This window comes from Bombina bombina, chromosome 7, assembly GCF_027579735.1.
Source record: "Bombina bombina isolate aBomBom1 chromosome 7, aBomBom1.pri, whole genome shotgun sequence".
Taxonomy (NCBI): Eukaryota; Metazoa; Chordata; class Amphibia; order Anura; family Bombinatoridae; genus Bombina; species Bombina bombina.
The window spans coordinates 476,274,322-476,418,500 of NC_069505.1; the positions used below are offsets into that span (position 1 = coordinate 476,274,322).

The window sequence follows — 144,179 nt, forward strand, 5'->3', positions numbered from 1 at the left end:
TAGACGATTATCCCCTTGCAGTATATTTTGGTATAAATTTTTGAGTTTAGGGTCCACTATATCCTCTTGTCATAGGTTCCATTTTATATTATACATAATGTCAGGTTATGGAGCAGGGTTAGCCTGAGTCCAAAGTAATTCAAGATATCAGCCAAATAGACTTCTGAGTAAGGAACTGGTTTCAGGAAAAGTCTTCCACAGAATCAGGAGAGCAGGGAAAGTCACTTATACTCAGACAGAGGAAGGGTAAACAAGAAACAGTTAATAATGCAGGAGTAGGTAACTTGTTATCAGGCAGTTTGAGGGTTAATACTGTGTAGTCAGTCCTTGAAGAGTTTGGCAACAGGTTATCAGGCAGTTTGTAGGTTTATACTGAATAGTCAGTACATGCAGAGTTAGATAACAGGTAGTTTGAGGGTTAATACAGATTAATCAGTACTTGCAGGGATTGGCAACAGGTTGTCATGCAGTTTGAGAGTTTAACAGAATAGACAGTCTTTGCAATGTTTGGCAACAGGATATCAAGCAGTTTGAAGGTTTACACTGAATTTAACAGTATTTGCAGAGTTTTGGCAACAGGTAAACATGCAGATTGAGAGATTCACAGAATAATCAGTACTTGCAATGTTCGGCAACAGGTTATCAGGAAGTTAGAGGATTAACCCAGGATAGTCAGTCTTTGCAGAGTTTGGCAGTTAGAGAGATTCCACAGCGAAGTCCTCACAGGAGCCACAAAGAGTAACAAACAAACGGGCACTGAAGAAACAGGGAGCCCAGAATAAAAAGCCTGGTAGTGACATCATCAGGAAGGGGCAGCTCAGACTACCTGTCCATCAAGCACACAGAGAGGACAGCTGGAGCTTCCCAGCGGCCGAGCGTGACATTGCCCCCTCCTCAAGGACCCCTCCGGGGGACCCGACCGGGCCTGGCAGGGTATTTCTTGTGAAAAGACTTGACAAGAGCTGGAGCATGAACATGAGAGGCTGGTTCCCAAGATCGTTCAGAGATAGGATAGCCTTTCCAGTGCACCAGGTAGTATAGCCGATTGCCCCGTGGCTTGGAATCCAAAATCTGGCTGACTTCAAACTCAGAAGTTCCCTCTACGGAAAGTGGAGGAGGTGGTTTACTCTTGATAGAGTACCGGTTGTAGATGACTGGCTTGAGTAAGGAGACATGAAACACTGGATGGATCTTGAGAGTCTTGGGTAAAGCCAGGCGGTATGCAGAAGAACAAACTTTAGAAACAATTCAAAAAGGTCCAATGTACTTAGGACCCAACTTAGTACAAGGTTGTTTTAGACGTATGAATCTGGTGGATAAAAATATTCTGTCTCCAGTACGAAGTAAAGGAGCCTTACACCTTCTGCGATCAGCATATCTCTTGTGTCTTAAGGAAGAGGAAAGTAGATTTTGACAAATGAGTTGCTAGTGGTTACTGAGATTTTTCACAATACGATCTGCTCCAGGGACTTCAGTAGAACTGGTAATCATAGGAAAGGTTCTAGGTTCAAAACCATAAGCTGCCTTAAAGGGAGAGGTCTGTAATGAGGCGTTATAGCGTGAGTTGTGAGCTAATTCTGCCAAAGGCAATAACTGAGACCAGTTGGAGTGGTGATGGTCTACATAATGTCTAAGAAAAGATTCTAAGGCTTGATTTACACGCTCAGTCTGTCCGTTGGATTGAGGATGATGTGCAGTAGAAAGAGATATGTTGATTCCGAAGTGCTTACAAAAAGACCTCCAAAATTTGGAAACAAATTGAACTCCGTGATCTGAGACTATGTCAGTGGGAAAACCATGTAAACAAGATATATGTAGAACAAAGAGTTCAGAAAGTCTTTGAGCTGAAGGCAAGCCTGGAAGAGGTATGAAGTAAGCAGACTTGGAGAACCGATCCACCACTACCCAAATGGTCGTATTTCCAGCAGAAACAGGAAGATCTCTAACGAAGTCCATGGATAAGTGAGACTAAGGGTAATGAGGAATAGGAAGAGGGTGTAATAGACCAAACGGTCGATGAGAAGATTGTTTGTTCGAAGCACAAGAACCACAAGCAGCAATATAATCCTTAACATCCCTCCTCATAGTGGACCACCAAACATGCTGCTTCAGTTTCCACAAAGTATTGGTTACTCCAGGATGACCTGCTGAAACGTTGTCGTGAGCCCAACGTAGAAGCTTAAGACGTAATCCTTTGGGTACATACAGGATACCAGAAGGTAGTTTGCAAGAAGATGGTACCCGGACTTGAGCAGCATGTAAAGCCTGTACTGGAAAAGAGGATACTTGAGCCAAAACTTTGACTGGACATAGTATAGGTTCAGAATCCAAAGGAGAAGGCTCAGAAGATTGGAACTGCCTAGATAAAGCATCTGCCTTGGAATTTTTTGAACCAGGAACATAGGAAAGTACAAAATTAAACCTGGAGAAGAACAAGGCCCACCAAGCCTGACGAGGATTGAGACGAGTAGCTGTATGGAGGTATAAAAGATTCTTATGATCTGTCAGAATGAAAAAAGGTTGATTGGTACCCTCTAACCAATGCCTCCATTCCTCCAAAGCTAATTTTATAGCCAAAAGCTCCTTATTGCCCACATCATAATTTAACTCGGCAGGATTGAATTTTTTCGAAAAGAACGCCACAGGATGTATCTTGCTGGTAGTCGGATCACGTTGGGAGAGAACAGCTCCAGCTGCTATAGAAGAAGCGTCAACCTCCAAAATAAACTGGAGATCAGGAATTGGATGACTGAGAAGAGGTGCTGAAGAAAATGCTGATTTTAGCGTTTCAAAAGCCTGTACTGCTGAAGTGGACCAGTTCTTACAATTTTGCCCTTTCTTAGTAAGAGAAGTGAGCGGAGACGTGATGTCAGCAAAGTTCTTAATAAACTTTCTATAGTAATTGGCAAAGCCAAGAAACCTCTGCAGGGATTTGAGAGTAGTTGGTCTGGGCCAGTCCTTGATAGCCGAAAGTTTAGCAGGATCCATCTCAAAACCTGATTCTGAAATGATATAACCCAAAAAGGGAATGGAACTCTGATGAAAAGAGCATTTCTCCAATTTAGCGAACAGGGAATGGTCTCGTAACCTCTGAAGTACCAGTCTTACATGATGTACATGTTCCTGAAATGTTTTGGAATAGATCAGAATGTCGTCGAGATAAATGATAACAAATTGATTTAGATAGTCTCTGAAGATTTCGTTAACAAAGTGCTGAAATACTGCTGGTGCATTGCACAATCCGAATAGCATTACTAGATACTCGTAGTGACCAAATCTAGTGTTAAATGCCGTCTTCCATTCGTCTCCTTTACGGATTCTGACCAAATTGTAGGCCCCACGGAGATCTAACTTGGAAAAAATAGAAGCACCTTGAAGATGATCAAATAACTCAGGAATGAGCGGCAGAGGATAGCTGTTTTTGACAGTAATCTGATTCAAGGCCCGATAATCGATACAGGTACGGAGACCTCCATCTTTTTTCCCAATGAAGAAAAAACCCGCACCCACAGGTGATGAGGAAGGACGAATAAATCCTCTGGCTAAGTTGTCCTTTATGTATTCCTCAAGAGAGACATTTTCTTGACGAGAGAGGGGATATGTTCTTTCCTTAGGTAGAGGAGCCCCTGAAAACAATTCGATAGGACAGTCAAATATCCGGTGTGGAGGTAATGTCTCAGCCTCCTTCTTAGAAAACACATCACTAAAGGCATGGTAGTAATTAGGCAATGAATCAGGAACTTCCACCATAGCTACGACAGGACCAGATGGTTTTGAGGGATTTTGCAGGCAATGTTTGAAACAGGTAGTTCCCCAGGAAATAAGTTCTCCTTTAGACCATGAGAAGACTGGATCATGAAGCTGCAACCAAGGTAACCCCAGAATCAACGGTATGCGGGGAGAAGTGATGACGTCAAAACGAATAACATAATAATAATAATTCAGAATGGAGTATGCCCACAGACAAAAGAAGAGGAATGGTAGAATTTTGTATGATACCAGAACCTAAAGGCTGTCCACTAACAGTGGTTACCTTAATTAACTGTTTCTTGGCTTGAAGGGGAATCCTGAGAGAGTCAGCAAAGTTTGAATCAATGAAAACTCCAGCAGCTCCAGAGTCAATGAGGGCTTGAGCTCGAAACTTGGTGTCTCCAAAAGAGATAGTTACAGGAACAAAAAGTTTAGAATTGAGGGAAGACATGGGATTCTGGCTTAACTCTGTCCCTCTATCAAAAGTTAAGCCTTGGCTTTTACTGGCCGGATAGGACAGTCCTTCAGTAAATGTCCTTTGGTACCACAATACAGACATAATCCAAGAGTACGCCTTCTATGGCATTCAGCTTCTGACAATTTAATAGCTCCTACTTCCATGGGTTCCACAGACTCAGGAGATTGGGAATTATTATGAGACAGACTTGAGGTTCGAATAGGAGGACGAAAAGAAGATTTAACAAAGGATCTCCGATTCCTATCTCTCTCCTGAAGACGTTCAGAATGCCGGGCATCAAGAGTAATACACAAATTGATAAGACCCTCCAATGAATCGGGGAGTTGCCGAAATACAAGTTTATCCTTAAGGCGTTCGCAAAGTCCCTTGCGAAAAAGCTGCCCGTAAGGCTCCATGGTTCCAATCAGTTTCTGCGGCTAAAGTCCTGAATTCAATAGCATATTGAGCTACCGAAAGGGATCCCTGTCTCAGATCCAACAATCCTGCCTCTGCAGCTGCAGACCCCCCAGGCTTGTCAAAAACAGAAGAAAAAATGGACACAAATAATTCCACATCCTGTAGTAAGGGATCATTCTTCTCTAAAAGAGGAGACACTCAGACTAGAGCCTTACCCTTCATGAGGGAAATAATAAAGGTGATCTTGGAAGTAGAATTGGAAAAAACTTGAGGATTGTTTCTGAAATGTAAACGACATTGATTAAGGAATCCACTGCATTCTTCAGGATTACCGTCATATTTATCTGGAAGTGGGATTCGTGGTATATACTGTCCAACAGGTTGAGGTGGGTTAAAGACAGCATTGGAGCTAGTAGCAGCTGCAGTAGGAGTCACAGTAGCTTGAGAAGGAGCGGAGAGGTTATGTAGCAGAGCAGTAATCTGGTCAAGTTTGGAATCCAAAGATGGCAAATGAGCAGAATGATTTCCCAGAAGTTGCCCTTGTAGAGCCACAGCCCTGGATAACTCAACAGGGTCCATATTATGGCCCGTTTGTACTGTCAGGTTAGGAAAAGTCTAGAAGAAGACCCAAATGCTAGGGCGAACTTAAACAACACCCTTGCACTCTGAGTATAATCCAGGACGTGACCCCACGACAACCTCTAAAAAACAATGTACTCACGATATGGAGCAGGGTTAGCCTGAGTCCAAAGTAATTCAAGATATCTGCCAAATAGACTTCTGAGTAAGGAACTGGTTTCAGGAAAAGTCTTCCACAGAATCAGGAGAGCAGGGAAAGTCACTTATACTCAGACAGAGGAAGGGTAAACAAGAAAAAGTTAGAGTAGGTAACTTGTTATCAGGCAGTTTGAGGGTTAATACTGTGTAGTCAGTCCTTGAAGAGTTTGGCAACAGGTTATCAGGCAGTTTGTAGGTTTATGCTGAATAGTCAGTGCATGCAGAGTTAGATAACAGGATAACAGGTAGTTTGAGGGTTAATACAGATTAATCAGTACTTGCAGGGATTGGCAACAGGTTGTCATGCAGTTTGAGAGTTTAACAGAATAGACAGTCTTTGCAATGTTTGGCAACAGGATATCAAGCAGTTTGAAGGTTTACACTGAATTTAACAGTATTTGCAGAGTTTTGGCAACAGGTAAACATGCAGATTGAGAGATTCACAGAATAATTAGTACTTGCAATGTTCGGCAACAGGTTATCAGGAAGTTAGAGGATTAACCCAGGATAGTCAGTCTTTGCAGAGTTTGGCAGTTAGAGAGATTCCACAGCAAAGTCCTCACAGGAGCCACAAAGAGTAACAAACAAACAGGAACTGAAGAAACAGGAAGCCCGGAATAAAAAGCCTGGTAGTGACATCATCAGGAAGGGGCAGCTCAGACTACCTGTCCATCAAGCACACAGAGAGGACAGCTGGAGCTTCCCAGCGGCCGAGCGTGACACATAATAGGTCAGTATCAATTATGTACTAGATTTGGTACATTATTTATTTCCAATAGACGATTATCCCCTTGTAGTATGTTTTGGTTTTAGGATAACTCCCTTAACAATTGTTAATTGTTTCCTCTTGTCATAGGCTCTTATCCGTACTATACACAGATGATGTTTTTATACACACATTACTTTGTATTGGATCTAGTAATATGTTTTTTAATGCATATTACACATGGGGATATATATCCTTAGGGTTAGCCAATGTTTTAGCCATGTTTTAGCCATTTAATTTCATTTGATTAATGCCATTAACATGTTTTTTGCAGCGCAGTGGCCTTGGTTTGCTGTGACCACGCACCGCCCATTGGATCTGCGTTATCGATTGGGTCTTCCTTTTACTATTATGTGCACTTTGGCAGTGGAATTCCGCAGCGTAATTGTGGAGAGCTTGATTCGCCTTATTTATCAAAGGCAAAAGTAGAATTTTGTGATTTAACATACGATCCGCCGGTCTCAGTCCGACATAGATCCATGCTTATGTCACTACAGATGTTCCGAATACAAATTTGGCACTGACTACTTTTGCTAGTTATGAAAAATCTTCCAGGTACGCTCGCCACTATTCCGGCCCAGCGTACCTGGTTTTCAATCTGCTGCCCTGGAGGCCGCGGATGCCATAGGAATCAATGGGAGTCTTATGTTCGCTGCTGCCCGATATCCCATTGATTCCTATGGGAGAATAAAAGTTACGTTTACACCTAACACCCTAACATGTACCCCGAGTCTAATCACCCCTAATCTGCCGCCCCCTACACCGCTGCCACCTACATAAAGTTATTAACCCCTAATCTGCCGCTCCCGCCACCGCCGCCACCTACATTATACTTATTAACCCCTAATCTGCCCCCCTACACCGCTGCCACCTACATTATGTTATTAACCCCTAATCTGCCACCCCTACACCGCCGCCACTATATTAAATTTATTAACCCCTAGGGGCGGAGCGTAGCCGTGCAGGAACATGGCTGCACTTTAACTTTGCTCCGTAACATATTCTCACACACAGGTTCCATTATGGTGATTTGAAGGGCAGCAATAACCTAAAAAAGCATCTAGAGACTCTTGTGCCATAAACCTAACTGTCCGGTGACCGGACCAAACGCTTATCAGCTGAAGAACCGCTGAACTTAAACAACGCACTACCGCACCTATACTCACTCGGCTGGAAGCTCCGCACTGCAAGAGGCACGCTTGTGCCCTGGGTCCAACTTCGGTTCAGCAGCGGGGAGCTGGTGACCCACACTGGTAGACCGCAGCAGTGATTGCCGGACCTGATTCTCAGATAGTCGAACGAAACGCCACATACAGCCGCACGCCATTACAGCTCCCACGTGGCGTGGCCCCACCGGATAAACAAGGTAACACGCAGATACACCTCAGATTACAGCCCAATCCACTGAACACATATACAAGGCAGAACGACCTAAACATTAACATCGGATCGCAGAGGAAGTCTGAGACCGGCCTTAAGGTAGCTATCTAACTATACCAAACCAGAGACTGAGGCCTACAGACTTAAACCGCTCTCCTTAGACAGATCGCAGCCGCCATCAGAGATAGCACCCTACCTATTTAATGAACTGGTGCTACATAACATTAGGGAACCCTCTCCTTATAAACACCAGTAACTGAAAACTAGCTGCTGGCGAAGGGATAACTCTGTTATATCAATGGCAGCAAGACAGAAACCCAAAGCGGACAAGAAATCATCCACAACAGCTACTACCACCATGTCCTCCTTCTTTCACAAACAGGAGATTAACGCTCTTGACAGTACTAAAGATTTACCACCAACGGACTCACATTTCTCACAGGAGCAAGAATCCATACCACAATCGCAACAACTTAGTCTGATACAGAAAACTATTTCACAACTACCCTCTAAGTCTGACTTGGCAGACCTAAAATCATTCATCAAAACAGAAATGTCCTCCCTAAAAAAGAACATCAACGAACTGGGGGCAAGAATAGAGACCCTAGAGGAGGGTCAAGACACCTTAAACACTATGGTTTCCGATGCTAATCATCAAATGGTGAGACAAGACATCACAATGCAAGCACTTCAACTTAAAATTGAAGACTTGGATAACAGGAGCCGTAGGAGCAATTTGAGGATAAGAGGGGTTCCAGAAGAAGTGACACAGGATAACCTTGTCTCATACTTGCTACAACTTTTTGAGTACATTGTCCCTTCCCTCAAACTCTCTCAGGGGAGGGCTGGCAGCCTTAGGCCTGGGGGGCAAATCCAGTCAAGTGGCCCATTGCACCAACAAATCAGCTCACAGCCACAGGACCCACAGCACGCCACAGCCAGTAGGACCCACCACAGGACCCATAGCCAGCAGGACCCACCAGGAATAACCTTTACTGAAGCCAACTGGGATTAGATAGTGCATGATCACTTACAATTCTTGGAATTAGAAAAAAAACTTTGTTTTCAAAGTGTAATTGCAGAAAATGGTGCAAAATAATGAAAGTTTATTGCAAAGGTGTTTTACTAGACTTTATTTAAAATGTTGTATTCTCAAAGTGTTTACATTCCTTAAAAAATGTGGGCTGGTGGAATGTGCCAGCCATGGGGATTTTTTCCAGGGGTTAAAGGAAAGCTTTTGAGCAGTTTTTTCTGCAATGACTTTAAACCACTGATTTTTTTTTTAATGTTTTTTTTAGCACATTCATTGCCTCTTTAAAAATATGGTAGCCATGTAGGCTGGTAGAATTGTAGGTGTGTACACACCAGATTAACAACTAAATAAGAAAACATCTAAAATTTATTCTAAACTAAATAAGCTACAGTTAGAGCGATCACACATTACCTATTATTTTCCATGCTGCATGGAGTGTGTGCAGCCCTCGTACACCTAAAGCCATGTTGCTTTCCTATTTAAATTACTGTATATATATATATATATATATATATATATATATATATATATATATATATATATATATAATTTACATATAGTAAAACAAGAGTCCTTTAGTTTAATCTTAATACACTGAAAGGGACATGAAACCGATTTTTTTTTCTCACAATTCAGATAGAGTTTACAATTTTAAACAGCTTTGCAATCTACTTATATTGTCAAATTTGCTTTGTTTTCTTGGTATCCTTTATTATTATTATTTGTAGAGCGTCAACATATTCTGCAGCCCTATAAACATAGCTATAATATTCATTTTTACGAGACAAATGGGTAGGGGACCTACCAAGAGTTGCACTGTTGCAATTCAGCTCTCATGAAGGTGATCTATAAAGCAGCTGGGCTTGTATGCTTGTTCAGGCGCAGCAATGCACTACTGGGAGATAGCGGCTGATTGGTGGCTGTATATATGCTTCTTGTCATTGTCTCACCTAATGTGTTTATCTAGCTCCCAGTAGAGAAATGCTGCCCCTTCAAGAAAAGATACCACTGGAATAATTTTTTAAAACTGTTTGCTCTATCTGAATCATGAAAAAAACCCATTGGGTTTCATGTCCCTTAAAGTTACAGATTAAAGGGACATTAAACCCAAACATTTCCTTTCATGATTCAGATAGATTATACATTTTTAAACAACTTTCCAATTTACTTCTCTAATCAATTTTGCTTTATTTGCTTGGTATCTTTTATTGAAGAAGCAGCAATGCACTCCTGGGAGAAAGCTGAACACATTTGTAAGCCAATTAAAATGGGCATACAAGTTCATCCACCTATCAGCAGCTAGCTCCAAGCTCCTGAGCCTATCTAGATATGCTTTTCAACAAATCATTTCAAAGGAATAAAGCAAATTAGAAAATAGAAGTAAATTGTAAAGTTGTTTAAAATTGTATGTTCTGTCTGAATCATGAAAGACAAATTTTGTGTTTCATATCCCTTTAATAATACTGCAAGAATGCAAATGCAATTAAAAGCTCCACAATGCATGTACATGTTTAATAACTTAAAGGGGCATGAAACCCATTTTTTTCTTTTAAGATTCAGATAGAGCATACAGTTTTAACATCTTTCCAATGTACTTTTATTATCAATGTTGCTTCATTTTCTTGGTATCCTTTATTGAAGGAGCAGCAATGTACTACCAGGAGCTAGCTGAACACATTGTTAAGCCAATGACAATAGATATATATGTGCAACCACCAATAAGCAGCTAGCTCCCAGATCCTAAGCTTACCTATGTATCTTTTTCAGCAAAGGATACCAAGAGAACTAAGCAAATTAGATAATAAAAGTAAATTAAGAAGTTGTTTAAAACTGTGTGCTCTATCTGAACCATGAAAGTAAAATGATGGTTTTCATGTCCCTTTAATAAAAATGATCCAGGAAGCCTGTTTTTAGCTAATTCCTCCAAGAAACCATGAAATTACTAACTTAGAAAAAAACACAGCATAGACACAGTTTATCTTTATTAACAATAACACAGAATGCTTTTAAAAGATAATATGCTTCCATATTTCCATGCAGCCCTGCTCACTAGCTCTGGGGTACACATACAGTACACTCCCATTGCAGAACTGTATATAAATGTGCAGCCTAGCAAGGGACTGATACCTACAGTTAAACATCACACAGCAATGCATATATGACCAATACTGCTCACTAGCTCTGGGGTACACATACAGTACACTCCCATTGCAGTACTGTATATAAATGTGCAGCCTAGCAAGGGGCTGTTACCTACAGTTACACATCACACAGCAATGCATATATGACAAATACTGCTCACTAGCTCTGGGGTACACATACAGTACACTCCCATTGCAGAATTGTATATAAATGTGCAGCCTAGCAAGGGACTGTTACCTACAGTTAAACATTATTATTATTATTTCCCCATGTAGGATACAACATAAACTGAAATGTCTTATCCTAATGCTTCAGCTAAAATAAAAGCTGCACAGTATTTGCTGTATTATACATAAGGATCTTACTGCACAGCCACAGTATTAGCTGTATTCTACATGATGATTTCACTGCAGCCCGGCCCCTGAAGAAACCCCACACACTTGCTGACAGCACATTTATGTACTTACTGTTTAGTAGAGGTGGCCACACATGATTCTAGCAGCTCACACTGATGCCTTTCCCTCCATCCATTCATTGAGACTGCGCTCTCTGTTTGACAAGGGAAAGCCTGCACTAAGCCCTTCCCCCTCAGCACATGGCCTTTCAGTTTCAGTGCCATAGAGAGAAAGGCTGCTCCACTGCTGCTTATGTGTGTACAGCTGCTCCCCCTGCTGGCCATTATTAAAATTACAATAAAAAAAAAAAAAAAAAAAAAGCAGCCGTTTTTTAACATGATTTAGGGCAGCCTGGGGGGCAATTGCCTCTCTGCCCCCTGGCCCAGTCCGCCCCTGAACTCTCTGAAACCTCTATGGAACGCGCACACAGAGCGTTGAGACCCATACCAAAACCCCCCAATCCACCAAGAGATATAATCATTAAATTCACCACCTACTTAGACAAGGAGGCAATATGGAAGCAAGTTAGGCTACAAAGAGAAATTAAATTCCAGGCCTACAGTATACAAATCTTTCAGGACATTAGCCCCTCAACAATTGAGAGAAGAAAGGGAATAAGATTCATTACCCAAGTCCTGCAAGAGAGGCGAATGAAGTACAGATGGGGATACCCCTTCAGCCTTATAGTACAACAAGAAGGCAAGACTCATATCTACAAAGAACCTGATGACCTAGATGCTTTCTCAAAGGGCCTAAACATCTCCTTTCCACAACCACTTCTTAAAGATCTAGATGCACCTTCTTCAAGTGACCAGTCGAACCCCAAGCCACAACGCTCACAATGGTATCAAGCTAACAAAAAGAAAAAGATAGATACCACTGCACCCTAGTCTCATGCACAAATTTGATGCAATAAGTACCCTGACACCCTGAAGAATATCGAGCTCAGACCGAAATGGACCTTGTTCCCCAGGAACTGATAAGTATATTGCTAAAAAGCTAACTGCCCTAAAGGGAAATGTACCCTGGGACCTATTTGGAACTGATCTGATTTGGGGTGGGAATAGAACCGTTAAAGTTATTATTTTCTAGTTAGACCTAGCTATTCTCCTCCCCCCTTACCCTCTCCTGCTCGGTGTCTGCATCACACTAACATAAGACCGATGTTGTTTAGAAATGCAGGCTTAAAACTAACCTATTACACCCACGGTGACTGTGATCAGACACTGAACATGATGCACTACCTGAGAGGTTTGGGGATGAAGATGAGATGGCTTAACGTTGTTGATTTGAAGTTGATATTACCATGGTTAAAATGTTTAATTATTTTATATATGATCCTGACCTCTCTCATGTTGGACATTTCAGTTATCCCCTTTTACTGAGTGATGTACTCTGAATGTATCCATATTTCTAGCTCTCTTTCTATAACTGACATGTATATCCATAGCTATAACCCCTATAGTAAATGACGATAAGAGAATTTAGAATCATGCTAAAAGTGTATAATACCCTATTGTTCTTTTAGAGGAACCTAGTGATAGATGAGAAATGATACCCCCCTTTATCCAACTACTGTTAATGTTGGTTCTTCCTGAATATTTGACCCCACTGTTTATGTTATTTTATATTTGTGTTTTAAATTTGTTTTTTGAAGTTAATACATTATCACGTGGCCTGATGTTTAGGCCACGTACGGGCGCTCCCGGCCCGTCCTGCAACCAGACTCACAAACGCTCAACATCACAAATAGACATTTTAATAACCTCACGACCTACGTCAGACATCCATAAACTTGATAATGGCTAATAATAGAGGACAACCCCATTCCGGTAATAACTTAAAAATATACTCAATTAACGCAAAAGGACTAAATATACCCTGTAAGAGAACGCTAGCCTCTAAAGATTTCCATAGGCAGGGAGCAGACCTTGTCTTCTTACAGGAGACCCATTTTCGTAAAGGAAAAGAACCTACCACCTTCGCACGCACGTTTGGCACATGCTTTTGGGCATCACACTGCCACAATAAAAAACAAGGGGTGGGAATCCTTATTAAGAAAAATATACCCTTTACACCACTACAAACTCTTAGAGATAGAGAAGGCAGATACCTCCTACTAACTGGTCTTCTCTACGGGAGACCTGTAACATTAGTTTCAATGTACGCCCCTAACACAGCACAACACTCCTTCATGAAGAAAATTAAAAACCTAATTCTAGACCATCAAAAGGGGACACTCATAATGTGTGGAGACTTAAACACAGCACTTAACCCCAGCCTAGACTGCTCATCTCGATGCTCCTCCACATCACCTTCACAAATCTCAAAAATTAAGTCGCATCTCGAGAAAATTGTAGCACATGACGTATGGAGAACCTTACACCCTCAGACTAGAGACTACACATATTATTCTTACCCACATGAGATCTATACGAGAATAGATTATGTGTTTGCAGATGTTGGAGGCCTATCACTATTTAACTCGGCCACAATCTCTCCGATCACATGGTCTGACCATGCCTCTATGATATGTACAATGACATGGCCCTCTAAACCTATAAGAGATTTTGTCTGGCGACTTGATGAACATTTATTAACAGAAACTGATGCGCTCACCAAACTGACAACCACTCTTACGGAATACTTTGAACATAACACTCAACCTGAGACAAGCATGCACACCCTCTGGGAAGCACACAAGAGTGTCATTAGGGGAGAACTAATGGCCATTAAGGCACAACATAATAAAGCACAAAGAGAGCTCACGATCTCTCTAGTCTCACAAATAGAGCAGATGGAAAACTTACATAAAAAAAACCCGACTGACAAAAATCTACTCGCAGAAATTACTGAACACAAACAAAAACTAGCCTCACATCTTGACAAGACACACAAACGACAGGCACTCTACTCCCAACAAAAACACTATGAGGGTTGGAACAAATCAGGCAGACTACTAGCCAGGTACCTCAAACAGAAGGCATACCAGAGGTACATTATGCAGATTAAAGACAAAAAGAACGTCTCCCATTTCTCCACCCAATCCATATCCAATACATTCAGAAACTTTTTCCAAAAGCTATACAATATACAACCCGCCAACCCCAGAAACTTGAACCACAATTTAACTAGATCACAACTAATAGAGGAATATCTTAGCAGACTTAACTTACCACATATTAACGAAATACAAAAAGAACAATTAGAGAACCCCATCTCACTAGCTGAGCTCCAGGCAGCTATGAAACACCTACCCACAGGGAAAGCACCTGGACCAGACGGCTTTAGCCACAAATATTACACCACTTTCCAAGAGATCCTGAATCCATATATGGTACAATACTTCCAATCTATAGACGAGAATAAATCATTCCCTGACACTGCACTGGTAGCCCATATAACATTAATCCCTAAACCTAACAAACCCCAAGATTTACCTAATAATTATCGCCCCATATCGTTACTGAACACGGACATAAAAATTTTTACACGGATACTGGCTCATAGATTAAACGGAATCCTACCCGACCTGATCCATTTGGACCAGGTCGGCTTTGTGCCAGGAAGAGAGGCGAAAGACAGCACGGTCAGGGCCTTAAATTTAATACATCATGCTAAACACAACAACATCTCCTCTGTCCTTTTGTCCACAGACGCGGAAAAGGCCTTTGACCGTGTTGCCTGGGACTTCATGCGAGCCACACTGACCCATATGGGCCTAGGCACAAAGGTCCTTACCAGGATCTTCTCCCTATACTCCCAGCCCACCGCGAGAATACTAGTAAATGGTACTCTTTCCCCTCCATTTCAAATTAATAACGGAACACGCCAGGGATGCCCCTTATCCCCACTCCTATTCGCCTGTGTGATTGAAACATTGGCAACCAAGATCAGACAAAACCCCCTGATAACAGGAATTACAATTAAGGAACAGAAATATGTTCTGTCTCTGTTTGCCGATGACATGTTATTCACACTCACCGACCCCGAACGCTCAATTCCTCACTTATTAAACGAATTTAATTCCTTCAAATCCCTGTCCAATTTCGCAATAAACATGTCCAAATCAGAAATATTAAACATAAATATGTCAGGCCCCTCACTACTAGCCACACAAGAGATTTCCCCGTTCACCTGGTGCACTCATTCATTGAAATACTTGGGAGTACATTTGACCTCCTCACAAGAAGATATCTTCCACCTTAACTATATACCTGCTAAACACAATATAATACGTGATCTCTCATCGTGGGGATCTAAAAAGCTATCATGGTTAGGCCGTATCGACACGATTAAAATGAATATATTCCCACGTATCTTATACCTACTTCAGACCTTACCAATACCCCTTCCCAAAACATACCTCCCGTCCCTCCAGAAAGCATTCAGCGACTTCATTTGGCGCCGTAGACCGCCCAGAATTAGTAAACAAACAATGCAAACTTCAAAAACACAAGGAGGCCTAGGAGTTCCAAACCTAGCAGCTTATCGCCAAGCTATCTTTCTGCAACGCCTAGTGGATTGGAACATCCATTTCAACCATAAAAGATGGGTACCACTAGAACACTTAATAATGAATAAGCCGCACCTGGGAAGGTTATGTTGGAGCAGCCCACATCTATTCAAATTAATTAGAACAGACAACCCAATGATACAGGAGACCCTTAAGGTTTGGGAACATACAATTAACACAACACACTACATCTCCTCCATACCCTCACCCATGACATCCCTAATTGAAAACGGGGAATTCACGGTAAGGCCCTTCACCACACTATCCACCACAACAACTCTGAACAGAGACCTCGCAGTATATACACTAACTGAAAATGAATCCTTACTATCACAAAATGAATTAGTAAAAAAGGGACTAAACTGTTTCGCTGACTGGTTCACTTACAGACAGACTGCCCACTTTATCACCACACACCCAGAATATGGGAACATGGTCAGACCTCTAACCTCCTTTGAATCCCTGTGCACTCGCTCTCCTCCCCTGAGACATACATTGTCCATCATCTATAAGATCTTAACTCACACACCCCCAGGGCAAATTCCCCCCTATATAGAAAGCTGGGAAAGAGATCTAGGTGTCATTATACTACCCCAAACAAGTAAACTGATATTCCAAGCTACAAAGAAATCTTCAATCTCATCCTCCATTCTGGAGGTCAATTTTAAACTTCTGCACAGGTGGTATCTCACTCCGAAAAAACTACACCGCCTTTTTAGATCTCAAAGCAATAGATGCTGGCGATGCGGCCATGTAAATAGTGACACTGCCCATATGTGGTGGTGGTGCAATAGTATTCAAAACTTGTGGAGGAAAGTCATCTCCGAGATAGAAATTATACTGGATACCCAATTGCCACTTGACCCCCTGATATGGCTTCTGCACAAACCCCCCTCCACTCTCAAATATAAACCATACATACACTTGTTTAAAATTATGACTAACGGAATCAAAGTCTTGATAGCCAAAAATTGGAGAAGTAGAGAAATTCCATCAGTTACCATGTGGGTTAAAAAAGTTTCAGAACTTATAAAATTAGAGGAGTATTACTTCCTTAAAAATGATAAAATGGACTCTTACGCAGAGTTCTCTCATTTGTGGACCACCTACGTCCAAAATGAACGCAAGTAAATCGAGTCAAACTACTAAGTCTAAAATACAGTCACAAGTGTAACATACAAAATCATAACTTACTGGTAATGGGAATTCATACAATTCGATATCAACTACACAAACATCTGGGGCATGGGCGGACCGGGAGCCCTCACTCTTTTCTTCCTACTTATTATATGTTCTCCTCCTTTTTTCTTTTTCTTTTTCTTTCTCTCTTTTATTTTATCCTTCCTCCTTTCCTTCCCCTCTCCTTCCTTGACTAATCATTTCACTATATATGTGAATAAATAACATATCAGTCTTACATACTATTCAAAAAACCCACAGTTGACATTGTAAATGGAAAACTGGAGCTGCGCCTCCACCCCCTTGTATCTTTATTTTATATGCACAATAAAAACTGTTTTAAAAAAAAAAAAAAAAAAAAAAAAATTTATTAACCCCTAAACTTAACACCCCTAACTTAAATCTAACTTAAATAAATCTAGATAAAATTACTATCATTAACTAAATTATTCCTATTTAAAACTAAATACTTACCTATAAAATAAACCCTAAGCTAGCTACAATATAACTAATAGTTTCATTGTATCTAGCTTAGGGTTTATTTTTATTTTACAGGCAAGTTTGTATTTATTTTAACAAGATAGAATAGTTATTAACTATTTAATAACTACCTAGCTAAAATAAAGACAAATTTACCTGTAAAATAAAACCTAACCTAAGTTACAATTACACCCAACACTACACTATAATAAAATAAATTAACTAAATTGAATACAATTATCTAAAGTACAAAAACAAACACTAAATTACAGAAAATAATAAACAAATTACAGAAATTTAAACTAATTACACCTAATCTAATAGCCCTATCAAAATATAAAAGCCCCCCAAAATAAAAAAAAACCCTAGCCTAAACTAAACTACCAATAGCCCTTAAAAGGGCCTTTTGCGGGGCATTGCCCCAAAGTAATCAGCTCTTTTACCTGTAAAAAAAAATACAAACAACGCCCCCAACAGTAAAACCCACCACCCACACAACCAACCCCCCAAATAAAAGCCTAACTAAAAAAACTTAAGCTCCCCATTGCCCTGAAAAGGGCATTTGGATGGGCATTGCCCTTAAAAGGACAATTAGCTCTTTTGCAGGCCCAAAGTCCCTAAGCTAAAAATAAAACCCACCCAATACACCCTTAAAAAAACCTAACACTAACCCCCTGAAGATCGACTTACCGGGAGACATCTTCATCCAAGCCGGGCGAAGTGGTCCTCCAGACAGGCAGAAGTCTTCATCCAAGCCGGGCAGAAATGGTCCCCCAGACGGGCAGAAGTCTTCATCCAGACGGCATCTTCTATCTTCATCCATCCGGCGCGGAGCGGGTCCATCTTCAAGATATCCAACGCGGATTGAATTCTATCAGCCAATCGGAATTAAGGTAGAAAAAAATCCTATTGGCTGATGCAATCAGCCAATAGGCTTGAGCTTGCATTCTATTGGCTGTTCCAATCAGCCAATAGAATGTAAGCTCAATCATATTGGCTGATTGGATCAGCCAATAGGATTGAACTTCAATCCTATTGGCTGATTGCATCAGCCAATAGGATTTATTCTACCTTAATTCCGATTGGCTGATAGAATTCTATCAGTCAATCGGAATCTAAGGGATGCCATCTTGGATGACGTCACTTAAAGGAACCTTCATTCGTCGGGTGGTCGTCGGCAGAAGAGGATGCTCCGCGTCGGATGTCTTGAAGATGGACCCGCTCCGTGCCGGATGGATGAAGATAGAAGATGCAGTCTGGATGAAGACTTCTGCACGGCTTGGATGAAGACGTCTCCCATTAAGTCGATCTTCAGGGTTTTAGTGTTAGTTTTTTTTTTAATGGTGTATTAGGTGGGTTTTATTTTTAGCTTAGGGCCTGCAAAAGAGCTAACTGCCCTTTTAAGGGCAATGCCCATCCAAATGCTCTTTTCAGGGCAATGGGGAGCTTAGGTTTTTTAGGTAGTATTTTATTTGGGGGGGTTGGTTGTGTGGGCGGTGGGTTTTACTGTTGGGGGGGTTCTTTGTATTCTTTTTCTCTTACTTGGTGTATCCAGTCCACGGATTCATCCTTACTTGTGGGATATTCTCAATCCCTACAGGAAGTGGCAAAGTGAGCACACAGCAAAGCTGTCCGTATAGCTCCCCTCAGGCTCCACCCCCCCAGTCATTCTCTTTGCCGCTCTAATCTTCCTCTCCCCATGTGTCGACACCAGTTACGCGCGCGCAAGCGATGCCGAGTACCTCTAGCGCATTGACCCCTATTACTTTACAATTAGCAGCAGTAATGGATAATTCCCTTGCAGCATTTTTATCCAAACTGCCAGTTTTTCCAAAAAAGCGCGATAGCTCAGTTTTAAATACAGAGGATGAGCAATCAGAAGCTTTGGATGATTTATCTGTAGTACCCTCACAAAACTCAGAAGTAGCAGTGAGGGACGGTCTGTCTGAGGGAGAAATTTCTGACACAGGAAAAATTTCTCAGCGGGCAGAGTCAGATTCCTTAGCGTTTAAATTTAAGCTGGAACACCTCCGCGTCCTGCTTAAGGAGGTTTTAGTTACGCTGGATGATTGTGACCCCATGGTGGTCCCAGAAAAATTGTGTAAGATGGACAGGTTTTTAGAGGTCCCCGTATACACTGAGGCATTTCCGATCCCAAAGAGGGTGGCGGATATTGTGACTAGGGAGTGGGAGAGACCAGGTGTACCCTTTGTTCCCCCCCTATCTTTAAAAAAATGTTCCCCATAAACGACCCCAGACGGGACGCGTGGCAGACGGTCCCTAAGGTAGAGGGGGCTGTTTCAACACTTGCTAAGCGTACAACTATACCAATAGAGGACAGTTGTGCTTTCAAAGATCCTATGGATAATAAAATTAGAAGGATTGCTGAAGAAAATTTTTGTTCAGCAAGGTTTTCTTCTTCAACCAATTGCCTGCATTATTCCGGTAACTACTGCAGCGGCTTTTTGGTTCGAGGCCCTGGAGGAGTCGCTCCAGAGGGAGACTTCATATGATGAGGTCATGGATAGAATTCATGCTCTAAAGCTGGCTAATTCTTTTATCACTGATGCCGCTCTCCAATTAGCTAAACTAGCGGCGAAAAACTCAAGTTTTGCCATCATGGCGCGAAGAGCGCTTTGGCTCAAATCGTGGTTGGCGGATGTGTCGTCCAAATCGAAACTGTTAAATATTCCCTTCAAGGGGAAAACCCTATTCGGCCCAGAGCTGAAAGAAATTATTTCAGATATCACTGGGGGCAAGGGCCATGCCCTTCCACAAGATAGGCCGTTTAAGGCCTATAACAAGGCAAATTTTCGCTCCTTTCGCAACTTCAGGAGCGGACCTGCTGCAACCTCTGCTGCCGCAAAGCAAGATAACGCTTCCCAGCCCAAAGCAACCTGGAAACCCTTGCAGGGCTGGAATAAAGGTAAACAGGCCAAGAAGCCTGCTCCTGCTACCAAGACAGCATGAAGGGGTAGCCCCCGATCCGGGATCAGATCTGGTAGGGGGCAGACTTTCTCTCTTTGCTCAGGCTTGGGCAAGAGACGTTCCGGATCCCTGGGCATTAGAAATAGTTGCTCAGGGGTACCTTCTAGAATTCAAGGATTCTCCCCCAAGGGGAAGGTTCCACATTTCTCGTTTGTCTTCAGACCAAACAAAGAAACAGGTGTTCTTACGCTGTGTAGAAGATCTTCTAAAAATGGGAGTGATACACCCAGTTCCAATTGCAGAACAAGGACTGGGCTTTTACTCAAACCTGTTCGTAGTTCCCAAAAAGGAAGGAACTTTCAGGCCAATCCTGGATCTAAAAATTCTAAACAAATTCCTCAGAGTTCCGTCTTTCAAGATGGAAACCATTCGGACAATCTTGCCGATGATCCAGGAAGGTCAATATATGACTACCGTGGATCTAAAGGATGCGTATCTACATATTCCTATCCACAAAGATCACCATCAGTTCCTAAGGTTCGCCTTTCTGGACAAACATTACCAGTTCGTGGCCCTTCCTTTTGGCTTGGCCACCGCTCCCAGAAAGGGAGTGCTAGGGTCCCTTCTAGCAGCACTAAGACCGCGGGGCATTGCAGTAGCACCTTACCTAGACGACATATTAATACAGGCGTCGTCTTTTCACAGAGCCAAGGCTCATACGGACATTGTTCTGGCCTTTCTAAGGTCTCACGGGTGGAAGGTGAACGTAGAAAAAAGTTCTCTGTCCCCGTTCACAAGGGTTCCTTTCCTGGGAACACTTATAGACTCGGTAGAAATGAAAATCTTTCTGACAAAGGTCAGGAAGTCAAAACTATTGAATACTTGCCGAGCTCTTCATTCCATTCTTTGGCCTTCTGTGGCTCAGTGCATGGAGGTAATTGGTTTAATGGTTGCGGCAATGGACGTAGTCCCTTTTGCCCAAATTCATCTCAGACCACTGCAACTGTACATGCTCAAACACTGGAATGGGGATTACGCAGATTTGTCTCCTCAAATACAAATGGACCAGAAAACCAGAGACTCTCTTCTCTGGTGGTTGTCTCAAGATCACCTGTCTCAGGGAATGAGTTTCTGCAGACCGGAGTGGATCATTGTCACGACCGATGCCAGTTTGTTAGGCTGGGGTGCGGTCTGAAACTCCCTGAAGGCTCAGGGTCTATGGTCTCGGGAAGAATATCTTCTCCCGATAAACATTTTGGAGCTGAGAGCGATATTCAATACGCTCCAGGCGTGGCCTCAACTAGCGGAGGCCAAATTAATCAGATTTCAGTCGGACAACATCATGACTGTAGCGTACATCAATCATCAGGGAGGAACAAAGAGTTCCCTAGCGATGAAGGAAGTATCCAAGATCATCAAATGGGCGGAGGATCACTCCTGCCATCTATCTGCAATTCACATCCCAGGGGTAGACAACTGGGAGGCGGATTTTCTGAGTCGTCAGACTTTTCATCCGGGGGAGTGGGAACTCCACCCGGAGGTTTTTGTTCAGCTGACCCAGCTATGGGGCATTCCAGAATTGGATCTGATGGCGTCCCGTCAGAACACCAAACTTCCCCTTTACGGATTCAGATCCAGGGATCCCAAGGCGGCATTGATAGATGCTTTAACAGCGCCTTGGTCATTCAGTTTAGCTTATGTCTTTCCACTGTTTCCTCTTCTCCCTCGGCTAGTAGCCAGAATCAAACAGGAGAAGGCTTCGGTAATTCTGATAGCGCCTGCGTGGCCACGCAGGACTTGGTATGCAGACCTAGTGGACATGTCATCGGTCCCACCATGGAAACTACCAGCGAGGCAGGATCTTCTAATTCAAGGTCCTTTCAAGCATCCAAATCTAGTTTCTCTGCAACTGACTGCTTGGAGATTGAACGCTTAATTCTAGCTAAGTGTGGTTTCTCTGAATCAGTTATAGACACTCTGATACAGGCCAGAAAGCCTGTCACCAGGAAAATTTACCATAAGATATGGCGGAAGTATCTTTGTTGGTGTGAATCCAAGGGTTACTCGTGGAGTAAGGTTAGGATTCCAAGGATATTGTCCTTTCTCCAAGAAGGATTGGAGAAAGATCTGTCAGCTAGTTCCTTAAAGGGACAGATATCTGCTCTGTCTATCCTGTTACATAAGCGCCTGGCAGCTGTACCAGACGTTCAAGCCTGTTTACAAGCCTGTGGCTCCTCCATGGAGTCTAAATTTAGTTCTTTCAGTTCTTCAAGGGGTTCCGTTTGAACCTTTGCATTCCATAGATATTAAGTTATTATCTTGGAAAGTTTTGTTTTTAGTAGCCATTTCTTCGGCTCAAAGAGTTTCTGAATTGTCTGCTTTGCAGTGTAATTCACCCTATCTGGTGTTCCATGCAGATAAGGTTGTTTTGCGTACCAAACCTGGTTTTCTTCCAAAAGTGGTTTCTAATAAGAATATTAACCAGGAAATCATTGTTCCTTCTCTGTGTCCTAATCCAGTTTCTAGGAAGGAACGACTTTTACACAATCTTGACGTGGTTCGTGCTTTAAAATTCTATTTAAAAGCAACTAAAGATTTCAGACAAACATCATCCTTGTTTGTTGTCTATTCTGGTAAGAGGAGAGGTCAGAAAGCGACTTCTACCTCTCTTTCCTTCTGGCTGAAAAGTATCATCCGATTGGCTTATGAGACTGCTGGACAGCAGCCTTCTGAACGAAATACAGCTCATTCCACCAGAGCTGTGGCTTCCACATGGGCTTTCAAGAATGAGGCTTCTGTTGAACAGATTTGTAAGGCAGCGACTTGGTCTTCACTGCATACATTCGCCAAATTTTACAAATTCGATACTTTTTCTTCTTCGGAGGCTATTTTTGGGAGAAAGGTTTTGCAAGCAGTGGTGCCTTCCGTTTAGGTTACCTGACTTGTTCCCTCCCTTCATCCGTGTCCTAAAGCTTTGGTATTGGTATCCCACAAGTAAGGATGAATCCGTGGACTGGATACACCAAGTAAGAGAAAACAGAATTTATGCTTACCTGATAAATTACTTTCTCTTACGGTGTATCCAGTCCACAGCCCGCCCTGACAATTGTCAGGTTCAAATTTAATTTTTAAAATAACTGCAGTCACCACTGCACCCTATGGTTCTCCTTTTTCTCCTAACCGTCGGTCGAATGACAGGGGGGCGGAGCCTGAGGGGAGCTATATGGACAGCTTTGCTGTGTGCTCTCTTTGCCACTTCCTGTAGGGATTGAGAATATCCCACAAGTAAGGATGAATCCGTGGACTGGATACACCGTAAGAGAAAGTAATTTATCAGGTAAGCATAAATTCTGTTTTTACAGGTAAAAGAGCTGATTACTTTGGGGCAATGCCCCACAAAAGGCCCTTTTAAGGGCTATATGTAGTTTAGTTTAGGCTAGGGTTTTTTTTATTTTTTGGGGGGGGACTTTTTTTATTTTGATAGGGCTATTAGATTAGGTGTAATTAGTTTACATTTCTGTAATTTAGTGGGGGGGGGGATTGTACTTTAGCTAATTGTATATAATAACTATTTAATAACTATTCTACCTAGTTAAAATAAATACAAACTTGCCTGTAAAATAAAAATAAACCCTATTAGTTATATTGTAGCTAGCTTAGAGTTTATTTTATAGGTAAGTATTTCGTTTTAAATAGGAATAATTTAGTTAATGATAGGAATTTTATTTAGATTTATTTAAATTAGATTTAAGTTAGGGGTGTTAGGTTTAGGGGTTAATAAATTTAATATAGTGGCGGCGGTGTAGGGGGGCAGATTAGGGGTTAATAACTTAATGTAGGTGGCAGTGGGCTCCGGGAGGAGCAGGATAAGGGTTAATAAGTTTATTAGAGTGGCGGTGGGCTCCGGGAGCGGCGGTTTAGGGGTTAATAACTTTATTTAGTTGCGGTGGGGTCCGTGAGTGGTGGGATAGGGGTAAAACAGTGTAGTATAGTTGCAGTGTTTAGTGACAGTATACCAATAAAGTTGGGAAAAAGCCGAAGAGCAGCGAGATCGATGACTGTTAGTTAACAACAGTCCGCTGCTCATCGCCCCGTACTTGGTGCGCGGCTTTTTGACAGCTTTTTTGGTAACTTTGGAGAGCGTATTCAGGTCCTCGGCAGCGATGTTAGGCGATCTTAGGCGAGCGTATTGGTGCCGTCGAATGCGAGTAAGTTGATGGCTTGATAAATAGGGGCCTATATTTGTTTACTATGTGATTGGGTGGAACCATGACTACCTTTTGGCGTTTTTTTGGTCCTAATTGGGGGGTGGGGTTTGTGTAATGTTTGTTATATACTGTTTGCACTTTGTATACACTGTGTCTGAGGAAGGGGATACTTCGTCCCCGAAACTTCACTACTTTCACAGTAAAGGATTGTTTTTGGAAAGACCAGAGTGTGCCAGTTTTGTGTTCAGCTATATTTAATTACACTAGCACCCTGGCAGTTGATATACTGAGTGAGAGTGCTCTCCCTTGTTACTATATATATATATATATATATATATATATATATATATATATATATATATATATATACACACACACACACACACACAGAGAAGCACACTCACAGGAATGAACAACTGGCTCAATACTATTGTTAGCCTGCTCTATGGTGATTTACCACCTGGGTGCAGCTTCTTTTAGCCCAGTAATGCATTTCACAGAGAAGAACTTTCCTGTAGTATATCAGTCTGATCCCGCCTATTTACGGTCAGTCCAGCGCCAAAATACCAAGCAATTCCTCTCTGAACTAGGAACACAGCAACTCCAGACGATCATTTCGGCCTTCATTGGGCCTCGTCAGTGAGGTATAGCCATATTCCTCTAAGCAAGGAGTCCACGTCTGGTTTCCCCTTTTTCCCATAGGGAGACTAAATACACTTGAGAGAAGCACACTCACAGGAACGAACAACTGGCTCAATACCATTGTTAGCCTGTTCTATGGCGATTTACCACCTGGGTCCAGCTTCTTTTAGCCCAGTAATGCTTTTCACAGAGAAGCACTTTCCTGTAGTATATCAGTTTGATCCCGCCTACAGTCCAGGTGTGTGCACTCTCACCAGCCGTCCACAACTGCCAGGGTGCTATAAAACTCAGTGATATTATTTTGAAATAAGCACTCACTGGACTTCAGCAAACTGTGACAACAAGTATATTCTTTAATGTGACATTTCGGGACACAAACAGTCCCTTCCTCTGACAAACAACAAGTGAACAAACCAAGCCTTTTATAACTCTTTGTGACCCTTCTATTACAGTTCAGCCAATCATAGCAGTCCTAGTGTATATTCAATTAGTGACATCATCTGCCTGTGCTATACACATTGTTAAGTGTTAAGAAATCATCAGATATTGTGAAATTCACAAAGTAAACAAATGTACAGTGAAAAAATTATATAATCAAGATAACCATCAAGGTTGATCCACTCTGATCCCATCACAGCAGTTTGAATAAAAGAATTAAGGGAAGTGTAAACAAACTTGGTATACAACCAATAGGGAGCTGGCCAATAGGGAGCTGACAACCTTGTCACACCCCTCCATATTACCACATAATATCACGTACAAAATTATACAGATACTGTACCTGCATCTATGTGTTAATATTATTGGAAACCAAACATCATCTCGGTCTCTAAATGTAAACATCAACTCTAGCCAATTTAGAAAGCAGAACTGTAAAGAGCACCCGCAGCAAGGTAATCACGTATGGCAAAGGTTACTATGGCAACACAGCACAACAACACTCACAAGCTGTGCATAGTATATACGTCAAAAAATCCACCCTCAAGCCTACGTTAATTTTATCCAAGATCGAACTGTAAGAACCAACCACTCACAAGCTGTGCATAGTATATACATAAAAAAAACAGCTATAACGGAATAAAACCGCCTATCAATGATCACCAGAAGTATCAATACTCAAGTTAACTCAGAGCATAGGCACAGCATGGGACTCAACTCCCATCATAACACTCACCCAGAGCCTTAGTGAGTATACACAACATAATAATCTCAAAATCAATCCCCTTGTAAGTGTTCACGCTATCATTAGGTGGTCATATATCAGTCTCTTCAGCGCCCGACAAACCAGCCCATATACCCGGCATTGATATTGCATCTATGTTAGAAGGCGCAAAACTGAACCTCCTGTACAATAATTAAACATAAAATTAAAAAGCCCCCTCACAAGAAGGCACAAAACTGGACCTCCTGTCAAATACGTAATACATGATAAGCCCCTAAACAAGGGCATATCAACAACAGTGTGCATTATATTAAAGGTATATAACCTATTCCAATTTGTTTACTTATGTGTACAATCTATAGTGTATATTCAACATGAGTAAATGTGAGTAACCTCAAAAAGATATAATAAACAACGTGTTACTGCATGAGCAACATAACTCTAAATTCCAGGTACTAAAAGTACAAAGCCCATACAACTGCCATATGCAATCAGATGGGATCATAGGTGATCAACCAAGATGAGGCACCTAAATGTGTGTAAAGTATAAAGATTAAAAAAACAAACTTATATATACCTGTCCACTAATGATCAATATACTAATATTATAATGAAAAAGATTCAACTCACTCATATAAAAGATTGTGGACTCTCATGACACCATATATGATATGGACGCCCATATCCAAAGACCTTCAGGACCACAAACTCTCATTATAGATCACTGACTCTCATTATAATCAATTGTTAATTCTTCATAAAAAGCACTGCCATCCGGAATGCACATTCAGTCCCTCGGGCTAAGGGTGCCCAGTTTATAGATCCATCTTGCCTCCTTTTGCAGAAGGATCCTGGATCTGTCTCCACCTCGTCTCAATTTGGGGACATGATCTATCAGACGAAATCTCAGGTCCTTCACTGTGTGACCTGCCTCCATAAAATGTCGAGCCACTGGTAAATCAGACTTCCCTTTCTGTATGGCAGTCCGGATACTAGACTGATGGTTCGCCATTCTGGTTCTGGCATCATCCACTGTCTTCCCAATATAGAACATCCCACAGGGGCAATTGAGAAGATAGACCACAAATTGTGTGGTGCATGTTAGAAAGTATTTGATCTCGTATTTTCTCTTTATATCTGGGTGTTGAAAGTGTGTGCCAGTGATCATGCTACTACACGTGACACAACTGATGCATCTATGGCACCCTTTCTTCTTACTGAGCCATACCCTCTGTTGTGTAGTAGAATCAATATCTGTTTTCATTAGTGTGTCTCTTAAGCTCCTGCCCCTCCTGTAGCCAATTCTAGGGGCCCGCCACTTCATGAAAGGTAATGATCGATCCGCCTCAATCAACTTCCACTCCTTTACTGCTTTGGTGATAGTATAGCTGTCAGGTGAGTATATGGTCACAAACTTCATCTGTTGGAGAGTGGTATCCTCTTTGTGTACTGGTAATGGAGATCTAAGAGCTAATTGTCGCATCTCAGATAAGTACCTTTTCTTATAACCTCTCTCGATGAATCTCTGAGTCATCTCCTCAAGTTGAGTTGTACACTTGGTTTCATCTGTGTTGTTACAGATGACCCTCTGGAACTGTGCCTTTGGGATGTTTTTTATTAATGTTGGTTGATGGCAACTTTTAGAATGTAAAATAGGGTTGCAGTCTGTGGCTTTGCAGAACAGGGTGGTCCCTAATTGATCACCATCCTTAAAGATCCTAACATCTAGATAGTCCACTCTTTCAGTGCTCGCCGTGTGGCTGAATCTGATAGTACTCTACATCTCTGAGATTTTTAATCCATGCGTTTAATTCATCCTCGCCTCCACTCCAAATAAGGAACAGATCATCAATATATCGACAGTAGTATTTAATGTAATCCATTTAGAAGATCCTCATGCTTTCAGTTTCAGCCATGTTTAAATTGGCCAAGGATGGGGCCACATTGGACCACATCACCATACCAGATATCTGTAGATAGAATATTTTATCAAAAGGGAAATAGTTCTCAGTAAGACATAGTCTTAGTAATGTAATGAGGACTTCTTCTGGCGGGCCGATATATGGTACACCCCTCAGTGCTTTAGCCACAGCCGCTATGCCGGAATTGTGTGGTATTACGGTATATTAACTTGCCATGTCTAGCGTGACAAGTATATCTGTAGGACTGATGTCTGTGAATTGGGTGATCTGTGCAATGAAATCTGTGGAGTCTCGAATATAAGACTTCTGTTGTTTCACCCATGGTTGTAGGTAGACATCTACATATTAGGCCAGGGGCTGTAGCAAAGAGATCAATCCTATCATTTTCCACTCCATCAGTATGTTATCGAGCTTCGATTTTAGTTGAAGGGTTGGGTCAGTGTTTAAGGGTAGGTATGTGTTCCTCTCATCAAGTTGTTTCATTATCTCCATCTTGTAATACAGGGTATTAAGTATCACTATGGCTCCCCCCTTGTCAGTGGGGCATATCATGATGGAATGATCATCTTGTAGGGCTTTCAGTGCCTTCCTTTCTTCCTTGGTGAGGTTATCATTAAATCTCGTAATTGGTTTTTGCTGTATCTGTTGTGCTAAATAGTTAGTGACTGTATTAATAGTATTAATAGTCGGTTATTAGAACTAGGGTCAAACTGTCCCCTAGTGCGGAAGCGCTCCTGGTGATCTGGGTCATTCCTGAAAAATTATTTTAATCGTAGGTTCCTTCCAAAACGTTGAACATCAATGTATGTATTAAACTCATTCATTCTTGAGGTTGGAACAAACGATAGGCCTTTATTCAGTAAGCTTTCTTCAGCCACATTAAGTTGGCGAGAGCTGATATTAATCACTGTACTTATCATCTCCGTTGGTAAGGGGGGTGGCAGGCAGTGCCCCCCCTCTGCGTGTGTGGCCTTGACCTAAAAAAAAGGATATGACCCTGGGTGTGCTGCTACTGGTGGTAAGGGTGCCATGTTTCCCCTTGATGGCTTCCACTGGGGTTATGCTCTTCCCCCCTCCTCTGGACTGTGTCCATGCCGTAACACTATGTTTATTATATCTTTTTGAGGTTACTCACATTCACTAATGTTGAATATACACTATAGATTGTACACATAAGTAAACAAATTTGAATAGGGTACCTTTAATATAATGCACACTGTTGTTGATATGCCCTTGTTGGGGGGCTTATGTATCACGTATTTGACAGGAGGTCCAGTTTTGTGCCTTCTTGTGAGGGGGCTTTTTAATTTTATGTTTAATTATTGTACAGGAGGTTCAGTTTTGTGCCTTCTTACATAGATGCAATATCAATGCCGGGTATATGGGCTGGTTTGTCAGGGGCTGAAGAGACTGATATATGACCACCTAATGATAGCGTGAACACTTACAAGGGGATGGATTTTGAGATTATTATGTTGCGTATACTCACTAAGGCTCTGGGTGAGTGTTATGATGGGAGTTGAGTCCCATGCTGTGCCTATGCGCTGAGTTAACTTGAGTATTGATACTTCTGGTGATCATTGATAGGCGGTTTTATTCCGTTATAGCTGTTTTTTTATGTATATACTATGCACAGCTTGTGAGTGTTGTTGTACTGTGTTGCCATAGTAACCTTTGTCATACGTGATTACCTTGCTGCGGGTGCTCTTTACAGTTCTGCTTTCTAAATTGGCTAGAGTTGATGTTTACATTTAGAGACCGGGATGATGTTTGGTTTCCAATAATATTAACACATAGATGCAGGTTGATGTACATGGGCCACTACAATGTATATTTTTACACGCCCAGAGTAGGCGGTGTTGAATGACCAGCTGCAGCTCTCTGGGTATGTTAAGCAGCGATTACGGCAGACATATGTAAATGATGATGTTGTTTACCTCCTGATGATACTAACTGAGGATTTTATAATGATGACAGTTTTGTGTACATGTAATAAAGACAGGTCGTTTTGTGCAGGCATAATTTGTTGTGACATGTTTTATACGCCCACTATGGGCGGTACTATAGAGTGATGAACACAAGTAACACCCCCCCTGGTGTACGGTCGCAATTTAATGTTTTTTTGGGTCTAAAGACGGGCGATGTGTCTGCCGGATATTATATCTGTAAGCACACATACTCATATGAGCCTCTGGACGGACATGGGAACAGTGTGTATAATTTTGTACGTGATATTATGTGGTAATATGGAGGGGTGGGACAAGGTTGTCAGCTCCCTATTGGTTGTATACCAAGTTTGTTTACACTTCCCTTAATTCTTTTATTCAAACTGCTGTGATGGGATCAGAGTGGATCAACCTTGATGGTTATCTTGATTATATAATTTTTTCACTGTACATTTGTTCACTTTGTGAATTTCACAATATCTGATCATTTCTTAACACTTAACAATGTGTATAGCACAGGCAGATGATGTCACTAATTGAATATACACTAGGACTGCTATGATTGGCTGAACTGTAATAGAAGGGTCACAAAGAGTTATAAAAGGCTTGGTTTGTTCACTTGTTGTTTATCAGAGGAAGGGACTGTTTGTGTCCCGAAATGTCACATTAAAGACAATAGAACTGACGTCACCACCAATGAGAAGCATGGGATTGCGGAAGCGTGGACAGCAGAGTGCAATCTCATGCTGAAGACAAGGTGACGAGAGACAATGGCACGCCTGTGCTGTACAACGTATCCTCACAGGAGCGTGCATACCTGAAGCGGCTGAACGTATTCACAGAAACGGTCTGAGCTTGGTAAGTATTACAAATTTTATAGTGTTCACATGCTAATAACTCCTTTTTCCTTTAGGTTGACAAAGGTCAGGAGGGGCACAATACCTACACAAACCATGATAAATCGAATAAAGGATAGAAAATATGAGTCCATAATGTCCCTTTAAGGTCCTAAAAATGATGTTAAAGTTTGAAGTCTTCTGACTTTATCAGAATACGTTCGTAATACCTAGTAGCTACAGAACAAGGCTTTTTTCCACATTCTGTAACTAGTGTATAGACAGCCCTCCTGCTGGAGCGGTGTGTGTAATGTGCTTTGTTGTGCAGTTCTATGTTCAAAGGCAGAAACTATGCAGATATACACAGAAGCTGCAGAATTCCACTTCCCTTTCCCCCTCCCGGTTACCACAGATCTCCACAAGTCTCTGCATAACCTAATTAAATGCTGTGGTAACCGGGAGGGGGGAGGGAAGTGGAATTCCTACATCGTTAGAACGGACAGAAGGGAAAATATGCTACTGGAATTCCACTGCCCTCCCGGTTACCACAGCATTTAATTAGGTTGTGCAGAGACTTGTGGAGATCTGTGGTAACTGGGAGGGGGAAAGGGAAGTGGAATTCTGCAGCTTCTGTGTATATCTGCAAATTTACGGTGTTTGGAAAAAAGCCTTGTTTTGTAGATACTGGGTAATACGAACGTATTCTCATAAAGTCAGAAGACTTCAAACTTTAACATCATTTTTAGGACCTTAAGCAGCAAAATTGATAATACATGTAAATTCAAAACTTTATTTTCTTATAATGCTTTATTTAATTAGCCCATTTTTTTCTTGAGTGTATAATGTCCCTTTAAGCAACTTTCTAATTTACTCCTATAATCATTTTTTCTTCATTCTATTGCTATCTTTATTTGAAAAGCAAGAACGTAAGTTTAGAAGCTGGCCCATTTTTGGTTCAAAACCTGGGTTGGACAGCTCCAATAAACAAGTGCTGTCCAGGGTCTGAACCAAAAAATGGTGTGCTCCTTAGCTTAGATGCCCTTTTTCAAACAAAGATAGCAAGAGAACAAAGATAAATTGATAATAGGAGTAAATAAGAAAGTTACTTAAAATTGCATGCTCCATCTGATTTATGAAAGAAATTCTTTTGGTTTAGTTCCCCTTTAAGTCTTCCCTGAGCAAAGATGGAAAAGGAGTACTAGGTCTCAAGTCAGGTCTGAGCGCCGAGATCTGACTAAATAGAAAAAAATAAAATCTTGCTTGCAGAGCACCTCTCTCAACCTCAGAGGACAAGAACAAACTGGTTTGGGAGAGGAGCTGTGAGGGATTAAAGCTCTTGTGAGGGTTCTTGGCCACCTCCTAGTGACAGGAAATATATCCCACATGTTATAGGCACCTATGGACTCATCTTATGAAAGCAACAAGCTTTGGGAGGACAACTAAAACTTGGTAAGGTAACTCAGATTGTCAAATTATTGGAGACATGTTGATGCATAGTTTATGTATTGAACTACTTTAGCTTCAGAATTTCTACTCTTAATTAAGAATTGTATTTACTAATAAAGAAAATAAATACATTTAAAAATAAAATAACTTTACTTCACCTTAGGTGAATCAGGAACAAAGAAAACTCCTTTATCCAAATAACCCATAAGAGAGGTCAGTAACAATGCCTAGATAAACTATATTACAAACTATTGCTTGTACAATACAATGTCTAATTTTTAATTCTGAAATGTCATACTTTAACAAGGAACTCATGTTTTGATATTTTAGCTCAACTCAAAGTCTCTGGCAGAGTTAAATGACTCCATCAATATTTTATTGGTACACAGATCCATAAACATCCATGTGATTTCCACATGACCACAGAAAGTCTCTTATTGTATAAACACTAGAGGGTTTAAACCTTGGTTGATAATACTGATGTGTTTTAAAGCAAATATTTTATAAACAATTGGTACATCATGGTTATTTAACAAAAAATAAATTATCAACTTTTACTGGCTCTATACAGCTATATAGAAATAAATTAAAAAAAGAGACCACTCTAAATGAGAGTAGAATAAATTGCCCATATACATTCTATGCATAACGCAATACTTTAAACCTCTCAGAACACCGTAACTTTAAAAACATATTTTCTCACAAATATTAAAACTGTATAAACAGCAACTGAACTACTAATATCATTTATACAATTGCATATATATTTGAGAGTCTTTCTTTACATAAGTTGAGCTAATACCGTCTGGTTGACCTTTTTTAGTTACAATACTTTTGTTAGATTATTCTGGTAAACCTGGTCTTATCTGTTGAGAATTATGCTAGGTTAATAGGGGATATTTTTTTAAATAAAAAAATACATTTTCTTGAGGTTTCACATAATTTAATAGCTAATCCTTTAAATTATACCTATTATTTTAATGGTATTGGTAAAATATCACTAAATGAACTAATGAGCAATAACATTTATTTTTGGGGGAGGGGGGAATATATCCCACATTAAGAATAAGGAATTGCTTTTTCACCTGCATGACTTTTATGATGTTTAAGAAGACTGGATCGCCAGGTAAAACTTTTTCCACATTGAGAACATGAAAATGATTTCTCTCTTGTATGAAATTTCATATGAGTAATGAGATTGGATTTCTGGGTAAAATATTTCCCACAATCAGAACATGAAAATGCTTTCTCTCCTGTATGAACTTTTTGATGACTAATAAGACAAGATTTCCAAGTAAAACATTTCCCACATTCAGAACATGAATATGCTTTCTCTCTTGTATGAATTTTCTGATGGCTAATAAGACTGGATCTCCAACTAAAATATTTCCCACATTCTGAACATGAAAATGCTTTCTCTTTTTTATGCGTTTTCTGATGACCAATAAGAGTTGATTTCTGGGTAAAACATTTCCCACATTCAGAGCATGAAAATGCTTTCTCTCCTGTATGTATATTCCGATGATTAATAAGACTTGATCTCTGGGTAAAACATTTACCACATTCAGAACATGAAAATGCTTTCTCTCCTGTATGAATTTTCTGATGTGTAACAAGACTTGATTTCTGGGAAAAAGATTTTCCACATTCAGAACATGAATATACTCTCTCTCCTGAATGAGTTTTCTGATGAGTGATAAGAGTTGATTGCTGAGCAAAGTGTATACCACACTCAGAACATGAAAATACATTCTCCCCTGCATGAATTTTCTGGTGACTATAAAGAGCCTTTTTCTCACGAAAACATTTTCCACATTCCAAACAAGAAAAAGGTTTCTCTCCTGTATGAATTGTCTGATGTATAAGTAGACTGTATTTTTGGGTAAACCATTTCCCGCATTCAGAGCATAAAAATGCTTTCTCTCCTGTATGAGTTTTCTGATGTCTATTAAGGCTTGAACTCTGGGTAAAACATTTCCCACATTCAGTACATGAGAATGGTTTTTCTCCTGTGTGAATTGTCTGATGACTAATAAGATGTGATTTCTGGGTGAAATATTTCCCACATACAGAACATGACAATACTTTTCTTCCTGTATGCATTCTCTGATGTGCAGTAAGAATTGTTTCCTTGGTTAAAAATTCTCCACATTCAAAAGGTGAAAACAATTTATTTCTCAGATGGCTTCTTTGATCTTCAATTAGACTCCGCCCTTGACTAGCAATATCCCAGCTAACAGAGCCATCTGTTGGAAATAAAATGAGAGTATATATAATTATCAATGCAAAACTATATTTTCCATAACCTTTGAAGAGACATAAAAGTGTAAAAAGAAAATTCTTTCATTTGTAAATGTTGGATTTTGTGTCAATTTAAAGTCAGCAACAAAGCAGCAATGCCCTACTGGGAGCTAGCTGAACACATCTAGTGAGCCAGTGACAAGAGGCATGTATGACGCTCATCCTACCTAATTATGCTTTTCAGCAAAGGATACCAACACAACAAATTATATTTGATACTAGAAGTTAATTAAAAGTCTTACAATTGTGTTTAATTCTGACTTTCAAGTCCCTTTAAACTAATTACTATGAGATACAATGAGCTGCAATTACTCTTGAAAACAGCCCCAATCTAGAGCCGAAACATGTTGATTTTAGTACTGCTCAAGTTTACAGGATACACCAGCATTTGGTAAGCCTAATTTATTTAGTGAGATTACAAGGTTTTACTAGCATCATTGCACTATGTTCTTTTTTCTTCTATAGGTTGTTTTTTCAGTACATATATAGAGGAATCACATTGGAGCCATCTTTGAAGGCACTTCTTTATTTTTATTTTTATATTATACATATTTATTTTTTTTGCTATTTTTGGACACATTTATTCCAAGTTACATCTTTGAACACTATTCTCTCTATATTAGGACACGCATCATTTTTTTGTCACAATCACACTTTTCTGGGATGGATATACCCCAATAGGGTTACCACAAAAAGATTGTATGGTTATATATATATATATATATATATATATATTTACACATATACACACACACATACATACATACGTACACACACCTTTTCTTGATAACATTTGGGTACCATTCTGTTATATGCACATATATTAACATGTTTAATAAATTGATTATGTTTAAACTTAAAGAGACAGTCTAGTCAAAATTAAACTTTCATGATTCAGTTAGTGGATGCAATCTTAAGCAACTTTCTAATTTACTCCTATTATCAATTTTTCTTTGCATTCTTGCTTTTTCAATTAAAGATACCAAAGAACAAGCCAGCCCATTTTTGGTTCAGCACCTGGGTAGAACTTTCTGATTGGTGTCTAAATGTAGCCACCAATGAGCCAGCGCTACACAGGTGCTGAACCAAAAATGGGCCGCTCCTAAGCTTACATTCAAATAAAGATATTTATAATAGGAGTAAAATTAGAAAATCGCTTAAAATTGCTGCTCTATCTGAATCATGAAAGTTTAATTTTGACTAGACTATCCCTTTAAGTATATTAGTTAATCTATGTATATCCCTATCTTTGTACAACTACCTGGGTATATCTTCAACAAAGAATAACATGAGAACAAAGCAAATTTGATACTAGATGTAAATTAGAATTTGTTTTTAAAGTGTATGTTCTGTCTGAATCAGGAAAGAAGAAACAATCCAGGTTTTATGTCCCTTTAACATTTTAAAAGTCAAAATTAATTAAACCTGCTGTGTAACCATCTTACTGTTATTTTTATAAGAGACAAAACAATGCCATAACAGAACGTTCCCTTTGCTTAATAAGCCCTAATCACCTTCAGCCATATTGATAGGAATGTCATCCTCTTCCATCTTTAAGTGATCGAACACATATGGTTCTCCTCCGTGCCCAACCGCTGAGGCAGCTGCAGGCGTCACATCCATGCAGCCTGTACAGTGACAACACACACATGTTTAAATTGTTTGTACCACTTGTGGGGTGTAATAACTTTTCTATCTCCTTATTTATATAAATAAAACATTGCAGTTCACCAAGGGTACACAAGATAGTTATTTAGGAGATTATAGCCAATTTAGGCAATGCTCTCAAAAAGGCTTATCTGGACCATATAAAAGGAAATCATGTGAGTGTAAGGGGGGTATAGATTTTATCACCTAGGTAATTATCACTCTGATGTCCCCTCAATAAAACTGAGGAAATCTGTTCTATGACCAGAAATTACAAATATGTCACAAATGCAGACTTAATTGTGTAAATCAGACACAAAAGGTGTAAAAACTTCCCTGTAAACCAATTACCTCAGACTGGCATATATGTATGTTTGTTGTAACACTAAGCTTCAGACAGCACATAAGCGCGCACTCAGCTGTAACCTGCATCCCCTCAAACACAACGTATTTACACTTACCTGTAAACTGTACCCCCCTCAGACACAACATACTGTATGTACACACTTACCTGTAACCTGCATCCCCCTCAGACACAACATACTGTATGTACACACTGATCTGTAACCTGTATCCCCCTCAGACACAACATACTGTATGTACACACTGACCTCTAACCTGCATCCCCCTCAGACACAACTTACTGTATGTACACACTTACCTGTAAACTGTATCCCTCTCAGACACAACATACTGTATGTACACACTGACCTCTAACCTGCATCCCCCTCAGACACAACTTACTGTATGTACACACTTACCCGTAAACTGTATCCCCCTCAGACACAACATACTGTATGTACACTTACCTCTAACCTGCATCTCCCTCAGACACAACTTACTGTATGTACACACTTATCTTTAACCTGCATCCCCCTCAGACACAACATACTGTATGTACACACTTATCTGTAACCTGCATCCCCCTCAGACACAACTTACTGTATGCACACACTTATCTGTAACCTGCATCCCCCTCAGACACAACTTACTGTATGTACACACTTATCTGTAACCTGCATCCCCCTCAGACACAACTTACTGTATGCACACACTTATCTGTAACCTGCATCCCCCTCAGACACAACATACAGTCTGCATCCCCCTCAGACACAACTTACTGTATTTACACACTTACCTGTAACCTGCATCCCTCTCAGACACAACTTACTGTATGTACACACTTACCTGTAACCTGCATCTCCCTCAGAAACAACTTACTGTATGTACACACTGACCTGTAACCTGCATCCCTCTCAGAAACAACATACTGTATGTACACACTGACCTGTAACCTGCATCCCCCTCAGACACAACATACTGTATGTACACACTGACCTGTAACCTGCATCCCTCTCAGACACAACTTACTGTATGTACACACTGACCTGTAACCTGCATCCCTCTCAGACACAACTTACTATATGTACACACTTACCTGTAACCTGCATCTCCCTCAGACACAACTTACTGTATGCACACACTTATCTGTAACCTGCATCCCCCTCAGACACAACATACAGTCTGCATCCCCCTCAGACACAACTTACTGTATTTACACACTTACCTGTAACCTGCATCCCTCTCAGACACAACTTACTGTATGTACACACTGACCTGTAACCTGCATCCCTCTTAGACACAACTTACTGTATGTACACACTGACCTGTAACCTGCATCCCCCTCAGACACAACATACTGTATGTACACACTTATCTGTAACCTGCATCCCTCTCAGACACAACTTACTGTATGTACACACTTATTAGTAACCTGCATTCCCCTCAGACACAACTTACTGTATGTACACACTGACCTGTAACCTGCATCTCCCTCAGAAACAACTTACTGTATGTACACACTGACCTGTAACCTGCATCCCTCTCAGAAACAACATACTGTATGTACACACTGACCTGTAACCTGCATCCCCCTCAGACACAACATACTGTATGTACACACTGACCTGTAACCTGCATCCCTCTCAGACACAACTTACTGTATGTACACACTGACCTGTAACCTGCATCCCTCTCAGACACAACTTACTATATGTACACACTTACCTGTAACCTGCATCTCCCTCAGACAAAACTTACTGTATGTACACACTGACCTGTAACCTGCATCCCTCTCAGACACAACTTACTGTATGTAAACACGTATCTGTAACCTGCATCCCTCTCAGACACAACTTACTGTATGTACACACTTATTAGTAACCTGCATCCCCCTCAGACACAACTTACTGTATTTACACACTGACCTGTAACCTGCATCTCCCACAGACACAACTTACTGTATGTACACACTGACCTGTAACCTGCATCACCCTCAGACACAACTTACTGTATGGACACAATGACCTGTAACCTGCATCACCCTCAGGCACAACTTACTGTATGTACACACTGATCTGTAACCTGCATCCCTCTTAGACACAACTTACTGTATGTACAAACTTACCTGTAACCTGAATCTCCCTCAAAAACAACTTACTGTATGTACACACTGACCTGTAACCTGCATCCCTCTCAGACACAACTTACTGTATGTACACACTGACCTGTAACCTGCATCCCTCTCAGACACAACTTACTGTATGTACACACTTACCTGTAACCTGCATCTCCCTCAGACAAAACTTACTGTATGTACACACTGACCTGTAACCTGCATCCCTCTCAGACACAACTTACTGTATGTACACACTTACCTGTAACCTGCATCTCCCTCAGACAAAACTTACTGTATGTACACACTGACCTGTAACCTGCATCCCTCTCAGACACAACTTACTGCATGTACACACTGACCTGTAACCTGCATCACCCTCAGGTACAACTTACTGTATGTAAACACGTATCTGTAACCTGCATCCCTCTCAGACACAACTTACTGTATGTACACACTTATTAGTAACCTGCATCCCCCTCAGACACAACTTACTGTATTTACACACTGACCTGTAACCTGCATCTCCCACAGACACAACTTACTGTATGTACACACTGATCTGTAACCTGCATCCCTCTTAGACACAACTTACTGTATGTACACACTTACCTGTAACCTGCATCTCCCTCAAAAACAACTTACTGTATGTACACACTGACCTGTAACCTGCATCCCTCTCAGACACAACTTACTGTATGTACACACTGACCTGTAACCTTCATCCCTCTCAGACACAACTTACTGCATGTACACACTGACCTGTAACCTGCATCACCCTCAGGCACAACTCACTGTATGTAAACACGTATCTGTAACCTGCATCCCTCTCAGACACAACTTACTGTATGTACACACTTATTAGTAACCTGCATCCCCCTCAGACACAACTTACTGTATGAACACACTGATCTGTAACCTGCATCACCCTCAGACACAACTTACTGTATGTACACACTGACCTGTAACCTGCATCTCTCTCAGACACAACTTACTGTATGTACACACTGACCTGTAACCTGCATCCCTCTCAGACACAACATACTGTATGTACACACTGACCTGTAACCTGCATCTCCCTCAGACACAACTTACTGTATGTACACACTGACCTGTAACATACATCACCCTCAGGCACAACTTACTGTATGTAAACACTTATCTGTAACCTGCATCCCCCTCAGACAAAACTTACTGTATGTACACACTGACCTGTAACCTGCATCCCTCTCAGACACAACTTACTGTATGTACACACTGATCTGTAACCTGCATCCCTCTCAGACACAACTTACTGTATGTACACACTGACCTGTAACCTGCATCCCTCTCAGACACAACTTACTGTATGTACACACCTATTAGTAACCTGCATCCCCCTCAGACACAATTTACTGTATATATACACACTTATTAGTAACCTGCATCCCCCTCAGACACAACTTACTGTATGTACACACTTATTAGTAACCTGCATCCCCCTTAGACACAACTTACTGTATGTACACACTTATTAGTAACCTGCATCCCCCTCAGACACAACTTACTGTATGTACACACTTACCTGTAACCTGCATCCCTCTCAGACACAACTTACTGTATGTACACACTTACCTGTAACCTGCATCTCCCTCAGAAACAACTTACTGTATGTACACACTGACCTGTAGCCTGCATCCCTCTCAGACACAACATACTGTATGTACACACTGACCTGTAACCTGCATCTCCCTCAGACACAACTTACTGTATGTACACACTGATCTGTAACCAGCATCCCTCTCAGACACAACTTACTGTATGTACACACTGACCTGTAATCTGCATCCCTCTCAGACACAACTTACTGCATGTACACACTGACCTGTAACCTGCATCCCTCTCAGACACAACTTACTGTATGTACACACTTATTAGTAACCTGCATCCCCCTCAGACACAACTTACTGTATGTACACACTTATTAGTAACCTGCATCCCCCTCAGACACAACTTACTGTATGCACACACTGATCTGTAACCTGCATCCCTCTCAGACACAACTTACTGTATGTACACACTTATTAGTAACCTGCATCACCCTCAGGCACAACTTACTGTATGTAAACAATTATCTGTAACCTGCATCCCCCTCAGACACAACTTACTGTATTGTACACACATACCTGTAACCTGCATCCACCTCAGACACAATATATGGGCACACTCACCAGTACCTGTAACCCGCTCACTCACCTGGGCTGATACTGTCACTGCTTTCCTCATCCGGGGATCCCAGATCTTCTGTTTGCTCAACTTTCACTATATGAGCATTATCTTCATCTGTGCAAATAAAGCAGATTACATTTTTACAAATTTTCATAACTTTTTTTTTATATGTAAAACAGTTTATTTCCTAGACAATAGCACCGAATGCGCACACTGTGGGTATTGTATTTATAAGCTTATACTTGCTCTTGTATAAACTGTGTGCCTCACACACAGCATGCGTGTATACTCATATGTAACCCACACGCCTCACACACAACATGTGTGTATACTCATATGTAACCCACACGCCTCACACACAGCATGCGTGTATACTCATATGTAACCCACACGCCTCACACACAACATGTGTGTATACTCATATGTAACCCACACGCCTCACACACAGCATGCGTGTATACTCATATGTAACCCACATGCCTCACACACAATGTGCGTGTATATTCATATGTAACCCACACACCTCACACACACACAACATGCATGTATACTCATATGTATCCCACACGCCTCACACACGCAACATGCCTGTATACTCATATGTATCCCACACGCCTCAGACACAACATGTGTGTATACTCATATGTATCCCACACGCCTCACACACAACATGCGTGTATACTCATATGTAACCCACACGCCTCACACACACCATGCGCGTATACTCATATGTAACCTACACGCCTCACACACACACAACATGCCTGTATACTCATATGTAACACACACGCCTCACACACACACAACATGCCTGTATACTCATATGTAACACACACGCCTCACACACACAACATGCCTGTATACTCATATGAAACCCACATGCCTCACACACAACATGTGAGTAAACTCATATGTAAGCCACACGCCTCACAAACGTGTGTATACTCATATGTAAGCCACATGCCTCACACACAGCATGTGTGTATACTCATATGTAACCCACACGCCTCAGACACAACATGTGTGTATACTCATATGTATCCCACACACAACATGCGTGTATACTCATATGTAACCCACACGCCTCACACACACCATGCGTGTATACTCATATGTAACCTACACGCCTCACACACACAACATGCCTGTATACTCATATGTAACACACACGCCTCACACACACACAACATGCCTGTATACTCATATGTAACACACACGCCTCTCACACACAACATGCCTGTATACTCATATGAAACCCACATGCCTCACACACAACATGTGAGTAAACTCATATGTAAGCCACACGCCTCACACACAACATGCATGTATACTTATATATAAGCCACACGCCTCACAAACGTGTGTATACTCATATGTAACCCACACGCCTCACACACAGTATGAGTGTATACTCATATGTAACCCACGTACCTCAGACATGACATATGTGCACACTCACCTGTAACCCACGTACCTCAGACATGTCATATGTGCACTCACCTGTAACCCACGTACCTCAGATGTGACATATGTGCACACTCACCTGTAACCCACATACCTCAGACATGACATATGTGCACACTCACCTGTAACCCACGTACCTCAGACATGACATATGTGCACACTCACCTGTAACCCACGTACCTCAGACATGACATATGTGCACACTCACCTGTAACCCACGTACCTCAGACATGAAATATGTGCACACTCACCTGTAACCCACGTACCTCAGACATGACATATGTGCACTCACCTGTAACCCACGTACCTCAGACATGACATATGTGCACACTCACCTGTAACCTACGTACCTCAGACATGACATATGTGCACACACCTGTAACCCACGTACCTCAGACATGACATATGTGCACACTCACCTGTAAAACACGTACCTCAGACATGACATATGTGCACACTCAACTGTAACCCACGTACCTCAGACATGACATATGTGCACACTCACCTGTAACCCACATACCTCAGACATGACATATGTGCACTCACCTGTAACCCACGTACCTCAGACATGACATATGTGCACACTCAACTGTAACCCACGTACATCAGACATGACATATGTGCACACTCACCTGTAACCTACCCGTACCTCAGACATGACATATGTGCACACTCACCTGTAACTCACCAACCTCAGACAGATGTGTGCACTTGTAACACGCATGCTTCACACAACCTGCATGCCTAAAACATAAGTGTACATTCAACTCAAACCATATATGTGCATGTTTGCCTGTAACCTGTATCCCTAAGAAATGAAACTCCCACTTTTGCCTGTCAATCACATCCATTAAAAAAGAAACATGTGCTTGTATGACCAAAATCTACACAGCTTTACCAAGGTGGAGCAGTAGATGTAGTTTATTAAGATTTTAAAGAAAGCCAATGATAGACAGATGATATGCAGCATGGATAGCCTTGATAAAGCAGCAATGTGCATTTCAAGTTCCTGGAATTACAGATTGCTCAATTTTCAGAGCTTAATTACATTACATAATTACCTTTTAAAGGGGCAATTTACCCTAAAATGTTCTCCCCTTTAATTTGTTCCCAATGATCCATTTTACCTGGTGGAGTGTATTAAAGGGACAGTGTACTCCAGAATTGTTATTGTTTAAAAAGATAGATAATCCCTTTATTACCCATTCCCCAATTTTGCATAACCAGCACAGTTATATTAATACACGTTTTACCTCTGTGATTACCTTGTATCAAAGCCTCTGCAGACTGCCCTTATCTCAGTTGCATTTTAGCCAATCAGTGCTCACTCCAGGGTAACTTCACGTGCATGAGCTCAATGTTATCTATATGATACACATTAACTAAAACCCTCTAGTGGTCAAAATGCAGATTAGAGGCAGTCTTCAAAGTCTAAGAAATTAGCATATAAGCCTACCTAGGTTTAGCTTTCAACTAAGAATACCAAGAGAACAGAGCAAAATTGGTGATAAAAGTAAATTGGGAAGTTGTTTAAAATTATATGGCCTATCTGAATCTTGAAAATGTAATTTTGACTTGACTGTCCCTTTAACCCCTTAGTGACCAGACCACTTTTCAATTTGTTGACCATCTGGGACCAAGGCTATTTTTGCATTTCTGCGATGTTTGTGTTTAACTGTAATTTTCCTCTTACTCATTTACTGTACCCACACATATTATATACTGTTTTTCTCGCCATTAAATGGACTTTCTAAAGATATGATTATTTTCATCATATCTTATAATTTACTATAAAAAAAATATAAAATATGAGGAAAAAATGAAAAAAATGCACTTTTTCTAACTTTGAGCCCCAAAATCTCTTACACATCTACAACCACCATAAAATACCAATGCTAAACAGTTTCTAAATTTTGTCCTGAGTTTATAAATACCCAATGTTTACATGTTCTTTGCTTTTTTTGCAAGTTATAGGGCAATAAGTACAAGTAGCACTTTGCTATTTCAAAACCATGTTTTTTCAAAATTGGCGATAGTTACATTGTAACACCAATATCTGTCATGAATCCCTGAATAACCCTTCAAATGTATATATTTTTTAAAAGAAGACAACCTAAGGTATTAAACTTGGGGTATTTTGACTTTTTTCATGCAACCATTTTACCACCAATCTATGCCAAAGTTTGGGGGGGGGGGGGAATTTGATTTTTTGACAAAATAGCAATTTAAGAATACATTTACTGATAATATTAAGGGTTACTGCCAAATAACACCCTCATATGTCTTCAGCAGCATCTCCTGGGTACAGTGATACCACCCATGTATAGGTGTGTCGGGTTCTCAGGGGGCTAAAAGCTCTTATTTTTAGGGAGCGCATTCCAGTTTTTCAACTTGGAATTTTCACATCGGTCATCATGCACCCATGTCCTATTTGGGACATTTCTGAAGCTGGTCAATGGAATTTACCCCCATCAAACCATATATTTTTGAAAAGTAGACACCCTAGGGTATTTCAAATGCTTGTATTTTAACACTTTCCATGCACTAATTCAACCACCAGTCTTTGTCAAACTTTTGGGTAGTCATTATTTTGTGTTATTTTTCACACACATTGTACTTTAGGCATGGATTCTCAGTTCCTGTTATGTGTTACTGCCAAAAAACACCTCAATATGTGTTCAACAACATCTCCTGAGTACAGTGATACCACCCATGTATAGGTGTGTCGGGTTCTCTGGGGGCTAAAAGGCCTTAATTTTAGGAAGCGCATTCCAGTTTTTCAACTTGGAATTTTCACATCGGTCATCATGCACCCATGTCCTATTTGGGACATTTCTGAAGCTGGCCAATGGAATTTACCCCCATCAAACCATATATTTTTGAAAAGTAGACACCCTAGGGTATTTCAAATGCTTGTATTTTAACACTTTCCATGCACTAATTCAACCACCAGTCTTTGTCAAACTTTTGGGTAGTCATTTTTTTGTGTTATTTTTCACACACATTGTACTTTAGGCATGGATTCTCAGTTCCTGTTATGTGTTACTGCCAAAAAACACCTCAATATGTGTTCAACAACATCTCCTGAGTACAGTGATACCACCCATGTATAGGTGTGTTGGGTTCTCTGGGGGCTAGAAGGCCTTATTTTTAGGAAGCGCATTCCAGTTTTTCAACTTGGAATTTTCACATCGGTCATCATGCACCCATGTCCTATTTGGGACATTTCTGAAGCCAGTCAATGAAATTTACCCCCATAAAACCATATATTTTTGAGAAGTAGACCCCCTAGGGTATTTGAAATGCTGGTATTTTCACACTTTCCATGAACTTATTTAACCACCAGTCTTTGTCAAACTTTTGGGTAGTCATTTTTTTGTGTTATTTTTCACACACATTGTACTTTAGGCATGGATTCTCAGTTCCTGTTATGTGTTACTGCCAAAAAACACCTCAATATGTGTTCAACAACATCTCCTGAGTACAGTGATACCACCCATGTATAGGTGTGTTGGGTTCTCTGGGGGCTAGAAGGCCTTATTTTTAGGAAGCGCATTCCATTTTTTACACTTCCCATTTTCACATCCCATGCACCCATGTTCTATTTAAGACATTTCTGAAGCCGGCCAATGTAATTTACCCCCATAAAACCATATATTTTTGAAAAGTAGACATCCTAGGGTATTTCAAATGCAGGTGTTTTAACACTTTCCATACACTAATTCAACCACTAGTCTTTGTCAAACTATTGGGCATTCATTTCTTTGTGTTATTTTTCACATACATTGTACTTTAGACATGGATTCACAGCTCCTGTTATGTGTTACTACCAAAGAAGACACCAATATGTGGTCACCAACATCTCCTGAGTTCAGTGATACCACCTATGCATAGGTTTGGTGGCTTGTTTGGGCGGTGCAATGCCAAATGTCTGACATGTGTTTGTGATTTTTTTTCACATTTAACATATTTTCTTTGCCTATCGTCTTTTTTGGGGGTCTTTTAACATACCCCAATTTATTTGTTTTCCATAAATGTGATTATATTTAAAAAGTTGACCCCCCCAAGGTATTATACATGGAGTGGTTTGATGACTTTGATGCAACCGTTTTAGCCCAAAAAATTGGAGAAAGTATATGGTGGTAATTTTTCAATTTTCATTGTTACAGACACATTGCTTTTTTACTATGATTTAGGAGAGACTGTTGTAAGTTATTGCAAAAGAATACTTCAGGTTGTTTTCTGCAAGGCACCCTGAGTACACCTATGCCCCCCATGCATAGGTTTGCCAGGATTTTGGGAAGGTTATGTTACATGATTTTAGTTATTAAAAATGAGAGTATTTCTTCTGATAGGCCTATCTTTAGTTTGGGGCCTATCGCATACCCCACTTTTATTTATTGCATTCAAAGTGTATATTTTTTAAATGTTGACACCCCAAGGTATTGTATATGGTGTGCTTTGATGCCTTTGAAGCAACCGTTTTAGCCCAAAAAATTGGAGAAAGTGTATGGTGGTAATTTTTCAATTTTCATTTTTACAGACACATTGCTTTTTGACTATAATTTAGGAGAGACTGTTGTAAGTTATTACAAAAACATACTTCAGGTTGTTTTCTGCAAGGCACCCTGAGAACACCTATGTCCCCCCATGCATAGGTTTGACAGGGGTTTTGGTTAAAAAAAAACAGGCCCAATTTTAGAAACAAATAGAGTAGTGAAATGTAAAAATCTGGCACAGTAAAAGTGAAAAAAACAAAAAACATCTAACTGTAAACATAACCAAAAAAATATATATATATAACAGCAAATGTATTTATTTTTTAAAAAATTGACCATTGTATGGTACCGCTTGAAGCAGTCCCCAATGCAGAGTGCAGGCTGTCCAGGGCAATCAGGACAGTGATATACAGTGTCCCTTCTCTGCCCCCTCTTGGTACAGACTCTGCATTTTTTTTGTGGTTTCTGCTTTGCGGCAGTAGGGGGGATTTTAAAAATAAAATGGGTAGCCCCAACTCTGCTCTCTCCCATCACCGCCCGGGGAGCAGGTGCATCATGGTACAAAATCCCCGTAATAATCTGGAGCTGAAACTGTAAAAAAGTCTTTTTAACTCTGGGGTTTTGAACAACAAAAAAGCGTTGTGGGTTGCAATCTGCATTAGGTAAATTTCAACCTTTTTGTACCAGGCCCTTGTCTTCCGCATAATTAGGTAGGGCTGCAGCAGCTGATCAGCCAGATCAACCCCACCCATATGCCGGTTATAAGACTTGATGCACACTGGCTTCCTTATGATCTCAGCTCTGCCACGTACAGAAACCGCCACCGTCCTCTCTGTGTGGATGGTGGTAAGAAGGTATACATCCTTCTTGTCTCTGTACTTAAGTGCCAACAGCTCCTCTTGGCGCAGAGCTGAGGTCTCCCCCCTTCGTAGCCGGGTGCGTACAAGTTGTCCTGGGAAACCTGCGCGGTTCTTTTTAATTGTACCGCAAGCTACTGTATCAAAGCAATACAGTAGCTTGAACAAAAGGACACTTGTATAAAAATTGTCTAAGTACAAGTGATACCCTTTGTTCATTAGGGGTAATATCAGGTCCCAAACAATCTTGCCAGTGGTTCCCATATGTTCATGGCAACATGGAGGGTCAAGGTGGCTATCCTTTCCCTCATACACGCGGAAGGCCTGAGTATACCCAGTCTCGCTGTCACAGAGCTTATACACCTTTACCCCATATCTGGAGCGTTTGGAAGGAATATACTGCTTGAATCCCAGCCTTCCCTTATACTTCATTAGGGATTCATCAACGCATATATTCCTTCCAGGTGTATAAGCCTCTGCAAACCTGGCAGAAAAGTGGGTTATCAGGGGGCGGATTTTATACAGCCTGTCAAATTGGGGATGCTCCCTAGGGGGGCACAAGCTGCTGTCGCTGAAGTGCATGAAATGCAGAATCATTTCATACCTCTTCCTCGACATAGTCTGGGAGAAAATGGGGGTAGAGCAGATGGGGCTAGTACTCCAGTAGGAGCGAATGGAGGGTTTCTTTATGATGCCCATCAGCATAGTCAATGCCCAGAATTTTTTGAATTCTGGCACATTGATGGGGGCCCATTGCTGCTTTGCCAAATATGTTCCAGGCTTTGCAGCACGGAACTGATGGGCATATAAATTAGTTTGGGCGACAATGTTCCCCAATACATCATCGCCCAGAAACACTTCCAGAAACTGCTGGGGGCTAAAACCTGCCACATCTATATTTATGCCAGCATTTGCTGTGAAGGGTGGGATATCTGGCCTCTGGAGATGAGGTGTTACCCACTTCAGCAGCAATGGCAGCAACACGCCTCCTTCTGGCAGGGGGGCTAACAGGGGGGCTGGCAGGGGGGGTAGCAGGGGGGCTGATAGGGGGCTAGCAGCCACAGATACATCACTATCAGTTGAGACTGCATCTAGTGATGTATCTGAGCACATGGCAGGGTCAAAATTGGGGTCTGAGTCAGAAATAGAGGCATCTGACTCTGACGCAAGGATGGCATACGCCTCCTCAGCACTATATCTTTTCTGTGACATTTTTGTATCTGTCACAGAAAACAATTACTAAAAAAAATTAAATTAACTAAATTAATTAACTAAATTAACTAGCAAAAAAGTACAGCTATGCTACTGCCAGTGATTTATAGCGATCACTGGCAAGCTAGGGGTTAATGGCTCTGAAAATTAAATTAAATTAACTAAATGTTTCTGAAAAGAGCCTTTGGGTTTTTAAAAAATTACAACAACAAAATTAACCCCTAAAAAAAAATGCACAGACAGCAAAAAAGTACAGCTATGCAACTGCCAGTGATTTATAGCGATCACTGGCAAGCTAGGGGTTAATGGCTCTGAAAATTAAATTAACTAAATGTTTCTGAAAAGAGCCTTTGGGTTTTTAAAAAATTACAACAACAAAATTAACCCCTAAAAAAATGCACAGACAGCAAAAAAGTACAGCTATGCAACTGCCAGTGATTTATAGCGATCACTGGCAAGCTAGGGGTTAATGGCTCTGAAAATTAAATTAAATTAACTAAATGTTTCTGAAAAGAGCCTTTGGGTTTTTAAAAAATTACAACAACAAAATTAACCCCTAAAAAAATGCACAGACAGCAAAATGCAGCAAAAAAAAAAGTGCACCTATGCTACTGCCAGTGATATATAGTGATCACTGGCAAGCTAGGGGTTAATGGCTCTGAAAATTAAATTAAATTAACTAAATGTTTCTGAAAAGAGCCTTTGGGTTTTTAAAAAATGACAACAAAATTAACCCCTAAAAAAATGCACAGACAGCAAAATGCAGCAAAAAAAAAGTGCACCTATGTTACTGCCAGTGATATATAGTGATCACTGGCAAGCTAGGGGTTAATGGCTCTGAAAAGAGCCTTTGGTTCTATATTTTTTAACAAATAAAAGAAATAAATCTCTCTCTCTGCTAAAATACAGGTCTCTCTCTCTCTCTCTCTCCAACAAAATGGCAAGTGAGGAGAGGGAGGGAGATCCACACTGATCATAGTCAATATTTACAAATATTGACATGATCAGACAAATGGGGTATTTTATTATTATTATTTTTTTTAGGGTGGGAGGCTCAGATTGGGTGACCCTAGCTTGCCCCTATGATGATGCAGGCTAGGGACACCCCCAGAGGCCCCATGATGCACTGGGCATCGCCATCTTGGATGCCTAGTGAAGGGGGAGGGGGGCTATTTAGGGCTTTTTTTTATTTTAATCTTTTTTTTTTGTTTTTTTTTTACTTTTATTTTACAACTAACTAAGTGCCTCGACCCACCGAGGCACTTAGCAAACAAGCAGAGCATCGGAAGCGTGTCCGATCGCTTCCGATGCTCTGAAACACTGCCGGGCTCCACGTGGAGCGAAACCGGAAGTGATCACTCGTGGGGGAGTGATCAATCCGGTCCCGGCACTCGGGAACAGTATTGCAGGATGCCTAGACCTCAAGGCAAGCCTGCAATACTGTTAGAGCAGCTGGAAGCGATTTCGATCGCTTCCAGTGCTCTGTTAAACCGACGACGTATGCCATACGTCCTCGGTCGTTAAGTGCTTTTTTTTTGAGGATGTATGGCATACGTCGTCGGTCGTTAAGGGGTTAAATACAAATATTTAGTTTCTCTTCCTTTAAGTAATGTTTTACTGTTAATGTAAAATTGGTGCCAAGGAATACTGTGTTAAAAGGACAGAATCATTTTCTATCAAGCATAAAAAAGGACTATTTAACCCCTTCACTACCGGGACTTTTAGAGAATAACTTGCCCTATCTGAATCATGAAAGTTTATTTTTGGACTTGACTGTCCCTTTAAGTCTGTATTTCTGTTTAGAGGAGAGAAAGGAGAGAGATAATGATATGACAGAAATAATAAAGTAATTAACAAAAAAGCAACAGAAGAACAAGGGGTCAGACAAAACGCACGTGCACACTCACCTATAATCTGCATTCCTCAGACAAAACGCACGTGCACACGACTCACCTATAATCTGCATCCCTCAGACAAAACGCACGTGCACATGACTCACCTACAGTATCATCTGCATCTCTCAGACAAAACGCACGTGCACACGACTCACCTATAATCTGCATCTCTCAGACAAAACGCACGTGAACACAACTCACCTATAATCTGCATCCCTGAAACAAAACGCCCGTGCACACTCACCTATAATCTACATTTCTCAGACAAAACGCACGTGCACACGACTCACCTATAATCTGCATCCCTCAGACAGAACACACGTGCACACGACTCATCTACAATCTACATTTCTCAGACAAAACACACGTGCACACGACTCACCTGTAAATCTGCATCCCTCAGACAGAACACACGTGCACACGACTCATCTACAATCTACATTTCTCAGACAAAACACACGTGCACACGACTCACCTGTAAATCTGCATCCCTCAGACAGAACACACGTGCACACGACTCATCTACAATCTACATTTCTCAGACAAAACACACGTGAACACGACTCACCTATAATCTGCATCCCTCAGACAAAACACACATGCACACGACTCACCTATAATCTGCATCTCTCAGACAAAATGCACGTGCACACGACTCACCTATAATCTGCATCCCTCAGACAAAACACACATGCACACGACTCACCTATAATCTGCATCTCTCAGACAAAATGCACGTGCACACGACTCACCAATAATCTGCATCCCTCAGACAAAACGCACGTGCACACGACTCACCAATAATCTGCATCTCTCAGACAAAACACATGTGCACACTCACCTATAATCTGCATCCCTCAAACAAAACGCACGTGCACACTCACCTATAATCTGCATTTCTCAGACAAAACACACGTGCACATGACTCACCTATAATCTGCACCCCTCAGACAAAACACACGTGCACACGACTCACTAATAATATGCATTTCTCAGACAAAACGCACGTGCACACGACTCACCTATAATCTGCATCCCTCAAACAAAACACACGTGCACACTCACCAATAATCTGCATCCCTCAGACAAAACACACGTGCACACGACTCACCTATAATCTGCATCCCCTTAGACAAAACACACGTGCACACTCACCTATAATCTGCATCCCTCAGACAAAACACACGTGCACACTCACCAATAATCTGCATCCCTAAAACAAAACACACGTGCACACTCACCTATAATCTGCATCCCTAAAACAAAATGCACGTGCACACACCTATAATCTGCATCCCTTTAGACTAAACATACGTGCATACTCACCTATAATCTGCATCCCTCAAATAGAACACACGTGCACACGACTCACCTATAAATCTGCATCCCTCAGACAGAACACACGTGCACACGACTCACCTATAATCTGTATTTCTCAGACAAAACACACGTGAACACGACTCACCTATAATCTGCATCCCTCAGACAAAACGCACGTGCACACGACTCACATCCCTCAGAGAAAACGCACGTGCACACGACTCACCTATAATCTGCATCCCTCAGACAAAACGCACGTGCACACGACTCACCAATAATCTGCATCCCTCAGACAAAACACATGTGCACACTCACCTATAATCTGCATCCCTCAAACAAAACGCACGTGCACACTCACCTATAATCTGCATTTCTCAGACAAAACACACGTGCACACGACTCACCTATAATCTGCATCCCTCAGACAAATCACACGTGCACACGACTCACTAATAATCTGCATTTCTCAGACAAAACGCACGTGCACACGACTCGCCTATAATCTGCATCCCTCAAACAAAACACACGTGCACACTCACCTATAATCTGCATCCCTCAGACAAAACGCACGTGCACACGACTCACATCCCTCAGAGAAAACGCACGTGCACACGACTCACCTATAATCTGCATCCCTCAGACAAAACGCACGTGCACACGACTCACCAATAATCTGCATCCCTCAGACAAAACACATGTGCACACTCACCTATAATCTGCATCCCTCAAACAAAACGCACGTGCACACTCACCTATAATCTGCATTTCTCAGACAAAACACACGTGCACACGACTCACCTATAATCTGCATCCCTCAGACAAAACACACGTGCACACGACTCACTAATAATCTGCATTTCTCAGACAAAACGCACGTGCACACGACTCGCCTATAATCTGCATCCCTCAAACAAAACGCACGTGCACACTCACCTATAATCTGCATCCCTCAGACAAAACACACGTGCACACTCACCAATAATTTGCATTCCTCAGACAAAACACACGTGCACACGACTCACTTATAATCTGCATCCCTCAGACAAAACACACGTGCACACTCACCAATAATCTGCATCCCTAAAACAAAACACACGTGCACACTCACCTATAATCTGCATCCCTAAAACAAAATGCACGTGCACACACCTATAATTTGCATCCCTTTAGACAAAATATACGTGCATACTCGCCTATAAACTGCATCCCTCAGACAAAACGCACATGCACACAACTCACCTATAACCCACACCCGTCAAACACAACACACGTGCACACTAACCTATAATTTGCATCCCTCAGACAAAACGCATGTGCACTCACCTATAATCTGCATCCCTCAGACAAAACGCATGTGCACACTCACCTGTGCTGATACTGCCGCTGGTTTCCTCATCCTGGGCTTCCAGCTGTTGCCTCACACACAAATCTTCTGTTATCTCACATTTCACTATTTCAGCGTCATCTTCGTCTGTACAAATAAAGTTTTTATATTCTATTATTTCGTTTTTTACTTTACCATAAGAGAAACATTGCCAAATAGTGAGAAACATCATTTATAATTACCTGATAAATTCATTTCTTTCATGATGGTGAGAGCCCATGATCTATTACTCCTGTGAAATACTCTTGCCTGCCACTAGGGGGAGCAGAGATTCCCAAACCCCAAGAGCTCTATAAACCCCCTTCTACCTCACAGGTACCTCGGCCTAACCTACAGCCAAGCACAGAGGTAGGTAAAGAAATAAAAGCAAAAAAACACAGGAGCAGGGATAAAAGATGTGCGCAAGAACAAAACAATAGAAAAAAAGCAGAGGGTGGGATCTTGTGGACTCTCACCACCATGAAAGAGATTCATTTATCAGGTAAGCATAAATTATTATTTTTTTCATACAGGTGGTGAGAGACCACAATCCATTACTCCATTAATCTAATACCCAAGCTGTAAAGCCCACAAATAATAAAACAAAGGATTGGATTTAAGAAACATTTTTTTCTCAGAAATCCACAAACACAAAATAAACCAAAAAAAAGGGCAAAACCATAAAATAAAAAAAGAACTAACAGGCAAAGAATCATCTAGTGCCTGAAGGACTTCCTACCAAAGGCCGCCGCAGAAGGTGCAAAATAACACTGACAAGGTAAGATTTAGTAAAAGTATACAGAGAAGACCAAGTAGCTGCCTTGCAAAGTTGGACAACAGAAGTCTCATTCCTAAAAGGCCACAGAATGGCAACAGAACTGGTAGAAGGAGCAGAAATCAGTCAGGGTGGGGGCGACCTCCCTCCAAAAAAAGCCTCACGGATCACAAGTCTCAACCATGAGGACAAAGAAATGGCACTAGAAAAGAGCACAAACAAACGAGAAGTTTGTCTGAAAACGACAGGAGCATCAATGTAATACTCAAACCCTCTAACAGCAGCCAAACCTCTGTGAAGAGTTTAGGGCTTAGGACACAGAGAAGGAACAAATTCCCATCTAATACAGTCAGAAGATACAGCCCTAGGCCCGAAAACAAACCGAGTCTTTAACACTGCTAGATCCTTAAAAAACAATAAGATAAGGAAGATCCCATGAAAGAGCAGATAACACAAACTCTTTAAAGGGACATGAAACCCAAAATGTTTCTTTCATGGATCAGCTAGAGAATACATGTCACGGATACCAGACAGCTAAGGATACCCCCAACCCCCACTACAACCTCACACCTGTTGTTTATCAGTGGTTTGGGGCTCCTCAGAGCAACCACCATCTCTGGAAGCTGTTTGTTTGCATTGTTTTGGCTTGTTTTTTGTATTCAGAAAGAGTTGGTTTATGACCAGGAAAACCCTCCTAGGCTGGCCGGGCTCCTGGAACTCCCGGTCGGCCGCCTCACAATGGACACCTGCCTAACTCCTCTCAGGCTGGCCAGGCTCTTGGAACTCCCGGTCGGCCACAGGACAGCAGGACACCCGCTAACTTTACCCCTGGTCGCTCCAGTAGCCCTTTGTCCCAGAGCTCTGCTCTTTTGGGGATTGGTAGCCCCTAGGGAGGACAAGAGCTGTGGGAATTATCAGAGGGGAGCTCCTTTGGGAACCGGGGGTTTTGGACACCCCTAACCCCATAACTTCAACGGACTGAACCTCTGTTCTCCAGTAACAAATCATGCGGATATTTAGACTGTGGCATCTGGGGACCGAGATCTTTAAAATAACATTCTGGAAGTGCCGCCGCTCCACCGGGATCTCCCGAAACCGCCACCCCTATGTACTGGGATTATGTGGGACTGTAGCTCCTATGGAGGTGCCGGGCTGTCTGGAGGGGCTGGAATAGCGGGAAAATTGTGGGATTGTCCTTTGTGTTATCAAGATGAGATGTGTGTATAAAAGGAGTGTGTGTTCTCAATAAAATCAGTCCTTATTCCACCTGAATGCTAGTCTGTCCAGTCATTTAGGTGGGCTCCTGCTAGAATCACTTTCCTGGGCTACATAGAAATCACTTTCCTGGGCTACATAGCAGCCTGTTCCAGGAAGAGCTACCTAGTCTGGTAGCTGGAGTCTGTCACAGGGTGGGACCCTGGGTACTAATGCTGTCGGGCATCAGGGGCGGCTACAGGCTGTGGTCACTTGCCAGCTACATAGCTGCAGTCGGCAGGGAGGAAGCAGGATCCCTTTTGGTGGAGCTACCCAGTCGGGGTAGCCGGGGTATCCGTCACATTGGCTGGCAGCGGTGGGATCTGCTTCTATCACACAGTTTCTGCCGACAGAGGAGACGTGCCACAGTAGCTGTTAACTATGGGAACCAAGCTCCTAAGGAGAGCAGAGGAGGCGCTGGCCCAGCTGGACGGTCCTAGTTCGTATTGGGACATGCTGGCACAAAGGGACCTTGTCCGCCGACGACTCTGGAGGGAGGCTCTTCAACAAGAGCAGGGCTATCGAGTAACAACCCTCTCCCCTGATGACGAAGATTACTGGCTCCAGTGGAAGTTCCGAGTACCTTGCCTGGGAGGACAGCCCCGGGCGGAATGGCTGTCTGAATTTTATGGACTGGTCCAGGAGGAGATGGTTCTGGATAACAGCTATAGGGCCCTCCAATGGTATGCTATGCAAGTGTGGCCATGGCTGGGTGATGGTGTCCCCACAGAGGGCTTTGGCGGCCCTGGATTACTATTTGAACTAATGGCAGAGGACCCAGATTTTGGGAGTCAGGAGGAGTGGAGACTTAAGGACATTTGTGAGTACCGAGGGAGCCTGCTGAGTCTCTCAGGGGTACCCTGGCTGCAAGCCGATTTGGATTTTATATGTGGCAAGGAATTGGAGATGGAACAGAGATACAAAAGACTGACAGATTGCGTTAAACAGCATGCCACAGAGCCTGCAGGGAGCTATGATACAGCAGTCTGGGAATCATGGAGGTTGGCCTTAGAGAATTGGCAACAGAGCATAAGCGACAACAAGCTGCTAGATACAGATCAGCAGCCGGGCCCCGAGCTTATGGACTTGGACAAGGGAGAGATGGATGTCGATAACTCTCCCCAGCAGCAGAATCCCTTCCTGGGAGAGGAGACAGTCAGTCTCTATCCCCAGTGGCAGAGCCAGGAGCCGGGAGAGGAGACAGTTGGTCTCTCTCCCCAGCGGCAGAGCCATCGCCTGGGAGCGGAGGTAGTCGTCCTCCCTCCCCATAAACAGAGCCCCTTCCTGGGAGAGGAGACAGTCGGTCTCTCTCCCCAGCGGCAGAGCCAGGAGCCGGGAGAGGAGACAGTCGGTCTCTCTCCCCAGCGGCAGAGCCATCCCCTGGGAGCGGAGGTAGTCGTCCTCCCTCCCCGTAAGCCGAACCCCTTCCTGGAAGAGGAGACAGTTGGTCTCCCTCCCCAGCAGCAGAGCCAGGAGAGAAGACAGTCGGTCTCCCTCCCCAGCAGCAGAGCCAGAAGCTGGGAGAGAAGACAGTCAGTCTCTTTCCCCAGCAGCAGAGCCATCCCCTGGGAGCGGAGGTAGTCGTCCTCCCTCCCCTTAAACAGAACCCCTTCCCCGGAGAGGAGACAGTCGGTCTCTCTCCCCAGCGGCAGAGCCAGGAGAGGAGACAGTCTGTCTCTCTCCCCAGTGGCAGAGCCATCCCCTGCGAGTGGAGGTAGTCGTCCTCCCTCCCCTTTCAGGGAGAGACAGGTATCGATATCTCTCCCCAGCGGCCGAATCCCTTTCTGGGAGAGGAGACAGTTGGTCTCTCTCCCCAACAGCAGAACCCCGTACAGGGAGCAGAGACAGCCGGGCTCTCCCTCCCCAGCAGCAGCACAGTTTACCATTGAGCGGAGGTAGCAGACCTCCCTCCCCAGCAGTAGATCTTCTTCTCTGGAGAAGAGACAGACTGTCTCTCCCCTCAGTAGCTTGGCAGGGTCTATACCCTTGTCTTGTCCTGAAGTATATCTCACAGGGGGTACCCGCTCATGCAGTTGGTGCCACAAGTTTGGGCACCCGAGTTTTGCCTGCCCCACCAAGGAGCAACTTCCACCAACAGCCGGGAAGCCAGCAATGGCTTTGTTGGATACCCGCCCCTGCATTTGGTGCCACCAGTTTGGGCACCTGAGTCTTGCCTGCCCCACCAAGGAGCAACCTCAACCTACAGTCTGGGGTGGGTATACAGCCAGGAAACTGGTACTGGCTTTGTTTGTGGGTGGGTCAGCCGGTACTCAACTGAGTGTCACAGAGGAGATACAGTTTGGCCATGGAACTTAAGGAGACTGGAACTTGTGGAACAACAATTGTTTGGGAGCCGGCCTTAGCAAACTTGTCTGGGACTTTGCATTATGTGACTATCCCTGCTCCAAGGGTGCAGGGTATAAACGCCAGCAGGAACCCCCCAGGATGCCCCAAGCTCAGGAGAGATGGGATAAACTCTCCCAGCAAACGAGAAGTGGAGGGCCACCGTCGGACAGCCCCTGGCCAACCCGTTAAGGGTCTAGTCGGGTCTGCCAAACTGGAAGGGGGGAGATGTCACGGATACCAGACAGCTAAGGATACCCCCAACCCCCACTACAACCTCACCCCTGATGTTTATCAGTGGTTTTGGGCTCCTCAGAGCAACCACCATCTCTGGAAGCTGTTTGTTTGCTTTGTTTTGGCTTGTTTTTGTGTTCAGAAAGAGTTGGTTTATGACCAGGAAAACCCTCCTAGGCTGGCCAGGCTCCTGGAACTCCCAGTCGGCCGCCTCACAACGGACACCTGCCTAACTCCTCTCAGGCTGGCCAGGCTCCTGGAACTCCCGGTCGGCCACAGGACAGCAGGACACCCGCTAACTTTACCCCTGGTCGCTCCAGCAGCCCTTTGCCCCAGAGCTCCGCTCTTTTGGGGATTGGTAGCCCCTAGGGAGGACAAGAGCTGTGGGAATTATCAGAGGGGAGCTTCTTTGGGAACCAGGGGTTTTGGACACCCCTAACTTCAACGGACTGCAACTCCGGTCCCCAGTAACGAATCATGCTGATATTTGGACTGTGACACCTGGGGACGAGAGCTTTAAAATGACATTCTGGAAGTGCCGCCGCTCCACTGGGATCTCCCCGAAACCACCACCCCTATGTACTGGGATTATGTGGGACTGTGGCTCCTATGGAGGTGCCAGGCTGTCTGGAGGGGCGGGAATGGCGGGAAAATTGTGGGATTGTCCTTTGTGTTATCAAGATGAGATGTGTGTATAAAAGGAGTGTGTGTTCTCAATAAAATCAGTTCTTGTTTCACCTGAATGCTAGTCTGTCTAGTTATTTGGGTGAGCTCCAGCTAAAATCAGTTTCCTGGGCTACATAGCAGCCTGTTCCAGGCAAAGGAAGGACCCTCTGGAAGAGCTACTCAGTCGGGGTAGCTGGAGTCTGCCACAGGGTGAGACCCTGAGTACTGGTGCTGTCGGGCATCAGGGGTGGCTACAGGCTGTGGTCACTTGCCAGCTACATAGCTGCAGTCGGCAGGGAGGAAGCAGGACCCGTTTGGCAGAGCTACCCAGTCGGGGTAGCCGGGGTATCCGTCACAATTTTAAACAACTTTCTAATTTACTTCTATTATGTAATCTGTTTCATTCTCTTGGTATCATTTGTTGAAGGAGCAGCAATACACTACTAGTTTCTAACTGAACACATGAGTGAGCCAATCACAATCAGTATATATATATATGTATCCACCAATCAGCAGCTAGAACCTAGGTTCTCTGCTGACCCTGAGCTTGCCTAGATAAACCTTTCAGCAAAGGATAACAAGAGAAGAATACAAATTAAATAATAGAAGTACATTGGAAAGTTGTTTAAAATTGTATTCTCTATCTGAATCATGAATGAAAAGTTTTGGGTTTCATGTCCCTTTAAGAAGAAGACACAAAACCTTATACATAGGCTCATAAGGAGTAGCCTGCAAAAGCCTCATAACCAAGATAAGACCAGGTACATTGGATTAACATCAGGCTTAAAGGACCACTCCATGCAGTATGATTACATAATTAACAAATGCATAATAAAAAGACAATGATTTAACACTTACTCTACATTTCATATAAGCAGTAGATTTTTTTTCTGACAAATTTATTTTTTTCTCCCATTTTCCGTTCCCCTATATCATGTGACAGATATCAGCCAATCACAGACTAGTATACATATACCCTGTGAGCTTGTGCACATGCTCAGTAGGATCTTGTTCCCCAGAAAGTGTGAATCTAAAAATACTGAGCAAAATTTGATAATAGAAGTAAACTTTAATGTCTCTTAAAACTGCTGCTCTTTCAGAATCATAAAAGTTTATTTTGACTTGAGTGTCCCTTTAAAGGACCAGTACACACAGTAGATTTGCATAATCAACAAATGCAAGATAACAAGACAACACAATAAAACTAAGTCTTAAATTTCAAATGAGTAGTAGATTTTTTTTCTGACAATTTTAAAAGCGATGTCTATTTCCACTCCCCCTGTACCATGTGACAGCCATCAGCCAATCACAAATGCATACACGTACCATGTGACATCCATCAGCCAATCACAAATGCATACACATAACCATGTGACATCCATCAGTCAATCACAAATGCATATACCCTTATTCTGTGAATTCTTGCACATGCTCAGTAGGAGCTGGTGACTCAAAAAGTGTAAATATAAAAAGACTATGCACATTTTTTGAATGGAAGTAAATTGGAAAGTTGTTTAAAAATCACATGCTCTGTCTGAATCATAAAAGTTCAATTTTGCTATTTACTATTAATATGTGAATTAATATGTGAATGGTTAGAAATCATCCAAAGGAAAAAAAAGCTGAAATCTGACCCTTCAAAAGAACAGGCTTATAAACCCTTATCCAAGCAATCCTGCAAAAACGGTGAAATCCTAGGAATTCTAAAAGAAAGCCAGGAAAAAACACGATTCTTACACCTTATAATAAAACTTCCTGAACACAGGCTCACAAACCTGTATCAGAATCTCAAAAACAGAATCGGAGAACCCTCTGGCTTACAAACTATTCAGAAAATATAGCCCAGCACTCACAGTCCAATATCCAGGTGCACGTTGCAAGGATCCTGCACAGATCCCAGTAAAGCACAGCAAATCCAAATCAAAGCAACAGCACCTTAGTTATGCTTTTGATGCATAACTAAGGTGCTGTTGCTTTGATTTGGATTTAAAAACTATTCATTCAATCTCCATGCCATCAGAGATTTGAGCCTTTAAGACTAAAAGTCTGGATGCAAAGGAAGAGACCAAACAGGGAAACTGGACCTTCCCATCCGTAATCATAGCCCATGGTAGCAGCAGAAACGCGTTAAACATCATTGATTAACTTTGGTATGAGTTTCCTTGTATTAATACACTTTAAAGTTTTCCGTTTTATTGATATATTGGTTCCTATATGGATTTCTGTGAGTTTTTGGCATCAACAAATACACACACTTTCGTTCATTTCTTTTACTTTTTAGCTTAAAACTTTTTTGTAGATTGTGAGCTACTATATTCTGTTTTAAAAACACAATATGAACCGCTTAATACATTTTGTTAACCTTTCTTACAAACCCAGCCACTAAACTATGAGCTTGCGTCAGCAATTAGCGCTTATAAAATTAACCAGAGATCAGATTGCTGGGTTACACTTAAATGGACACTGAACCCAAATGTTTTCTTTCGTGATTTAGATAGAGCATGCAATTTTAAGCAACTTTCTAATTTACACCTATAATCCTTTTTTCTTCGTTCTCTTGCTTTCTTTATTTGAAAAGGAAGGCATCTAGGCTATTTTTTTCGTTCAGAACCATGGAAAGCACCTTTTTTTATATATATTTTTATTGAAGTTATTAACAAGTACAATAAAATAATCATATACATCTAATATAAGAAATGACATATTGCTGATTGTTACATTATGCAGATATCTTAACAGGAAAAACAGCATAAATGTTATAATGCATATTAAAGTTAGAACCTCTTTTCAAAAAGTGTAATTTCCTCCAGTGACACATAGGGACACTCATGGACCTATAGAGGAGGAATTCTGATGTTATAGGTGGTCACTCATGGACCTATAGAGGAGGAATTCTGATGTTATAGGTGGTCACTCATGGACCTATAGAGGAGGAATTCTGATGTTATAGGTGGTCACTCATGGACCATTAATATATTAAACATTACAACCATTAGGAAACATAAGTGGAAACATGAAGCAGTAAAAGGGCAACAGAGGGATAAAGCCACAAACAAATGTAAAGCCATTACCAGCCTACAATACATAACAAAACACATGGTAGTATAGGAAAATCAGTAGGAGGAGTCCACATTTTTGCACCCGTTCAGAACCAATGGAGAAGGCATAACCCTAGGGTGGATGTTCAAAATGGATATGTGCCATATACCCACGCTGGAAGGTCTAAGGGGGGCGGCCTTGCATCATATGTAGGTACTACTAGCAGAGAGAATTTTGAACTAATTAGAGACTTAATAACTGAGATGTACCTCTTAGTCATTGCATTACATACTTAATGATGTTCCCATACAGAGAATTTTTGTATATATGAGATATTCAATTTGGGACCTTGTAATGGGGAGCAATCGATAAGGGGATGTTACAGCCAAGGGGCACATAGTTACAAATTAGTTAATATATAAAAGCATAGTGCACTATGTATAAACATGATAGAGAGTGGAATTTGCTCTTATACCTTTTCTAATGGGGCAGCCCTAGCTTAGTTTTTAAATGTGGTAAATTGGTTGTGGTACCTGTATTAAGCCGACCATCATGGCATAGAATGAAAACTCAGGTACTTCCAGTCCTTCAGAGTGCATTACAATGATGAGACATATAATCTAGCAAAATCTCAAAATAAGAAATATATTCTAACATATGTATGAGCATACAGCCCCGTAGTATATCTGTCTAGAGACACAAATTGTGAACAATTTAGAAATGATCAATACCAGACTGTTATGCGTTCTGCAATCGTATCCGAAGGAGTATGGACCATACAACAGGGCTTATAAAAAGCAGATTGAAAATAAACTCTTTCTTAGATTAAGTTTGGGAACAAAAGGCTATAACTAAAGAGACTATAAATATCAGCTTAAGGCAAAAAAAACTGTATGCAGAACCAGGTGATATGTCTGAACCCCTGCAATGCCTTCACGTGTAATGTGTGCTTAACTAAGAAACTGTTATCAAAATAGATTCTGCTAAACCTATATAAAGGGAAAATCAAAGAGGGTCATGCATTGTATTTTCCTAATATCATTTTGTTATTTATTGCCCTTACAGTGACTCGTATCTTATGTTGGAGAATCACTGCCCTCTACCCTTCAAGCTCTTTAGGGGCAGTATGGTACACACAAGAAATGTATTTCTTTTTTTTATTTTAATTTTAGAATTACCTTCACAATTGGGAGGTTTGAACATCCTATATAGACTTAAGAGGGGATACACATACCTGAGAACTAAAACTTAGCTTCTGCAATTTACAGGATAACTGTTACCAACCCTACCTATGGATTCAGCCTGCTCCCTCATAGAAATGCCAACACAGTTCAAGTAGGCAGCTCCGCCTCGGCCGGCGACAGAGCATGCTAGTTATCTAGTTATTGAAAAATTAACAGCACTGCTCTGTTATGGCACTACTCCTGCCTTACAACCCAAGAGAAAGTGGAGTATATTCAGTTAACAAATGGTCAACCTTCACATGAGAGCACAAATCAGGGAAGCCCTCAATAAGAGAGGTGTTTAAATGCAATAATTATATAGCATGGTGAATATATACATATACAATGAAATTTTACCCCGTTCTGTACCAAATAGTCTCAAGTATGTTTTACATCTTGTACCCTCAGGGAGACTCTGGAACATCGTCCATCATATGAGGGGAAATCTAAATGTTTTATGTTTAAAGGGCAATGTCTGTTCTCATAGCTTAGGTAAAAAGGATATCTATATGAGAAAGTCTACCTACGGTGTCCATCTTTCAACCAATTCCGGACCTTGCAGAGAGAGAGACCTGCTCTGTGCTGCATGTTCTCAGCTGTTGTGGAAATGTCCATACCGCACAGCGTCTATTGCTGCTAGCCACGGTCTCCATATAGTATCTTACCGGGTTTACCACCGGCTCACAGACTTGTGTCAAGTAGTGTGGGGTCAGAGTAGAATGCTCCTTCTTCTGCTTACTGCTGTGGTCGTGCCTTACATCACTTTTTCCAAGCCGTTTAGCGCTCAACCCCAGTTTGTTCTCCGGGACTGGGAGCACACGTGCCTGCAATACCCTGCAGTCTGACAACAGATCGGCCATAGCAAATGACCCATTCCGATAGGAGTCGGTGTCCCGCATGACGCCTCCACTTGCTGCGTCTTTTGCAGCGTATAATTTCCAAATCTTGTCACCGGCAGGACCGCCAGGAGCCGATGTCTCTGCAGGTGGAAAAAGTGTGCCCGCATGGTGAGTAAGGACCGCTTGCTCCATCACAAGGTCAAGGCCCTCTATAGGAGCCGTTGGCTGAGAGATAACCCCGATTTTCTCCGTGTCCATAAGGTGGGTATTGCAGGTTATTGAATACTCAGGCGACGTTTCAGATAACCCCAAGTCTACTGCAACGCTACGAAAAACTCTCAGATTCAGCTCCGGCTTAATCTAAAAGTCTCCCTTAGAGGTCTCCTTGGGCCCCTCCAGGGCCTGCTGCATATTATTGGGAAGTCTCTGTCGGTTAGGTTGTAGGTTTTCAACTTCTGGGTGTGGGTGTAGAGCTCTCCACAGGTGCAGAGAGTTGCTTGAAATGATCACACAAGAATTACTCGGGGGAGAAGGTAAGTAGCAGGCGCCATCTTAAAATAAAGTCAAACACCTCTGCCGAATCTCCAGATAAGCTGTAAAGGTGAAATATGAAATTGCAGTCAGTAAGAACTGCTCATCCCGGGTAAACCGGGGGGGTTAGGCATAGGCCACAGGCACTTATGTGTCTCCACTGAAGACCTCGCCGTTCCGGTACTAGGAGCTAGAAGTTGGGCGAACCACTCACAACAGGCTTCTCAGTAAGGTCTAGCTGTTTAGATTTTAATAAAGTTATGAGTCGATGACACCCTGAGTCGCTGATAATCAATGGATTTATCTGCTTGTCCTTGCAGCCTCAAAGTAAAGCAGCCATCTTGGCTGAAGCCCGGAAGCGTCCCCCTGGAAAGCACCTTTCTATTGGTGGGTGAATTTGTCCACCAATCAACAAGAACAACCCAGGTTGTTCACCATAAATGGGCCGGCATCTAAACTTACATTCTTGCATTTCAAATAAAGATACCAAGAGAATGAAGACAATTTGATAATAGGAGTCAATTAGAAGGTTGCTTAAAATTGCATGCTTTATCTGAATCACAAAAGAAAAAAATTGGGTTCAGTGTCCCTTTAAAGGAATAATAATAAAAGTCATAGTGCTCACCTGGATACGGAGTGGCTGGAAATAATTTATCAGGTTTTTAAATGATGGAAGAACAATTTGATTAGCTATTTAGAATTTGAGTCAGATGTACTTGAAAAAAGGAATATAGGACCGTAGAGGATTGCAGCTGTGGTCAGGGTGCACGGGAGTCAGCTGCTGCCTTACATTACACTGATCCAACCTGAATATTATTGCTGAACTTGCCTATAAATAATCGCTTTATTCTGCTAAAGAAGGTATAAACCTACAGAAAACCGTGTAACTAGAAAGCACTCATCATCTCTATACTAGCCAAAAATGGAGACTAAATATGAAATGTATATATGGTAATGTGTTAGGTGGAAACACACTATAATATTAAATTTCCCTAAAAGGGAAAACAGCGGTTAAAATGTTGTACTTTATTAAATATAAGTTAAAATGGGACAAAAACCTTAAAAACAAAAAGTGGTGTAAGTCTATCCTATATATAGTCAAATTGGGTCACTTTTCCTACGTGGGTGGATATCTATAATGTGCTAAAAAAAACGATAGCACACTAATCAAAGAAATAATAGTTCTTAGCGCTAAGAATAATATGTATGTGTAATATTAGATATGATTAATAGACAAAGCTTCAATGTTATTACTGCGACTGTCAAATACCACTAGGACAGAGCATCAGTGATAAACTGTCATAAGCACTGTTCACATGTAATGCTTGTGTATTGTATTGTAAAACATATTGTTTGAAATAAGCTTGTTGAAAACAGGATATTTATTAGGTAGGTTACTAATAATTTAAACTGGTACTGTTAGGCAGGGCCGCCATCAGGGGGTGACAGGGGTGACTCCTGTCAGGGGCCCAATGGGCCAGGGGGGCCCCATGAGGCAAGAACTTAAAAAAACATTTTTTTTATATATTTTGGCAGCCACCATTGGGTACTACAGCAGAGTGCTAATTGAGCATGAGAAATGTTATTACAAGGAGTAAAGTATTAGCATTTGACAGGATTTCTGAGTGTGCACTAAACCACTATGCACAGTGTGAGACAGACTTGGCACTTTGTTTGTACAGTGTGTGCTTGAGTCAGATGATCACTTTAATTTGCAGAGGAGGTAGGACTTACTTAGCAAATGTTTTTTATTTCTTTGTGCAATTTCGGATTGTAAGTTCAGTGTGGTCGTAGTTGTATGGTGGGGCCAGGGCTCCATTAAACACATTTTTTTAGCAGCAGTGTATTTATGATTATTTGACAATGCTGTAGAAATTCTATATTTAAAACTATGCAGAAATGTTTCCTCCTCAATACACAAATGGTAGGAGCCCTTTTGGCAGATATGCATTAATATATATTTATATATATATATATATATATATATATAGATATATATATATATATATATATATATATATTACATTCCAGTTTACTGCCCCTTTATGCAAGAGCTTTCCAGATGCAAGTAGGCATTTTATCTAAGATTTTTACATCTGCATAACATGTTATACTCTCAGACTAAGATTGCTCAGTGTTTGAAATGAGACAGGTTAACTTAAAACTGTTCAGTTTACACTGTCTTTGTGTATTTTCTCTGGATGCCTCTGTGAAGGTGGGTGTGTATGTCTGTTTTCTGTGGATGTCTCTGAAGGTGTGTGTGTGTGTGTGTGTATGTATGTATGTCTGTGTTTTCTGTGGATGTCTCTGTGAGGGTGTGTGTTTTCTGTGGGTGTCTCAGTGAGGGTGTGTGTGTATGTATGTCTTTCTGTGTTTTATGTGGTTGTCTCTATGTGTGTGTACGTCTTTGTGTGTTTTCTGTGGGTGTGTGTGTATGTATGTCTTTGTGCGTTTTCTGAGGCTGTCTCTGTTTCCTTGGGTGTATGTGCAAGTTTGAGTTTGTTATATGTGTGTGTGTCCATTGTCTGTTCCTTTTTAGAACATTTTGACCTTAGCACTGATTATTCACATCTTTCTACAGACTTTGAGACTAATGAGACCTTTCCGGAAGTCACAAATCTACCATTTAACATGCTGTTGTCATTATTTAGTTGGCATCTTCCTTTACAAAAAGATAATCAGAACTCCATATTTTGTTTTATAAATCTCTTTTTTTTTTTAACAAAACTGTAGTTTACCTCATTACTTGTCAGGTCAATGTAAACAAGTGCTGAGTTTCTGTTTGGGTGTCTGTGTCTGAGTGTGTTTCTTTGCGTGTCTGCTAGAGTGTCTATATGTGAATCCTTATGTGTGTGAGTGTGTGTGTGTTTCAGTGTATGAGTGTGTCTGTGTGTTTGTATGTTACTACCTTTACAACATTTCCAAGTTTAAATAACCAAGTTTAAATAGACACTTAAGAATAATGTGCATATACGTTTTAGTCACTTGGTCAAAAATTGCACATGTCAAAGGAATGGTTAAGTCTGGGGCCCCAAAATTTCTAGTGGTGGCCCTGCTGTTAGGATTGAATTTTATGATACTCCCTTAATAAGTATTAGTTGTACATAACAAATGTTGTACAGTACCATTTAGTAACAATGTAACTTGGTTTACTCTTTTAGATAAACTGTTACTATTCACAGTAAGTATGTTGTTGTTACATTAGTCACCTTAATCAAACAATTTGTGCCCTTGGCTTGATCTTAGAGAATTTTAGAATGTATGTGATACTATATGATCAGCTAGACAGGCTGCTATTCACTACATATGTTAAATCATGTAACATTGACTGAGTCTTATGAATAACATGCCAACAGACTGCATATGGCATAAATGTTAGTACTGTGTAATCAGCTTGATACAATGTTGTCTCTCCTAGCAGGTGTATGAGGTTCAACAACAAATGAAACACTGTATTGCAGTATTAGAATTTTGTAGTAACAGCGCTTAAAATTTAGCGTTGTGCTATTATTAGAGCAATATGGACAAACCAGCAGGTGTGTATATTTATTAGCAGTATGTGTTTGGCAACTTAGTAGTCTCCTGTAGTAATACACATGACTTTTATATTGAATGGTCACTTCCAAGAATATATTGTTTAATATCAGCAGTTATGTAGATAGTAAAGTTATCACTACACACATGATAATATTGTGGCCAAATAAAAATGACCTTGCTTCTAAATATACATAATGTTGTTTGATTTTAAGGCTGATGATCACTAGTATAATTGCGGCATAGAGCATTACATTTCTACCCGACGCTGATATTCACTAGTATAATTGCGGCATAGAGCATTAAATTTCTACCCAACGCTGTATTACGGTATAGGGCAGCAGATTACTACCCAATATTTGTCTTAAGGCTGTTATTTTTTAAACGGATAATCACTAGTATAGTTGTGGCATAGAGCATTAAATTTCTATCCAAATTTGTATTATGGTATAGGGCTACAGATTACTACCCAATATTTGTCTTAAAGGGACACTGAACCCAAATTTTTTCTTTTGTAATTCAGAAAGAGCATGCAATTTTAAGCAACTTTCTAATTTACTCCTATTATCAATTTTTCTTCGTTCTCTTGCTATCATTATTTGAAAAAGAAGGCATCTAAGCTTTTTTTTGGTTTCAGTTTTCTGGACAGCACTTTTTTATTGGTGGATGAATTTATCCACCAATCAGCAAGGACAACCCAGGTTGTTCACCAAAAATGGGCCGGCATCTAAACTTACATTCTTGCATTTCAAATAAAGATACCAAGAGAATGAAGAAAATTTGATAATAGGAGTAAATTAGAAAGTTGCTAAAAATTTCATGCTCAATCTGAACGAATGAAAAATTTTGGGTACAGTGTCCCTTTAAGGCTAATAATCTTTAGTATAATAGCGACATAAAGCATTAAATTTCTACCCAACGCTGTGTTGCGATATGGGGCTGCAAATTTCTGCCCAATATTAAGTAGGAAAACGTCTTGAATTAAGTTAAATTATTGAGGATAGAATAACCACTTTACTTTAAAAATGAAGATCCCAAGTCCTCCAACAAAGACTCCCTAACATGTTTCGCACATAAACTGTGCTTTATCAAATGCGGAGCCGCCGCTCATTTTCGCCCTTTATATAGATGGAAATGTGTTATGATTGGCCATTAGGTGGGAGGTGTCCCGTATTTTGATTGGAGCAAGTCCGCTACGTTGTTATGGTAAATGTTGTTGATATGTATGTATACAATCCTTGCTATATAATTTCGGAAACCGGATGGCACGATGCTACTGTAATTAATGGAGCCATATTATAACAGTTTGATACCAAAAGTGTATACATTGATTTGAAGTATGAATATATTCAAGATATATTGGCTATCTTTGTTGAGTGATCTGTTTGTTGGCTGATAAATAATAAAATGATTTTAACAGAGATGTAGTTTAACTTTACTTAGAATAAAGTTAGAAGTTTCAAAATTTGCTTATCAAAGTTAAGCTAAAAGTATCACTTAAAATGTCTTAATAATAAACTAGTGTTACTTATTTGATTGTGAGAACATTTTAAAAATATATGTGAGATGTGTTTGTTTTAGATAATGAAATAAAATTATAGGTGGTGTGTACGTTATAAAGAAATCTGTGCAGTAATGCTGAATGTGATGCGTGCAATTGCCTCATTGTATAAGTTGTGTGTAGAAAAGAAACAGGCTATTGAGTGACCTGATCAAAAGGGTGACTGTTGTTATCTAGAGAGATGAATAATTTCTAAACAAAGAAGTGAGGAGAAGGGTAAAGGAAAAAAAAAACAAGAAGGAGAGTGAAATGCTAGGTTACCTAAAGTGTGAAAAAGTGTGATGGTGCTAAAATGTGATGAGAATTAAATAGATTGGCTAAATAAAAAATGTGTAGGGATTCTATAAGTTAGCTGAATATCGAATGTGTCGGGATTGCTAATATAGTGATCAATATTTGATTTATAGTGACTAAATTGAGGAATATAAGATATTTATATAGGAAAAATAATAATGATAATAAGTGAAATAAAATTATTTAAGGAGACTGCGTATTTAATCATTTTGTTTGTATATATTAAAGTAAAACTGTATAAATTAAATTTTATTAGTTTCTTTGTGGTTGTTGTTTGATGTAATGTTTGATATTTATGATTAATTAGAAATGATTATCTATAATAAACTTCCCATATGTTTTGTACTCTTTATATACACAGAAATTATTTATTAATCATTTGTACCCATTGAACATATACAGTTACTGGTTTTATGCCCAATCTAGTAACAGAGGGGGATCACTTTAAGTTCTTTATATATGGGTTCATAGGGATTGAATTGATAGTAATCTGTACTATTTATTATGAACACCACGTCTTATCAAACTATTTATTATGAACACACCGTCTTATCAAACTATTTATTATGAACACACCGTCTTATCAAACCTTGGTTCCTTATAGATAGCAATAGTAGTTATTTTGTTCGTTCATACCAAATGGATGTACGGTATTAAGTCTGTAGATCCATTTGCACTCAGCTCTGAGTAATGCTTTCTCTAAGTTACCCCCTCTAATACCCAAGGATATTTTTTCAAGTCCCACACACTTGAGACCAGAGGGATTGGCCTGATGATAACGTAGGAAATGTGAAGCTACTGTTGTGATGGCTTTCCCATCTTCACTGTCTTTTTGAGCATTTTTGATATTTCTTATATGTTCTTGTATTCTTGTCTTCAGTTTTCTGCTCGTCATGCCTACGTATCTCAGATTGCATTTACACCTCAGAGCATAAAATTACGCTCTCTTTAGTGCAATTTATATATTTGTTAATTTTATGCCACTGACCAAATCTATCTTGAATTTGAGTTGTTTTTTTCCATATAACTACATGTGGAACAGGTACCACAGGGATAGGAGCCATTATTAAAGGCTGATTTAGTTGTCTTGGTTTTGTAATGACTGCTAGCGAGTAGATCTTTTAAATTGCTGGTTCTTCTATAACTCACAGAGACAGAGTCACCAAGTATGCTTTTTTTTTTTTTTTATTTAATATTTTTATTGAGGTACTCAGAATAGGCATACAAACAATATAAACGTAGAAAGAAAAATGGCATACAGTGAGTTGTCATATAGTATCAAAGGGAAGATATACAATCCAGCTTGGTTTAGCAATGGTGTGTCAAATCTTCCACACAACTCTCCCACAAATAATGTACTGTTAATGACAGCAAAGTTGATATATGGTGCTTATACATAAGGGAACCTTCCTTATCTAACTCTAGAGGCCACTCTTGGACCTAAAATAGTGAAACATGTCTGGAAGTGAGGGAAGGTAAAATGAAATGGAGAGACCACTCTTGGATCTCACTCTTATGACCTCAAATTTTTTAGTTAATTTCTATATAAGAATTTATAATAATATCAGCAATCTAGGTGTATATAGAGAACTAGAATGATTAAGAAAGACGCCATGCTATAAGGTACGCATACCTACAAGTCTGTGCAGGGATAGTGAGTAACATAAAACTTATTAACAAAGATCCTAGTAGCTATTCAGGGGAGCCCCCCAAAAGTTATATAATGTAAATAAAGAGCAAAGTTAGTTATTCATGTAACTGATAGGATAAGCCTTATGTTAGATTGCCCCAAACTGTGCATTATAAACCGATATAACTGCAATTTTGTATTGCGTAAAATATACCCCCCACCTCTATTCTGAAACAACTCAAAACTTAAGCACTGATTTCAATTAAACGCTATAAGTGAGACAGGATGCAGTGGGTCAGCCAGCTATACAGAGCTTACACATTCAAATGTCAAAATGAACAAAATTAGCAGAGTATACACAATCTATGTTACCAACCAGATGAGAGTGTTCCCTTTCCCTAAAATATGACATATATGACATTATAAAATGGGAATATAGTGACCAATGACACTAGAGCAGGTCCAGCCTGCACAAGGTTCCTCAATTGTGTGATTGTAGAGCAATATATTACTCTATTCAATATAAACAATATAAAGTAATATTAGTTGTGATAATCACTTAACAGCGATAATATATTGATTCTTTAACGAGGAAACATCAGGGTAGGGTACAAGATAAAAGCTCAGAGTTAGTACATGCAGTTCCAATATGTTGATTACTAAAAGTTAAAAACTAAGTTAAACTAATACTTGTCTAAAAGAAGAGAGGTCCAGAGTACACATTTGAGAACCGCAAGTTAACCTTTGCAAAATTAAATGGGCTTTTAGATGCTGTGTATACTACAAGCTGAAAGACAACAAATACTGGCTCAGTAGTCAGCCGGTGGGGAGCTAAGAGTCACGCTGGCAATAACAGGCAGCTCCAGAGATTGCCCTTACTGGGCTCCTTCTCGACCCCAAATAATATGTTAACAAAGTCCTACTGTCAAAGTAAGGGGGTCACATATAATAGGAATAACGTTATTTGGGCACCTTTGTTAACTCACAGTGTTCAGTTAGTCGCCAGTGCCCCACAAGCGGACCAAAAGGCACGGATATGCAGAGCAAACAGTCCGCCTGGGTCCCATCTCTGAGGCAATGAAATCATGTAAAGAAGCGGGCAAAACAGAGCTAGCCAGGGGCGTTCGGTATCACCAAGGAGCATAAATAGCTGTAACAACGTTGAAGAAGAGAGCACAGCATGCAAGCCCTGGCCATCATAGGTATAATCCTGTTTCTGGGCTGGAAGCGCTTGAAAGTTCCCCACTGCTCCTTCTCGGTTTCGTGGTATGTCCGACCAAGGTTCTTCAAAGATGGCATTGGGGGCTTGAAGGAATTTAGCAGAGCTCTCCAATGTGGTCGCGTGTCTTTTCTCCTTCACTATAACAGAATGTAATGCCGCTTCCGCGGCTCGCGACTCCCAGGCTCTTACTGATACTTTAGGGGTAGGGTGTGGACACTGGGGCCCCAAATCGTTGCCACCACCACCACCTCTTCTCGCGCTGGTTTCAGACTGGGTAGGTACGTGGGCCAGCCAGGCGATGCTGTGTATAAAGGCTATGGAAAGCTTATCCTCCAAGGCCGTGTGGTGAGAAGTAGTCGGGTTGCCGGGACCTTGCTGTTCAGGGGAAATATCGGCTTCCATGGACTGGATGTCTGTTCCGCTAGCGACCCAGATAGTCTCTTTCCATGTTGTTGGGGGGTCGCATTTGTCAGCCGAGTCTCCTTTTATATCAGGAACCAAGGTGCCCGCTTTCTGCTGGTCCTGCTGAGCAGAGGGAAAGGCAGCAGCAAATCTCTCCTCCAGCCTCTGTGCATGTTCCTGCAATAGTAATTGCAGTTGTAGGATCAGGTAGGTATCATCCATGCTCAGTGCCGTCGTTCGCATGCAGAGCTTGGTGCAAATATAGGGTAATAAGGCCCAGGTCGGTGCGTGAATTTAACACCCTAAATAGCAAATGTAGTACCTAGTAGAAAAAGACTCCAGAGTAAGTTGACTGGCGTGGGTAACTCAGAATCTGAAGTGTTCTTCAACTTTAAAACTGCGCACTCAAGGCACAGCTAGTTGTGGGGACAGGCTGAGGCTTCTATTATAGGGGAAGGCCTCAAATGAAAAGTCCGGTACTGAGGGCTGTGAGGCCCAGTCGTCATCCAAAACCCTATATCCTGAATGTTGACCTCTTCAGACAAGCCTCCCGACTATTTTAAGCAGGGTATTAAGAAGAATGTAACGGTAAATAGGGTAACAATGGAGAAAGCTTGAGGAGCTGAAGCTCAGTGCGACCTGTAAGATGGCCGCCGCCCGGGTGTCCCCCAAGTATGCTTTTAAGATGTGTCTGACTGTAAGACTTGCCAGTGTTTTTTTTAAATATTAACTACTTGGTGTATTTGTGGATTGTAGGTTAGTATCAGTCTTGTTTGGTTGTCTGTAGGTTTCTGTGGTTTCTTTTGTAATAGACTAGGCCTGTGGGTATCAGTTGCCCTCTTTTTGGCTCTCTTAATAACTCTGTTACTGTAGCCTCTGTCCTTGAGTCTTTTTTGTAAGTCTGAGGCTTGTCTTAAAAAGTCTCTATCATCACTACAATTTCTACGAATTCGTAGGAATTATCCTACTGGTAATGATTTGATTGTACTTGGTGCATGAGCACTACTCTGATGTAATAAACTATTTGTAGCAGTAGGTTTGCGAAATACATCAGTAGATATTAAACCATCTTGATTTTTCTGGATTTTCAAATCCAAAAAATCTATTGATGTTTGACTCATCATGTGGGTGAGGCGTATGTTCAAATTGTTATCATTTAGATGTGATATGAACATTTCCAAGTCTTCTTTATTGCCCTCCCATAAGAATAGTATATCATCGATATATATCTAATCCATAGGGGTATTTTGTTGGTATATACAGTATTGACGTCTGTGAAGATTATTTGTCTCTCCCACCATCCGAGAAAGAGGTTCGCATATGTTGGAGCACATGAAGTGCCCATTGCCGTTCCTTTAATTTGTAAGTAATACTGATTGGAAAACGTAAAGAAATTATGTTGTAGGATGAAATCCAGAAGATGTAAAATGAACAAATCATGAAGATTATTTTCCTCGGATCCTTCTTTTAGGAAGAATTCAACTGCTGTGATACCTAGATCATGCTCTATAGAGGTATATAACGATTCAACGTCCGCTGTGATTAGCCAGGTTTCTTTCTCAATGTTAAGACTGTCTAATCTGTGAAGTACTTCCATTGTTTCTTTGACAAATGATGGTAATGTTTCTACAAAACTTCTCAGTCTTAAGTCCACATATTGGCTGGCTTTCTCTGTTAGGCAATTGTTTCCAGATATAATTGGTCTGCCTGTCGGGATGGTTGAATTTTTATTTATTTTAGGGATAAAATAGAGCGTTGCAGTTACTGGATCTTTGGTTGTAAAAAATTTCAGTTCTTCCTTATTGATTATACCCTCATGGTAGGCATCTGAGATGATTTTATTATACTTTGTAGAATAATTTTCTTTTGGATTATTGAATAATTTAAGATAGCAATTTTTGTCTTTCAATTGCTTTTCAGCCTCCTTGAGGTACATAACTGTAGGCCATAGTACTATATTTCCACCCTTATCGGCTTCTCTTATGATCACATCATCCCATTTCTTTATTTCTGTGAGGGCTTATTTTTCTTGCAATGATAGATTATACTGAGGGGAAAAGATTTTCAGATCTGTAATCTCTTGACAGACTAATTTGTTGAACACTTCTAATTGAGGACAACCTGTATTTTTGGGTACAAATTTAGATTTAGTTTTGATCTAACTTCTCCAATTTGTAAGGTTATCAGTCTCAGTTTCTGAGAGATTTTCCAAAATTTGTAAGGTGTCTTGATCCTCTTCTGTCCATTCATCTGAAAGTTCTTTCTTTTTGAAAAACTTTTTTAACCCAATTTTTATCATAAATAACTGGATATCTTTTATGATCTCAAATTTGTCAATGTTGTTGGTTGGGCAGAAGGATAGACCCTTACTCAATACAGCAATTTGGTGTTCTGATAGTTGATGAGAGGATGAGTTTATTACTCTTAAAGATTGAGTCTTATCTCTGAGAAAGGGCTCTGTGTTCTTTTCTGAGGTTTGCTTTGTTTTTGGTTTGTATGTTGATTTCTCGAGCGAATTGGTTTTTTGTTTGCATTTTTTGTTATTTCTACCTCCCCTCCTGGTGGTTCTGTTTCGTCCGTTGAACCTCCATCTAAAAAAATTCTCTCTTTTGCCTCTGGGGGGTAAACGGAATGTTGAAGTGCTCGGCTGTACTGGGTTGGAAGAAGGGGTGTCTACCTCCAAATTGAAGCTTTGTCTCTTAATCATATCTAATATTACACATACATATTATTCTTAGTGCTAACAACTATTATTTCTTTGATTAGTGTGCTATCGTTTTTTAGCACATTATAGATATCCACCCACGTAGGAAAAGTGACCCAATTTGACTATATATAGGATAGACTTACACCACTTTTTGTTTTTAAGGTTTTTGTCCCATTTTAACTTATATTTAATAAAGTTTAACATTTTAACCGCTGTTTTCCCTTTTAGGGAAATTTAATATTATAGTGTGTTTCCACCTAACACATTACCATATATACATTTCATATTTAGTCTCCATTTTTGGCTAGTATAGAGATGATGAGTGCTTTCTAGTTACACAGTTTTCTGTAGGTTTATACCTTCTTTAGCATTGTTCTCTCATGTGTACAGCACCTGCTCCTAATAGTAATATATGAGACCTTCATACTAACTAATAATAGGACATCTCTATCCAAGTAGTGCCATTCTTCTCTTCCCCTTCTTTTCTTTGCCATTCCCTTTTCAATAAATCACTTTATTCTGCCTGTGTGTTTTATGTTCTTTATACGGAAAATCATTTAAACATAAATGTTACACACTAACCTCTGATCCGTCTGCCGTGTAACCATCTGACAAAATATCACTTATTTAGACAAAATCTTGCCATCACAGAATCTTCGCTTTACTTAATAAGCGCTAATCACCTTTAGACGCATTTATAGGAACTTCGTCCTCCTCAGTCTTCATGTGATCATACGAATACGGTTTTCCTCTGTGCTGAACCTCTGAGCCAGCTGAAGTCGTCACATGGCCTGTACAGTGAGAATACGTGTGTATGTGAGCCGTTTGTAGTGAGCACAATGTTATCTATATGGCACAAATGAACTAGTACTGTCTAGCTGTGGAAAAACTGTAAAATGCATTCAGATAAGAGGCAGCCTTCAAGGGCTTATAAAAGCACACAAGCCTACCTTGGTTTAGCTTTCAACTAAGAATATCAAGAGAACAAAGCAAATGGGATGATAAAAGTAAATTGGAAAGTTGTTTAAAATGACATGCCCCATCTGAATCATGAAAGTTTAAGTTTGACTAGACTGTCCCTTTAAAGTCCAAGAGATAATTGCCAATGATTAAATTCATGAATACTCTTCACTTTATATACATTCAGGGATAAAGGATTAGTAAACAAATTAGCTATTCCCAGATTCCTACTATACCATCTTGCAAACTTTGCACATATAGGACATTCCCAAGTATATTCTGCTGCTGACTTTTTAACCCCTTAAGGACCAGCGACGTACCCTGTATGTCGTTGGCCTTTTTTTGGGACTTGATTGTTTTATAGCGCGGTCTTGCCACCAGCGTTGAGACTGCTCTATTCCACAAAGCCTGCTGGAGGGAGTGCATTAATAGCATGTTCTTGCTAGACTTATGCTATTATGTCCTGAAAAAACCCTTAACGACCAGTGACATACAGGGTACATTGTGGTCATTAAGGGGTTAAATAAAAAGATTTTTAAAAACCTTCCCATTTTCCTATGAAGTGACCCATTCTAGCCTCTTTATATATCAACTTGCATATCATATTTTCCAACTATTAATTGGTGTAAGAGATTCTGTTTTAAAAGTTTAAAGGAAGGGGGCGGAGCCAACTTGCGATCAAGATGGTCGCATCTCAAGGGAGCTCTGAGCTACAAGTAACATAAGGTACTGTATTGCTGCCTATAACTAGAACAAATTATATATGGAGGACTGGAAATAATCCAGGGGAGACTGGTACACACTAAGCAGTGATTGGGGAGTCCGGAGAATTAAGGTACACTGAATATCTACATTGGAGCGGATCGCAGCACGCAGTGAGTTGCCGCCATAGTCTGCTGATAGCCTACACATTCAGCTCAACCACAGATGGCTCACAGCACGACGATGACATTACAGATGACCAACATGCCGCTTACTGCGTTGCAGGAGAATATTGCAAGGATGCTACAAGCACACTTCACGAGGCTGGAGTTTTCATTGCTGGAGGCCTTTGGGAATGTTTGTGTAAATGAGGATCCAGGTATTCCAAGCTCACCCCAACCATCTACAGCTATAGTGCGTAAGATATTGGCACCTTGTGAAATAGGGGACGCTGCTCACGCGGTGACTTTCCGCAAAATGAACAGTCTAGAAGAGCACTACAGCCTGATGTTAACTTCAGAGAAAACCACATGGCGCACACATGATGTAGATCCTGGTGCTCGATTTGCTCCGTATTCTTGTCTGGCCCTGCTACCACTAAGGAATTCTGAACGTTTACTTCTTATGGAACCTGAACTGTTTGCTGCTATCCCTGGAGCCTTGCCCAGAGAGATTTGTTTGATTGCGCAGCAGTTAAAGTTCCTCAACAGCTCAAACTCATGGTCACATATTTGGGACACTGGTGACTTCCCTCAGGTACCTGGGATGTTATCTAGGCTGCCAACGATTGGAATAGGGTAATGAAACTGAACGTTTAGCGGAGAGACTCTGGAGGGTGCATTACCACTTAAGCCTTTTACATTACTCTGTGTCCGGTTCAAGGGCTCTGGGACTTTTCCTTTCTCTTCATTTTGTGTTAAAAGTTAGGTGCTCATTCTAAGGGGACGTCTTACCTACACCACCCACAATTGTACTTTGGTAAAATAAGGCACTGGCTTAAGTCCTCTTGGGTTTATATCTCCTTGGACACTTGTGTGGCAAACTTCATGTTAATATACTTTCGGCAGCTATGTAGTTATAGCCGTTTTATACAATGTTATACTGCCTTTAATGGAGGTTGCCTGTGATAGATATGTAGTTAATCTACCCTACCTAGCTTCATGGACCTTAATCATTTAAGTCATTTATATTATAATACAACACACTTCGAAATTTAGACTTAAACTTATATATTTTTGTTGGATGATGCAGTTATCAGTTTCTACCACTGGAGGGGAGTAGAGATTCGATTTTACTCTAAACATAGCATATACAGGTGGCCCTCGTTTCACAACGGTTCAATTTACACCGTTTAAGAATAACAACCTTTTTTTCCAGTCATGTGACTGCTATTGAAAAGCACTGAGAAGCAGTGCATTTATTAAAATAGCCAGTAGGTGGAGCTGTCCGCGTGTGTTGCAGCAAAGCCAAGCAAGCTGAAATTAATCAGTTTAACCAGACCTGAGCTATCAAGCAGATTTCAAAGGAACAAGATCTTCCTGTCTATAAATCAGTCCAGATTAGAATGCATAGAAAGAACTGTTTGCAGAAAAATGCAAGTGAAGTCTGTGTTGTGTGATTATTTTATTAGGTTTATAATGCTGTTTAGCAAATGTTTTTGTTCATTTAACTTAGTTTAATTATATATTCTGTGTTGTGTGATTATTTTATTAGGTTTATAATGCTGTTTAGCATTTAAAGTCTTCATTTCAAAGCTTTAAAAGTAATGTATTAGGTATTTCTTATGACAATTTTGAGAGGGGCCTGGAACCTATCTCCCATTCCCATTGACTTACATTATAAACTGGGTTTCAATTTACAACGGTTTCGATTTACAACCATTCCTTCTGGAACCTAACCCCGGTGTAAACTGAGGGCTACCTGTATTCGTGTAAGTCTGGCTTAGATTACATATCACTTGGGACTGCTTCAAGACTCCTAATTATGTATATATTGAGTTACCCTCTACAGATTATTTACTTATATACATGCAGGTCACAACCAGGTAGCTATATATTTTTCTTTACTGCCTCCTACTGACTAAAAGCTAATGCTACCAGAAGAGGACTGATGGCTGTCACTGTTTGCATTATCTATACTAAGTTCTGATCTTTAAGTGCACTACGGGTTTAATAGTTAAGTGTGGATGAGGCATATAGCAGCCTAAGGTATTTATATTTAGCTTTTCATATATGGACAACACATTTTAGAGGCTTTCTTAAAAAACACATAGCAAAATGTCCCTTAACTTTCATGGAAACCCTGAATATATTTACTTCTAGAATGAGGGTACTACAATAACACTGGACCCATGTACTCTTTATTGGCACCATAGATAACTTGCTATTACTATCCCTAAGCAATGTCCCTACCAATTATTAAAAGCTGTGCAGGCACAGCCCCTTACTACTGTATACTAATTCTTCCCACAATATATTCATTGGGAGTACATCTATATATCTTTATAGCCATGGGTTTAGTTTAGTTGATCCTATAATATTGTTGAGAGACTGATAATACCGGGGTTACGGATTAAGGATAAAGCTCATTAACTTTTCAGAACCTATTTACTTTCTAACATAACTGGTCCACCGGTCGCAGGGCATAGGGCCCATGCCCGAGCGACAGGGTTTAATTATTTTTGAAAAGTGGGTTACAAACCTTAATCTATTGTAGCGCACCCAGCGCTGCATTTTGGTCCTTCATTAAATTAGATCTTAACAAACTGCAGAGGTTTCAGAACTACAGGCTCCTTATCTCCAACAGCCTCTAACATTTGCATATAGATAGAGGGCACCCAAGTGTTCCATTTGATTGAGATGGTGCATACAGATTTACACCTTCAGAATAGTAATTGAATGGAATGCTATATGGTTAATAGCTATATGGTTGATAACTTACTAGCATAATACATTCCCTATGACTTACATTAGTAATAAAGCCACTAAGTTAAACTATCTACTTACTACTAGACCATCACAATGCCCTACACATAATATCCTAACTAAGCTACACAAATTAAGTTTTCATAAATGGTTCCACTCAGATAGCCAGTACACTAGCCTAAGATGTAATTATCCCATTTATACTTCCCCCCCTAGCAACACATATGAACATGTGAGGTCAAATTTGGATTGGTAGATCTGCAGTGTAGTAGTTTGTATATAGTTTGTTTTATTTAGAGCCATGTTGCAATTAGGCAGTCAGTCTTTTTTGCATAGACACATGACTTTTAGTTCAGGCTGTTTGACACATTTAACTAACCACCTCCCCCCCCCCCCCACCATATATAATGTACCCCCTAGTTAAGGAGGGCTAACTAAGCGGTTTATCTTGCTTATACCGCATTCCTAATTAATCTCTTATTCTCTCAACAGTAACTCTCTAACTATTATGTTCATTTATTAATGCCACCTATAGCTTGAGTTTAAAATTCTACATATTACAGCTTGTATGTTACGACTTGAATATTAGTTATGTATACTTGTGTTTATTTTTTTTCCTTAATCACAAGCAATATATGATTTAAGTATACTTCAATGTAAGAGGAAAAAAAAATGAGGTTTGATAATAGAGATCCAAAAGTGATCTCCTTCATAGAAATACCTCCTATACCTTGATTATTCTATCTTGAGGTCCAAGAGTGGCCTCCTATATTCATAGGGAGATATTCTGTATAGTAGGCAGAACTGTTGGGAAATATATTGTTAATTTTCAACTGATGTTTCTGTGATATCTTATTGTATACTTTTACTTGTTGTATGCCTTTCTTTTTATTCAGCCTCAAATAAAAATATATATATAAAAAAAGTTTAAAGGAAATGGCCTGTTTTGTTATCCAACATTTAACCCCTTAAGGACTGAGGACGTACAAGGTACGTCCTACAAAAAACGGTTGTTAACGACCAAGGACGTAACTTGTACTTCCTCAGGGAATATGAGTGCTGGAAGTGATCGCAATTGCTTCCAGACGCTCTAACAGTATTGCAGCAATGCCTTGATGTCGAAGTATCCTACAATACTGTTCCCGACTGCCGGGCACTGGATTGATCGCTCCCCGGGAGCAATCACTTACAGTTTTGCACCACACTGTCTAGCAGAGCATCGGAAGCGATCGGGAAGGATTTGGATGCTCTGCCTGTGTGCAGAGTGCCTTGAGGGGTCGAGGCAATCAGTAAAGTAGAAAAAGTAAAAAAAAAAAAATATTATTTTATATAAAAGCCCCCTTATATCCCTGATGAAGTATAAGGGAAGGCTGGGATTCGACCTGAGCATAAGGAGGCTTTTTATACTTTCCTGGTGAGTCTATTTTCATTTAGACTCTCTATGTGTAACAGTTTTTTGCATTTGTATTTTATCTTTTTCCTACAGGTAATACTTTAAACTGAAGGCTAACGGATCACTCAGTTCCACACTGCATAGCTGTTTCACCATCACCTGGGATCTTGTCTAAGGCTTTCCCTCTTTGGTCGCACTTAAGGATATTATTAGAGACTCATATTTGGCCCTTTGGCCACTTGACTGACACTTATTATCATTATATATATTTTTTCATTTTTATTGATATATTTTTTTCTTTTTTTTGTACACGTGTACCTCCATCGAATTCCACTTTTTGATACATTTTTTTCTGGCTTCCTGCCCGAGTAGGGAAGCATATTATTATAGAATACATTTCTTTGTACACTTGGTATACACAAATTATATTGTTTAGCATTGTTTAACTTTTTACATTTCTTAATGTTTATTGCTTACTACACCCTCCTAGTTAGGTGGGTATTAGCATAATTTTGTACTCACTTATGTCACTATTGTTTCACGTATTTGATCAGTTTTATTGATCTATTATCAGCCTGGTCAGATCATTCTTATTAAATACTTGGTTTTAACCTTAGTATACAATTATTTTTATTCCATTTGTCCAGTGGTCTTATAGCATCAATCAGCCTATTAGTAACCTTAAGCTGTTGGCGCTCCTATATTTGTTTTCTATCCTATTTACTTAGTTGGGTCCTGTTAGGAGGTCCCTTTATAGTGAGCTTGGTTCATCTATCCGGACGCAGTGATTTACCACTGTCATATTTGGTATTCAAGCAGTATATTCCTTCCAAGCGCTCCAGGTATGGTCTAAAGGTGTATAAGCTCTGTGAGAGCGAGATTTGGGTACATTCAGGGCAGGCCTTCCGGGTGTACGAGGGAAAGGATAGCCACCTTGACCCTTTTGGTTGCCCAGAACATATGGGAACCAGTGGCAAGATTATCTGGGACCTGATATTACCCCTAATGAACAAAGGGTACCACTTGTATTTAGAGAATTTCTATACAAGTGTCCTTTTGTTCAAGCTACTGTATTGTTTTGATACAGTAGCTTGCGGTACAATTAGAAAGAACCGCGCAGGTTTCCCAGGACAATTTGTACGCACCCGGCTACAAAGGGGGGAGACCTCAGCTCTGCGCCAAGAGAAGCTGTTGGCAGTTAAGTACACAGACAAGAAGGATGTATACTTTCTTACCACCATCCACACAGAGAGGACAGTGGAGGTCTCTGTACGTGGCAGAGCTGAGTGCACAAGGAAGCCAGTGTGCATTAAGGCTTATAACCGGCATATGGGTGGGGTTGATCTGGCAGATCAGCTGCTGCAGCCCTACCTAATTATGCAGAAGACAAGGGCCTGGTATAAAAAGGTTGCAAGTTACTTAATGCAAATTGCAACCCACAACGCTTTTTTGTTGTTCAACAGAGCAAACCCCTGGAATGAAACTGACTTTTTTACAGTTTCAGCTCCAGATCATTTCGGGGATTTTGTACCAAGATGCACCTGGGAGAGAGCAGACTTACTGCGGCAAAGCAGAATCCTCAGAAGAAATGAAGAGTCTGTACCAAGAGGGGGCAGAGAAAGGACACCATATATTACTGACCTGATTGGCTTGGACAGCCTGGACTCTGCATTGGGGACTGCTTTAAGTGGTATCATACACTGGTCCATTTTTTTTTGTTTGTTTTTTACTTTCACTGTGCCAGATTTTTACATTTCACTGCTCTATTTTTTATAAGTTCTAAAATTGGTGCTGTATTTTACCAAAACCCCTGTCAAACCTATGCATTGGGAGCATGGGTGTACTCAGGAGGTCTTGCAGAAAACAACCTGGAGTGTTTTCTTGCAATAACTTACAACAAGCTCTCCTAAATCATAGTCAAAAAGCAATATGTGTGAGTAAAAATTAAAATTGAAAAGATACCACCATACACTTTCTCCAATTTGTTTGGCTAAAACGGTTGCATCAAGAGCATCAAAGCACTCCATATACAATACCTTGGGGTGTCAACGTTTCAAATATATACACTTTCATGGCAATAAATAAAACTGGGGTATGTGATAGGCCCCAAATTAAAGATAGGCCAATCAGAAGAAATACTTTCACTTTCAACTCAAATTACAAGTCACACAATTGTAACTGAACCTTCCCAAAATCCTGGCAAACCTATGCACGGGGGGCATAGGTGTACTCAGGAGGTCTTGAAGAAAACAACCGGGAGTAAGTTATTGCAAGAAAATACAACAGGCTCTCCTAAATCACAGTCAAAAATCAATGTGTGAGTATAAAAATAAAAAAAAATTACCATCACACACTTTTTTTGGCTTAAACAATTGCATCAAAGGCATCAAAACACTCCATATACAATACTTGGGGTGTCAACTTTTCAAATATATGCACGTTCATGGAAAGCAAATAAATTGGGGTATGTAAAAAGGTCCCTAAAAAGAAGATAGGCAAATAAGATTTGTTAGATGTGAAAAAAAATCACAAACAAGTGTCCGAAGTTTGGCATTGCGCCCCCCAAACAACTTAACAAACCTATGCATAGGTGGTATCACTGTACTCAGGAGATGTTGCTAAACACATATTGGGGTGTTTTTTGGCAGTAACCCAAAACATGAACTGAGAATCCATGCTTAAAGTACAATGTGTGTGAAAAAATAACACAAAAAAAAATGACAAAGACTGGTGGTTGAATTAGTGCATGGAAAGTGTTAAAATACCAGCATTTGAAGTACCCTAGGGTGTCTACTTTTCAAAAATATATGGTTTGATGGGGGTAATTTACATTAGCCGGCTTCAGAAATGTCCCAAATAGGACATGGGTGCATGGGATGTGAAAATTCCAAGTTGGAAAACAGTAATGCGTCCCGTAAAAATAAGGCCTTTTGGCCCCCAGAGAACCCGACAGACCTATACATGGGTGGTATCACTGTACTCAGGAGATGCTGCTGAAGACATATTGGGGTGTTATTTGGCAGTAACCCTTAACGTTCTCAGTAAATGTATTCTTTAATTGCTATGTGTGTCAAAACAAAATCACCACATTTTTTTTTTCAAACTTTGGCATATATTTGTGGTAAAATGGTTACATGAAAAGAGTCAAACTACCCCAAGTTTAATACCTTAGGTTGTCTTCTTTTAAAAAATATACACATGTGATAGGTTATTCAGTGATTCCTGACAGATATCAGTGTTACAATGTAACTATTGCTAATTTTGGAAAACAAAAAAGTGGTTTGGAAATAGAAAAGTGCTACTTGTATTTATTGTCCTATAATTTGCAAAAAAAGCAAAGAACATGTAAACATTGGGTATTTCTAAACTCAGGACAAAATTTAGAAACTATTTAGCATGGGTTGTTTTTTGGTGGTTGTAGATGTGTAACAGATTTTGGGGGTCAAAGTTAGAAAAAGTGTGTTTATTCCATTTTTTCCATCATATTTTATAAAAAAAATTATAGTAAATTATATATCATGAAAATAATGGTATCTTTAGAATTAGAAAGTCTATTTCATGGCGAGAAAAACTGTATATAATATGTGTGGGTACAGTAAATGAGTAAGAGGAAAATTACAGCTAAACATAAACACTGCAGAAATGTAAAAATAGCCCTGGTCCCAAATGGTCAGAAAATTGAAAAACGGTCTGGTCACTAAGGGGTTTAAAAACCTTAACGACCAAGGACATACCAGGTACGTCCTGCAAAAATTGTCAGTTAGTGACAATGGACTTACCTGGTACGTCATTTGTCTAATTGAGTGCTGGAAGTGATTGCAAACGCTTCCAGCAGCTCTCATGGTATTGCAGTGATGCCTCGATATTGAGCATCCTGCAATTCCCTTTTTAAGCATCCGATGCAAAGAGAGCCACTCTGTGGCCCTCTCTGCATCGGCCATCAATGGTGCCGATCGTTGGTGGGTGGGAGCTGCTGCTGGGATGCGGGTGGGCGGCCCATCGATGGAGGGACTTCCAGATCCTGTCCCTGCAGAGCGCACAAGTGATCAGGAGCGCGCGGAGCCTGCACGCGCACACGCTCCATTGAGTCTGGAGAGGGGAAGGTAGGGGGAGGGAGATGGTGGTAGATAGAGGGAGAGGGTGGGAGATAGAGGGAAATACATTTTTACAAAGTAATCTGGGAGGGGGAGCAGCTACACTACAGAAAATTGCATTTAAAAAGAAACTGGCAATTGATTATGAGCAAACTGGGTACTGGCAGACAGCTGCCAGTACCCAAGATGGTTAAAAATAGGTAGAGGGGGGAGGGTTAGAGAGCTGTATGGGGGGGGGGATCATGGAGGTTGGGGGCTAAGGGGGATCCATCACTGCTGTAAAAAATATTTTTTTTAAAAATACTTTTATTTTAGTACTGGCAGTATTGTAAGGGGGGTAAGGGAGAGATCAGGGGGTGGGATGTCTCAGGTGGGAGGCTGATCTCTACACTAAAGCTAAAATTAACAATACAAGCTACCTAATTAACCCCTTCACTGCTAGACATAATATACGTGTGATGCGCAGTGGCATTTAGAGTCCTTCTAATTACCAAAAAGCAACGCCAAAGCCATATATGTCTGCTATTTCTGAACAAAGGGGATCCCAGAGAAGCATTTACAACCATTTGTGCCATAATTGCACAAGCTGTTTGTAAATAATTTCAGTGAGAAACCTAAAGTGTGTGAAAGTGTTTGTGAAAAAGTGAACGATTTTGTTTATTTGATCGCATTTGGCGGTGAAATGGTGGCATGAAATATAGCAAAATGGGCCTAGATCAATACTTTGGGTTGTCTACTAAAATAAAATATATACATGTCAAGGGATATTCAGGAATTCCTGACAGATATCAGTGTTCCAATGTAACTATTACTTTTTTTTTTTTTAAAAAAATGGTTTGGAAATGGTGCCAGCGGGAGGCGGGAGGGAACAGGAGGAAGTGAGAGGGGCCCTACGCTACGGAAACGATAAAATAAAGGGACAGGGAGGGATGGGGCAGCTATGCTACAGAAAAGGGGATCTGTGGGCCCCCTAACTAAAGAGTGAGGGTGGGGGAGAGGTGGGGGTTACAATACCTACAGAAATAAAATAACAAATTTGGTTAAAAAAAAAAGTTTTATAGGTACTGGCAAACAGCTGCCAGTACCTAAGATGGTGCCTAACAGTTAGAGGGGGGGAGGTTTAGAGAGATGTTTGGAGAGGGGGGGATCAGGGAGGTTAGGGGGATCCTACACTGGAGAAATATAAAAAAAAAATTGCCTTATTTTTTCATACTGGTAGACTGTCTGCCAGTACTTAAGATGGGGGTAACCAGTGGGGGAGGGAAGAGAGGTGTTTGGGAGGGATCAGGGGGTGGGATGTGTCAGGTGGGAGGCTGATCTCTACACTAAAGCTAAAATGAACCTTTTAAGCTACCTAATTAACCCCGTCACTGCTGGGCATAATACAAGTGTGGTGAGCAGCTGCAATTAGCGGCCTTCTAATTACTAAAAAGCAACGCCAAAGCCATATATGTCTGCTATTTCTGAACAAAGGGGATCCCAGAGAAGCGTTTACAACCATTTGTGTCATGATTGCACAAGCTGTTTGTAAATAATTTCAGTGAGAAACCTAGTTTGTGAAAAAAAGTACCAATTTTTTTTATTTGATGACATTTGGCGGTGAAATGGTGGCATGAAATATACCAAAATGGGCCTATATCAATACCTTGGGTTGTCTACTTAAAAAATATATACAGTTTTGACAGGTAAATTAAAAAAACAAAAACAAAGCTCTATTTCTGTTGAAATGGAGTGATAACAAAAATTCTCTGGTATTTTTGGCAAGGTTTTGTCTGGAATTCCCGGTAGTGAAAGGGTTAAACAGCTTTTCTATCATTTTTTATTATTTATTTTGCCCCAATTTTAAATTAATATAGCGCATGAAATTTCTAGATCTCAGAGTTTGAAATGCACCCTGCTGACTTATAAAGGCTAACTCTGCTAGATATATGTCCATGATGGATTACTTTAGAATAGTGGTTAGTCTTGTTGTCTGTAGACTAAAGCCCAGATTGGTTTCTCCAAAAAGGAAAATGGTGGCGGAAAAATAATTGCAGTATGCAGGATGTGAATTAGTTTTAAAAGCATTTAGACTTGCCAGAAGTGTTATTATATGGCAACACAATATTCTGTAATTATAAGGTAATTAGTGCCCCTTTAAAGGAACAAAAGGTTAGATGGGTGCGTGGCTTGTGCACCGAGTGCAAAACATCTAAAAAACACTTTTTTCCTTTTTTAAGATTAGTTTTGAGCATGCAAGCACCCAGTGCCAATCTCAGCACAAACATGATGATTGGTCGGTATACTGTAAGCGCTGTGCATAGAGCTTACTTGCCCATTGGTGCAGGTTTCAGAACATAGATCTGCGCTGTGCACGTGGTGCCAATCTTATAGTTAACAACAAGACTAAAGCAGGGTTGATTCTGCTAAGCAGAAACTGCTTCTTATTAGCATTCAGTGGCTGTAAAATCCCAGCATAATACTGATCATTCTGCCCCTTCAGATCAGATCACTGAGGTTTCTGGTTGGTTGCTGTAAATAATATCCCACTCTGATGACAAAACCAGGTGACATGTGACGTCTGCTTACCGCCGTGTGCATCAGGAAGGTCTGAGGTTTGGCTCTCAGTCTTGTCAGACATTGCCTTGTTCAGCCCAATTTAATTTGCCAGATATTCAGATTATTATGCTTCTCCTTTACTGGCAAACACAGTGACGTGTATTGTGCGTGGTCCTCACAGTAACCGGAGCCTAAACAGAGAAAGAGAGAGAGATGGGGGGGGGGGGGTGTCTCACATACAGTTTATCATCATGAGGGAAGAGTTGGTTCATGTCCACAAAATGTGTATAAGAGGGAGAGAGAAAACCCCAACATTTTCTTTTGTGATTCGGACAGAACATACAATTTTAATTAACTTTCTAATTTATAAGTATTATCAAATTTGCTTCTTTCTTTTGTTATCCTTTGTTGAAGGAACACTAGCAGCTAGCTAAACACATCTAGTTGGCCAATCACAAGAGACAAAATGTGTGTAGGCACCAATCAGCAGCTTGTTCCCACTAGTGTAGGATATGTGCATATTCTCTTTCAACAAGGGATACCAAGAGAACGAAGCACATTTGCAAATAGAAGTGAATTTAAAATTGTCTTAAAATGACATGCTCTATCCGAATCCTGCAACTCTAATTGTGTTTAGGTTTCTTTAGTATACAAACAACAGCATGGGGGACTAATGATAACATAATATTGTAATCAAACTTTTAGTTTAACAGCTAATTGTGACAAAATGTACTTGAGACCCGCACCAGCACCTTATACACAGACATATGACACTGTAGAGAGGTACAGTCTGTCACACACACAGCACCTTATACACAGACATATGACACTGTAGAGAGGTACAGTCTGTCTCACACACAGCACCTTATACACAGACATATGACACTGTAGAGAGGTACAGTCTGTCACACACACACACAGCACCTTATACACAGACATATGACACTGTAGAGAGGTACAGTCTGTCTCACACACACAGCACCTTATACACAGACATATGACACTGTAGAGAGGTACAGTCTGTCTCACACACACAGCACCTTATACACAGACATATGACACTGTAGAGAGGTACAGTCTGTCTCACACACACAGCACCTTATACACAGACATATGACACTGTAGAGAGGTACAGTCTGTCTCACACACACAGCACCTTATACACAGACATATGACACTGTAGAGAGGTACAGTCTGTCTCACACACACAGCACCTTATACACAGACATATGACACTGTAGAGAGGTACAGTCTGTCTCACACACACAGCACCTTATACACAGACATATGACACTGTAGAGAGGTACAGTCTGTCTCACACACACAGCACCTTATACACAGACATATGACACTGTAGAGAGGTACAGTCTGTCTCACACACACAGCACCTTATACACAGACATATGACACTGTAGAGAGGTACAGTCTGTCTCACACACACAGCACCTTATACACAGACATATGACACTGTAGAGAGGTACAGTCTGTCTCACACACACAGCACCTTATACACAGACATATGACACTGTAGAGAGGTACAGTCTGTCTCAACACACACACAGCACCTTATACACAGACATATGACACTGTAGAGAGGTACAGTCTGTCTCACACACAAGCACCTTATATACAGACATATGACACTGTAGAGAGGTACAGTCTGTCTCACACACACAGCACCTTATACACGGACATATGACACTTGTAGAGAGGTACAGTAGTCTGTCTCACACACATAGCACACTTATACACCAGACTATGACACTGTAGAGGCGGTACAGTCCTGTCTCACACACATAGCACCTTATACACAGACATATGGACACAGGTCAGGAGGTACAGTCTGTCTCAAACACACACACAGCACCTTATACACAGACATATGACACTGTAGAGAGGTACAGTCTGTCTCACACACACACAGCACCTTATATACAGACATATGACACTGTAGAGAGGTACAGTCTGTCTCAAACACACACATAGCACCTTATATACAGACATATGACACTGTAGAGAGCTACAGTCTGTCTCAAACACACACATAGCACCTTATACACAGACATATGACACTGTAGAGAGGTACAGTCTGTCTCACACACACAGCACCTTATACACAGACATATGTCACTGTAGAGAGGTACAGTCTGTCTCACACACACAGCACCTATACACAGACATATGACACTGTAGAGAGGTACAGTCTGTCACACACACACAGCACCTTATACACAGACATATGACACTGTAGAGAGGTACAGTCTGTATCATACACACAGCACCTTATACACAGACATATGACACTGTATAGAGGTACAGTCTGTCTCACACACACAGCACCTTATACACAGACATATGACACTGTAGAGAGGTACAGTCTGTATCATACACACAGCACCTTATATACAGACATATGACACTGTAGAGAGGTACAGTCTGTATCATACACACATGCTCCCCTCTCCAGTAACAGATATACTGCACACGTGACAGTTACACACAGGTGCCGCTATTAGTAATGACGTCATGCACTTACCGGCATTATATTCACACCGGGCACATAGGTAATTAACTGTGTATACCCAAACAAGAACCGGAAACAGGAAGAGTAGGAGAATAAACTAAATATCCCAGCATGCTTTTGCAACACCTGATAAAAAAAAAACGAAAGGGCTACTACTACTCCCAGCATGCATTGCAGGAAAGTAGTTTCCTTTCATTTGTAACACATAACATTTTTATTATTAGTGTTACTAAGGTATCCGCATATTTAGAAAACACTATAAATGTATCTTCTTATTCAAAGTTCACTGCTTTTAACGTTAATATTAATATTGATACTGGCGAGAAAACTATAAATAGAACTACAAATCCCAGTTTGCATAGCGGTAGACCTCATAATTGCCCGACTTCATGAAAAAGTGGTTAGCCCTTTTGATTGGCATAGAGTCCATTAATACTGTGTATTGGTGCCTACACTCCCCCTGCTGGCTGTTTAGTGTTAATCTATATCTAATTAATACTGTGCATTGGTGCCCACACTCCCCCTGCTGGCTGTTTAGTGTTAATCTATATCTAATTAATATTGTGTATTGGTGCCTACACTCCCCCTGCTCAGGGCTGTTTAGGGTTAATATCTATCTAATTAATGCTGTGTATTGGTACCTACACTCCCCCTGCTGGCTGTTTAGTGTTAATATCCATCTAATTAATACTGTGTATTGTATTGGTACCTACACTCCCTCTGCTGGCTGCTGTTTAGTGTTAATCTATAGCTATCTAATTAATACTGTGTATTGGTACCTACACTCCCTCTGCTGGCTGCTGTTTAGTGTTAATCTATAGCTATCTAATTAATACTGTGTATTGGTGCCCAGATTTCCCCTGCTGGCTGTTTAGTGTTAATATCTATCTAATTAATACTGTATATTGGTACCAACACTCCCCCTGCTGGCTGCTGTTTAGTGTTAATCTATAGCTATCTAATTAATACTGTGTATTGGTACCTACACCCCCCCTGCTGGCTGTTTAGTGTTAGTCTATATCTAATCAATACTGTGTATTGGTGCCCACACTCCCCCTGCTGGCTGTTTAGTGTTAATCTATATCTAATTAATACTGTGTATTGGTGCCCACACTCCCCCTGCTGGCTGTTTAGTGTTAATATATATCTAATTAATACTGTGCATTGGTGCCTACACTCCCCCTGCTGGCTGTTTAGTGTTAATCTATATCTAATTAATACTGTGTATTGGTGCCCACACTCCCCCTGCTGGCTGTTTAGTGTTAATATCTATCTAATTAATGCTGTGTATTGGTGCCTACACTCCCCCTGCTGGCTATTTAGTGTTAATCTATATCTAATTAATACTGTGTATTGGTGCCCCACCCCCTGTTAGCTATTTAGTGTTAATCTATATCTAATTAATACTGTGCATTGGTGCCTACACTCCCCCTGCTGGCTGTTTAGTGTTAATCTATATCTAATTAATACTGTGTATTGGTGCCCACACTCCCCCTGCTGGCTGTTTAGTGTTAATATCTATCTAATTAATGCTGTGTATTGGTGCCTACACTCCCCCTGCTGGCTATTTAGTGTTAATCTATATCTAATTAATACTGTGTATTGGTGCCCCACCCCCTGTTAGCTATTTAGTGTTAATCTATATCTAATTAATACTGTGTATTGGTGCCTACACTTCCCCTGCTGGCTGTTTAGTGTTAATCTATATCTAATTAATACTGTGTATTGGTGCCTACACTCCCCCTGCTGGCTGTTTAGTGTTAATATCCATCTAATTAATACTGTGTATTGGTACCGACAACCCCCCCCCCCCCCCTTGCTGGCTGTTTAGTGTTAATCTATAGCTATCTAATTAATACTGTGTATTGGTGCCCAGACTCCCCCTGCTGGCTGTTTAGTGTTAATCTATATCTAATTAATACTGTGTATTGGTACCTACACTACCCCTGCTGGCTGTTTAGTGTTAATCTATAGCTATCTAATTAATACTGTGTATTGGTGCCCACACTCCCACTGCTAGCTGTTTAGTGTTAATCTATATCTAATTAATACTGTGTATTGGTACCTAAACTCCCCCTGCTAGCTGTTTAGTGTTAATCTATATCTATCTAATTAATACTGTGTATTGGTGCCCACACTCCCCCTGCTGGCTGTTTAGTGTTAATCTATAGCTATCTAATTAATACTGTGTATTGGTACCGACAACCCCCCCCCCCCCCTTGCTGGCTGTTTAGTGTTAATCTATAGCTATCTAATTAATACTGTGTATTGGTGCCCAGACTCCCCCTGCTGGCTGTTTAGTGTTAATCTATATCTAATTAATACTGTGTATTGGTATCTACACTACCCCTGCTGGCTGTTTAGTGTTAATCTATAGCTATCTAATTAATACTGTGTATTGGTGCCCACACTCCCACTGCTAGCTGTTTAGTGTTAATCTATATCTAATTAATACTGTGTATTGGTACCTAAACTCCCCCTGCTAGCTGTTTAGTGTTAATCTATATCTATCTAATTAATACTGTGTATTGGTGCCCACACTCCCCCTGCTGGCTGTTTAGTGTTAATCTATAGCTATCTAATTAATACTGTGTATTGGTACCTACACTCCCCCTGCTGGCTGTTTAGTGTTAAAGGGGCAGTAAACTTACAAACTAATGTTATATTATTCTGCACATAGTGCAGAATGATATAACATTAGCTTACCGGCAGCTTTATACATTAAATTATTGCAAATAAATTATAAGTAAAAGCTCCTTTTACCAGAACGCCGCTCTTTGTTCTACTGAGCGGGTCTGGTTTTTCCACAGCCCATCCGGCAACACTGTCTAGTCACAGTGTGCCCAGTCACGCCATTAAAATGAATGTAGCTCGCTCCCGCTCTGGTCTAGTAGCAGGAGCGAGCTACATTCATTTTAATGGCACGACCGGGACAGTGTTGCCGGATGCACTGTGGAAAAACCAGACACGCTTAGTAGAACAAAGAGCGGCGTTCTGGTAAAAGGAGCTTTTACTTATAATTTCTTTGCAATAATTTAATGTACAAAGCTGCTGGTAAGCTAATGTTATATAATTCTGCACTATGTGCTGAATTATATAACATTAGTTTGTAAGTTTACTGTCCCTTTAATCTGTAGCTATCTAATTAATACTGTGTATTGGTGCCTACACTCCCCCTGCTAGCTGTTTAGTGTTAATCTATATCTAATTAATACTGTGTATTGGTACCTACACTCCCCCTGCTAGCTGTTTAGTGTTAATCTATATCTAATTAATACTGTGTATTGATGCCTACACTCCCCCTGCTAGCTGTTTAGTGTTAATCTATATCTAATTAATACTGTGTATTGGTGCCCACACTCCCCCGCTGGCTGTTTAGTGTTAATCTATAGCTATCTAATTAATACTGTGTATTGGTGCCTACACTCCCCCTGCTAGCTGTTTAGTGTTAATCTATATCTAATTAATACTGTGTATTGGTGCCCACACTCACCCCTGCTGGCTGTTTAGTGTTAATCTATAGCTATCTAATTAATACTGTGTATTGGTGCCTACACTCCCCCTGCTAGCAGTTTAGTGTTAATCTATATCTAATTAATACTGTGTATTGGTGCCTACACTCCCCCTGCTAGCTGTTTAGTGTTAATCTATATCTAATTAATACTGTGTATTGGTGCCCACACTCCCCCGCTGGCTGTTTAGTGTTAATCTATAGCTATCTAATTAATACTGTGTATTGGTGCCTACACTCCCCCTGCTAGCTGTTTAGTGTTAATCTATATCTAATTAATACTGTGTATTGGTGCCTACACTCCCCCTGCTAGCTGTTTAGTGTTAATCTATATCTAATTAATACTGTGTATTGGTGCCCACACTCCCCCTGCTGGCTGTTTAGTCTTAATATCTATCTAATTAATGCTGTGTATTGGTGCCTACACTCCCCCTGCTGTCTATTTAGAGTTAATCTATATCTAATTAATACTGTGTATTGGTGCCCACACTCCCCCTGCTGGCTGTTTAGTGTTAATCTATATCTAATTAATACTGTGTATTGGTGCCCCACACCCCCTGCTAGTTATTTAGTGTTAATCTATATCTAATTAATACTGTGTATTGGTGCCTACACTCCCTCTGCTGGCTGTTTAGTGTTAATCTATATTTAATTAATACTGTGTATTGGTGCTCCACACCCTCTGCTAGTTATTTAGTGTTAATCTATATCTAATTAATACTGTGTATTGGTGCCTACACTCCCCCTGCTGGCTGTTTAGTGTTAATCTATATCTAATTAATACTGTGTATTTGGTACCTACACTCCCCCTGCTGGCTGTTTAGTGTTAATCTATATCTATCTAATTAATACTGTGTATTGGTGCCTACACTCCCCCTGCTGGCTGTTTAGTGTTAATATATATCTAATTAATACTGTGTATTGGTACCTACACTACCCCTGCTGGCTGTTTAGTGTTAATCTATAGCTATCTAATTAATACTGTGTATTGGTGCCCACACTCCCCCTGCTGGCTGTTTAGTGTTAATCTATATCTATCTAATTAATACTGTGTATTGGTGCCCACACTACCCCTGCTGGCTGTTTAGTGTCAATATCTATCTAATTAATACTGTGTATTGGTGCCTACACTCCCCTGCTGGCTGTTTAGTGTCAATATCTATCTAATTAATACTGTGTATTGGTGCCTACACTCCCCTGCTGGCTGTTTAATGTTAATAGCTATCTAATTAATGCTGTGTATTGGTACCTACACCCCCCTGCTGGCTGTTTAATGTTAATAGCTATCTAATTAATGCTGTGTATTGGTACCTACACCCCCCTGCTGGCTGTTTAATGTTAATAGCTATCTAATTAATGCTGTGTATTGGTACCTACACTCCCCCTGCTGGCTGTTTAGTGTTAATCTATATCTAAATAATACTGTGTATTGGTGCCCCACACTCCCCCTGTTGGCTGTTTAGTGTTAATCTATATCTAATTAATACTGTGCATTGGTGCCTACACTCCCCCTGTTGGCTGTTTAGTGTTAATCTATATCTAATTAATACTGTGTATTGGTGCCTACACTCCCCCTGCTGGCTGTTTAGTGTTAATCTATTTCTAATTAATACTGTGTATTGGTGCCTACACTCCCCCTGCTGGCTGTTTAGTGTTAATCTATTTCTAATTAATACTGTGTATTGGTGCCTACACTCCCCCTGCTGGCTGTTTAGTGTTAATCTATATCTAATTAATACTGTGTATTGGTGCCTACACTCCCCCTGCTGGCTGTTTAGTGTTAATCTATATCTAATTAATACTGTGTATTGGTGCCTACACTCCCCCTGCTGGCTGTTTAGTGTTAATCTATATCTAATTAATACTGTGTATTGGTGCCCCACACTCCCTCTGCTGGCTGTTTAGTGTTAATCTATATCTAATTAATACTGTGTATTGGTGCCCCACACTCCCTCTGCTGGCTGTTTAGTGTTAATCTATATCTAATTAATACTGTGTATTGGTGCCTACACTCCCCTACTGGCTGTTTAGTGTTAATCTATACAGGTATACTCCGCTCATACAGCGGGTTAGGGACCGGAGCCCCACTTTAAAGTAAAAACAGCCTTAAAGTGAAACAATGTGGTTTTAGTTTTCTTTTCACTTGCCAGTGTTTAAAAACACGTTTCAACTAACATATATTAGGGGTGCAATAGTGCTACATTTAGTTTAACACTCGCACAGCACAGTATTCAATAAATACTGTACCTGTAAAATAGTGACAATTACTGTAGTAAAATTTGCCAGACTATAGCACTGAGACACAGAGTTCACTGTAATGCTGTAAACAGAGTGACTGCACATAACAAAATGGTGCCAGTCACTTTTCTCACAATCTCATGAAGATTACAGCACTATTTCAAAATCCTTGGACATATGAGGGTTACTAGTTTGTAAAGTAAACATCCAAAAGACCTCTCTTTTGTTCAACGACATTTCCCTATTACCTCCTCTTTTCCATCGAGGTACATGGTCTATACCTTGGACAGTGAGAGCAATGCATCTCAATTATAAGTGTCTAGCTATAGGAGTGTCTGAATCATCATCCTCTATTGACCTCAGATGTTCTAAAAATCTTTCTTTTGAGGGCCTTTTTGTTTTACCCGTGTACTGTTTCTGGCATATCTGACAAGTTAGAAGGTACACTACATGCGTTGTGGTACAATTGATAAATTTTACTTAATTATTTTTTTTGTGTGTGTTGTACTTGACAAAAATCAGTTCCCCTCTGTTACGTAATCACAAGTTTTGCATATTGGTCTTCTACATTTGTGGAAACCTTTTTTTCTTTGCAACCAATTTTTGTTGGACATAGGTTTCAAGTCAGAAGGGGACAAATAATTAGCCAAAGTTTTGCCTTTTTTTATGGAATGAAATCACAACCCTTTTGAACAATTTCCTTGACAATGGGATCTGAGTATAATATAGGTAGAGACTCTTTAATTATATTACAGATTTTGTTAAATTCTAGGCTATATGCTGTAATGAATTGAGGTCTTTGTCTATTCCTGTCTTTGGACCTATGTTTGTATTTCAATATTGTGTCTCTAGGTATTAGGTCTACTCTTTTTTGGCTGCGTGTAGTGTATCTTCTCAATAGCCCCCGTGTTTTAATCGTGTAATTGCTCTAGCTGTTTGTTTCTGGTAATCAGTTTCTTTGCGGATAAATTCCCCTTTGGGTATAGCTTTAACTACATGCCTCGGGTGACACGAGTTGTACTGCAAGATTGTGTTACCAGCTGTGGGTTTTCTGAACATAGTAGTTTCAATGCTATGTTCTGACACGTTGCTTTTAATTGTAAGGTCCAAAAAATGTATGGACTCCCTATTGTGTTCTCCTGTAAATTTGATACCACAATCATTACAGTTAAGGTATTCACAAAAATTGTTAGCCTGTTCTTCACTGCCATCAAAAATGAAAAAAAGATCATCTATGTAACGATGATAATGAATGATCCTATCTCTGTATGGATTCCTATCTCCATAGATGTCGGACAGCTCCCACCAACCCAAGAGAGGTCTTTTGGATGTTTACTTTACAAGTTAGTAACCCTCATGGTCTAAAAATGAGAAGGGATCTGGATCTTTTTGTCTAAATTTGTGCAAAGTTCCCTTTTCTCCCCTTTTCTAATACATAGTTTTCCTTTTGTTTATATATAAGAAAATGCAATTCCTTGAATGAATTTATTCCATTAATGTGAACTATACTAATTTAAAAGGTATTGATCCCCCCGCCCCCTGCCCCTTTGTTTAGGAATAAAGATATTTACATTATTGATGGGAATATTATATAAATTAACTACGCCAATTTAGGGGTTAAGGTATTCTTTACCTAGAATTGTTTGCCTTAATGTTTAATATGTAGCAGGTTGATCTTACTATGTAAAGTAAAATATTCTTGTGTGAATATTGCTTTAAATCCGTGCCTTAAATAGGTATAGAGACAAGCTCACAGGTGAGCAGTGATCAAGTGCGCATGCACACGAAACGCATCTGCGTGTGACCCTGTCTTTCAACCTGTGCTGACCGATATGTTTTTAACCTTTGTGGAATAAAACTTTTTACTTTTATATTTCAAGTCTCCGGGTACTTAGTGTGCTACTTCTTTTGTACGTGTATCTCTCTATGTATCTGTAGTCTTACCAGAAGTCCCAGTTTGACTGTGATTGTCCCTGTTTAGAGACGCTTTCCCAGTGTCCCACCCAGTTGTTCATTTTGTCCCAGTAGGGTTACCACCTCTGGGTTTCAAATCATGTGTCCGGGTTTCAGACCGCCTGAAACCTGGACACTTTATTCAAAATGACTGAGTCTGTGGCTCTCTAGCATAGTTATATGCTAATATTTTGTTACATACAGCCCTGCTTAGCTTAAAGTTTGCGCACTTCAAAGTTCACATTAGTAATACAGACTGAGTGAGCAGCATAGGGTTTTATAATTTTGTAGTACTACTTGGTTTATTTTACTAGGAATTTAACACCCCCGACCCCTGGTGACGTCACCGGTGATACATGTTTAGGGGAATCATGTGGGTATGACCAGGAAGCGCAGACAGGCAGTATTTTGGGCGTGGATCTTGCTTTACTTCATGCAGGATAGCATTTTGGCTGTAATCTTCCAGCATTATGGTATAGCGTAGCCTCCAGGGACGAAACTACAGGGGGTGCAGAGGTCGCAATTTTTTTAAAAATAAAAAATGTTGACCTGCCACTGCCTGCACTGATATCATGTGAGTGTAACATGATACTTCACTAGTGTCTCTGACTACAGGGGTTAGTCTTTCTGTTTTACCCATTGGCATTTATGTGTGTGTGTGTGTGTATGTGTATGTATGACTGTGTGTGTGTATTTATGCATGCATGTGTGTATATATGTGACTGTGTGTGTGTGTATGTGTGTGTGTGTGTGTGTATTATTATTATTCTTTATTTATAAAGCGCCAACAGATTCCGCAGCGCTGCCCATGGGTACAAGGATAACAGTACAATGGAGAAACAATACGACAAAATTTTACAGAAAAAAAAAACAGGAGGAATTGAGGGCCTTATTCCCGTGGGAACTTACAATCTAGATGGGTAGGATGGGAAACAGGAGGTGGGGACTGCAAAGGTGAGAATGATATTAGTGAGGAGATAGAGGGCAGCTGTTAGTTAAGTGAAGTTAGTTTGTTATATAAAAGTCGGGTGATAAGCTTCCCTGAACAGAAAGGTCTTTAGGGAACGTTTGAAGGAGGAGAGGTTAGGGGCAAGTCTGACAGCACGAGGAAGTACGTTCCAGAGGGTTGGTGCCATCCGAGAGAAGTCCTGAAGTCTAGCGTGAGAGGAGGTGATGGTAGAGGACGCAAGAAGCAGGTCATTGTTGGATCTTAGGGGACGGGCAGGAGTGTATTTGTTGATAAGTGAGGACAGGTAGGGTGGGGCAGCATTTGTGAGGGCTTTGTAGGTCAGGGTGAGAATTTTGAATTTAACTCTGTTGTGAATGGGGAGCCAGTGAAGGGACTCACAGAGAGGCGCAGCAGACACAGAGCGTTGAGAGAGGTGGATTAGTCTGGCAGATGCATTAAGGATGGATTGGAGGGGAGAGAGGGAGGCCAGTTAGTAGGTTGTTACAGTAGTCAAGTCGGGAAATTACTAGGGAGTGGATTAGCTGTTTAGTAGTTTCAGCACTTAGAAACGGACGAATTTTGGAGATATTGTGTAGGTGGTTGCGGCAGGATGAAGAGAGCAATTGGATGTTGGAAATGAAGGACAGATTTGAGTCAAGCGTGACTCCAAGGCAGCGGACTTGGGGTGATGGGGAGATAGTGGTGCCGCCAACAGTGATGGAAAAATTAGAAACTGAAGTAGAGTTAGAGGGGGGAATTAGAAGTAGTTCGGTCTTGGACATGTTTATACTTAGGTGGTGAGAGGCCATCCAGAAGGAAATGCCAGATAAGCAGTCGCTGATGTGAGAATTGACAGAAGGATAGAGTGCAGGGGTGGAAAGGTAGATCTGGGTATCGTCAGCATAGAGATGATAGCTGAAGCCATAGCTGTTAAGTTTACCCAGTGAAGAAGTGTAAATAGAGAAGAGTAGAGGACCCAGGACAGAGCCTTGAGGTACTCCAACAGGCAGAGGCAGAAGAGAGGAGGAGTCACCAGCAGAAGAGATGGAGAAGGATCTGTTAGAGAGATAAGAGTGAATCCAGGAGAGGGCAGTGTCACAGACCCCAAGAGAGCTAAGAGTCTGTAGGAGAAGGGGATGGTCAACAGTGTCAAAAGCAGCAGAGAGGTCCAGTAAGATGAGTATAGAGTAGTAGCCTTTGTTTTTAGCAGAAAGGAGATCATTAGTAACCTTGGTGAGGGCAGTCTCAGTTGAGTGTTGGGGACGGAAGCCAGATTGCAGGGGGTCAAACAATGAGTTGGAGGACAGGAATTGGGTTAGGCGATTGAAAACTAGTTTTTCAAGTAATTTTGAAGCTAGCGGGAGCAGTGATATGGGGCGGTAGTTTGCAGGGGAGTTAGGGTCAAGGGAGGGTTTTTTGAGGATGGGGTGACCTTTGCATGTTTGAAGGAGGCAGGGAATGAGCCAGTAGAAAGGGATAGGTTGAATATGTGAGTAAGAGCCAGAGTGAGGGTGGGAGACAGAGGGGAATTAGGTGTGAAGGAATAAGGTCAAGTGGGCAGGTAGTGAGGTGGGAGGAAGACAAAAGGGAAGCCACTTCGCTCTCAGTGGTTGGGAGGAGGGTGCAGAGAGTGGCAGAGGGGGTGACTGGGAGTGAAGTTGGGAGATTGCAGGTTTGTGTTGGGATGTTTCTTCAGATGGCAAGTGTTTTATTGAAAAAATAGTCAGCAAGGTCTTGAGCACTGAATACAGATGAGGGGGTGGTGCAGGTGGGTAGAGGAGAGAGTTGAAGATGGAGAAGAGTCTTTTAGGGTTTGAAGAGTGAGTGGATATAAGAGAAGTATGTTTGCTTACCTAAGCAAAGGGCAGAGGTGTAAGAGTAAAGAGTGAACTTATAGTGCAGGAAATCAGGTTCAGAGTGGGATTTCCTCCAGGCACGTTCAGCAGTGCGTGAGCATTTTTGTAGGTAGCATGTTTGTATGTATGTGACTGTGTGTGTATGTATGTATGTATGACTGTGTGTGTGTGTGTATGTATGTATATGTGTGTGTGTGTATGTATGTATGTGACTGTGTGTGTATTTATGCATATATGTGTGTGTGTGTTTGTGGAACCAGCAAATTACAGACCTTGTTACTACAGCATGGGGGGGGGGGGCGGGGTAAACAATGTCACTATACAGTACCACTATATACAGTACGGGGGGGCTGGACTATGTCACAGACTACTGTGGTCACTTTATAAAGTACTTGGGCGGGTAGGGTCAGGCCAGCCATCTCACCAGCAAATTACAGACTGTGTCACTGACTCTTTATATTTCGGTACTGGTGGGTTAAACAGTGTCACTATATACAGTAATAGGGGGTCAGACCATCTCACAGACTGTGGGCACAGGGTACCTCCTTTTGCAGACGTAATCTGATTCACATTTTTTTTTGTGTTAAATGTAAAAAAAAAAAAAAAAAAAGAGATATGTATCAAATTCACATTTTTTGGTGAGTGCGGCGCCTTCTTAGATTCTTGCACCTGGGCCCTGTGGTTTCAAGTTACGCCTCTGACTAGCCTCTTAAACAGCTTTAGCAGGTACGTGTTTCGTTTTTACTTATTTCATTCAATGTTGTATTTATGCCTTCTCAGTATCCAGTTCTGTTCCTTAGACACATAAAACACATCTTACACTGCAGATATTAAATTGTGTGATGTATACGCTTTTCACTATTTTATGAAATTGGTAATTATGCTTGATGTTTGGCATTATTTAGAATCTGAGATTTAGGTGAATGATTTATTTGCTCATGTTGTGTATGGGTTGCCATTACAATGTAATGGTGCCTTTTTCACTAGCGGGTAGTGTTATGGTCTATTTAAACTGTGTGATTCACTTGTTGTTTGACTGAGGAAGGGTAGAGTGTCCATGAAACACTACGCACATAAAAGCTGCCGTAAGAGGACCGTAATCACCAAGCCCCTTGACCACACCCCACTGGCACAGCACCAGGTGGTCCCAGTTTCACCTCTAAAACTTATGGTAAGCCTATGTATCTATCTAATCCATCTATCTATGTATCTGTCTATCGGTCAGTCTATCTATGTATCTGTGTCTGTCTATCGATCTCTTGCATGTAAACTATCTCTTATCTATCTCTTGTTCGTTCTCTCTCTCATCTATCTGTCTGTCTATCAAAAATGGGCCGGCTCGTAAGCTTTACATCCCTGCTTTTTCAAATAAAGATACCAAGAAAACAAATACAAATTGATAATAGGAGTACATTAGAATGTTGCTTAAAATTGCATGCTCTATCTGAATCATGAAAGAAAAAAATGTGGGTTAAGTGTCCCTTTAAATATCCATTATAAAAAAAAAAGTTACATAAATAACAGCTATATTTGATAGGCCTTATATGCATTACAAACATGGCCCAGAAAAACATAATTTATGTAAGAACTTACCTGATAAATTAATTTCTTTCATATTAGCAAGAGTCCATGAGCTAGTGACGTATGGGATATACATTTCTACCAGGAGGGGCAAAGTTTCCCAAACCTCAAAATGCCTATAAATACACCCCTCACCACACCCACAATTCAGTTTAACGAATAGTCAAGAAGTGGGGTGATAAGAAAAGAGTGAAAGCATCAAACAAGGAATTGGAATAATTGTGCTTTATACAAAAAAATCATAACCACCATAAAAAGGGTGGGCCTCATGGACTCTTGCTAATATGAAAGAAATGAATTTATCAGGTAAGTTCTTACATAAATTATGTTTTCTTTCATGTAATTAGCAAGAGTCCATGAGCTAGTGACGTATGGGATAATAAATACCCAAGATGTGGAACTTCCACGCAAGAGTCACTAGAGAGGGAGGGATAAAATAAAGACAGCCAATTCCGCTGAAAAATTAATCCACTACCCCAATCAAAAAAGTTTCAATTTTTATAATGAAAAAAACTGAAATTATAAGCAGAAGAATCAAACTGAAACAGCTGCCTGAAGTACCATTCTACCAAAACTGCTTCTAAAGAAGAGAAAACATCAAAATGGTAGAACATAGTAAAAGTATGCAAAGAAGACCAAGTCATTGCTTTGCAAATCTGATCAACAGAAGCTTCATTCTTAAAAAACCCAGGAAGTAGAAACTTACCTAGTAGAATGAGCCGTAATCCTCCGAGGCGGGAATCCACCCGACTCCAAATAAGTATGATGAATCAAAAGTTTAAGCAAGATGCCAAAATAAATGGCAGAATCCTTTTGACCTTCCTAAAACCAGAAAAGATAACAAATAGACTAGAAGTCTACCTGAAATCTGAATAGCTTCAACACAGAATTTCAAAAACTCTTACCATATTCAAAGAAAGTAAGAATCTCACCAAAGAAGTCTTAGGAAAACAATAAGTCCTCCCTAATGTTGTTAGAATTTACAACTTTAGGTAAGAATTGAAATGAGGACATCAAAAACCACCTTATCCTGATGAAAAAAATCAGAAAAAAGAGATTCACAAGAAAGAACAGATAATTCAAAAACTGTTCTAGCTGAAGAGATGTCCAACAAAAAACAATACTTTCCATGAAAGTAATTAATGTCCAGAGCAAACATATGCTCAAATAGAAGAGCCTGAAAAGCCTTCAGAACCAAATTAAGACTCCAAGGAGGAGAAATTGGCTTAATGACAGGTTTGATACGAATCAAAACCAAAAATGATGAATATCAGGAAGTAATACTGCCTTATCCTGATGAAAAAATCAGAAAAGGATATTCAACAAAAAAGAACAGATAACTCAAAAACTCTTCTATCAGAAGAAAAAACCAAAGGAACAATACTTTTCCAAGAAAGTAATTTAATGTACAGAAAATGCATAGTTTCAAACGGAGGAGCCTGTAAAGCCCTCAGCACCAAATTGAAACTCCAAAGAGGAGAGATTGAATTAATGACAGGCTTGATACGGACGAAAGCCTGTACAAAACAATGAATATCAGGATGATTAGCAATCTTTCTGTGAAAAAAGAACAGAAAGAGTAGAGATTTGTCCTATCAAAGAACTGAAGACAAAACCTTATCCAAACCAACCTGAAAAAATTATAAAATTCTATGAATTTTAAAAGAATGCCAAGAAAAGTAGGTCTTCCAGACTCGATAAAAAATCTTTCTAGAGACAGATTTACGAGCCTGAAACATAGTATTAATCAATGAGTCAGAGAAACCTCTATGACTAAAAATCAATCGTTCAATCTCCATCCCTTCAAATTTAATGATTTGAGATCCTGATGGAAAAAATGGGCCCTGAGAAAGAAGGTCTGGTTTAAACGGAAGTGTCCAAGGTTGGCAACTGGCCATCCGAATGAGATCCGCATACCAAAACCTGAGAGGCCATGCTGGAGCCACCAGCAGAAGAAACAAATACTCCATAAGAATTTTGGAAATCACTTTGGAAGAAGAACTAGAGGCGGAAAGAAATAGGCAAAAAGATAATTCCAAAGAAATTTCAATGCATATACTACTTCCGCCTGAGGATCCCCGGACCTGAATAGGCCCCTGGGAAGTTCTTTATTCAGATGAGATGCCAACAGATCTATTTCTAGAAATGCTCACATCTGAAAAACATATCTGGGTATGAGAGACCATTCTCCCAGATATAAAGCTTGATTAACGGAGATAATCCGCTTCCCAAATATCTATACCTGGGAAAAAAAACCACAGAATTTAGATAGGAGCTGGATTTAGCCCAAGCTAATATCCGAGACACTTCTGTCACAGCCTAAGGACTGATATTCCCACCCTGATGATTGACATACACCATAGTAATGATATTGTCTGAAAACAAAAAACGTCTCTTCTTCAAAAAGAAACTAACTGAAAAACTCTTAGAATGCACGGAGTTCTAAAATATCAAATGGTAATCTCGCCTCCTGAGATTTCCAAACCCCTTGTGCTGACAGAGATCCTCAGACAGCCTCCCAACCAAAAAAGACTCACATCTGTAAAGATCATGGCCCAGGTTGAAAGAAACGAAGAGACCTGTAGAACTAAATGATGGTGATCTTAACCACCAAATCAAGATAGATAACTATTAGGATTTGAAGATTTAAAATATAAAATCCTAGAATCCCTGCACCATAATTCAGCATAAAAACCTGGAAGAGGTTATCTCTATTGAAAATGAGCAAAGGGAATTGAATCCAATGCTGTGGCCAATTGACCTAAAACTTCTATGCATATATAGCAATTGAAGGAAATAATAGAGACTAAAGGTACTGACAGACAGAACCCAATAAAATTGTCCCTTGTCTGATAGAGACAAAGACAGTGACATAAACTATCTGGAAACCTAAAAAAAGGTGACCCTTGTGTGAGGAATCAAGAGCTTTTGAAAAAAAGATCATCTAACTATGTCCTGAAAGAACAAAGTTGAATCATATGAGATTCCACAGAATCAAGAGCTTTTGAAAAAAAGATCCTCTAACTATGTCCTGAAAGAACAAAGTTGAATCATATGAGATTCCACAGCCTCAGAAAATAATCTGAATGAAAAAAGAAAATGAAGATATGCATTTATTGTATCTAATGAAAACAAATAATGCCATCACTGACCAACAAAGGGCAGAATAGACCATTTATACATGATACATTTATATAACAAAAAGATTTTCTATCTTTGGAACAATAAATAGGTTTGAATAAAACCCCAAAACCCAGTTCCTAAAAATGGAACTGGAAGAAATACCCCAGAAGATTCCAGGTCTGAGCAGCACTTGAGCCCCAACGGGTGATCAGCCGTGCTTCAACATTATCCCAAAATATATAGGACCGAAACACACTAAAAGTGTTAGCCTTACTGGAATAGCTGGAATATCAAAGAGAAAAAAGACTTCTCACAGACGGTTTTACTCTTGAACTTTATTCTGTATCCAAAATCAAAGAAATTTGTAAAACAACAAATTTCAAAAAAATGAATGAAAAAAATTTCCAATTAAAAACATGTTACTTGGGAATTTGTTCCTTAATAAGAACAACCAAACTAATATAAGCTTAAAGTTTAGTCTTGGAACTCAATCTTGAAGCCCAGAGTAACAGTTAGGAATTGAATCCAATTAAAAATCCAAATAATTGAAAAAGAAATATGGATTTTTTAGAAATCACAAAATTCTTCTAGCTAAAACAGCTAAAGACATAGAATAAACCTCATTTGCAAAAATATTCAATAAAATGAAGACACAAATGAAAAATATTAGCATGATAACCCAGTTAAAGGACCAGTCAACACACTTGACTTACATAATCAACAAAAGCAAAACGACAAGACAAATGCAACAGCACTTAGTCTAGTAGATTTTGTCCTTAACAATGCTAAAATAAATCATAATCTGATACTTGATTTTAAAGTAAACAGAAAAAATGAAGCGATTGCTACATCATTCAAATAAATCACAGGTCCAAGAAAAGTACCTGAAAATAAATAATTTTCCTTAAATAAGATACAACCATCTAAAGGAAAAATAAATACTATTTTGCTATAGAAACAATAGCATAATTAGCAGAAGTAGAGATAGCCCCATTAAATTGGAGAACCTTCAAAATTGAAATGAACTGCCGGCAAAGAATATAGTTTAAAACCTTTAAAGAAGGAATAAAAGAAAATTCTCAGCCTATTCCATTCCCTAGTATGAGGAACTGGAAAAAAACCTCTGAAAATACAGAAGAATAAATAAGCAGAAATAAAATGTTAGTTAGTTTTTGAAAGAACTAATTACCTTAATATCCAAAATAATCAACACCTTTTCAACAAAGAACAAATGTACTTTAATAAAAAAATAAAAAAGTGGATTTGTTAGTGTCAATATCTGATGAAGAAAATTCTGAATGAGAAAAAACATCATCAGAGAAGGATAAATCATTATGTTGTTGGTCATTTGAAACTTCAATAATTATAAAAGAAGTTTGAAAAAGACCTAAAAATTTTATTAGAAGGCACAATGTCAGACAAAGCCTTTAAAATAGAATCAGAAAAATATTCTTATAAATCTTCTAAGTAATTCTTGTACATAAGATGTAAAAAGAATAACAAATATATAAAGCATAAATACTAACGGATTCTGCATGTAAAAGTTTATCATGATAACTTATTACAAACCATAGCTAAAGAAAAACATTCATAACATTTTAAAATAAATGAACTTAGCTTTGGTAGGACTGAACTCAGTCAACAGGAATCCCTTAGAACATTTTTGAAACAGGAACAGTGAAATCTTGCAATATGTAAATAGAAAAAAACAATATTTAAAGCAAAATTATCAAATTCCTTAAATGACAGTTTCAGGAATGGGAAAAGAATGCAAAATAATAAGCTTCTAAAAACCAGAAGCAATAAAAAAGTGAGGTTTAAATAATGTGAGGAAAAAATAGAACAAATACGCCCACATTTTTTGGCGCCAAATATGACGCCCACATTATTGGCGCTAAATACAACGCCCATATTTTTGGCGCCAAGTATGACGGGAAAAAAATGTCTGAATACACATGCGTCAAAAAATGACATTACAGAAAACAACTTCCGGCGTCAACTACGGCGCCGGAAATGACAATTTTTTTTTATTTTTTTTGCGCCAAAAAAATCAGCGCCAAGAATGACGCAATAAAAAGAAACATTTTCTGCTCCCGCGAGCCTAACAGCACGCAGGGAAAATGGTCAATTAAAAATTTTTCACGGTAATGAAAAATAAATTGAATTAAAATGCATTATCCCAAATAATGAAACTGACAGTCTGAATTATAAAGGAATACTGATTATCCTGAATCATGGCAAATATAAGTTTAAAGACATATATTTAGAACTTTACATATAAAGTGCCCAACCATAGCTTAGAGTGTCACAAAAAACAAAATTTATGCTTACCTGATAAATTCATTTCTCCTGTAGTGTGGTCAGTCCACGGGTCATCATTACTTCTGGGATATTATCTCCTCCCCTACAGGAAGTGCAAGAGGATTCACCCAGCAGAGCTGCTACATAGCTCCTCCCCTCTACGTCACCTCCAGTCATTCGACCAAAGGACCAACGAGAAAGGAGAAGCCCAAGGGTGTAGTGGTGACTGGAGTATAATCCAAAAATTTTTTAGCCTGCCATAAAAAACAGGGCGGGCCGTGGACTGACCACACTACAGGAGAAATGAATTTATCAGGTAAGCATAAATTTTGTTTTCTCCTGTTAAGTGTGGTCAGTCCACGGGTCATCATTACTTCTGGGATACCAATACCAAAGCAAAAGTACACGGATGACGGGAGGGACAGGCAGGCTCTTTATACGGAGGGAACCACTGCCTGAAGAACCTTTCTCCCAAAAACAGCCTCCGAAGAAGCAAAAGTGTCAAATTTGTAAAATTTGGAAAAAGTATGAAGAGAAGACCAAGTTGCAGCCTTGCAAATCTGTTCAACAGAAGCCTCATTCTTAAAGGCCCAAGTGGAAGCCACAGCTCTAGTAGACTGAGCTGTAATTCTTTCAGGAGGCTGCTGTCCAGCAGTCTCATAGGCTAATCGTATTATGCTACGAAGCCAAAAAGAGAGAGAGGTAGCCGAAGCTTTTTGACCTCTCCTCTGGCCAGAATAAACGACAAACAGGGAAGACGTTTGACGAAAATCCTTAGTTGCCTGTAGATAAAATTTCAGGGCACGGACTACATCTAGATTGTGTAGCAGACGTTCCTTCTTCGAGGAAGGATTAGGACACAAAGATGGAACAACAATCTCTTGATTGATATTCCTGTTAGTGACCACCTTAGGTAGGAACCCAGGTTTAGTACGCAGGACTACCTTGTCTGAATGAAAAATCAGATAAGGAGAATCACAATGTAAGGCAGATAACTCGGAGACTCTTCGAGCCGAGGAAATAGCCATTAAAAACAGAACTTTCCAAGATAACAACTTGATATCAATGGAATGAAGGGGTTCAAACGGAACACCCTGTAAAACATTAAGAACTAAGTTCAAACTCCATGGCGGAGCAACAGTTTTAAACACAGGCTTGATCCTAGCTAAAGCCTAACAAAAAGCTTGAACATCCGGAACTTCTGACAGACGTTTGTGTAAAAGAATGGACAGAGCCGAAATCTGTCCCTTTAAGGAACTAGCGGATAAACCCTTTTCTAAACCTTCTTGTAGAAAAGACAATATCCTTGGAATCCTAACCTTACTCCATGAGTAACTCTTGGATTCGCACCAATATAAGTATTTACGCCATATTTTATGGTAAATCCTTCTGGTAACAGGCTTCCTAGCCTGTATTAAGGTATCAATAACTGGCTCAGAAAACCCACGTTTTGATAAAATCAAGCGTTCAATTTCCAAGCAGTCAGCTTCAGAGAAGTTAGATTTTGATGTTTGAATGGACCCTGGATCAAAAGGTCCTGTTTCAGAGGTAGAGACCAAGGCGGACAGGATGACATGTCCACTAGATCTGCATACCAAGTCCTGCGTGGCCATGCAGGTGCTATTAGAATCACTGATGCTCTCTCCTGTTTGATTCTGGCAATCAATCGAGGAAGCATCGGGAAGGGTGGAAACACATAAGCCATCTTGAAGGTCCAAGGTGCTGTCAGAGCATCTATCAGAACCGCTCCCGGATCCCTGGATCTGGACCCGTAGCGAGGAAGCTTGGCGTTCTGACGAGACGCCATGAGATCTATCTCTGGTTTGCCCCAACGTCGAAGTATTTGGGCAAAGACCTCCGGATGAAGTTCCCACTCCCCCGGATGAAAAGTCTGACGACTTAAGAAATCCGCCTCCCAGTTCTCCACTCCCGGGATGTGGATTGCAGACAGGTGGCAAGAGTGAGACTCTGTCCAGCGAATTATCTTTGATACTTCCATCATTGCTAGGGAGCTTCTTGTCCCTCCCTGATGGTTGATGTAAGCTACAGTCGTGATGTTGTCCGACTGAAACCTGATGAACCCCCGAGTTGTTAACTGGGGCCAAGCCAGAAGGGCATTGAGAACTGCTCTCAATTCCAGAATGTTTATTGGAAGGAGACTCTCCTCCTGATTCCATAGTCCCTGAGCCTTCAGAGAATTCCAGACAGCGCCCCAACCTAGTAGGCTGGCGTCTGTTGTTACAATTGTCCAGTCTGGCCTGCTGAATGGCATCCCCCTGGACAGATGTGGCCGATAAAGCCACCATAGAAGAGAATTTCTGGTCTCTTGATTCAGATTCAGAGTGGGGGACAAATCTGAGTAATCCCCATTCCACTGACTTAGCATGCACAATTGCAGCGGTCTGAGATGTAGGCGTGCAAAGGGGACTATGTCCATTGCCGCTACCATTAATCCGATCACCTCCATGCATTGAGCTACTGACGGGTGTTGAATGGAATGAAGGACACGGCATGCATTTTGAAGCTTTGTTAACCTGTCTTCTGTCAGGTAAATCTTCATTTCTACAGAATCTATCAGAGTCCCCAAGAAGGGAACTCTTGTGAGTGGAAAGAGAGAACTCTTCTTTTCGTTCACCTTCCATCCATGCGACCTTAGAAATGCCAGTACTAACTCTGTATGAGACTTGGCAGTTTGAAAGCTTGAAGCTTGTATCAGAATGTCGTCTAGGTACGGAGCTACCGAAATTCCTCGCGGTCTTAGTACCGCCAGAAGAGTACCCAGAACCTTTGTGAAGATTCTTGGAGCCGTAGCCAATCCGAATGGAAGAGCTACAAACTGGTAATGCCTGTCTAGAAAGGCAAACCTTAGATACCGGTAATGATTTCTGTGAATCGGTATGTGAAGGTAAGCATCCTTTAAATCCACTGTGGTCATGTACTGACCCTCTTGGATCATGGGCAAAATTGTTCGAATAGTTTCCATCTTGAACGATGGAACTCTTAGGAATTTGTTTAGGATCTTTAAATCCAAGATTGGCCTGAAAGTTCCCTCTTTCTTGGGAACTACAAACAGATTTGAGTAAAACCCTTGTCCTTGTTCCGACCGCGGAACTGGATGGAGCACTCCCATTAATAAAAGATCTTGTACGCAGCGTAGAAACGCTTCCTTCTTTGTTTGGTTTGTTGACAACCTTGACAGATGAAATCTCCCTCTTGGGGGAGAGGATTTGAAGTCCAGAAGGTATCCCTGAGATATGATCTCTAACGCCCAGGGATCCTGAACATCTCTTGCCCAAGCCTGGGCGAAGAGAGAAAGTCTGCCCCCCACTAGATCCGGTCCCGGATCGGGGGCCCTCGATTCATGCTGTCTTAGGGGCAGCAGCAAGTTTCCTGGCCTGCTTGCCCTTGTTCCAGGACTGGTTAGGTTTCCAGCCTTGTCTGTAGCGAGCAACAGCTCCTTCCTGTTTTGGTGCAGAGGAAGTTGATGCTGCTCCTGCTTTGAAATTACGAAAGGAACGAAAATTAGACTGTCTAGCCTTAGCTTTGGCTTTGTCCTGAGGCAGGGCATGGCCTTTACCTCCTGTAATGTCAGCGATAATCTCTTTCAACCCGGGCCCGAATAAGGTCTGCCCTTTGAAAGGTATATTAAGCAATTTAGATTTAGAAGTAACATCAGCTGACCAGGATTTTAGCCACAGTGCTCTGCGTGCCTGAATGGCGAATCCGGAATTCTTAGCCGTAAGTTTAGTTAAATGTACTACGGCATCTGAAATAAATGAATTAGCTAACTTAAGGGCTTTAAGTTTGTGTGTAATCTCATCTAGTGTAGATAATTCAAGTGTCTCTTCCAGAGACTCAAACCAAAATGCTGCTGCAGCCGTGACAGGCGCAATACATGCAAGAGGTTGCAATATAAAACCTTGTTGAACAAACATTTTCTTAAGGTAACCCTCTAATTTTTTATCCATTGGATCTGAAAAAGCACAGCTATCCTCCACCGGGATAGTGGTACGCTTAGCTAAAGTAGAAACTGCTCCCTCCACCTTAGGGACCGTTTGCCATAAGTCCCGTGTGGTGGCGTCTATTGGAAACATTTTTCTAAATATCGGAGGGGGTGAGAACGGCACACCGGGATTATCCCACTCCTTAGTAACAATTTCAGTAAGTCTCTTAGGTATAGGAAAAACATCAGTACTCGCCGGTACCGCAAAATATCTATCCAACCTACACATTTTCTCTGGTATTGCAACTGTGTTACAATCATTCAGAGCCGCTAATACCTCCCCTAGTAATACACAGAGGTTTTCCAGCTTAAATTTAAAATTTGAAATATCTGAATCCAGTCTGTTTGGATCAGAACCGTCACCCACAGAATGAAGTTCTCCGTCCTCATGTTCTGCCACCTGTGACGCAGTGTCTGACATGGCCCTAATATTATCAGCGCACTCTGTTCTCACCCCAGAGTGATCACGCTTACCTCTCAGTTCTGGTAATTTAGCCAAAACTTCAGTTATAACAGTAGCCATATCCTGTAATGTGATTTGTAATGGCCGCCCAGATGTACTCGGAGCTACAATATCACGCACCTCCCGAGCGGGAGATGCAGGTACTGACACGTGAGGCGAGTTAGTCGGCATAACTCTCCCCTCGTTGTTTGGTGAAATATGTTCAATTTGTACAGATTGACTTTTATTTAAAGTAGCATCAATACAGTTAGTACATAAATTTCTATTGGGCTCCACTTTGGCATTAGCACATATAGCACATGTATCTTCCTCTGAATCAGACATGCTTAACACACTAGCAATTAACTAGCAACTTGGAAATGCTTTTCAAGTAATTTACAATAATATGAAAACGAACTGTGCCTATAAGAAGCACAGAAAAAATTATGACAGTTGAAATAAATAAATTATAGCATCAAATCTTTGTAAGAAATATACAATTTTAGCAAAGGATTGTTCCCATTAGCAAAGGATAACTAACCCTGACAGCAGAAAAAATACACAAATAAACGTTTTTTATCACAGTCAACTACAATCTTCACAGCTCTGCTGTGAATGATTACCTCCCTCAAAACAAGCTTTGAAGATCCCTGAGATCTGTAGAGATGAACCGGATCATGCAGGAAGAAAATGAACCTCTGACTGAGTTTTTTGATGCGTAGTAAAAGCGCCAAAAATGGCCCCTCCCCCTCACACATAACAGTGAGAGAGATCAGTAAACTGCTTAAATTTAAACAAAACTATTGCCAAGTGGAAAAAACAGTGCCCAAAACATTTTTTCACCCAGTACCTCAGAGAAATAAACGATTTTACATGCCAGCAAAAAACGTTTAAGCTCAATAAATTAATTGTTATTTAAAAACCTATTGCAAGTCCCTGCAAATTAGGTTAAGTCTATGCATACATTATAAATCCAGTGAAGTACCATTCCCCAGAATACTGAAGTGTAAAATATACATACATGACAGCCTGATACCAGATACATCTACTGCATTTAAGGCTGAGTTTACATTATAACGGTATGGCAGGATTTTCTCATCAATTCCATGTCAGAAAATAATAAACTGCTACATACCTCTTTGCAGATTAATCTGCCCGCTGTCCCCTGATCTGAAGTTTACCTCTCCTCAGATGGCCGAGAAACAGCAATATGATCTTAACTACTCCGGCTAAAATCATAGAAAAAACTCAGGTAGATTCTTCTTCAAATTCTACCAGAGAATGAATAACACACTCCGGTGCTATTATAAAATAACAAACTTTTGATTGAAGGTAATAAACTAATTAAAATCACCACAGTCCTCTCACACATCCTATCTATTCGTTGGGTGCAAGAGAATGACTGGGGGTGACGTAGAGGGGAGGAGCTATGTAGCAGCTCTGCTGGGTGAATCCTCTTGCACTTCCTGTAGGGGAGGAGATAATATCCCAGAAGTAATGATGACCCGTGGACTGACCACACTTAACAGGAGAAAATAAGATTTTACTTTCCCCAGGACACTCATCTACATATAGTAGATAGCCAAACCAGTACTGAAACGAGAATCAGTAGAGGTAATGGTATATATAAGAGTATATCGTCGATCTGAAAAGGGAGGTAAGAGATGAATCTCTATGACCGATAACAGAGAACCTATGAAATAGATCCCGTAGAAGGAGATCATTGAATTCAAATAGGCAATACTCTCTTCACATCCCTCCGACATTCACTGCACTCTGAGAGGAAAACCGGGCTTCAGCCTGCTGCGAAGCACATATCAACGTAGAATCAAGCACAAACTTACTTAACCACCTCCACGGGAGGCAAAGTTTGTAAAAACTGAATTGTGGGTGTGGTGAGGGGTGTATTTGTAGGCATTTTGAGGTTTGGGAAACTTTGCCCCTCCTGGTAGGAATGTATATCCCATACGTCACTAGCTCATGGACTCTTGCTAATTACATGAAAGAAAAGATAGATTATGCCTTTATTACCCATTCCCCAGCTTTGCACAACCAACATTGTTATATTAATATACTTTATAACATTTAAACCTCTAAATGTCTGCCTGTTTCAAAGGCTCTATAGACAGCCTCTTACCACATCCTTTTTTTAGCTTTTCACAACCTGAGACTGCTAGTTCGTGTGGGCCATATAAATATTTTGCTCCATTCTCTTGATATCCTCTGTTGAAAAGCATATCTAAATAGGCTCAGGATCTGCTGATAGGTGGCTGCACATAGATGCCTCGTGTGACTGGCTCACCCCTGTGCATTGCTATTTCTTCAACAAAGGATACCTAAAGAATGAAGCAAATGAAAAAACAGAAGTAAATTGAAATGTTGCTTAAAATTGTATTCTCTATCTGAATCATGTCCCTTTAAGATCTGTGCAAATACAGATCTTAGTGTGTGGCACTCTCATAAGAAGAAATCCAGCTCAGAAAATATCAGAATGCCGCAGGTGGCCGCCATCTTCCGCATTCACGATCTTACAAAACTGCTGAATGCACTTCCCTAAATATTCCTTTATTCAGCATTGAATACAACCAAATGATGTTCAGAATGCCAGTATATAAAAGCAATAAAGCATTTGAACATTTACTAAATGTTAAATCATCCTAACTAATCTATCTTGATTCAAGATGTCTGTACATGTTGATAAACAACCTCAATAAACTTAATTATGCTTTTTTTCAAAATAATCAAGATTCTTATTTGCACACGTCATGATTATTGGTTAAAGGGACAGTCAACACCAGATTTTTTTGTCGTTTTAAAAGATAGATAATCCCTTAATTTCCCAATCCTCAATTTTTCATAACCGACAGTTATAATAATACACGTTTTACCTCTGTGATTACCTTGTATCTAAGCCTCTGCAGACTGCCCCCTTATTTCAGTTCTTTTGACTGACTTGCATTTTAGCCATTCAGTGCTCACTCCTCGGTAAATTCATGTGCATGAGCTCAATGTAATCTATATGAAACACATGAACTAATGCCCTCTAGTGGGGAAAACCGGTCAAAATGCATTTAGATTAGAGGCGGCCTTCAAGTTCTAAGAAATTAGCATATGAGTAAGACTACTAAGAGAACAAAGCAAAATTGGTGATAAAAGTAAAATGGAAAGTTGTTTACAAATGACATGCCCTATTTGAATCCTAAATTTTTTTATTGGACTTGACTGTCCCTTTAAGTTAAAAAGACAACATATTAGGTATCTTTATCAACTCAATTAATTATCTATAATGTTTTTAGATATGCAGTGGTGAGAATCTGACACAAGTCCCCTCTTATGGCTTAACCAGTTTGTTAGCTGTAAAAACAGAATTTATGTTTACCTGATAAATTTCTTTCTCCAACGGTGTGTCCGGTCCACGGCGTCATCCTTACTTGTGGGATATTCTCTTCCCCAACAGGAAATGGCAAAGAGCCCAGCAAAGCTGGTCACATGATCCCTCCTAGGCTCCGCCTACCCCAGTCATTCGACCGACGTTAAGGAGGAATATTTGCATAGGAGAAACCATATGGTACCGTGGTGACTGTAGTTAAAGAAAATAAAATATCAGACCTGATTAAAAAACCAGGGCGGGCCGTGGACCGGACACACCGTTGGAGAAAGAAATTTATCAGGTAAACATAAATTCTGTTTTCTCCAACATAGGTGTGTCCGGTCCACGGCGTCATCCTTACTTGTGGGAACCAATACCAAAGCTTTAGGACACGGATGAAGGGAGGGAGCAAATCAGGTCACCTAAATGGAAGGCACCACGGCTTGCAAAACCTTTCTCCCAAAAATAGCCTCAGAAGAAGCAAAAGTATCAAACTTGTAAAATTTGGTAAAAGTGTGCAGTGAAGACCAAGTCGCTGCCCTACATATCTGATCCACAGAAGCCTCGTTCTTGAAGGCCCAAGTGGAAGCCACAGCCCTAGTGGAATGAGCTGTGATTCTTTCGGGAGGCTGCCGTCCGGCAGTCTCGTAAGCCAATCTGATGATGCTTTTAATCCAAAAAGAGAGAGAGGTAGAAGTTGCTTTTTGACCTCTCCTTTTACCTGAATAAACAACAAACAAGGAAGATGTTTGTCTAAAATCCTTTGTAGCATCTAAATAGAATTTTAGAGCGCGAACAACATCCAAATTGTGCAACAAACGTTCCTTCTTTGAAACTGGTTTCGGACACAGAGAAGGTACGATAATCTCCTGGTTAATGTTTTTGTTAGAAACAACTTTAGGAAGAAAACCAGGTTTAGTACGTAAAACCACCTTATCTGCATGGAACACCAGATAAGGAGGAGAACACTGCAGAGCAGATAATTCTGAGACTCTTCTAGCAGAAGAAATCGCAACTAAAAACAAAACTTTCCAAGATAATAACTTAATATCAACGGAATGCAAGGGTTCAAACGGAACCCCCTGAAGAACTGAAAGAACTAAATTGAGACTCCAAGGAGGAGTCAAAGGTTTGTAAACAGGCTTGATTCTAACCAGAGCCTGAACAAAGGCTTGAACATCTGGCACAGCTGCCAGCTTTTTGTGAAGCAATACCGACAAGGCAGAAATCTGTCCCTTCAGGGAACTTGCAGATAATCCTTTTTCCAATCCTTCTTGAAGAAAGGATAGAATCCTAGGAATCTTAACCTTGTCCCAAGGGAATCCTTTAGATTCACACCAACAGATATATTTTTTCCAAATTTTGTGGTAAATCTTTCTAGTCACAGGCTTTCTGGCCTGAACAAGAGTATCGATAACAGAATCTGAGAATCCTCGCTTCGATAAAATCAAGCGTTCAATCTCCAAGCAGTCAGCTGGAGTGAAACCAGATTCGGATGTTCGAACGGACCCTGAACAAGAAGGTCTCGTCTCAAAGGTAGCTTCCAAGGTGGAGCCGATGACATATTCACCAGATCTGCATACCAAGTCCTGCGTGGCCACGCAGGAGCTATCAAGATCACCGACGCCCTCTCCTGCTTGATCCTGGCTATCAGCCTGGGGATGAGAGGAAATGGCGGGAACACATAAGCTAGTTTGAAGGTCCAAGGTGCTACTAGTGCATCCACTAGAGCCGCCTTGGGATCCCTGGATCTGGCCCCGTAGCAAGGAACTTTGAAGTTCTGACGAGAGGCCATCAGATCCATGTCTGGAATGCCCCACAGGTGAGTGACTTGGGCAAAGATTTCCGGATGGAGTTCCCACTCCCCCGGATGCAATGTCTGCCGACTCAGAAAATCCGCTTCCCAATTTTCCACTCCTGGGATGTGGATAGCAGACAGGTGGCAGGAGTGAGACTCCGCCCAAAGAATAATTTTGGTTACTTCTTCCATCGCTAGGGAACTCCTTGTTCCCCCCTGATGGTTGATGTACGCAACAGTTGTCATGTTGTCTGATTGAAACCGTATGAACTTGGTCCTCGCAAGCTGAGGCCAGGCCTTGAGAGCATTGAATATCGCTCTCAGTTCCAGAATATTTATCGGTAGAAGAGATTCTTCCCGAGACCAAAGACCCTGAGCTTTCAGGGATCCCCAGACCGCGCCCCAGCCTATCAGACTGGCGTCGGTCGTGACAATGACCCACTCTGGTCTGTGGAACGTCATCCCTTGAGACAGATTGTCCAGGGACAGCCACCAACGGAGTGAGTCTCTGGTCCTCTGATTTACTTGTATCTTCGGAGACAAGTCTGTATAGTCCCCATTCCACTGACTGAGCATGCACAGTTGTAATGGTCTTAGATGAATGCGCGCAAAAGGAACTATGTCCATCGCCGCCACCATCAACCCGATCACTTCCATGCACTGAGCTATGGAAGGAAGAGGAACGGAATGAAGTATCCGACAAGAGTCCAGAAGCTTTGTTTTTCTGGCCTCTGTTAGAAAGATCCTCATTTCTAAGGAGTCTATAATTGTTCCCAAGAAGGGAACCCTTGTTGACGGGGATAGAGAACTCTTTTCCACGTTCACTTTCCAGCCGTGAGATCTGAGAAAGGCCAGGACAATGTCCGTGTGAGCCTTTGCTTGAGGAAGGGACGACGCTTGAATCAGAATGTCGTCCAGGTAAGGTACCACTGCAATGCCCCTTGGTCTTAGCACCGCTAGAAGGGACCCTAGTACCTTTGTGAAAATCCTTGGAGCAGTGGCTAATCCGAAAGGAAGCGCCACGAACTGGTAATGTTTGTCCAGGAATGCGAACCTTAGGAACCGATGATGTTCCTTGTGGATAGGAATATGTAGATACGCATCCTTTAAATCCACCGTGGTCATGAATTGACCCTCCTGGATGGAAGGAAGAATAGTTCGAATGGTTTCCATCTTGAAGGATGGAACCTTGAGAAACTTGTTTAAGATCTTGAGATCTAAGATTGGTCTGAACGTTCCCTCTTTTTTGGGAACTATGAACAGATTGGAGTAGAACCCCATCCCTTGTTCTCCTAATGGAACAGGATGAATCACTCCCATTTTTAACAGGTCTTCTACACAATGTAAGAACGCCTGTCTTTTTATGTGGTCTGAAGACAACTGAGACCTGTGGAACCTTCCCCTTGGGGGAAGTCCCTTGAATTCCAGAAGATAACCCTGGGAGACTATTTCTAGCGCCCAAGGATCCAGAACATCTCTTGCCCAAGCCTGAGCGAAGAGAGAGAGTCTGCCCCCCACCAGATCCGGTCCCGGATCGGGGGCCAATATTTCATGCTGTCTTGGTAGCATTGGCAGGTTTCTTGGCCTGCTTTCCCTTGTTCCAGCCTTGCATTGGTCTCCAAGCTGGCTTGGCTTGAGAAGTATTACCCTCTTGCTTAGAGGACGTAGCACCTTGGGCTGGTCCGTTTTTACGAAAGGGACGAAAATTAGGTCTATTTTTCGCCTTGAAAGGCCGATCCTGAGGAAGGGCGTGGCCCTTACCCCCGGTGATATCCGAGATAATCTCTTTCAAGTCAGGGCCAAACAGCGTTTTCCCCTTGAAAGGAATGTTTAGTAGCTTGTTCTTGGAAGACGCGTCAGCCGACCAAGATTTCAACCAAAGCGCTCTGCGCGCCACAATAGCAAACCCAGAATTCTTAGCCGCTAACCTAGCCAATTGCAAAGTGGCGTCAAGGGTGAAAGAATTAGCCAATTTGAGAGCATTGATTCTGTCCATAATCTCCTCATAAGGAGGAGAATCACTATCGAGCGCCTTTATCAGCTCATCAATCCAGAAGCATGCGGCTGTAGTGACAGGGACAATGCATGAAATTGGTTGTAGAAGGTAACCCTGCTGAACAAACATCTTTTTAAGCAAACCTTCTAATTTTTTATCCATAGGATCTTTGAAAGCGCAACTATCCTCTATGGGTATAGTGGTGCGTTTGTTTAAAGTAGAAACCGCTCCCTCGACCTTGGGGACTGTCTGCCATAAGTCCTTTCTGGGGTCGACCATAGGAAACAATTTTTTAAATATGGGGGGAGGGACGAAAGGAATACCGGGCCTTTCCCATTCTTTATTAACAATGTCCGCCACCCGCTTGGGTATAGGAAAAGCTTCTGGGAGCTCCGGCACCTCTAGGAACTTGTCCATTTTACATAGTTTCTCTGGGATGACCAACTTTTCACAATCATCCAGAGTGGATAATACCTCCTTAAGCAGAATGCGGAGATGTTCCAACTTAAATTTGAATGCAATTACATCAGGTTCAGCCTGTTGAGAAATGTTCCCTGAATCAGTAATTTCTCCCTCAGACAAAACCTCCCTGGCCCCTTCAGATTGAGTTAGGGGTCCTTCAGAGATATTAATATCAGCATCGTCATGCTCTTCAGTAACTAAAACAGAGCAGCCACGTTTACGCTGACAAGGGTGCATTTTGGCTAAAATGTTTTTGACAGAATTATCCATTACAGCCGTTAATTGTTGCATAGTAAGGAGAATTGGCGCGCTAGATGTACTAGGGGCCTCCTGAGTGGGCAAGACTCATGTAGACGAAGGAGGGAATGATGCAGTACCATGCTTACTCCCCTCACTTGAGGAATCATCTTGGGCATCATTGTCATTATCACATAAATCACATTTATTTAAATGAACAGGAATTCTGGCTTCCCCACATTCAGAACACAGTCTATCTGGTAGTTCAGACATGTTAAACAGGCATAAATTTGATAATAAAGTACAAAAAACGTTTTAAAGTAAAACCGTTACTGTCACTTTAAATTTTAAACTGAACACACTTTATTACTGCAATTGCGAAAAAACATGAAGGAATTGTACAAAATTCACCAAATTTTCACCACAGTGTCTTAAAGCCTTAAAAGTATTGCACACCAAATTTGGAAGCTTTAACCCTTAAAATAACGGAACCGGAGCCGTTTTAACACTTTAACCCCTTTACAGTCCCTGGTATCTGCTTTGCTGAGACCCAACCAAACCCAAAGGGGAATACGATACCAAATGACGCCTTCAGAAAGACTTTTGTAAGTATCAGAGCTCCTCTCACATGCGACTGCATGCCATGCCTCTCAAAAACAAGTGCGCCACACCGGCGCGAAAATGAGGCTCTGCTTATGCTTTGGGGAAGCCCCAGAGAAATAAGGTGTCTCATACAGTGCCTGCCGACATTATAATATCATCTAATATAAATATACCCAAATAAAATGATTCCTCAAGGCTAAATAGGTTTTAATACTGAATCGATTTAGCCCATAAAAGTCTACAATCATAATAAGCCCTTGTGAAGCCCTTATTTAACATCGTAATAAACATGGCTTACCGGATCCCATAGGGAAAAATGACAGCTTCCAGCATTACATCGTCTTGTTAGAATGTGTCATACCTCAAGCAGCAAGAGACTGCACACTGTTCCCCCAACTGAAGTTAATTACTCTCAACAGTCCTGTGTGGAACAGCCATGGATTTTAGTTACGGTGCTAAAATCATTTTCCTCATACAAACAGAAATCTTCATCTCTTTTCTGTTTCTGAGTAAATAGTACATACCAGCACTATTTCAAAATAACAAACTCTTGATTGAATAATAAAAACTACAGTTAAACACTAAAAAACTCTAAGCCATCTCCGTGGAGATGTTGCCTGTACAACGGCAAAGAGAATGACTGGGGTAGGCGGAGCCTAGGAGGGATCATGTGACCAGCTTTGCTGGGCTCTTTGCCATTTCCTGTTGGGGAAGAGAATATCCCACAAGTAAGGATGACGCCGTGGACCGGACACACCTATGTTGGAGAAATGTATGGTTACACCAGATCAGTAAGTGGCTACATCGACGCAGAGCTTCATCAGTCTGTTCCTAACAGGATGGTCTCCTTGGTGATTGCTCCTTCTGAGGAAGAAGATATGATGTGAGGTTACAGGAGTTATATTACTTGTTGTAGATCAGATTCAAGTATCTCATCGTGAAGCAACCAGTTGGATTTCAACACCCTACTAATATCTGCTAGATAGAAGCTAGAGTGCTCATAGGTCTCAGCAATCTTCTGAGATGTCCACCATTTGCGATGTGTCACTGCTGTTTATATCATACCAAATGTCATCTAAAAAGTTAGATGTTGGGAAGGAAGGTGGTAATCTGCAGTGCTAGAATCCAGAAGAAACTGATAACAGGAACATTTAGAGGAATGAAATTGAAAATGGGACTTGGGGGCACTAAAAGGGATACTGTACCCACTTTATTTTTTTCTCATGATTCATATAGAGCAGTAATTTTAAGCAACTTTCTAATTTACTCCTATTTTAATGTTTTCTTGGTATCTTTATTTGAAAAAGCAGGAATGTAAATCTTAGGAGCCGGACCATCTTTGGTTCAGTACCCTGGATAGCGCTTGCTGATTGGTGGCTGCATTTAGCTATCAATAAGCAAACTGTACCCCAGTGCTGAACCAAAGGTGGGCTGGCTCGTAAGCTTTTTCCAAATAAAGATACCAAGAGAACAAAGAAAAATTTATAATAGGAGTAAATTAGAAAGTTGCTTAAGATTCCTGCTATCGGAATCATGAAAGAAAAAAATGCAGCACTTTTCAATTTTCTGACCGTTTGGGACCAGGGATATTTTTACATTTCTGCAGTGTTTGTGTTTAGCTGTAATTTTCCTCTTACTCATTTACTGTACCCACACATATTATATACCGTTTTTCTCTCTCGCCATTAAATGGACTTTCTAAAGATAACATTATTTTCATCATATCTTATAATTTACTATAAAAAAATATATAAAATATGATGAAAAAAATAAAAATCTTTTTCTAACTTTGACCCCCAAAATATGTTACACATCTACAACCACCAAAAAACACCCATGCTAAATAGTTTCTAAATTTTGTCCTGAGTTTAGAAATACCCAATGTTTACATGTTCTTTGCAAGTTATAGGGCAATAAATACAAGTAGCACTTTGCTATTTCAAAACCTTTTTTTTTTTTTCAAAATTAGCGATAGTTACATTGTAACACTGATATCTATCAGGAACCCCTGAATAACCCTTCATATGTATATATATATATTTTTAGTAGACAACCCAAGGTATTGATCTAGGCCCATTTTAGTATATTTCATGCCACCATTTCACAGCCAAATGCGATCAAATAAAAAAAAAAAAAAATAACTTTTGCACTAACTTTAGGTTTCTCACTGAAATTATTTACAAACAACTTGTGCAATTATAGCACAAATGGTTGTAAATGCTTCTTTGGGATCCCCTTTGTTCAGAAATAGCAGACATATATGACTTTGGCTTTGCTTTTTGGTAATTAGAAGGCCACTAAATGCCACTGCGCACCACACTTGTATTATGCCCAGCAGTTAAGGGATTAAGTAGACACTTCCCATCTCCTGATCCCTCCCTGACCCCCCTCAAATCTTTCCCCTCTCCCCCACCTCACAATTGTCACCGCCATCTTAAGTACTGGCAGAAAGTCTGCCAGTACTAAAATAAACGGCTTCTTATATATATATATATATATATATATATATATATATATATATATATATATATATATTTGCCGTGTTGGTTCCACACTTAGCTCCCAACCTCCCTGATCCCCCCCCCAAACAGCTCTCTAAACCTCCCCCTCTACCAATTTTTACCATCTTGGGTACTGGCAGCTGTCTGCCAGTACCCAGTTTGCTAAAAGAAAAATAGTTTATTTTTTTTATTTTTTATTTAAACCCCAATATTCTGTAGTGTTGCTGCCCCCTCTCAATACCCTACCCCCCTTCCAGATTCCTTTTCCAACATTTATACCCACCTTCTCCCTCCTTCCCATACATTGTGTGTTAGGCGCACGGACGCTGCTGCTGCTGCCCCCCGCACGATCTGGCTCACTCGCGCCTTTAGGGACAGGATCAGGAAGTCCCTCCAACGATGGGCCGCCCACCCGCCTCCCTGCTACAGCTCCCACCCACCACCGATTGGCACCATTGCTGGCCGATGCAGAGAGGGCCGCAGAGAGGGCCACAGAGTGGCTCTCTCTGCATCAAATGCTTAGAAAAGGTTATTGCAGGATGCCTCAATATCGAGGCATTACTGCAATAACCTGAAAGCGATCACGATTGCTTCCAGTGCTTCAAACCCCTGAGGACGTGCCAGGCATGTCCTTGGTCATTAACGGACACCCTTTGTAGGACGTGCCTGGCACATCCTCGGTCGCCAAGGGGTTAAAAAGACATGGTTAAGCAGGAAAAATTGTAGCAATCTTCAGCACCACTTTAGTATACAAAGTATGCAAAGTACCAGGGGAAAAAAAATCAGCAGAAACTGTTTATTTAAACCAATGATACTACTAAAACAAGCATTTTGGATAAACATGTACTATTTTAACAAATGTACTGGTCTATACATTATTTATAATCTCTTCCCGTAATAATCAAATCACTTCTTAGGCCCAGAGTAATTAAAAGCTCAGAAATGGAGTCTCAAAGCACTGTAACCAATCAGCAGCCTGGAAGTCAGTCAGCCAATAAATAACAACGAGAACCTTTCACTCGCACTAATGTAGTGGCTACCATCTATGGTATTTAACATTATCTAGGCATAAAGCACACTGACTTCTCCCATAGCCAGGGAGGTAACTGGGCTTAACTATTATTAGAGAGGGAACTCTTAAATGTATAGTTTCTTACACCCATTTTTGAATATCAAAATAATTTCATTATGAATGATTAGTAGAAAAAAAATATTTCTGGTTAACATTTCCCACATTCAAAACATGAATACGCATTCTATTTTGCATGAATTTTCTGATGTCTACTAAAATGTGATTTCCGAGTAAAACATTTCCCACAATCAGAACAGGAAAATGCTTTTTCTCCTGTATGAATTTTCCGATGACTAATAAGGTTCGATGGATGGGTAAAACTTTTCCCACACTCAGAGCATGAAAATGCTTTCTCTCCTGTATGAATTTTCTGGTGTTTATCAAGATCCGATTTCCTGGCAAAACATTTCCCACATTCAGAACATAAAAAAACTTTCTCTCCTGTATGAATTTTACGATGACTAATAAGGTTTGACGGATGGTTAAAACATTTCCCACAATCAGAACATGAAAATGCTTTCTCTCCTGTATGAATTATCTGATGATTATTAAGATGTGATTTCCGAGTGAAACGTTTTCCACATTCAGAACATGAAAATGGTTTATGAATTTTCTGGTGTGAAAGAAAATCTGATTTGCAGGCAAAACATTTCCCACACTCAGAACAAGAAAATGCTTTTGCATGAATTTTCTGATGATTAAGAAGTTGTGATTTTCGAATAAAACGTTTCCCACATTGAGAACATGAAAACGCTTTCTCTCCAGTATGAATTTTCCGATGCGTATTGAGAGTTGATAAATGAGTAAAACTTTTCCCACATTCAGAACATGAAAACGCTCTCTCTCCTGTATGAATTTTCTGATGTTTAGTGAGATCCGATTTCCAGGCAAAACTTTTCCCACATTCAGAACAAGAAAATACTTGCTTTCCTGTATGAGTTGTCCGATGCATAATAAGATATGATTTTCTTGTAAAACATTTTCCACATTCTGAACATATATTTTCAGCATTGCTACTTTGATTTTGAAAAAAATTTAACAGAGCACCTGCATTCTTGCCATGAATAGGATTTTTACAATCCGTGAATCCACCTGTTGGGAAGAAATACAATGGGAGAATGGTTATTTATCAATGCACAATTATATCTTTCTTGAGAACATTTTAACTAGTATATCTATGTGTATATATATATATATATATATATATATATACACACACACACACATACACACACACATATATATATATATATATTTATACACACACACACGAGAGTCCATGAGCCATTATTCCTGGGAATTACACTCCTGGCCACTAGGAGGAGACAAAGATTCCCAAAACTCCAAGAGAAGTTAAAAACCCTCCCACTACACTGATACTAGTCTGATGTATAGTCAAAGAAGAAAGGTAGAAAAAGGATAAGAGAGCAAGAAAAGAAAAAAGGAGCAGGAAAATAAATAAAAAAAAAAATATTTTAAAAATGGGCGGGTCTCATGGACTCTCACCACCATGAAAGAAATTAATTTATCAAGTAAGCATACATTATATTTTCATAGAGACAGTAGAGAAATCTACAGAGGGAGTTCTACAAATAAAACAAACACAATGTTTAAGAGACTGGACAGACTATCAGACTAATACAGTACATGTATGGAATAGAAAAGAAAGAGCCACCTCACATAGGGATAACAATAGAAGGAATTTCAGACACCATAAGGGTAACCCAAAGAATAAAGGCAAAAAGAAAGTAACATTCTCAGATACTGATGCAGAGTCAACTGATGAGAATTGTGTGGATAATGACAGTCAGTATAATAGAGACATACCTAATATAGAGATCATTGCACAACAGAACACACAAGATAGAACCAACACAGAGGCACAGGGAGCTAAGAGTAAAACAGGTTATCACAAACTAAGCAGTTACAAAAATACATTAAATTCAGCAAACATACAAAAGACAGACAAAGCTGATTCAGTCAGAACTAAGTTTGACCAGGCTTTTTTAGTAACAGCTCCCCCACAAGAACAGAGAGATGTAATACCAGCTATAAAACAAACTATAGGAGGAGACAACAGAGTCAAACAAGTACAAATGAACAGATACCAATTGAGAGCCAAAAAAAACTCAGAGCGGACAGTGCATCAATAGTCATTAATCTTTCGGGCACCCAATTGACACCAACACAAGAGAGAGTATTAAACTATGGTTTAAATTTTGTACCAACAACTAAATTTAACATATTCAACACAATTGTTGATGTCACTCGGATAGTCCGAAATTTAACTTTAAAAAAACATTTTCATAATGCAGAAGAAAACACAATAATAAGAGAGGAAAGAGAGAGAAATGAGGATACTATATCTGAAACACATCTTGATTTTCAAGATTCTTGTGCCAGAGAGACACTTATGAGCCTATTGGGTGAACAGATAAATATTGAGGAAAAACAATCTCACACAGGTTTCAAGGCAAAATCAACATTTTATCCGATACACTCAAGGGGTACCATCTTAGAACAGTTTCAAGAGAGAGTAGTTGAAGATTTGGAGAAATTAAATAGAGACAAAGGGTCACAATATAATAATAACTTAACCAATAAAGAAAGAAGGGCCTTAAATGAACTAGCCGAGAACGCTAATATAGTCATTAAAAAATCGGATAAAGGGGGGAGTATAGTTGTATTAAATAAAACAGATTATGATAGTGAAATAATGAGACAGCTCATGGACACAAACAACTATATGATCCTAAAAGGAGACCCCAAAACAAACTACATGCATCAGTTAAATCATTTATTGGATGAGGGCCTAGAGAATGGCTTTATTAATAAAACAACGTATGATTATCTGATTAACAAACAGCCAAAGACCCCAATATTTCACATCTTTCCTAAGGTGCACAAAAGCACAGAGAATGTAAGGGGACGACCAATAGTATCAGGGTTAGGATCCCTACTTGAACCAGTGTCAGAATGGGTGGACTCCATTCTCCAACCCTTAGTACTTAACTAGTTACATTAGAGATTCCACCCACATGATACAAAAATTAAAAGAAGTGACCTGGACTACAAAAAGCAGATGGTTAACGCTAGACGTGGTTTCACTTTATAGTAACATACCACACACACTGGGCTTGGAAGCAGTGAGATATTTTTTGAGTACACGTAGTGATTTAGAACTGGCTTTTCAGGAATATGTCATAAAAATAATAGAATAACTTTTGACACACAATTATTTTTGCTATGGAGGGGTTTGCCCCCACCTACTCCAACCTATTTATGGGCTGGTGGGAGCTGTGCCACATCTTTGCGGGTGGAAACCACTTCAAAGAACACATTAAACTGTACAACAGATTTATAGATGATCTCATCCTAATATGGGAAGGAGATGATGATATACTGAAATTTTTTTTGACATATATAGAATCTAACAGAATGGGAATTAAATTCACACATGAAGTACAGAATAGTGAGATTAGCTACTTGGACCTCATATTACGGGGTAATATACAAAGTAAAGAAATTGAAACCACTATGTATAAGAAACCAATATCTAAGAATGCATTGCTACATGCAAAAAGTAATCATCCAAAAGAAACATTTAGAGCGATAGCAAAAGGACAACACATTAGAGTAAGACGCAATTGCTCTAATGAAACAGATTACTTAAAAGAGGCAGAAACATTAGACAAACAACTGAAAGATAGAGGTTACACCAAGCAAACTATCACAAATGCACGCATGTCAGTATAAACTAAAAAACAAGCAGATTTCATTAAAACGAAATCAAAGAGGAAGCAGCATTATGGAGAAAGAGAACAAAATAGGATCAAATTTGTCACACAATACTCGCCACAATACAATCAAATTTGCAATATAATAAAAAAACATTTACCAATATTAAAAGCTGATAATAGCTTAGCTAAAATAATTGACAAAAATTGTTTGTTTTCATACAGGAGAGGAAGAACAATAGGGAACATGGTCTCCCCAACAAATATTAAAAGTTCAAAACAAACCACATGGCTACATACCAAAGGTCTCTACAAGTGTGGATATAGTGATTGCAAAGCATGCAAACACGCAAATACAGGGAACATATTTACTTCAACTAATACTGGAGAAATCTTTCAGATAGATAGATACTTAAATTGTAGAGACAAATGGGTTGTGTACCTTATTGAATGCAACATTTGTAAACTTCAATATATAGGCAAAACGGTAAGAGAAATAAGAAGCCGTATAAGAGAGCATCTATCTAGCATCACGGTAGACACAGAAAAAAGCAGACAGAGAGAGGATAAACTCCTCCCCATAACAAAACACTTTATAGAGGTACATGATAGGAATACAAAATCATTGAGATGGACAGTAGTGGATAAAATAATCCTAGATCTAAGGGGAGGCGACTTGGACAGCATACTGAGTAAAAAAGAAGTATACTGGATGTTCCGCTTAAAGACTAATATCCCTCACGGTTTTAATTCACCATTTGAACTTATAAACTTTTGGGAGTAGAACACATTCATGGTAAGAGTAGTTAAAGTATAGTCAACAAATAAACCCACAGTTCATGGATAAATAATAATTCTAGCATAAAAGTTCACACACTAGTTTATTAGATTCATGCGTGTCCTACATATAGTGACTTAACCTGTAACAGCATTGTTAATATGTTATGTATATATGGGACCAATAAGATCAAAATACAGTTTCCTCACACTAGATATATAAAATAAAATGAAATGACTTCATATAATTAAAAACAAGTAAAAGAGGCATTGTTCTCCTAATATATCATAACCATAGACCCATTGGTAGCCCCCTAAGAATCATACACACTTTGAGAAATTCACCCTGAATTAAAGGAATACCAAATAATGGATTAGAAAGACAATCAGGGGTTAACAAGTAATACCTTGACTGGGCAAGTGTTTTTAATTGACCTAATTAGACATGTATATAAAGTTGTGTAGTGACTGCACCAGATCAGAGGTCTATGAGTACGGCTCAATAGAGCTGAAACGCGTGAGACCTGATCTGATGCCCGTTTAGGATTTTACGAGTGGTGTTAATGATTTTAAAAGAGTTTCAATAAATTTAAAAAATTTTACCTCATCCACGACTGGAGAACTTTTTCCTTCACTTGTATGTATATATATATATATATATATATATATATATATATATATATATATATATATATATATATATATATATATATATATATATATATACACACACACACACACACACACGAGAGTCCATGAGCCATTATTCCTGGGAATTACACTCCTGGCCACTAGGAGGAGACAAAGATTCCCAAAACTCCAAGAGAAGTTAAAAACCCTCCCACTACACTGAAACTAGTCTGATGTATAGTCAAAGAAGAAAGGTAGAAAAAGGATAAGAGCAAGAAAAGAAAAAAGGAGCAGGAAAATAAATTAAAAAAAAAATATTTTAAAAATGGGCGGATCTCATGGACCCTCACCACCATGAAAGAAATTAATTTATCAAGTAAGCATACATTATATTTTCTTTCATAAAGGTGGTGAGAATCCACAAGCCATTACACAAGTAATCTAACATAACATCTCTCACGTTTGATTTTATATAGCCACTACTTTTGTGGATTAAACTACACATTATGTCAAGTCCTGGGTGTATATATATATAAGACAAATGTAAATGCACTCTCAGGACTTTCACAAACTTCTTTATTGGAACGTTTTCGGGGTTCACAACCCCTTCATCAGCATAAATACATAGACAAACCTCAAACAATTTATAGTGTTTCAAATATCACTCACAAAACAAGTTTTTCTCCAAAAGTGCGCCAAATCACGAGCGTGGAACGCATCCTGCATTCCACAGTGCTAACGCCTACCGGAAGTGATGTTATCTCACTTCCGGTTTCACGGCTGTGTTATTATTAAGCATACAAATTATGCAAAGTGTTTCTTAAACAGAATTAGTGACTAATACAAAATTGTGTATAAAGTGTCGTAAATAGACAATGGCTGACACCAACTTAAGTGTAGTGAATGGAATTAGTTAGATCGCCATAGTAATATCCCAAGCTGGCCGATCGTGTGCCATTGTGTATATGGGTCTCCATGGCAACTGTAGTCATGGTTATAATAAACAATAGTAAATCGTGTCTCAACACTCTGATTATTTAAGCAGTGTGGTACACAGGTGTAATGTGAAAATATGAGATAATCCTTCTTAATCTCATCTATGCATAGTAAATTAATACAACTGTTTACATATATACATAAATAAATAGTTACAAACTTAGATTTATATACAAAAAGTGGGAATTATTGCTGAGCTTGTTACCCATTAATAATGATAAATGACTTTATATATTCGATGGATACGTATCCAGGCTGTACGCCTACAGTATCTATTCCCAGTGGTATACTGGTATGTATTTCAATGTAATATGGAGGGTAATATAATTAAATCAAAGTGGGAGCAAAATTATTGCCAACCACAAGGGTGATTTATATATATACACCATTGCATCTGTCCTTTATTTATAGCCACACTCATATATAAAACCAACATAAAAGTGGTTATAGAGATATTCACCAAATCTTACAGTGAAGAACTGTGAGATCTCAAGGGCGCAGACTGGTCAGGATTATCAGGCTTATTTAGAGAGATATACGTAGTAACATTTTTCAATTAATGGTATGTACTTTTACCCAAATTAATATTCATATGACAACACGAAGAAGGGAGGGCACTCAAGGGTCTTTATGGCATCCAAGTGATATTTTTATTTAATGTATAGCATCACAAAAGTCGACGTTTTGGTTCCTTTAGTGAGTCTTTCTCAAGAAAATCTTAATGACAGTGCAGCTTTTCAAGCCGCCATTCATAAACAATGTATCACTGATACACTAGAAATATCCTCATGGATACTGAATCTATTATAGTGCCCAGAAATTCTACCCTAGTGCTTGGGATAAGAGAACCCTTCTCTAACTTTATCTGTCATCCATTTGATCGAAGAAGAGAGAGAGAAGAGAAACCGAATGGTCCTCTGCTAGACGAAAGGATGGCGCTTGAACCAGAATGTCGTCCAAGTAGGGAGCTACTGCTATACCTTGGGTTCTGGCGACAGCCAGGAGAGCTCCCAAAACCTTTGAGAAGATTCTTGGGGCCGTAGCTAGACCAAACAGAAGTGCAATGAACTGGAAGTGCTGATTCAGGAACGCAAACCTTAGGAACTGGAAGTGGTCCCTTTGGATTGGAACGTGAAGGTAGGCATCCTTCAGATCTATAGTGGTCATGAACTGTCCTTCCTGAACTAGAGGAAGAATGGACCTTATTGTCTCCATCTTGATAGAGGGGACATTTAGAAACTTGTTTAAAGGGACAGTTCACCCCAAAATTTTCTCCCCTTTAAATTATTCCCAATGATCCTTTTTACCTGCTAGAGTGTATTAAATTGATTACAAGTAGCTCATTTACCCCTATTACAGCATTAGAAATAGCTGATTTAGCCTGTGGTATAGCCACATAGATTGAAAGTTTTGATACTGGAGTATAGGCTATTGGATAGCCTAAGTAAACACAGCCAGCAGAAGAAGTTACACACTCAGTGGGATGCAGTATAGTTAAGTAATAAAATGATAATTTTCCATTGTTCTTTCTATGTATTGAGCTTTGGTGTTCCAGACAAATAAAAGATAAAGGAAGCAAGTCTGTGTACACAAAGTTATAACATAATGAGATATGATATCGCCTTTAAGTTCAACCCATTGTAATAGGCTGTGGTTTCAAAGCACAAAATCAGCTAATTCATATACACAAATAAACCTGAAAATGCAATTTCTCAAATATTTTATACTCTGCAGTTGGTATAACAGGTCATTTAAAATTAATGGAAAAACTATTTTACAGTGTACTATACCTTTAAGCACTTTAGGTCCAGAATTGGGCGTAAAGTTCCCTCCTTCTTTGGGACCACAAACCGGTTTGAGTAGTATCCCAAACCTCTTTCTGTGATAGGAACCAGGACAATGACCCCGAGAGGACAGATCCTGCACGCGCCCCAGAAAGGCTTCCCTCTTTTGTGGTTTTAAAGACAGGCTTGAGAGGACAAATCTGCCCTTGGGTGGATGAGATTTGAAACCTATCTTGTATCCATGAGCTATGACCTCCGGGACCCACGGATCCTGCACGTCCCTGGACCAAGCATCTGAAAACAGCAACAGTCTGCCCCCTATACGATCCAGCTTTGGATCGGGGGCCGCCCCTTCATGCCGACCTGTTCTCGGCGGGCTTCTTGTTCTGCTTGGATTTATTCCAGAATTGTGCCGGCTTCCAAGTGCTCTTGGTTTGCTCTGGTTTAGAGGAGGACTGCTAAAGTTGGGACTTCTCAGAACGAAATGAACAAAAATTAGATCCTTGTCCCTTAGATTTGTTCTTTTAATCCTGCGGTAGGAAGGCACCCTTGCCCCCTGTAACCGTGGAAATAATGGAGTCCAGGCCTGGACCAAATAAAATGTTTCCCTTAAAAGGGAGGGAAAGTAGTCTAGACTTAGAAGTCATATCCGCAGACCAGAACTTCAATAAATCTCACATATAAGCAGCATAAATCTAAGCAAACATATTTTATTAATCCCCACTGTTCAATAACCTCCCTCAGGAGATATTAACCCATTATTCTATAAAGATAAAAGGAGTCACACTGTAAACCTGTCTTCAACAATTTCAACATAAGTAAAAAATTGAAACAATCTTACCAGAATCCGTGCTGTGGAACAGAAACATAGCCTCTCAAGTGTGACAGGCTTGTAGCATTGCTCCTGACATGGACTTGAGTGAAGAAAGCAAACAGTGAAACTCGTCAACACTGATTGCTTAGGAGCTGTTAGCAGGCAGTCTGGATGGGTTTGCAGAAAGACTCTCCCTGCATCTTCAGACTCTAACTTTCGTCAATGCTCTCACTGAGAGGCTGACAAGACTACTTAAAACTCCAGTTCCAAAACGAAAGGCAGATATCCCTACTGAGGAACAACTCCGGAATCTTCTGACACTTCTCTGCCGTCCTCCTATGACAAAAGGCAACGAATGAATGATGGATAGGGGAAGTGGGAGAGGTATTTAAGCCTTTGGCTGGGGTGTCTTTGCCTACTCCTAGTGGCCAGGTTCAGTATTTTCCCAACAGTAAGGAATGAAGCCATGGACTCTCCTTGTATTAAGAAGGAAATTTGGGTTTAGTGTCCCCTTTAACTGGAGACCTCAATTATAACATGAATCCTTATGACAATGACATCACTACTAAATGGACATAATTGTTAATGTCCGCTCGCCTCTAAAGCCTCTGTGAAATAAGATCCTGTCTGAGATGGTTTCATACACACAGATGCAGAGCTACAAAACTAACTTATTACCATGGTAACCAGTGAGCAGTGTTACCTGACAGAGAGTCAGACATGGCCATGTGATTTTATTCTGCTTATCTTGTATCTTAGCTGATGTTCAGATTTCTTTACCTAAAACTACGCACAGTACAGTGCCAGAAGGAATGTGAGGGGGAAACCAATACGTCAGGGACGGGACTATTTTTATCTAGGCCCCTCAGCAATTGTTGTACTATGGCACACGTGAACTAGCACTGTCTAGCTGTGAAAAACTGTCAATATATACTAAGATAAGATGCAGCCTTCAACGGCTTAGAAATTAGAATATCAGCCTACCTAGGTTTAGCTTTCAACAAATAATACCAAGAGAACAAAGCAAATTTGAAGCTAAAAAATTAATTGGAAAGTTGTTTAAAATTGAATGCCCTATCCGAATCATGAAATTTAATTTTGACTAGTCTGTCCCTTTAAAACAATGTTATTTTGTTTTACAAATGTTAAGACTTGGCTGATGTGTTATTTAATAGCAACATCACACTCTGTAATTACAAGCCATTTCTGTTGACTGTCCCTTTAATATAGCGCGTTAGGTACTGATCAGCAGCAGTGTCATTCAAAATAATACTAGAAAAAATAAATCCCTATATCACTGGGCTATTTCACACCCCTGTGCTAAGAAGATTTCAATCATTTGGAACTAAATGTATTTATACATAATTTTCAATATTTTCATTTAGGTTCCTACAAAAAAAAAAAACACTTTTTCAGCCAACAAAGCATTTTTTGAAAAAACAGAATTCATGCTTACCTGATAAATTACTTTCTCCAACGGTGTGTCCGGTCCACGGCGTCATCCTTACTTGTGGGATATTCTCCTCCCCAACAGGAAATGGCAAAGAGCCCAGCAAAGCTGGTCACATGATCCCTCCTAGGCTCCGCCTACCCCAGTCATTCGACCGACGTACAGGAGGAAATATGCATAGGAGAAACCATATGATACCGTGGTGACTGTAGTTAGAGAAAATAATTCATCAGACCTGATTAAAAAAACCAGGGTGGGCCGTGGACCGGACACACCGTTGGAGAAAGTAATTTATCAGGTAAGCATAAATTCTGTTTTCTCCAACATAGGTGTGTCCGGTCCACGGCGTCATCCTTACTTGTGGGAACCAATACCAAAGCTTTAGGACACGGATGAAGGGAGGGAGCAAATCAGGTCACCTAAATGGAAGGCACCACGGCTTGCAAAACCTTTCTCCCAAAAATAGCCTCTGAAGAAGCAAAAGTATCAAATTTGTAAAATTTGGCAAAAGTGTGCAGTGAAGACCAAGTCGCTGCCTTACATATCTGGTCAACAGAAGCCTCGTTCTTGAAGGCCCATGTGGAAGCCACAGCCCTAGTGGAATGAGCTGTGATTCTTTCAGGAGGCTGCCGTCCGGCAGTCTCATAAGCCAATCGGATAATGCTTTTAAGCCAAAAAGAAAGAGAGGTAGAAGTTGCCTTTTGACCTCTCCTTTTACCAGAATAAACAACAAACAAAGAAGATGTTTGTCTGAAATCTTTAGTGGCCTCTAAATAGAATTTTAGAGCACGGACCACGTCCAAATTGTGTAACAAACGTTCCTTCTTTGAAACTGGATTCGGACACAAAGAAGGTACAACTATCTCCTGGTTAATATTCTTGTTGGAAACAACTTTCGGAAGAAAACCAGGCTTAGTACGCAAAACCACCTTATCTGCATGGAACACCAGATAGGGCGGAGAACACTGCAGAGCAGATAACTCAGAAACTCTTCTAGCAGAAGAAATTGCAACCAAAAACAAAACTTTCCAAGATAATAACTTAATATCTACGGAATGTAAGGGTTCAAACGGAACCCCTTGAAGAACTGAAAGAACTAGATTAAGACTCCAGGGAGGAGTCAAAGGTCTGTAAACAGGCTTGTTTCTAACCAGAGCCTGAACAAACGCTTGAACGTCTGGCACAGCTGCCAGCCTTTTGTGAAGTAAAACAGATAACGCAGAGATATGTCCCTTCAGAGAACTTGCAGATAATCCTTTCTCCAAACCTTCTTGTAGAAAGGATAGAATCTTAGGAATTTTTATCTTGTTCCAGGGGAATCCTTTACATTCACACCAACAGATATATTTTTTCCATATCTTATGGTAAATTTTTCTAGTTACAGGCTTTCTAGCCTGAATCAGAGTATCTATTACAGAATCTGAAAACCCACGTTTTGATAAAATCAAGCGTTCAATCTCCAAGCAGTCAGTTGGAGGGAAACCAGATTCGGATGTTCGAATGGACCTTGAACAAGAAGGTCCTGTCTCAAAGGTAGCTTCCATGGTGGAGCCGATGACATATTCACCAGGCCTGCATACCAAGTCCTGCGTGGCCACGCAGGAGCTATCAAGATCACCGAAGCCCTCTCCTGATTGATCCTGGCTACCAGCCTGGGAATGAGAGGAAACGGTGGGAATACATAAGCTAGGTTGAAGGTCCAAGGTGCTACTAGTGCATCTACTAGAGTCGCCTTGGGATCCCTGGATCTGGACCGTAACAAGGAACCTTGAAGTTCTGACGAGAGGCCATCAGATCCATGTCTGGAATGCCCCATAATCGAGTTATTTGGGCAAAGATTTCCGGATGGAGTTCCCACTCCCCCGGATGGAATGTCTGACGACTCAGAAAATCCGCTTCCCAATTTTCCACTCCTGGGATGTGGATTGCAGACAAGTGGCAGGAGTGATCCTCCGCCCATTGAATTATCTTGGTCACTTCCTCCATCGCCAGGGAACTCCTTGTTCCCCCCTGATGGTTGATATATGCAACTGTCGTCATGTTGTCTGATTGAAACCTTATGAATTTGGCCTTTGCTAGATGAGGCCAAGCTTTGAGAGCATTGAATATCGCTCTCAGTTCCAGAATGTTTATCGGGAGAAGAGATTCTTCCCGAGACCATAGACCCTGAGCTTTCAGGGGTTCCCAGACCGCGCCCCAGCCCACCAGACTGGCGTCGGTCGTGACAATGACCCACTCTGGTCTGCGGAAGCTCATTCCCTGTGACAGGTTGTCCAGGATCAGCCACCAACGGAGTGAATCTCTGGTCCTTTGATCTACTTGAATCGTCGGAGACAAGTCTGTGTAATCCCCATTCCACTGTCTGAGCATGCACAGTTGTAATGGTCTTAGATGAATTCTTGCAAAAGGAACTATGTCCATTGCTGCAACCATCAATCCTATTACTTCCATGCACTGCGCTATGGAAGGACGAAGAACAGAATGAAGTACTTGACAAGAACTTAGAAGTTTTGATTTTCTGACCTCTGTCAGAAAAATCTTCATTTCTAAGGAGTCTATTATTGTTCCCAAGAAGGGAACTCTTGTTGACGGGGAAAGAGAACTTTTTTCTATGTTCACTTTCCATCCGTGAGATCTGAGAAAGGCTAGGACGATGTCCGTATGAGCCTTTGCTTTTGACAGAGACGACGCTTGAATCAGGATGTCGTCCAAGTACGGTACTACTGCAATGCCCCTTGGTCTTAGAACCGCTAGAAGGGACCCTAGTACCTTTGTGAAAATTCTCGGAGCAGTGGCTAATCCGAATGGAAGTGCCACAAACTGGTAATGCTTGTCCAGAAAAGCGAACCTTAGGAACTGATGATGTTCCTTGTGGATAGGAATATGTAGGTACGCATCCTTTAAATCCACCGTGGTCATAAATTGACCTTCCTGGATGGTAGGAAGGATCGTTCGAATGGTTTCCATTTTGAACGATGGAACCCTGAGAAATTTGTTTAGGATCTTGAGATCTAAAATTGGTCTGAATGTTCCCTCTTTTTTGGGAACTATGAACAGGTTGGAGTAAAACCCCATCCCTTGTTCTCCTATTGGAACTGGATGAATTACTCCCATCTTTAACAGGTCTTGTACACAATGTAAGAATGCCTGTCTTTTTATTTGGTTTGAAGATAATTGAGACCTGTGGAACCTTCCCCTTGGGGGTAGTTCCTTGAATTCCAGGAGATAACCTTGAGAAACTATTTCTAGTGCCCAAGGATCCTGAACATCTCTTGCCCAGGCCTGAGCAAAGAGAGAAAGTCTGCCCCCCACCAGATCCGGACCCGGATCGGGGGCCATCCCTTCATGCTGTTTTGGTAGCAGTGGCAGGCTTCTTGGCCTGCTTACCCTTGTTCCAGCCTTGCATCGGTCTCCAGGCTGGTTTGGGTTGAGAAGTATTACCCTCTTGCTTAGAGGATGTAGAAGTAGAGGCTGGTCCGTTTCTGCGAAAGGGACGAAAATTAGGTTTATTTCTAGCCTTAAAAGACCTATCCTGAGGAAGGGCGTGGCCCTTTCCCCCGGTGATGTCTGAAATAATCTCTTTCAAATCAGGACCAAACAGTGTTTTGCCCTTGAAAGGGATGTTAAGCAATTTTGTCTTGGAAGACACATCCGCTGACCAAGACTTTAGCCAAAGCGCTCTGCGCGCCACGATAGCAAACCCTGAATTTTTCGCCGCTAATCTAGCTAATTGCAAAGCGGCATCTAGAATAAAAGAGTTAGCCAATTTAAGTGCTTGAACTCTGTCCATAACCTCCTCATACGAAGATTCTTTATTGAGCGACTTTTCTAGTTCTTCGAACCAGAAACACGCTGCCGTAGTGACAGGAACAATGCATGAAATCGGTTGTAGAAGGTAACCTTGCTGAACAAACATCTTTTTAAGCAAACCCTCTAATTTTTTATCCATAGGATCTTTGAAAGCACAACTATCTTCTATGGGAATAGTAGTGCGTTTGTTTAGAGTAGAGACCGCCCCCTCGACCTTAGGAACTGTCTGCCATAAGTCCTTTCTGGGGTCGACTATAGGAAATAATTTCTTAAATATAGGGGGAGGAACAAAAGGTATGCCGGGCCTTTCCCATTCCTTATTTACTATGTCCGCCACCCGCTTGGGTATAGGAAAAACATCGGGGGGCACCGGAACCTCTAGGAACTTGTCCATCTTACATAATTTCTCTGGAATGACCAAATTGTCACAATCATCCAGAGTAGATAATACCTCCTTAAGCAGTGCGCGGAGATGTTCTAATTTAAATTTAAATGTTACAACATCAGGTTCAGCTTGTTGAGAAATTTTTCCTGAATCTGAAATTTCTCCCTCAGACAAAACCTCCCTCCTGGCCCCTTCAGATTGGTGTGAGGGTATGTCAGAAACGTTATCATCAGCGTCCTCTTGCTCTTCAGTGTTTAAAACAGAGCAATCGCGCTTTCTCTGATAAGTAGGCATTTTAGATAAAATATTTGCAATAGAATTATCCATAACAGCCGTTAATTGTTGCATGGTAATAAGTATTGGCGCACTAGATGTACTAGGGGCCTCTTGTGTGGGCAAAACTGGTGTAGACACAGAAGGGGATGATGCAGTACCATGCTTACTCCCCTCATCTGAAGAATCATCTTGGGCACTATTATTATCTGTGGCATCATTGTCCCTACTTTGTTTGGACACTATGTCACAATTATCACATATATTTAAATGGGGAGACACATTGGCTTTCATACATATAGAACATCGCTTATCTGATGGTTCAGACATGTTAAACAGGATTAAACTTGTCAACAAAGCACAAAAAACGTTTTAAAATAAAACCGTTACTGTCACTTTAAATTTTAAACAGAACACACTTTATTACTGAATATGCGAAAAAGCATGAAGCAATTGTTCAAAATTTCACCACAGTGTCTTAAAGCCTTAAAAGTATTGCACACCAAATTTGAAAGCTTTAACCCTTAAAATAACGGAACCGGAGCCGTTTTTACATTTAACCCCTATACAGTCCCAGGTATCTGCTTTGCTGAGACCCAACCAAGCCCAGAGGGGAATACGATACCAAATGACGCCTTCTATAAGCTTTTTCAGTGGTTCTTAGCTCCTCACACATGCATCTGCATGCCTTGCTTTCCAAAAACAACTGCGCATTAGTGGCGCGAAAATGAGGCTCTGCCTATGACTAGAGAAGGCCCCCATCTGAAAAAGGTGTCCAAACAGTGCCTGCCGTTTTTTAACAACAATCCCCAAGATTATAATAACTATAAAGAGTTATAATCTGCCAAATATGCTTAGCAAAGTAATCGTTTTAGCCCAGAAAAATGTCTACCAGTTTTTTAAGCCCTTATAAAGCCCTTTATTCTTTTACTTAATCTAAGAAAATGGCTTACCGGTCCCCATAGGGAAAATGACAGCCTTCCAGCATTACAAGGTCTTGTTAGAAATGTGGCCAGTCATACCTCAGGCAGAAAAGTCTGCCAACTGCTTCCCCCAACTGAAGTTACTTCATCTCAACAGTCCTGTGTGGAAACAGCAATCGATTTTAGTAACGTTTGCTAAAATCATCTTCCTCTTACAAACAGAAATCTTCTTCTCTTTTCTGTTTCAGAGTAAATAGTACATACCAGCACTATTTTAAAATAACAAACACTTGATTGAAGAATAAAAACTATATTTAAACACCAAAAAACTCTTAGCCATCTCCGTGGAGATGTTGCCTGTGCAACGGCAAAGAGAATGACTGGGGTAGGCGGAGCCTAGGAGGGATCATGTGACCAGCTTTGCTGGGCTCTTTGCCATTTCCTGTTGGGGAGGAGAATATCCCACAAGTAAGGATGACGCCGTGGACCGGACACACCTATGTTGGAGAAACATAATTTATGCTTACCTGATAAATTTATTTCTCTTGTAGTGTATCCAGTCCACGGATCATCCATTACTTATGGGATAGTCTCCTTCCCAACAGGAAGTTGCAAGAGGATCACCCACAGAAGAGCTGCTATATAGCTCCTCCCCTAACTGCCATATCCAGTCATTCGACCGAAACAAGACGAGAAAGGAGAAACCATAGGGTGCAGTGGTGACTGTAGTTTAATTAAATTTTAGACCTGCCTTAAAATGGCAGGGCGGGCCGTGGACTGGATACACTACAAGAGAAATAAATTTATCAGGTAAGCATAAATTATGTTTTCTCTTGTTAAGTGTATCCAGTCCACGGATCATCCATTACTTATGGGATACCAATACCAAAGCTAAAGTACACGGATGATGGGAGGGACAAGGCAGGGATTAAGCGGAAGGAACCACTGCCTGAAGAACCTTTCTCCCAAAAACAGCCTCCCAAGAAGCAAAAAGTATCAAATTTGTAAAAATTTTGAAAATGTGTGAAGCGAATACCAAGTCGCGGCCTTGCAAATCTGTTCAACAGAGGCCTCATTTTTAAAGGCCCAGGTGGAAGCCACAGCTCTAGTAGAATGAGCTGTAATTATTTCAGGGGGCTGCTGTCCAGCAGTCTCATAGGCTAGGCGTATAATACTCCGAAGCCAAAAGGAAAGAGAGGTTGCCGAAGCTTTTTGACCTCTCCTCTGTCCAGAATAAACGACAAACAGGGAAGATGTTTGACGAAAATCTTTAGTAGCTTGTAAGTAAAACTTCAAGGCACGGACTACGTCCAGATTATGTAAAAGACGTTCCTTCTTTGAAGAAGGATTAGGACACAATGATAGAACAACAATCTCTTGATTGATATTCTTGTTAGAAACCACCTTAGGTAAAAACCCAGGTTTGGTACGCAGAACTACCTTATCTGCATGAGAAATCAGATAAGGAGAATCACATTGTAAGGCAGATAGCTCAGAGACTCTCCGAGCCGAGGAAATAGCCATCAAAAACAGAACTTTCCAAGATAAAAGCTTAATATCAATGGAATGAAGGGGTTCAAATGGAACTCCTTGAAGAACTTTAAGAACCAAGTTTAAGCTCCATGGGAGAGCAACAGGTTTAAACACAGGATTAATTCTAACCAAAGCCTGACAAAATGCCTGGATGTCTGGAACTTCTGCCAGACGCTTGTGCAAAAGAATAGACAGAGCAGAAATCTGTCCCTTTAAGGAACTAGCTGATAATCCTTTGTCCAAACCCTCTTGGAGAAAGGACAATATCCTAGGAATCCTAACCTTACTCCATGAGTAATTCTTGGATTCACACCAGTAAAGATATGTACGCCATATCTTGTGATAGATTTTCCTGGTAAAGGGCTTTCGTGCCTGTATTAAGGTATCAATGACTGACTCGGAGAAGCCACGCTTTGATAGAATCAAGCGTTCAATCTCCATGCAGTCAGTCTCAGAGAAATTAGATTTGGATGATTGAAAGGACCTTGTATCAGAAGGTCCTGTCTTAGAGGCAGAGTCCATGGTGGAAAGGATGACATGTCCACTAGGTCTGCATACCAGGTCCTGCGTGGCCACGCAGGCGCTATTAGAATCACTGATGCTCTCTCCTGTTTGATCTTGGCAATCAGTCGAGGGAGCAGAGGAAACGGTGGAAACACCTAAGCCAGGTTGAAGAACCTAGAGCATCTATCAGCCTCGCTTCTGGGTCCCTGGACCTGGATCCGTAACAAGGAAGCTTGGCGTTCTGGCGAGACGCCATGAGATCCAACTCTGGTTTGCCCCAACGATGAATCAACTGAGCAAACACCTCCGGATGGAGTTCCAACTCCCCTGGGTGAAAAGTCTGACGACTTAGAAAATCCGCCTCCCATTTCTCCACACCTGGGATATGGATTGCTGACAGGTGGCAAGAGTGAGTCTCTGCCCAGCGAATTATTTTTGAGACTTCTACCATCGCTAGGGAACTCCTGGTTCCCCTTGATGGTTGATGTAAGCCACAGTCGTGATATTGTCCGACTGAAATCTGATGAACCTCAGTGTTGCTAACTGAGGCCAAGCCAGAAGAGCATTGAATATTGCGCTTAACTCCAGAATATTTATCGGAAGGAGTTTCTCCTCCTGAGTCCACGATCCCTGTGCCTTCAGGGAGTTCCAGACTGCACCCCAACCTAGAAGGCTGGCATCTGTCGTTACAATTGTCCAATCTGGCCTGCGAAAGGTCATACCCTCGGACAGGTGGACCCGAGACAACCACCAGAGAAGAGAATCTCTGGTCTCTTGATCCAGATTTAGCAGAGGGGACAAATCTGTGTAATCCCTATTCCACTGACTTAGCATGCATAATTGCAGTGGTCTGAGATGTAGACGCGCAAATGGCACTATGTCCATTGCCGCTACCATTAAGCCGATTACCTCCATACACTGAGCCACCGAAGGGCGCGGAATGGAATGAAGAATACAGCAAGCATTTAGAAGCTTTGATAACCTGGACTCCGTCAGGTAAATTTTCATCTCTACAGAATCTATAAGAGTCCCTAGGAAGGAGACTCTTGTCAGTGGGGATAGAGAACTCTTTTCCTCGTTTACTTTCCACCCGTGCGATCTCAGAAATGCCAGAACTATCTCTGTATGAGACTTGGCAATTTGAAAGCTTGACGCCTGTATCAGGATGTCATCTAGATACAGAGCCACCGCTATGCCTCGCGGTCTTAGAACCGCCAGAAGTGAGCCCAGAACCTTCGTAAAGATTCTCGGGGCTGTAGCCAACCCGAAGGGAAGAGCTACAAATTGGTAATGCCTTTCTAGAAAGGCAAACCTTAGGAACCGATGATGATCTTTGTGAATCGGTATGTGAAGGTAGGCATCCTTTAAGTCCACTGTGGTCATGTACTGACCCTCTTGGATCATGGGTAGGATGGTCCGAATAGTTTCCATTTTGAATGATGGAACTCTGAGGAATTTGTTTAAGATCTTTAGATCCAAAATTGGTCTGAAGGTTCCCTCTTTTTTGGGAACCACAAACAGATTTGAATAAAAACCCTGTCCTTGTTCCGTCCGCGGAACTGGATGGATCACTCC

At 40.6% G+C, this 144,179-nt stretch overlaps 2 protein-coding genes across 5 annotated transcripts in view; both read right to left on the reverse strand.

Moving 5' to 3' along the window:
* Window positions 1-32,513: 32,513 nt before the first annotated feature.
* LOC128666774 (gastrula zinc finger protein XlCGF57.1-like) lies at window positions 32,514-91,069 on the reverse strand. Of its 2 annotated transcripts, XM_053721559.1 has the most exons (7): window positions 91,005-91,069; window positions 88,499-88,659; window positions 76,541-76,648; window positions 53,607-53,711; window positions 41,021-41,107; window positions 36,198-36,311; window positions 32,514-34,628 (listed from the first exon to the last, which is right to left on the reverse strand). In XM_053721559.1, the coding sequence occupies exons 2-7, from the start codon at window positions 88,548-88,550 to the stop codon at window positions 33,442-33,444; spliced, it is 1,653 nt and encodes a 550-aa protein (XP_053577534.1). In that variant the 5' UTR covers window positions 88,551-88,659; window positions 91,005-91,069; the 3' UTR covers window positions 32,514-33,441. The 2 variants fall into 2 exon arrangements, with proteins under 2 accessions (XP_053577534.1, XP_053577535.1); XM_053721560.1 differs by lacking the exon at window positions 76,541-76,648.
* Window positions 91,070-124,698: 33,629 nt separating this feature from the next.
* LOC128666776 (zinc finger protein OZF-like) overlaps window positions 124,699-144,179 on the reverse strand; it is a 110,606-nt gene continuing 91,125 nt past the window's right edge. For all 3 annotated transcript variants that reach the window (XM_053721561.1, XM_053721563.1, XM_053721562.1), the window contains one exon: window positions 124,699-126,080. In XM_053721561.1, the coding sequence (XP_053577536.1) occupies window positions 125,173-126,080 (908 nt within the window). In that variant the 3' untranslated portion in view covers window positions 124,699-125,172. The remainder of the gene's footprint in view (window positions 126,081-144,179) is intronic.

Bases quoted from the DNA above. Each gene is read 5' to 3' on its own strand.
- LOC128666774 (XM_053721559.1), bottom strand. From the start codon at position 88,550: ATGTCTGACAAGACTGAGAGCCAAACCTCAGACCTTCCTGATGCACAC. The intron at 41,108-53,606 runs GTGAGTGTGCAC...TTATTTGCACAG, and splicing joins CAGCGGCAGTATCAGCACAG to ATGAAGATAATGCTCATATA. The intron at 36,312-41,020 runs GTGAGTGAGCGG...GTCACTGTACAG, and splicing joins CAGTGACAGTATCAGCCCAG to GCTGCATGGATGTGACGCCT.